A 144,179-nucleotide genomic window follows, 5' to 3' on the forward strand; every position below is an offset into this window, starting at 1 on the left:
AAAATTGAGCAGAAGGTCTGTTTGTTTTAAGTCAAAATAAAATATTGAATGTGTGTATTGTACTCTATAAATAAAGGTACTAAGAAAGAGAGGGAATGTCTGATTGAGCCAATAGGAGAATCGCATTGGTACATACATTTAATTTCATTGGTTGAAATTTTGTACACATCTTGATACGAATGCATGTTTTTTTTTCATTTCACACTTAGATAAAAGTCAGCTGTAAACAGTATATTTTCTTAGTAGAAAGCTTTGCGGAATCAGAATTAATTGCCCAAAAATTTCGTTTAAATTTGAAAGCTTAGTAACGAGGTGGATTCTTAAAAAAAAGTTTGGCTGGCTACTCGCTGGTGAGGCAAAATTATTTTTGTGAAAAATCCTCCAAAATCGAATAAAAAAATTTACAAAAATTAAATAAAATCTTAAAAGGGTTATTAACATATGATTTTGTTTAATTTTTGTAGTTTTTTAATGTGCTTTTGGATGATTTTTCACAAAAATCACTATCGAGTAGCGAGTCTATAATTTCTTAAGAATCCACATCAGCTTGAGTCGAAAGTAAACCATACTTTTGTCTGCTAGAAATGTTCCTTCTTAGATTTGACGAAAAAAGGGTTCAGAATATGCTTCTATTCTTCTATTTCTATTACTCTATATTATCAACTTTTAAAAGTGAAGCTTTTCTGGTCTGTCCGTACGTCCGTATTGGATTACTCTGACTGTTAATTTAGGAAAGAGAGAAAAAACAAAATTGACATGATGATTCTTGTAACAGTTAGGCATAATTAAGAAAGCGTAAAAACTCTATAGGCATTAAAAGAAAGCCTGTGAATTCAGTATGTAAGCATAGTGACTTTTTTGTGTATTTGACATAAATTTTGAAATAATTTAAATAACTGATTATCTTGATTTTTAAATAAAGATTCCTAAGAAAATTAGGCACAAAGTAATAAGCAAAGCAACTCTACAAACAGATGTAAACACGTGAGTACGTCGTGTTGATTTAAAACATCCGTTTGTAAGTTATTTTGATATTTCGATTTTAAAATGAAATGTTAGTTTGTCCATCTGAAATTTTAGGGTTATTTTTATAGATTTAATGTCGCTTTAATACCTTTGTTTCTTAAAATAAAAGATTAACAACTCTCGGTTTTACACCTCTAAGAAATTGTGAGAAAAAAATACTTTAATTCATTTACCAAAACGAACATACTATACAGACTGACAGACATACTATGTATAGATTAGCTGGGTATATAATAAAGAGGCGGAGTTCATAGCATAAACAGACTATGAGAAACAGAAGGCGGAGTCTAAAATTCAAAATAGCTTTAAAAGATTAAGATGACGCGCGGTAAATATAAAGGAATTGATCAATATTAATCATCATTCTTAATATTTATATATATTACATGATAATTCCAACATTAGTGTTCTTGCAATAAGAAGGTATAAAAAGAATGACATTTTGGTGTCGTACTCAGTTCTATAGTGACCGCTAGACTTTGAGTACTAGGTAAGATTTTGCAATTAAATTATTTCACTAAAAGTTCTATTTAGTTATGTATTAATTTGGTAGGGGGACAAAGTGTCTCAAAAATCTGCCATGTGACGTCATAAAAATGATGGATATCAGAGGAGAAGTAGGAAAGAAAACCCATAAAAAAATGGATAATCCCTCATTTTTATGACGTCGCATGGCTGATTTTTTAGACACTTTGTTTCCCTACATTAATTTGTATTTTATATAATACTTTTCTTTGTCTATTCATAGCAGTGAGGGTGCTCTCTAATTCCAAGGGTCTGTTTGTCCGCCTGTCAGCTACGTTAAAAAGTATCAGGAAACTTAGTTTTCTCGATTTTCTTTTGGGGCCATCTGAAATTCTCTACTGCTACTTAAGATCTTTTGGTCCATTGGCATCCATTTTTTACTTTTTTGTCTGCCAGTCTGTCGGTTATTTTATGTATGAAATGTAATAGGATCGAACGATATTCAAGATAATAAGATAAGATTTTAAATTGCCTATTTACAATTCAGTTCTTTTCCTATATTATAACAATCTATTAAATTTTAGGATGAAATTCTGTATTGCTTTGAGCATTTTTGTTGCAGTGATCCTAGCTGTAACATTAGTAGACGCCACTGCAAGATTACCCTTGCCATGTGCCTACAACCCTAACCATCCTCATTGCTTTAAAAGAGTTGTGCGATCATCAATTAAAGTACCAGCCCGCTGTTTTGTAAATCCAAACTTACCTGGATGTCCCAGCCACCCGATCAGAAAAAGATCAGCGGAACCATTAGCCAAACTGCCCTTGCCATGTGCTAGGAACCCCGACCATCCCCACTGTGGTTAGGTTGGTGAAAGGATTCTAACCCCGCCCTGGTTTTCCTCTACTCGTGCCAGGCTGTTCTCGATATTTTATGCATTAGAATGTTTGATTTTAAATATATGTTTCGCATATACACTTATATCATAATTATTAACTGGTAATAAATAATGATAGTTTTTAAAATGCAAATAAATTATTTAAAAAACTAACTTTTTTATTAGGTATTTTAAGAAAATTAATAAATTCTAATAAAAAATTTTTTTCAAAGAATATTTTTGTCTGTTTTATGATAATCTGATAGTCATTTAATTCACACTCCAAATGCAAAGTATAATTGATAATATTATATAATTGTTTGTTATTCGATACCTAGATATCAGATATGAGGGTCTAGTAATATTAGCTTTAATCTAATTCTAATAAATTTAAGAGTATTATATTGTAAATTATATAACATGCATAATATAAAAAGGGAAGTTTCTACATTTAAAGGTTTGCCGTATGTCTGTCTTTTAGGCAAAAGGAGAGCTGTTTTTATGAATTTTGATATGGTTAATATTTACCTTATATTGCATCTGGACCAGACCAGAATTTAAATAGACCTGATTATTGTACAGGGTCATTCAAGAGAAATTATTTTTTTAAAAACTTAATTATACATAGAAAATAAAACAATTATGTAAAATGCTTTTTATATTTGGAAAACCTATTATGGGACATTTATGTTTCAAATATTTAAAAATGATTATTTCAACAAATTATGCCGTAAAAACCGGTTTTTCCAAAGGCCTTTTTTTAGAAGATTTGTGTATTTAAAGGGTGTGCAAGAAATACACACATTTTTAAAATTCAAATTGCTTGGCTTGTGTTAATAGTAGAAAAATGTTGCGCATATCGTTGGAATCGTCATAAGCTCTAATTTTTGAAAATATAAGACCCGTTTTTGTGCTATTTATAGTTTAGGAGCTACGTTGAAAAATTTGAGAAAAAGGTTGAAAAGTTTTAAGAAATTGGAACATTTACCTCGTAGCTCCTATACTATGCGTAGCACAGGAATGTTTTTTAATATATTAAAAAAAACAGAGCTTATGACGATTCTAACGATATGCTTAAATTTTTCTACTTTTAACACAAGCTGCGCAATTTGAATTTCAAAAAGGTACACAATTTTTTACAACCTTTAAATCAATAAATCTTCGAAAAAAAAACCTTTGGAAAAACCGGTTTTTAGGACATAATTTGTTGAAATAATCTTTTTCAAATATTTGAAACATAAATGTCCCATAATAGGTTTTCCAAATATATAAAGGATTTTACATAATTGTTTTATTTTCTATGCATAATTAATTTTTTTTTAAAATCATTTCTCTTGAATGACCCTGTAGTTTAGGTTAGGTAAGAAAAGCCCCACGAGATTGGGGAATAGTTATTTATCTCATCGTATTATAAACAGCTTTCCGTGAATATAAAAATATCATATAATCATAAAAATCTGGATATAATACGATGCTATGCATAATTTTTCAGGATGGCTGAGAATCGGTTTTAATCCACAGGATATTAATCGGTTTCGAAGCGATACTGGAAAATTGTTTCCACCTCTAGATCAAATTGTACTACAAATTAACATGAAATACTTTCCAGATCTCTAAATAAAACTCTGGTTTATAAATATTAGATATTATGTCACTCTGTGATTCTTATTGTTCGTTTGTACGTCTATTTGATTTGTCTAGCTTCGCTTTTATGTATGTTGTCAGAAATTTTAGTCTTATCTTAATAAATGAAATTTTGCCAGCTAATCATTTTATAACTTTTTACTGACAGAGATACTCTACAATTTCAAATATCCTACCGTAGGTCCATCTGTATTTCAGAAACCGTTCCGACTAAAAATGTTATTTATTAGGCTACTAAAATTAAGCTCTCTTTTGAAAATAGTACAAATTTTATTAGTTTCCTTAAAAATGATTTTCAAAATTAAGCAGATAACAGACAATATAGACTTATATTACTACAAATATGCAGATTTAGACTTTACTTAGACAAAGGTAGATATTATATATAAATTAATAATGTAACATAAAATAACAATCAAAATATATCAAACAAATTTTGTTTTCTAGAAATTTGACAAAATGGTAATTAAAAGTTTAAATTTACCATCTCAGCAGATTGGCTAAAATACAATTTACTAATATCAACTCTACGTGTGATTACATTACTAACTCTATAACGTAGCTGCTGATGGTTGAAAAAATATAATGAGCTAAAAAAACATTTATAATATATCTCATGAAATGTTTAAACGTGTATGCATGGTCTTTACTAGTTGCTCCGAATCTTAGGAGGTAAGGGAAATAGTCTAAAACCAAAGACATTTATAAAGCTTCCATGAAAAGTTTATTCAATTCAGACCAGCAGTTTCCAATATCTTAGTTTCAGAAAAAAACACTACTTTGTATTATGGGACAAAGTGTTTGTTAATTATTTTTAACACTTTGATATAAACAAAGCATTTGACGTTATCAACAAAGTTCTTTTTAACTCTTGTTCATGAAACTCTCCTTTATATAATCATTGTACAAAACTGTAAATTTAACTTAGGTTCATATCTTAGCTGCCTAACTCGTCTTAAAACTCAACACACGAAAATTAAATTTGTATCTTGCTAGCCAGGGTTCTGGGAGGTGAAACAGTAGAAAATAATAACAAGATTTAATAATTATATCACGTAACTCTTTATCAGCTTGAGTTTCATAGTTGGATTTCATTGACATGGGAGTCCTATAAGAATAATTTTCACTATTCACTTCCCTAATCCTTGTTATCTATACAACACTAGTAGTTGTAGCTATTTCAGACTCCCTATCTTGCAAATTTCCCTACTTCAATTAAAACTTTAAAATTTGCATTTTTCCTTTTGCAAATTTTCTTCCCTGTTTGCACCCTATCTGGTATTCTGCCAGGGATTCAGGGATAGAAAAACTTAATCTTAATTGCAATATTAGTAATAAGTTGTGTGTTAAACAATGCTTTCAAGTAAAACACGAAGAATCAAATATGAGGTAAATTTTGTGTATTAATTCTACTTTCTATATCTTTATTTACTTTCTATGAATTTATATTTCATAGATATATCCAGTTTTCCCTGGCATCCTAATATGTTGCATAAAACAAGATACATTTATTTTGCAAGAAACTTACAAAATAAGCATTATCCTTCTTTTAATTACAATACAATTTACTCTTATTCGTTGTCTTTAAAACACTGGCAACTTTTCCACTAATAATTTTACTCTAAAGAAGGGGAAATTTTGTTTATCTAAAAAATGAGTTGACATAAATTTATCTTCCTTAGTCTTATCCTTGAAAATCCTTAACATCTATCAAATACCAATGAATATAACTTTAATAATTCTTTTCTCACATTCTTCATTCATATTTAGAAACTTGATAACTACCTCCAAAAGTAGTTAAGCTCCTTATTACAATTTCAATAGCGAAGCAACATTATAATTTTTTATGTCTGTGTGACATTTTGTCATATAAAAAACACAGTGAAAGGTTTTGTGATTTTATTCTGTAAATTTATTCTTTTCTTATGACCACAAAACATCTACTCCTTAAATAACTTTGTCCGTATTATATTCAATGATTTTTGTGCTTCGTTACTTATGAAAGTTGTCATCCTTGTTTCCTAAATATGAACAAACCCAAGGGCTGACTTACAAAATTTAGAGAAGATTCGCCACATTCTCCAGCTTGAAGCAATAAATAAGAATGATTTAAATGTTAGAATTCTTGTAATATACTTTGTATTTTTTTATGCATTGTTTTCATTCATCTTCTAAGTTTTTTATTATATGATAAGAATAGATATATTCATTTTTAGTAGGGAAGCTTTTCCATAAGTATTTCTTGACCCTCTCTTGTCTCTCCTTAATTTCTTCAATAAAAATGAAATATATTTTGACTAGATTATTCTCTTCCTTTTACTCCACCACTTCCTCCCCCCCCCCCCCCATTATTTTTTCTCTTTCTTCTGTCCTTGATATCTTAAAGATAAAACAAGAATATAAAAATCCATAACTAGCAACCTATCTATAATGATAGCTGAGAAAATAACACTTCTCTACTTGTCCACTATATTATTTACCGACTGAAGGATTACTGTACAAAGGAATTGCAATGAAAGGAGAAAGAATAAACTTAAAAATCATCCTATACTAAAGTAATAAGGTGTGTGTATTTGTCTGTGTCTGTGGAACATGAGCGTCGCCTGGGCAATCTTTATTTTTCCTTAAATCTTGTCCAAAGTTTGGACATGTAAAATCCTCACATCCAGGGGGTGCAGGGACATGTAAATGGAAACTTAAAAAATTTAAGTACTCTTATTACATTTTTATTATTACATTCCCTTAAGATCTCTGATTACCCTGAAAAAGGTTAGTTTCTGAAAAATGTTTTGCTTGTTAAGTAATAAATATCATGTGGTGAACCTGTCCTTCAGAGATTTTCAGCAGGAGGAAAGAATAAACCAATCCCTTAATCCCTGTTGTATATGTCAAGTGTCTTCGTACAATTTACTCAAAACTTTGCCTTCAAATTTAAAAGTTAGCAAATAACAGGGAGGAGGGGTACATTGGAATGTTAATTACACTATTACACAAAGTTTATCAATACGTTTCTTATTCGTTGGCTAAATAACTTGGTTACTTTTAATGATTTTTTACTAAATCATTATTTGGGATGTACATCTTTTTATCGGCCATTACTTATCCCTTTAGATCACTGACAAATACGTAGAATAGGTATAACAAGTGACGTATCTCGTTAAGTTGTTCATTTGTAATTCTTTAACTTTGAAACCCGTGACTCCGCCCATAGTCTAACAAGGCTAAAAAGATGGGGAGGGTTGGCAGGGCCCTACCTCCGTTAGTTATTTCTATACTTATAATAAAGTAAAAGGATGTTTGTTTGTCTGTACCGTCAAGTATGGCCTCCATATTTCTTGGTAAAGTTGAAAAACTATCCCCTCACACCTCACAAATAGCCTAAAACAATAGCCATGGACCGATAGAAAGCTTCCATGAAAATTTGCCCAGAATATATAAGCCAGATCCTGGGTATTTAATCAGATAATGGTTACCTGCCTGGTAATGTGCAGGGTGCTCATGTGAATTTCAACTTAATTTGACAATCTTGGTACCATACACTTTCAATATTTAATGTTCTTATACTGAAAAGATTTCATTATAGTAATTAAAGGTTCCAGTAGCTCATTTAAAAAAAATAAAACTGAATTTATTTTACAATATTGCTCTGAAGCATTTAACTTTTTCAGACAGCTTCAAAGTTTTTAGATGAAGTGCAAATATAGTAAAATATGTTGTAAAAAATTCCTTATAATGCCTTTACAACAATATATAAACCAAAATTAATCAAGATATATATTTTTCGTTAGAAAGTTTAATAGAAAAATAAAATTTCTATAAGTTGATCAAGGAGTTTTGATAAATGTTGCAGTTAAGTTGGATAAATTATATGTGATTTCACACTTCACATTGGTTTTAATACTCTTATTACAACATTTGTACATCAAGCAAAATGTTTTTATTGTATTGGATTCGTTGTTAAGCTGCAACCGCCAGAAAGTCAGTGGTTGGATAATTTCCCTGAAGAAGCCAAGACGAGCACCGGAACCAGCACCCCCCCCCTCATCTTGATCAATAATTGTAGGGACAGTTAAACAATATCTTAAAAAGGGGGTGAGTTTCAATATTTTATTTTATGAGAGTGGTCAGTAATTGTTTTAGCTCATTTATAAGTCCAAATAAAGTTACGCGGCATACTTAGTCATAAAACGTATACGTCCATTTGACGCACATCTACGAATAAACAATTGTCTCTCTGAACACTGTATGCTGTACGATTCTTGACCATATTTATTGGTGACCGTAGAATACTTATTTTCCTCTTTTTCTCAACATTTAACTTTTGCTGTGCTGCTTTTGTGTGTACAAGAATTTATGTTAATGAGGAAATAGTTATTTCTTTTATCGTATTATAAACGGTTTCCGCGGATATAGAATGTACAATTATAAGATTAAAACCAGTTTTTTTAGACCCGAGGTGCCAAAGGCACGGGCTAAAAAACTGGTTTTAATCTTATGATTGTACATTTTTATATTCGTAGAAAGCTGGATATAATACGATGCTAGACATAGTTTTTTAGTATGGATGAGAACCGGTTCCTATCCACCGGATTCGAATGAATACGAGAAAATAATTTAAATATGTATAATATTTTTTAAAATTTTTTAACTCATTCATAAAAATCAATTCAAATAAGTAGACTTTTATAGTTAGTAGACACTGAATAAAATAAATCAAATGTACCAAATATATTATTAAAGGTTTTAAGAGGAAATACTATGCCCTTGTTGCAGAAAACCTATGCTACCTTTTCTCGTTTCAAAGCATTAAAAATTTCGCCAGCAAAAATGAATTTGGTCAAATATTCTAAATATTTTTTATAAAGAAAACTTTGCAATATAGGTAAAAATAGATGATGTTATTTGATATTCTGGAAGGGCAGAGTATTTTTATTCTTCCTCTATTTGTTCAAAGTTTTACAAGTTTTTCTAGAAGAATTCTATATTTCGCCATTAGAACACCCAAGCCCCCAATTTATTACTAAATGTTTGCATTATAGCTCTTCCCTATTGCACATTCATTGTATCGCAAAGAGTAACTACAGACGCGCTTCGTATTTTTACCATCTTCATTCATTAGTAAATTTACAATGATCAAACCCACGTAAACGTGGCGCCTAAGCCTATGGGCATTTAAAGTTTTACAGTAATAGTAAGAGTAGGGGGAGTGCCTTGATTCAAAACAGGTGCAACTCATGGACAGTTAAGACTTTCAGATAAATGTCCTGCAATCAAAGGTGTTGGTTGTCTGCAAGAGTTGAGATGTGTTATTTCTCAAAAAAAAGGAATATTACCGTTCTTCTTGCTTTGTAATGTAAATATTAAACGTGCAGATACTTTCAGCAGAGTAATAATTATACCTGGATCTAAAGGTATAATTAAGCATTTTAAGCTCATTAATATGAATTAGTAGGTACTAACTAATTTTAATTATTCCTGTTGATAAATTAATGAATAATAACCTTATACGACTTGCGTCAGTGTGTGCAAGGATTTTGTCTGCCTTTTACAATATACGATGACACCATTTTGAATTTTCGAAATTATAATTTGCCTTTTTAATGAAACATTCACGCGTCTCTTGGCAAAAGATATTCAACAATTATTTAGTACTTTGACAAGCTTATGATATGAGTCTAATATTATACAAAGCTAAAAAGTTAGATTCAAGAATAGGGATGTCCAAATTACACTAAGTAGTCACGTGGCCTGGCATTTACGTGCAAAATCACCGTAACTAATCTATGAAACATGCAAGCCTAACTGTTTTAAAGAAAATCTTTCTTGTTGTTTTGAACATTCATTAAAGCGTCATCAAAGTTTTCATTATAATAATATAAATAATGAATACCTTTAAAATTGCAAACACTCTTTTAAACAAAATATGAAATATAATACTTTGATATCTAGATGTTTAGAGGCACAAATTTGCACATTTTATTCCACGCTTAAGGGATAGGTCAATGAAAGAAAAACAAAAGATTTTCCCCCTTAAGAGGAAAGAAAGGTTTTCCATATAGTATAAACTGCATAATAAAAGATTTCCTCCGATTTCAAATAGTACAATGATTTCTGTAACAATAAAGTATATTTGTGATATTTGTTGAAGCATAGGTAACTGTACATTATCTGAAAGATATTAAAAGCATCGCAAATATCTAATTACTAGAGTTGGCTCGATATAACTATCTCCCTATTGGCTAGTTTTCTATATGCATATATATTTCTCAAAAAATCTATTTTCCTCACCCGGCATTACTATTTAAACGGAAGTAAATATTTAATAATTTAAATGATCTTAAAAAGATCTTTTAAATTATATTTTTTTCTTTACATTACCATCACCAAAGGGTTTATTATATGATTACAATTTTAGTTCAATATTTGAACACACAAAGTGTCGCCACAATCGAATTCTTTTAAAACAGAGTTTTCTTAAATTTATTATATCATAAATTTAAATTTTCTTTTTTAGGATTAGAAATTAAATACTTCATTATAATGTAAATAGCAACATGAAATGAAAAAAATGAATTTGTTTTTAATAAAGTAAAATAATGGGTCTTATCGTTCTGGGCAATGAGAGTTTATTATGGATTATTGGAGCACTATGAGTTTTCAACGAATAGTCCTTGGAAAACTTGAGCTCGTTTATAGACATTTATTTCCTATATAGATCTGACATGGATCTTGAAGCAATTAAGCAGGCCGTTTTGTACAGGTTAAAAATTGGAAGATTTCATTAAATAAAAGTTATCGCAAATATACTTAGTAAATGATTTTTGTTTGTCTCATTTTCTTTTCGTTTTGCTTTACTTTTATGAATAAATATGTTATTGGTATCGAAGCTACTCTATAATTCACTGTGTATGTCTGTCCGTCCGTCAGTCCGCAACTCAATTGGGGAAATGTTATTTTATTGGTCTGTCAGTCTGTGCTTTTGTGCTTTGCTACTTATGAATGTTGTAATCCTTTAACCCATGGATTTATCCTTTTAATCCTGAGTTTCTTTACATATAAAATTTTGTTTATTTGAGTGAGTACGTTTATTTGAGAACATCAAATTACACAAACACGCACACACACTCAAACACACACACACACACACACACACATACACACACAAACAAACACACATATATTTATTTATATACAATGGATGGTTAGAAATATTTCTAAATGCTAACCTAAGAATGTTATTTCTGGTCTTGGGTAGGGAGGCAGGGGACATTGCACTGTAAATTATACTTGTTCACAAAGTCTTATGAACACGTTCTCTCATTCGTTACCCTGAAAACTTTTTTTTTGGGGGGGGGGGTAATCTATCTTTGTTGAATGAGTCTAATCCCCCCCCCTCTAAAATTTCTTTGTATAATAAAAGAGAAATAATAAAGTGAATAAAAAATTTTCAACGACCTGACTGTACATTTATATAAGACACTGGAAACTAAATATAAATAGATAACATTGTTTTTTTGCTGTTTAAAGATTTATTCATCTTAGGGAACAAATCATACATTATAAAATAATTATACATAAGAACAATTTTCATTAAAGGAATAAATCATACATTTAAAAAAAAAAACATGAATATTTTAAAGAATAATAAAAAACATTAAACTAACTACACATTAATGTTAAACATTTGTTAATAATTAGTAAATTGTCACATCGACATAGGACCCGGGGGGGGGGGGCTGGGGTCAGGAATGAGCTAGGCAGACTCACAGTGGGCTATAGTGTTCACATACATATAGCATTCATCAGTATTTCTTCATTAAATACTGGAAAATAATGTTAATGGTAAACATATACCAAAACAAATAATAATGTCCCCATGTTACTTTGCATGGTTGGACATATATAATAGAGATAATAATTATGATTATCAATGAGATAATAGATTTGTAGTTAAATACATTTATGTTATTCTTCAAGTAGATATGTTCTTTAAATTGATGTAGTCAAGATTCCACAGAAATAAAGATGGAGGAAAACCGTCTGCTTTGATGTAAATGAAGTTTACTATTGTCACTTTTTACACTATATACATGATCCACAAAGAAATATCAATGCTTCTCTCAGTGCTGAATTCTTCTGCAGTATTACCATGACTTTGAATTTGAAGAGGAAAGTGTCAGGAAACTGCAAGTCGTCGACAGCAAGACGCCAAAGCTTCAATTAAGAAACCCTTTATCCATAAAAAATGGCTAGTGCCTGGCATGGATGTAGCCAAGAGATTAATACTGAAAGATCAGGAGTTCTGTCAAGAACAAATTAGTAACCTCTAACCTAATTTGTTTTAAATTCCAAGATATACCCATAGTGTGATATGTATTATAGAGATGCTGGGATTCAAATTACACGCCAACTATTGCGCGTCATCGGTCAAGCTGGAGAAGAGGAATGTGATGGGGAAGGTGGGGTTACTTCTGCAGAAAGGGTAGGGGGATTTTTAATCCCTAATTTCTCAGGAGGGAATCTAGGATTTTTTTTTGAAAATGATGAATTAGAACAAAAGCTGACGTTCATTGAATGGTTTTGGTATGTGGAAATTTCTTCTTGATGGTTTTAATATTCTCACAACTCTATGCTTCACTGGGCTCTTATACATTTTTTCAACCCATATCAATTTTGAGCTGACTGCATAAGAAAGGCTGAAAAAAAAAAAATCAACCCATCACTGGAGAAAGTCTGTAAGGTCCACACTCCACCACAGCTGCGACATAACTGTAGATAACATTGTTACACTGATTCCCCGTGGTATTAATAATAAAATATTTCCCCCCACCCCCTTTCAAAATTCAACCCTTTTATGGCACTTCCTGTGCCCGCCCCTGTTTTGTGGCCCAAATATCCTGAGTCGTGTGTCCCCATCAATCAAAAGTAAACCCTTTATTTGGGGACTCTGTGATTAAATATGAAGAAGGGGAATTATTCAGAAAACAAGGATGACAACATCCATAAGTAGCGAAGCTCAAAAACTATAAATAGACAACTGGAAATGATCTATAGAGTATGTAATAAAAAACTTCAATAACAAAAATCACGAAACCTTTTAAAATGTATATTGTATAATGTTTTTTGAAGCATTAAGCTAATAAGAAAAAACGTTAAAATCTAAAATTCGATTTAGCACCCCAAAAAAAAGTAAGTCTTTAAAAAACTTGGTCAAAATATGAAGAATGTTGACTTAATTAATCACTAAAAAATCCAACTGTTTACCTTGAACAGGAGTTAAGAAAATCACAAAAACTTGAAAAACTAGGAATCGATCTAGCACCCTAACCAATAAAGGTATCTTAATAAAAATAGGTGGAATTATGTGTAAAGTAAACTTGTTCAATCCCTGAAAATTTCAACTGTCTATCTTGTATAGGGATTGAAAAAATCATGAAAACTTAAAAATCTAGGAATCGATCTAGCACCCCAACCAATAAAGGCATCTAAAGGCCCCGAACCATACCCCCCCCCCCCCCAATTTTTTAGAATGGGGGGAAATTTCATTTTTGGAGGGGTTGCGGGTGTCCCACCCCCCCAAGAAAATAGCTTAAAACCACCACAGGACCAATAGTTATAAACCCTGAAGAGTAGAATCCGATTGGTTCAGTGTTTACCGAGATCTTAAGCTTCAGACGGACGGACGGATAAACGGACAGACATCAAGCTACTTTGTTTTATAGATAGATTAAGTTTTCCAAATAATTGTTAATAACATATAATCACTGTCTTGAAAATTTGCAACAAATTTTCCTGGAATAGACAATTTTTTTTTTCATTATTTTTAAAAATGAACCTTCTCTATAAGTATTTTTCTCTTTGTCTCCATCTTTGTCCCCTTTGTTTCTCTATCTCAATGATTCTCTATCTATCTAAATCTCTTCATTTCTCACTTTTTATTAGGATGGGCTGGGATATTTAACATTGGTAACCAAAGTTTCATATCCACTTAATTTTATTTGTAGGCACAAAAACTTTGGGTACTTTTATTGAATTTTGATTGATTGGTTGTATTGCAGCGCCCAGACTTTTCAAGCAATAATTCAATAAATGCAGAAAAGGTTAATATTTAAAATCGATATCGTGGATGGTCAATTTATTGCCCATTATCTAATCTTTCTCTCCTTTACTCCCTATCTTACTCACTCCATTTATATTGATCTTATGTTTTTTAAAGGCTTCGCTACAACTATTGAGCGTTATCATACTTGTTTCTATTTGAGTTATAAAATTAATCTAATTAGCATATTTGCAAAAAAATAAAAGAATTTTTAATTTTCAACAACAATATGTAAATAATCACAGAATTTCAATTATGTAACTAATATTAATATAAGAATGAATGAATTATTACTTGGATCTTACACCAGATTTTCATATTCTGTAATAAAGTGAACGCTGTAACGGGCTAAAATAACAATCTCTACCATCCCCCCTTAACCCAAACCTCTTTCCTCCTAATGGATAAACGGAACGAAAAATAAATGCGGGGGGAAATTGCAACCTAAATTGACAAAAATTTTCTCCTGTTATATCATCCAGAGATATTCTACATCCATTAATATAAGTTTTTTATTCGTAATGCATAACAAATTCATTTTATACCCCTTTTCCTGTTTGTTCAAAAGTTTAAGATAATAAAATTACGAGACGAGTGCAGGCAAACACTATGATATGATATAGGGATCAGTAATATTTGACATAAAATCACTTCACATAAATTCATTTCACATAAAACATTTCACATAAAGTATCATTTGACATAAACTCATTTCACATAAAGGTACACTTCACATAAAAACGTTTCACATAAACTCATTTCACATAAAGGTACACTTCACATAAAGGTACTTTTGTCATAAAGGTACACTTCACATAAAGGTACATTTGACATAAAGGTACATTTGGCATAAAGGTACATTTGATATAAAGGTACATTTGGCATAAAGGTACACTTCACATAAAGGTACATTTCACATAAAGGTACGTTTGACATAAAGGTACATTTCACATAAAGGTACACTTGGCATAAAGGTACATTTGACATAAAGTTACATTTCACATAAAGGTGCACTTCACATAAAGATACATTTCACATAAGATACATTTCACATAAAAAAATTTCACATAAAAAAATTTCACATAAAGGTATATTTTGCATAAAGATACACTTCACATAAAAATTTTATTTTACCAAAAATGTATATTTTACATATGGGTAAACTACACAAAAAAAACGTTTCACACAAAAGTAAATTTCACATAAAGGTACATTTCCCATAAAAAACATTTCACATAAAGGTACATTTCACATAAAGGTACACTTGACATAAAGATACATTGAACATAAAAGTACTCTTCAAATAAAAGTAAACTTGACATAAGGAACATTTCATATAAAACTACACTTCGCATAAAATCATGTTTTTTATAATCTTATTCTGGTACCCAAAGTTTTATACTAGTACCTAAATTTTATACTTGTACCCAAAGTTTTATACTGGTACCCAGAAATTTATACTTGTTCCCAAAATTTTATACTGGTACCCAAAGTTTTATACTGGTACCCAAAGTTTTATACTGGTACCCAAAGTTTTATACTGATACCCATGACAAATGTTTTCATTACAAATATAATTTATGACAAATTTATGTGAAATGTATCTTTATGTAAAACTTTTTATGTGAAAAATTCTTTAATGAGAAAATTTTTTATGTGAAATGTATCTTTATGAAAAACGTTTTTATGTGAAATGTACCTTTATGTGAAATGTACCTTTATGTAAAATGTACCTTTATGTGAAATGTACCTTTATGTGAAATGTACCTTTATGTGAAATGTACCTTTATATCAAATGTATCTTTATGTCAAATGTACCTTTATGCCAAATGTACCTTTATGTAAAATGTACCTTTATGTGAAACGTTTTTATGTGAAGTTTACCTTTATGGCAAATGTATCTTTATGTCAAATGTTTTTATGTCAAATGTACCTTTATGTGAAGTGATTTTATGTCAAGTGTTTTATGTGAAATGAATTTATGGCAAATGATATTATGTCAAATATTACTGATCCATGATATAAAGATTTTTTTCTATTATGTAATATTTTTAAAAGGCTATTTTGTTGACCTTGTATATTCAATTTGAATTACAAATAATTTGTTTATTAAAGATTTAGAATAAAAGATAATTAAAGAGATATTCAGTTTTATTCCATAAATAAATAAGGAAAGTACAAGAAATTCTTTTAATCTATTTTATTTTTAAAAAGCTTGATCACCTTAATTAAGGTGTATTCAAATAATTATTTTGAAAACTTTGTTACGTAGGTAATCAGTTTCAGATTAGAAAACATATTGAAAAAATAAAACAAGGATGACAACATCTATAAGTAGCAAAACTTAAGAACTGAGTTTTAGAGCAGATTTTTAGTTATCATAGAAAAGGGTAGATAATGAAAAATTACAAAATTGCTATAAAAAAAATAAGAATCTATTTGTGACTTTTAAAGCATGGTCGACTGACTAAGAAAATTATATACTGGAATCTTACATAAAATTTCAGCAGTCTATCTTAAATGATAGTCGAGAAAAAAAAGACACATTTCCCTAATAGCACAGACAAATTTTGGTATAAGAAATTTTCGTTACTTTTTCATCCATTCCCAAACAAAATTCCACAGGTAATCTTCGCATAGTATAAAATTTTACAATTTCCCTCCAGCCAAAATATTGTGCACGCACTTTTGTTTTGATATTGATTGCATATTAGCTAGTTATTATCTTATTCGGGCGGGATTCTCTTTTGATTTCAAGTTATAAGTAAGAATGCAATATTATTCAAGCAACATATAACAGACAATCATCCCTTTAATCGCACGACATTTATGGAAGTCATAAATTTGCATAACTATGAGTTGCACATGCTTGTGTCAAGGCATTCAACATACTCTCACTGTTAGTGTCACTTACCAGTATGTACCATTTTTAACGTCTCTTGAATGCCGCGGGTAATTTGAATATTTAACTCTTTTAAAGTTTATTTTCTTTGGCTCCGGCGGCAAAAGGGGAAATTTAATAATCCCCAAAAGTATTAATTATATATGATCTATGTATCTTTAATATCATTGAAGTATAGGATGATCTATATTGTGTTTAATTCAGTTGGGAGCGCGATGCTCAACCTTTCTTGCTAGAAATATTATCTAAATTAATATTTCCTCTGTGATCACGTTTAAATATAACAAAATCCAGTTCGTTTAATCTTTGGCAAGTTTGCTTTTTTTCATTTAAACTGGAAGAAATTTAGTTTGAAAAGGTTTTCCTTAGAACAATTTCTTTAAATTGACAATTTTGCAGTTCAATACTGATAATCAACACTTCATATGTTTATTAGTAGTATACTTGGGTTACATAGTCCCAACTGTAATATTATAAAGTGTTTGTGTGCTATATTTTTATGGATGTATCTTATTTATATCCCCTTTGAGATAATCATAATATATACCTAGAGACTTAGAGAAAATCATATTTACATAAAAATTAATAACTAAAAAAACTACATTTATTTATAAATGCATTTCTAAAATATTTCAAATACGTTGCTAAAAAGAAAATAAAGTAAAAGATACATTTTAGGCTTTTTATACTGTTTTTAAATGTATTATATCCCCATATTCCCCCTTAAAGGATTCACATACTCCTGGCAAAACCCTGTGCATGCAACTGTTTTCTATTTATACTAACATGGACAGAATTATGACAATTTTGCATTATGAGGAAAATTTCATCCCCACATGGATTCATCCCTGTACACTAACTTTAAAGTGTTTAGCTGTTTAAAGTTAAAGTATTTATACATGTATATCCCTTTATCCCAGAAATATTAGAGTTGAAGAACCAGGGATCTAAAGGGATAGGAAAATGGTCGATATATTGATGTACATCCCCAATGATGATACACAAAATTCTCCCTTTATTTGAAACATTTGAACATTCAATTTAATAAACAAACCAATCAAAATTTACTAAAGTCCGCGAAGTTGTTAAGCCAACGAATAAGAAAACGTTAATTAAAACTTTGGTGACTAGTGTAATAAACATTGTCCCCTCCCTTCCTGTTGAAGATCACTCCCTTCTTCAATCTCTGGTCTATTGATTTTTGATTAGTTGGAAAACCACTTAAGTAGCTCATATTGGCAAGTTTTCTAGGTGTTTCCATAAAGTCGTTTAATTTTAAACTTTAAAAACTTCTCCTTTTTTTCGCTATACCTTAAGATTCCATAACTACTGAAGAGATTGAGCTTTCCATTTCAGTGAAGCTTAACATGGGACTTGGCGTGGTTTAATGATATAATATTTTTGAAAGTGTGGTTGGGCTATTTTACTGCTTTATATGATTAATCTGTAATCATTGTTTTTTTTTTTAATTGGTTCTTTTGTGAGATTATTTAAAAGCCAGTTATGAATCTATCATAAATTGTAATTTATTGAAGATTGGTTACAAGAAGCAAATATGTTACTTTCTAAATTCTTTGACAGAGAATGATATTCCCTACAAAAAAAACTAGTACAGGTTTGACGAAGATTTGATGAAAGATTTATTTATTTTAGTTTTGTGAAATTAGAGTATCATTTATTTACAACAAGGTTGACAACATACATGATATCGTACCTTAAATTAGAGCACATAGAGAACACAGTAATAGTGTCTGACTGATTATGACGTAACAAAAAAAATTAGCCAATGAGAGGCCACTATAAATTTTACCATTGGTCAATAACGGCCTCTCATTGGCTAATTTTTTTTTGTTACGTCATAATCAGTCAGACACTATTACTGTGTTCGCACATAGACCTTAGCATAATGAAATTGATAGAGTAAATGCTGTAAGGTCAGCTGAATCTTCAAAAAATAAGTCGCCTTTCTTTCATAGCAACAATCCTTTAGAAATTGGTTGTCCCTCATAGCAATCAAACCGGCCCAACAGACCAAGTAACCCATAGATTAGGAGCCTTATCATTAGCAAAATTCTCACAACAAAAATTAGCCTTCTATCTTTTCTACTAATTAAGAAAACTCAATCATAATATAGAAATTTAATGTTTCTAAAAGCACAATAGACAGACTGACGTTCATTGAATGAAAAAGATTTGGATAAAGTGAAACAGAGTGTGCCAATACTCTGCTCAACTTGTCGAAATATTGGCCTACTCTGCTTTACTTGTCAAAATTGGCATACTGAAATGGAAGTTGGATTTTCAACAACATCAACAAAAAACAGATAGACATCCTGCGGCTTTATATGGTAGGGTAATACAAATTTCTTGTGCTAATTTAGGGATATTTTAAAAACTATCTTTGTTTTTTCTTCAGATTAGATGTATCTTTCTGTGCTTATGTTATAATAATCAATTTGAATTACCAAGAGTGAGGTCATTAGCAGCAACATAGGAAAGTAGATATTCACATTATAATAATAATAATTATTGACATATGGTTAATTTAGGATTAACCCATCATATATATGTATATATGTGTAACAAGATATAATATAGTATTTATGTTACTAATGCCGAAAGTAAATGCCAAAAAAATTCACTTTTATCCTTACATAAAAGTAGCAATATATGTGTGTGTCTTTACCGCTAACCGCGGAACCGAAACGGTTATCCTTTACAATGTAGTTTCTCATAGGTCCTGGGAAGGTTTATGACTTCTTGGTGGAAGGTACCACTACCCCCACAAGAATAAAAATATAAAAATGAAATATATCTAACCTAAGAAAATGAACACAGTAAAAGTGTCGGACTGATTATGACGTAAAAAAAATTGCCAATGAGAGGCCATTATTGACCAATGGTAAAATTTATAGTGGCCTCTAATTGGCTATTTTTTTTTTACGTCATAATCAGTCCGACACTTTTACTGTGTTCAAGAAAATCAATAAAGTTATGACTAACTCATAATTTATACATTTTTATTTTAACAAATAAACAGTTGATAAAATGTTTGTTGCAGTTTAAACTTAGTTTATTCAGGAGGGATCTTAAGACAATAAACGTTAAATTAATGTACATTCCCTTATGCTGATAAACAAAATTATCCCTTTTGTTGATTAAAACTGCCACAGTGAACCAACCAATGAATATTTATTAAAAATATCCAAAGATTTAAGCCGGCAAATGGAAAAAAAGTGTTTGTTAAATTTGAATACCAGTATTATTTACATTCCAATGTCCCCTCCCTCCCATGATTTATTAAATATTTTTAAAGCCGCGGCGCGAGTATTCCTTATCTCGCGCGTACAATTTTACGCGGTCTTCGCGCATCTTGATATGTTTGTAAACAAACACGCAAAATTCAACACAAAGTGGCTTTGTTTGTTTCCAACACACATATCTTTATCAATATTTTAGTGATGAGAGTTGCGTAAAAACCAAAGAAAGAACTTTTTCGTGCAATGACTAAACAGAACTTTTCCTTTCTTGCCGTAAAAAGAAGGGAGTATACGAGAAACCGGCCTCGAAAGTGCATTTTTCTTCAGTGAAGTAAGCCAGACACTGATGTAATAATATACATAATTATGGAATCCCAAGTTAAATTGGTTATTTGTCATTGTAAATATATAAACATTCCTTATTTGTTATCAGTTTTGTGATATTCTTTGATACTTTACCTTTACCCGAACTTTACAGTGTTCTTTTTATAAAAAAAGATAATTATTAATAAAAAAATGGATTCAAATGAAAGTTTGGACTCCATAAGAGTCGTATCTACAGAAAGCACGACAAATGGTGTTAACACAACGTTACATTATCCTATTGTAACGGAACCCCGCCGGAAATCTAGAGTTGTTGGATACAACGATGGATTAGGTGGTACTTTGAGACGTGGCTATTCTACAATTCAGGTTAATTTTATTAAATAGTTTATAATCATAATCTTTCTAGCGTCCATCTGTCGGGTGAGTCTAGGAAAACGTGATTTCTCGGTTAGTTTACTTTGTCCATAGAATAGCTCTGACGGACATTCTATTTTCTCTTAATTAATAAGTATTAAAAGCGAAGCTTTTCTATAATTAGGGTCGGTCTGTCCGTAACGGATAGCTTTTTTCGTTAATTAGGCTTATTAGAATTGTCCTATCGATTTCAAATTTTGCATGGTGATTCTTTTAGTAGTTAGGTACGATTTAGAAAGCTTAGCAACTCTATAATCATTACCAAAATTACCGTACGTCCATTTTAAACATGTTGATTTTTTTACTTTTTTAACAACAAGTTTTTATGTGATCTAATCATCCGATTGATCTGATTTTTGGTATATTGATTCCTGGTACAACAAAGTATAATGTTATAAGCGAAGCAACTCTATAATCAAGTCCTAAATATGAAAGTATGTCCATAAACATTATCCTGTATCAAGCAGTTTTTTAACAAATTTACTTACAATTTTGCTTCGACTCTTATACATTTATATTCTGATTATTCAGTTCTGACACTATATAAGTGTTCATGTCCGTTTGTCCTACCGTTTCAGTGCTTCACTTTTATGGATGTTGTCATCCTTGTCTAATCAATAGCTCACTTGGTTCGTAAGTCTGCCTGCAAACAAAGTAAATGACTTTGTCAGTGGATCTGTCGCAATTTCTTTACACACTAAATATTAATAAAAAAAAGATATGTGTTTTCACAGCCGTCAACAAGATAGAGTACAAGAAAAACTAATTTTCTTCCTGTTTCCTCCAGCTAATCAAAAAGATTTTGATAATCCAATTAATCTTTAGGTTTTTGATCATTATGATATTTCATTTAGAAAGCAACAAAGGAGTTTTTCGGGCTGAACAATGAAACCAGTGAAAATAGCGGCAGTACTGAAGAATTGCTATGGACAGAGCGACGAATTCGCCATGCCAATCGCCAATATGGCGGCGTTATACCGGATAAGATCGGTGCCACACTACCAAGACGAGCCAAGGGTGTAGACTCGCCTGATTATCCAGGAAGCGATAGAATTCCTATCACTACCGCAACTCTTCCTCCTAGGTAAGTAAATAGAATAGGACATACAAAAATCTAAATTAAATTATATTAAGCTCTTCTTTTGTGATTGTAGGGATAATGAAAGGATATAAAAAAAAATTGTTAATGTTCGTAACATATTTTCACTAGGTAAAAAAATTGCTGAAATCTTTTGTAAAGGTTTGTAACAGTTTTGTTTTATAGTGTAAACTGTTACAGTTTCTGAAAGCCTAATTGCAAATAACTTTTTTTTTATTTATCCACAAGATAGAGTTTGCTTATAAAGTTTTCAATTATAATTCCATAAACAAAAAACTAAAGTTCTGAGTAATCTTTTATATTCAAAATAAAATCCAGAGCTAATATAAAGTTAATCTCTACTTCAGATTAAAGCCTTCAGTTGGGGATTATGTTCTTAGTGGTTTATCTACCGTGGGTAGGAAATTACGGGGAGAGGCGGGGAGCAGTGCCAGACAAAACCAAAAGTCTAGGTAGGTAATTTTATCATCATAAAATTAAAAAGTTAATGATCTCATTTACGGTAACCTAAATATTTAATGAATAGGTATGAAATACTTCTACGGTTCATTTGAAAAAAAATCATTATTATATTAGAAAAATAACCAAGTTATGTAGAATATTCATTAAAGTGTATATTTTTTTTAATAACCAATAATGGGAGTAAACAAGTAAAAGGCCAGATAGCTTTCGTAGAACACAACTTTTCATTGTATTTTTTCTTGTTTTGGGAGATTTTTAAATTCTTGTTTTAATGATTTTTTTAGAAGTTATGTACCTGAAGCCTTTGAAGGTGGTGATGTACAATCAATTCAACCAGGGATCAGAAACATGACATTGCAAAAAGTAAAATAGTGAAACAAATGACATTTGTGTTGAGATAAGCAGTAGCCAAGAATTCTCTATAGGCCCTAAGCTGATTTTACATTTATCAATGTTTGTATTTAGACCTTTTTAACAATTTTTGCATGAAAACTTTAGTAGAATAAGGTTTATTTCCCTATGTTATAGGGATGAAATCTACAATTAGGTAAGGTGTCGGTAAGGTGTTTTACATGCATTTTATGGATTACTGCTATTTATCCTATTACATGTTCATGTTTCTGTATAATTAGATGCCAATCGACCTGAGGGACCTGAACTTTTCTTTGATAGAGATAGCACAGATAGAGAACGCAGAGAGACTGATAGAGTAGTCCCATCGCACTTGGATCAGTCAAAACCAGGAGGTAGATACCTTTTTTTATTCAAATGCTTTTAGATATATTTTTCATTTAAGATTTTTTCATTGATAAATAGTTTGACCTGTAGGAACTAGAGATTAATTATTAATTTAAACTAACAAACATATTTATTTACCAACATGAATGTTTGAGATGGGAAAATGGACTGTTATTTATTTTGTTACAAGATTTCAATGCAATTTGTAAATTGATAGTTCAATATATTTGGGTTATGTTATCTCCTTTGATTCCGGAGTAACGCAATCCTCCCCAGACTCCCCACCAACACCCCCCCCCCCCCCTCCCCCACGCCTGCCAAAAGGAGCACATACTCCTTTAAATAAAAAACTAAATCAAGCTAGTATTTTTTATGAGAAAATTTTAAAATGATTTATTGATTAGGTATTTAATCTCTGATTGACCTACCCCGGAATCTTTAATATTTTATTTCATTGCACATTGGGGCAAATCAACCAAAAAGGGGATTTAATTATTTAGTACCCTTAAAATTCATCTCACAAAAATTTCATTTTATACTTTTTTGTAGGTAATTTAACAACAAACAAATTTGCTTTTGTGTTTTTTTCTGTCATTTGAAAGGAACATGGAGATAAAGGTCATTTTATGAAGGTAGATAGAAAATTACCAGATTAACCCCTCCCGAAAATAGCCCCCCCTTACCCTATCCATCTATCTATCCATCAATCTATCCATCTATCTATCCATCTATCTATCCATCTATCTATCCATCTATCTATCCATCTATCTATCCATCTATCTATCCATCTGTCTATCCATCTATCTATCCATCTATCTATCCATCTATCTATTCATCTATCTATCCATCTATCTATCCGTCTCTCTATCCATCTATATATCGATCCATCTATCTATCCATCAACTATTAATATCTTTATCCATCACCTATCAATTTATCCATCCATCAATCTATCCCTCTATCTATCCATCCATCTATCCATCTGTCTATCCATTTACTTATCCATCTATCTATCCATATATCTATTCATCTACCTATCCATCTATCTATCCATCAACTATCTTGAATTTTGTGTTTAAAATGTCTAATTAGGGGTTTTGGTTATCAGAGCAATATGAGAATTTTTTAGTAGCGCAGCTACCCTATCACTAGCTTTTTGGGCCCTTTAAAGTGTAACTAGGTTAATTGTAGTCCGATTTTAGTGTTCAAAGTGTCAAATTTGGGGTCATGGAATTCATTTCAGTAGGAGGGGAGGGGATGGTGTAAATGGGGGTGGATGGGGATCCTTATTTTAGCAAGCTACAAGTTTCACTTTATTTTTATGTTTAATAAATCCATTATAAATGTGGGCATGATTAACATAAATTTTTATTAACTAATATCTATATTTATAATGATATTATGATTCTTGTTTACTGTTTATATGTACACTAGCGGCTTCGCCCCTAGCCTCTAAGGGATTTGCCCCAAGAGGTAATTAACAAGGATGACAACATCCATGAAAGAAGCGAAGCTCTGAAATGGAAGGACAAACGAACATTAACACTTGTGAAGTGTCAGAACTGAATATTAATGCATGTCTATACAAAATTGTAATTAAAACTGATTAAATACATGTTACTGTTTAAGGACATACTGACGTTTTTAGGACTTGGTTATAGAGATGCTTCGCTTATAACAATAGACGTTATTGAAATAGGAATCAGTATTCAAAAAATCAGATGAATAGGATATTTTTAACATTCAAAACCATTATTTGTTGTCAAAAAAGTAAAAATCAGCTTATTATAAATGGATGTACGGACTTTCTGGTAACGATTATAGAGTTGCTGTGCTTTCTAAGTCGTACCTAACTGTTGTAGAAATCAGCATGAAAAGTTTGAGATCGATAGGACAATTCTAGCCTGTTTAAGTTAAGTAAAAGAGCTAACTGTACCAGACGTACGGACGGACCGACCCTAATTATAGAAATATGAAAAAATTGAGGGGGATTTTTATTTTTGAAAAAGATCTTTAAACAACCACAGGACCAGTAGATATATTCCCTGAAGAGTAGAATTCAATCAGTTTAGTGGTTAGCGAGATCTTAAGGGATGGGTGGACAGACAAACAGACATCAAGCTACTTTGTATTATATATTAACACCTAGGGATCTAAGGAACAAAACAATAACCGATTAATATGTACATCCCCAATATTGATACATATTTCATAAATACATATTTAATAAATTATATTACAAAATTATTTGTCTGTAGATGACAATTAGTGGTTGAAGAGTTTTGACACTCATCTTAATAAACCAACCAATAAAAAATCAATTAAATTTCCTGAAGTTCTTATGCTAACGAATATAAAAACGTTATTATAAAACTTTGAAGTTTGGGGACTAGTGTAATTAACAGTCCCCTCCCTTTCTAAATAAAACTGCTGACTTTAAACATGAATACCCTGTAACTTCATAATTTAAAATCAAAGCATTACCAATAGACAGACAGAAGACTACTTGCTAATTCCAATTTAGAATGATTATATGAACCTCACGTTATTTGCATATTAACTTTACCTTTCCGCAGTGAGGTAGGGGACATTGGGCTGTTTATAACACTAGTTCCCAAAGTTTTACAGTTGTGTGTTCAAACGTTTTAACTACTAACTTTAATCTACACAAGGGGTAATTTTGTGTATTATCATTGGGGATGTAAAACAATTTATTGACCTTTGTCTTATCCCTTTAGATCCCTGATATTTGTAATAATCTATAGAAACGATTATTTAGTTACATTAAACATCAAACATAAAGAGGTTTAGATTTAGACTTAGCCCCCCCCCCTCTCCTCTTCATCATTTAGTGCAATAGAACTTGAAAATATTTATTATTAACTTTAATTCTAAGTCAGAATAATTATTTCCCAATATATCTATGTTTTTGTGTCTTTTATTTATTTGAATTATATCTTAAGTTTTGACTTTAAAAGCGCATTTAAACGCCTTTTCTTACAAGCTTTTCGTGCACCCACGTTCAGAAAACGGGCTAAAAACCCCTACGGGGGCGCGGGGGGGTAAATGAAACCAGTACTGGCGATTAAAATATGTCTTTGGGTAATCAAATATCGTTTTTTTAGCCGGCGACACCCGGCGAAAACATGTTTTCTCATACTGTCTTCTTAAATGTTGATTAAAAAACAAACAAATAAAAACTAAAATCTTGACTTCAACTAGAATTATTTAGAACTAATTTCTTCAATTTGTGTTTTTTTCTTTTATACTGTCAAAATATATGTAATGCATGACTCATCAGAAGTTATTTTGTCTAATTACGTTAATTCTAAGAGATTTTATAATACTTTTAAAATTGTTGGTGAAACACAAAAAGTATGCCTTTTTCTGTAAGAAAATTTTTGCATTTCTTGACTTCCATGCATTAGAATGCTTACTTAAAAAGCGTATTTTTACGATTCCTTTGAAATCTGATGTACATTGGGTATGATAATACTCATAGAATGTTTAAAACTTGTTTTGGGGGTGGTGAATTGTTGCCCCTTGTTGCCCTTATGTGCATTGTAAAATGAATATTTCTCGATACCTTGCAGAAACAGATTACAACCCTAGAAGTCAATGAAACATTCATATTATATTTATTACTAAAGTTTATTCTTAAAATTTTATCTATGTGACTTAATTTATGCTTCCTAAGAAATAATTTAATCTTTGGAAAACTTTAAAAATATTAATTGCTTTTATTTTTCTACACTTAGGTATGTAAAGTAAATAAGAAAAACTTTAAATATCTAATATAATTATAATGTTTAGAGGAACGACTTGGCCTCTCCCGCCTTCAACTCATTCCCCAAGATGTGGTGGATCGTCGCGAGTTCGGCATTGGAGTTGTCGGCGAAGCCTTTGGCCGGGACTACAAGACACTTGTCCGCAACCAGCCGCATGTCCGCGTGCAGATTGACGAAATGGATGATTACCGACCATATTTTACCTATTGGGTTACCACAGTTCAAATAGTTATTATGATTGTAACACTTGCCCTGTATGGCTTTGGACCAATCGGCGTGGAGTTGGCCTCAACAACTGGCCAGGTGCTGGCACAAGGGTTGTATCTAGAGGATGTGGATTATGAAGAGCCAGCAAATTTCTGGTTCGGCCCGCGGGCGGCGGATTTGATTCATCTTGGTGCTAAGTTTTCGCCGTGTATGCGGCCGGATGATTTGATCCTAAAAGAACAGGTAATGTGTTCTAAACAGCTTAGCTTAACCTACCCTTTAAGTAACTTTAGTTTTCTTTGAATTATTGATATTTTTAGTTTTTATACATATTTTTGAACTTACATGTTATAGTCAAGCGCTGTTTAAGATATATTCAAAGAAATAGAGCATTAGATATATACCTATATATATATATATATATATATATATATATAGGTAATAAAAATATATTTTTTTTGCATAGTCTAAACAGATAGCACGGGAAGATGACACAGGTTGTTGTATCCGTAATGATTACTCTGGTTGTTCCCAGACCTCACGCCAGGATTGCTCCACTCTGCTGTCAGTGTTTCATAAGTGGACACCAGAGAATCCTGGTCCTGATGGAAGAATTTCAGGTGAGGACTTCTATGGGACTAATAGTAAAATAAAGTAACAGGATCTTTGTATGTCTGTCTGTTCCGAAGAATTTCGCTAACCGCTGAACCGATATGGTTCTCCTTTACAGGGTTGCTTCTCATAGGTCCTGGGAAGTTTTAAAATTATTTTGGGGGAGGGTATCACCACCCTCCCAAGAGAAAAAATACACCTCCCCCAATCCGCCCCCCCCCCAAAAAAAAAAATCCCTTCCCAAATTTTTTCTGTTCTTTTTCTTTTAAAATCTAAAATAAAAAAAATTGTTAATCGAATCAACTCCCTACTCCCAAAGTGCCTCTAGAGGCCTCTAGAAATTAGAATGAAAAATTAAAAATAGCATCATCCAATATTTTTTCGAATTTTGTATATTTAGAAAAAAATGCGCTAATCTTTGTTTAATTGGAAGATTCCAAAAATATATCATAATGTAGGTAGTTAGTTAATTTATAATAATGGTCTAATATATAAAAAAATTTCAATTTCTTGAAAGAAAAATTCATGAATTTGCTCTTGAGTTTAATGTTTTTCTTTTCCTTTTTTTACAGTACCACCTTTTTCTACCATATTCTTTTGTCAAGCTTTCTTTTTTTGCCCTTTGGTGGGTTTTATTCATTCTATCTTTCTCCTTGGTTATAGATCAACTAGCTATAAAGGCTAATTATTATACAACAAGGGGAAAACAACAGATATCTTGTCAGAAAGACGTGTAAATAGAAAACCTTTGCCACTAAGAATATTCTCTATGTATCTTTTTTCAGGGCCTGTATGTGGGCAGGACCCACTGTACTGCACAGCTCCACTGTCCAGCTACGCCGCCACCTGGCCGGACAACATCACCCAGTGGCCCATCTGTCACGTGTCTTCCATTCCCCAATCAATCGGCTTCCTGGATCTGAGCCGCTCGTTGTCCCCGGCCCCGCGGCATATGACGTGTGAGCGCATATCGCGGCCGTGTTGCATTGGTATTCATGGCCGCTGTCAGATTGAAACTCAGGTTGGGATAAGATATTAATTTATAGGGAAATTAATGAGTACAAAGAAATCAATTTAGCCTTCCCCCATTAAAATAGCGATATAGAATTGAACAGTTATCATGTAAAACCGCCGCCAATCAAGCTAGAATTATTAACATATTAAGGTAATTCCCATCCCCCCCCCCCCCCCCATTAATCCATCACTACCAAGCTTACTTAAGCAGATTGTTACTGTTTTCAATAAAGAAGGTTGATTTTACTCCCATTGACCTACCCCTAAAACTATAAAAAATAGTTTGACATTTATTCTCTAATTTTTATCAAACTCTATAAAATGCTATTCTACATATCTATTATCTCTGAAATGTAGGAGTATTGTGATTTTGTGAATGGCCATTTCCATCCTCAGGCCACACTCTGTTCTCAGGTGTCTTGTATGGAGGATGTCTGTGGCATGCTTCCATTCTTTCATTCCAGGTATAAAATGTATAATATCTGGAGGAAGGGTCCTCCACATGACCTTATTTTTATAATTACCCCTATTTTAGGTCTTGCTTAATTACATATGAACCTCAATTCATCGTCTTTATTCTTATTCTATCCTATGTTTGACGGATGTCACTCTTCTATCCACATTGTGTACTCTTAAGATATTTATTGGCAGTTTCTCGTACATTGAATATGGGCCACAAATGAACTTTTTTTCAATTGCTTTTATTTCAGTCGATTCGAATAGCTCTGTAGGGATAGGCTCCGCCGGGTTATATTTTAAAAGATGAGAAATAATGTTGCGTTAGCCATGAAGTAAATTTGAGTGAAAGCACCTATTCATTTAAATTCATATTTCAGTGTACCAGATCAGTTTTACCGAGTATGGCTGAGCTTATTTCTCCATGCTGGCCTTCTACATCTAGCCATTACAATTATATTCCAGGTAGGATTGTGAATCAAGGGAAATGTTTTAGGCCAGAAACGGGCGCAAAAAATGAGTAATTAGAAAATACAAAAATATCTACGTTTACCGATCTTCCAAATACTGAAATGAATTGCACCCATTTATAATAGTAGTCATTAGATTTAGATAGGTTCATGAATATGATAGATGTGTTTGGTTAGCCCCACGCATTGGATATGTCACCAAAAGAATAAGACCCCCTGATGATTATTCAAATGGAATTATTTTGTTTGGTTGAAATTACTGCATTAGTTAACCTATCTTTGGTTATAGTATACCTAACTCCTAATATTATTCCAGCTGTATCTAATGAGAGACATGTAGAAATTGTGTCGACCAATCAAATTCATTTTTTATTCTAGCTGTATCTAATAAGAGACATGGAGAAATTTTGTCGACCAATCAGATTCATTTTTTATTCTAGCTGTATCTAATGAGAGACATGGAGAAATTGTGTGGACCAATCAGGATCGGACTTATCTACCTGGGCTCTGGATTTGTGGGCAATCTTGCTTCCGCCATTTTTATACCTTACAGGTAAGTTTTGCAGTATAAAATATTTTTAGTAATGGAGTTACTATAATGAAATTAATTTTTCTGGCTTTAGCTTTGTCTTCATATGAGTTTGTTTTAAATTTTATTCTATTATTTTTATCCCTCCTATTCGCACACTTTAGAGATTGCTCTCATTTTCTAATTATTTTTAAATTGACTTAATCGTATTTTTTATTTTGCCATATTTTTTAATATGCACGTAAGGATTTTTCGAATTTCAGGGCTGAATCAGGACCGGCTGGAGCACAATTTGGAATTCTGGCCTCCCTTATAGTCGAGGTTGTCAATGTTTGGCCTGCCCTGAAATCTCCTTCGATTGCGCTAGGTAATAATTTGCTTGTTCTTGCAAGTCTCTTAAGATTTCAATATCTTAAAACTTTATGCCTTCGATTCTTTTTTTCTTGTTCTAAAATGTTTTTGTTGTTGTTCCAAATGGTACCTTCCTTTGCTACATCAGACGCGTTACATTTATAGTATTGTATAATACAAGTTTTTGGCATTTTCTGTATAATCTGCATCTTTTTGCTATAACCTAATCACCAAATTCGTGCAATCAATAAGTAAATGATATTAAAAGAGTAATTTAAACCGCGGCCATTATGTAATTTAATGACTTCATCAAAATTTAATTTGTTTTCAATTATATTTTTTCAAATAGTTTGCAAAGCCATTCACATAGCTAGTATTTGTTGATATTTTTAGTAAAATCTCTCTCCAAATGTAATTTGTTGCGGCTAGCCTCAAATTTTTTACACAAAAAATTGTGAAATTGTATTTAGACATTATTGAAGAATTTATTCATTTATTTTAAAAATCAATTTTAGGATTACTCTTGGTTTAGTATTTAAAATGAAAAAATAAAATTAAATTTTTATAAATACCTAGTAAATATTTTTGTTACAAGCTAAAGAAGTATAAATTTTACTAAGAACTTAGGAACGATTTAAGGCTCTTATTAAAGAAGGAAGGGGGGTTAAGCTAAAATCAAGTTGCAGACTCAGTAAAAAGTAACTAAAAGCTCCATATTGCGCTACACATGTAATGTAGTGCACCAAACAAAACTTTATACTAGTTTTTTTTTAAAACAAAAGGTTAATTATTCCAAGTTTTGGATGAAATATGGGGACTTTACTAGAGTTTTGTTGAATATAAATAAATAAATAAACGAAAACTTTAGTTCAGCAACAGTTTTAAAATATCAAATGCTTACCTATTCAGTTATATATTAAACAATCCAGGGTGAAAATTACTCCAATAATCTAATAATGTAATTCTATCCTTTTTGACTATTATCAAATTTTATTTTTTATTTAGTTTTAGTACACCTGTCTCTATCTTATATTTTATTAAGATAATTTTTCAGTGCATATTGCTGAAACTTGAAACAGCAATTTAGTAAAAAATTGATAAAAAAATAGTTTTAATTAATTTCTTAGTGTTATAAAGTTTTAAAGAAAAGTTTGACTTGAAAAGCTCAACTTCTATAGAATTGCACATTTTATTTACTTTAACAAAAAACTTTGTTTTTCCACATAATCAGTTTCCATAAATTAGATGTAGCTCGTCTGTTAGTCGTTTGGGAAGTATTGGTTAGAAAATTAGCATATCTGCATCATATTAAAGACATAAAATGGTTAGCTCTTTTCTTTATCAAATCGATACATTTTTCATCACGGCTCCAAAACCGACTTTTAAAATGGATTATGATAATTTAAAATATTCCTCACGACGTACCTAAAAAGGTATTAATTCAATAATTTTCCATTTTCATCTCCGCAAATGAAATTTTATAAACCTGGTCAAGAAAAAGAAGAAAAAACTGAATTTCTTACCACTCATAGATTTGACAGACAGGGATGGAGTATTCAAGGGGCTTGTTGTTGGTTTTTTTAAAATTTTATTTAGTAAGTATTCTAAATGCATCCTTATTTAGAATAACGATATAAAAAATGTTAGTAACGCTTTATGAGGTCTATAATTTCTGACTAAGTATATTATACCTATCGATTTTCAATCTATTTTAATCAGAAATATCATTAAATAGAAAAGATCAGGATGTAACTAAGATGAAAACAAGAGCAAATACTTTTAAGTTATAAAGTTAGTAGTAAAGCTACTCTATATTCTAAAACTTTAGCTGATATTCCAAATAGACGGCAGTATAAAAACCAATGGATTACCAAGGGAACACTCAAACTTGACGTTAATTTTTCACTCGTTGAAAATTAAAATAAAAAATTTAAATCTTTTTTTTTGTCTGTACAATGGCATGTTGTAAATATTAACCAACAAACAAGATAAAACAAAGTAACGTCGTTGGTATGAGTGCTAAAAGTGACGTCAAATGCACTTTCTCTCTTTTTCACTCTCTCATTTCCTTTCTTTTTTAATCTCTCTTTATTTTTGTCTCTCTTTCAGTTTCTTTCTCTTTTTCTCTACTTCTGTTTCTTGTCCTTACTTCTTTTTCTCTTTTCATTGTTTTTCTATGTATGCTTTAATGTTTATCTTATAAGTTTATACAGGTTTACCCCTGTTGAATGTAATCAACCCAATTTCTTTCCAAATAATAAATCAATAATAATGAATATAAATTATTTTACTTTTAGAAAAATATAAAAAAATGAAAGAAAAAATACATATTTTTAAAAAATAAATCAAGGTACCAAGTAATCAGTTGTGCCCCGAAATCCGCCTACGTTTTAAATTCAAAATGTCACAATACTCAAATCACAACCTTATTTGAACATTATATTTTTCAGTATTTAAGTATATGTTGATTACCCCGTCTCGTTTTAGAAAAATTTTGTTAAAATTTTTGCCCCCAGCCATAATATGGTTGATTTATGCAAAATAATGACCCATGCAAAATAGTTTTTCTGTAATGCAAAATTTGCAATGGTACAAGCACTGCAAAGTTTTTAAAATTTTCAAAAAGACCTGTTTTTAAAGCTCTTGTACCATCTTAATTTTAAAGATTTTTACAAAATTTCAATTCTAGTGTGTTGATATAAACCTGAAAGGGATAGTTCTATGAAGTGTATTTAACCCTTACAGATCGGGCCCCTATTCCCACCTTAATAGATCGTAATCTCGGCTCCTGTTACAGTTAGAGACATAAAATTTTTTTCTGGTGGTTCATGTGTATTTTTAGAAAAATTACTTTTTCTAGTCATAGCGGTCAGACCACTCCTTAGCCGCTTTTTGGCGGCCAGCTGCTAAATATTAAAACAGCTGTAGAGCGGCCAATTTTGCAGCTAGGATGACCAAATTTTAGGACGAATTTTTATTTTTCATAACAAAAAAATTACTTTTTCAGATCATCGCCGAAAAACAGCAAATAACGGAAACCGCCATTTTCGGCGGTTACAGCGGTAAAACGGCGGTTGGCGGTGCCAATTAATATTTTTATCTGTTTACTGTTGCTCAAGGATTTACCAAAAAAAATTTTATAATAGAAGCCATGATATTCATTATATATGTCTGTAGTAAAAGCCGGACAAAAATCGGTCATAAAGTTGGTCAGGGAGTGGTCAAACGGTCATAACACCACTTTTCTCATAAGGTCATTGATATCTAAGTATTCACCAAAAAAATTTTAGGTTTCTACCTTATAAACAAAAGTCATAATGTAGAAATTAAGATTTATTTAGAATTTTTTCTAAATTTGGTTCCACCTAACCGACTTTGACCGGACGCCACGACCGACACAGACCAGATATCCTTATAAGATCAACTCTTGCCGACGTATAATTACTAAATTTAAAAAGTCATTAAGTCACAACTCTCTATCTTACCTACAAAAAAAATGAAATTGAAAAAACAGAGGGAGGGTGGTCAATATGACCCCCCCCCCCCCCCCCCCGATCTGTAAGGGTTAAAGAGTTAAGGTACTTAGAGTAGTGAACTTTTATATGTCTTAGTAGAATATATTAGGCATTGGATAGATATGATTATATGTTAAAGAATTTTTAACATTGACCAGACCAAACTTTTTTTATTTGACAATATCTAAAAAAGCTAAAGTGATTTGCCACATAAATTACATGAGAATGGTCTATTTTTTACCAAATATGTATAGCCAAAACACCAATTCTAGAGAATCTTTTTCCACATATTTCACAAGAGTTAAAAAAAATTGAACAGGGGTTCCCCTTGAGACAAGTTACTTAAAAAACATAAAAATAACGTCCGGTTCATTAAAGTACAGGTTTTCTAATAGATTCTTTTAAAAAAATAAAGAAAACCGTCCGGTTTACTTACAATATACATATTATCTCACGCGGAAATACCAATGCCTAATATATTCTACTAAGACATATAAAAAGATCACTACTCTAAGTACTATATTAAATATTTTATTGGTCATTCTTTGTTGTTATGTGTATTTTGTTTTATGAAATTTTGAAGTTCTTTTAACTAGTAAATGCTTTCTAAAGTTGTATTTATGACAAAAAAGTTTTTGCCACATATAACATGCAACGAAGTTGAAAATAAAAATGAAAAACTCATTTTTTAAGGAAAATCCCTGGTCAAATCTTTTAATTTTAATCAATAACTTTATATTAAGCACTACTACGTTATTTAAAACTAGCGGCTACGCCCCTAGAGGCCTCTAGTGGCACTTTAAATGTTTTTGTTTGTTAAAGTTAATTTTTTTATGTACGATACCACCTTATTTGACGCTGAAGTCTCCCAGATTTTAAGAAAATTTTCAATTTTTTTGTCATTTCTTTTGGGAGGGTGGTAGTACCCTCCCCCAAAATAATTAAAAACCTTCCCAGGACATATGAGAATCTACCCTGTTAAGGAGAACCCGATCGGTTTAGCGGTTAGCGAGATCCTTTGGTACACACACACAGACAGACAAACATCCTGTTACTTTAGGTGCATTATTTGCCAAATGTACCACTTTTCTGCACTACCTCTCCGAGTTTGTTAATACTCTATATTTTGGTCCGTTGGGTAATTCAAGGATGCTGGATGGCCAAAAAAAAGTTTCAGAGTCCCTGGATGTCTAGATATCTAGCTATCTATGAAGGTAGGTAACAAAAATTTAAAAAACACCCATTTTTTCACAATTTTAAAAATTAATTTTTTCATCAATCTTACATCCAACCTATACATTTTATACACCAAAAGGATCGTTTATTCATGTAAAAAGCGCACGTAATGCTATTTTGGCCAAAACTCTAATTTTACAGGGTGTCCAACAAAAAGTGTATTTTGGATATCTAGTGTAATACCCAAAATACCTGTCCGAAAAAAATCATTTTTTTTGGCTTAAATCCTGTGTTTTATCTGTGGGCATATGTGGTATATAACGGTTTGGAGGACCCGGGACTATAAGGTTGTCAAATTTCATTTTGGAACACCCTGTAAATGTGATTTTTGTGTCTGTAGAGCTAAAACTTGGTCCAAATTGGCTATTTTTTTCAAATTACTCTAATATGTGTCTTAGTATGTTCGGTCATAGTGTTTTCTGACCAGATCAATATTTTCCTATTTTTTGGACACCCTGTATTTTCAAAAAAAGAAATTTTTTTTTTTTTTTTTAAATTTTTTTTTTTTTTTTAAGTTACTTAAAACTGTCATATAGATACAGATTTTGACTAATAACAACAATATTTGCCTATTTTACAAATTTTTACACTTTTGGGACACCCTGTGCATGTTTTTGAAAAATGATGGTTTTTGCCCATTTTTGGGAGGAAGGAGTTGTTTTTAGGGCCATAGACTATTTCTTCATTTTTGTAGAACTTTTCAAGATACATCATTTGTTATTTATGCAAAAAGCGCAAAAACCGAACTGTTTTGCCGTTATTCACTGCCAAAGGCAGAATTTTTTACGTTTTTTGCCGTTCCTGAGGATTTAATGCGCATTTTAGACGTTGATTTTTCAAGATTACTCTAAAATACTTTTATTTAGGAAATTTAATTTTCTAAAATTCATATTAATTCAAATTTTTTGTGCAGCTAACCATATTTCGTCGAGATGGATTTCAATTGTTAAAACAAGAAAATGAAGTGTATATAATAATTACAATAAATAATTGCTATAACATAAGTAATAAAAGAAACATAAACCATGTGCATTTACAGTTCACTATTTTTTTTTAAATGCACTTTGTGAAACTATCCCTTTACCAAAAAAAATGGGGGCAATTTCAACTATAACATATGAAGAACAAAGGTGCGGCAAGTAATTTTTCATAGTAAAAATTGCAAAACATTTTTTACGTTTTTTGCCGTTCCTGAGGATTTAATGCGCATTTTAGACGTTGATTTTTCAAGATTACTCTAAAATACTTTTATTTAGGAAATTTAATTTTCTAAAATTCATATTAATTCAAATTTTTTGTGCAGCTAACCATATTTCGTCGAGATGGATTTCAATTGTTAAAACAAGAAAATGAAGTGTATATAATAATTACAATAAATAATTGCTATAACATAAGTAATAAAAGAAACATAAACCATGTGCATTTGAAATTCCTTTTGACAAAAATCGGTTTGATATACAAAAATTTTTACTTCACATGAAATTTAGTAAAATAAAATGCCTAAATAAAAGTATTTCACAGTTATCTTGAAAAATCAACGTCTCCCTACCTAAAATGCGCATTAAATCCTCAGGAACGGCAAAAAACGTAAAAAATTCCGCCTTTGGCAGTGAATAACGGCAAAACTGTTCGGTTTTTGCGCTTTTTGCATAAATAACAAATGATGTATCTTGAAAAGTTCTACAAAAATGAAGAAATAGTCTATGGCCTTAAAACGACTCCTTCCTCCCAAAAAAGGGCAAAAACCATCATTTTTCAAAAACATGTACAGGGTGTCCCAAAAGTGTAAAAATTTGTAAAATAGGCAAATATTGTTGTTATTAGTCAAAATCTGTATCTATATGACAGTTTTAAGTAACTTAAAAATAGAAAGAAAAAAAATTAAAAAAAACAAAATTTTTTTTTCTCTTTTTTTGAAAATACAGGGTGTCCAAAAAATAGGAAAATATTGATCTGGTCAGAAAACACTATGGCCAAACATACTAAGACACATATCAGAGTAATTTGAAAAAAATAGCCAATTTGGACCAAGTTTTAGCTCTACAGACACAAAAATCACATTTACAGGGTGTTCCAAAATGAAATTTGACAACCTTATAGTCCCGGGTCCTCCAAACCGTTATATACCACATATGCCCACAGATAAAACACAGGATTTAAGCCAAAAAAAATGATTTTTTTCCGACAGGTATTTTGGGTATTACGCTAGATATCTAAAATACACTTTTTGTTGGACACCCTGTAAAATTAGAGTTTTGGCCAAAATAGCATTATGTGCGCTTTTTACATGAATAAACGATCATTTTGGTGCATAAAATGTATAGGTTGGATGTAAGATTGATGAAAAAATTAATTTTTAAAATTGTGAAAAAATGGGTGTTTTTTAAATTTTTGTTACCTACCTTCATAGATAGCTAGATATCTAGACATCCAGGGACTCTGAAACTTTTTTTTGGCCATCCAGCATCCTTGAATTACCCAACGGACCAAAATATAGAGTATTAACAAAATCGGAGAGGTAGTGCAGAAAAGTGGTACATTTGGCAAATAATGCACCTTTAGTATAAGGATAGAAAAAACTTACAGTTCACTATTTTTTTTTAAATGCACTTTGTGAAACTATCCCTTTACCAAAAAAAATGGGGGCAATTTCAACTATAACATATGAAGAACAAAGGTGCGGCAAGTAATTTTTCATAGTAAAAATTGCAAAATTTTATACATTAATAATAGGGTTGGGCCAGATTGGACGGATACGGATATCCGGCTGACTTATAATGCTGGATATCCGGTATTCAGGTTTATATTGACACACTAGAATTTAAATTTTGTGAAAATCTTTAAAATTGAGATGGTCCAAACTTTTTAAAATCTGCAAAAAAAATCGTTTTTACACCTTTTGTTCCATCTCAATTTTAAAGATTTTTACAAAATTTCAATTCTAGTGTGCCAATATAAACCTGAATACTTGATATCAGGCATTATAAATCAGCCGGATATCTGTATCTGTCCAATCCGGCCCAACCCTATTATTAATGTATAAAATTTGGCAATTTTTACTTTGAAAAATTACTTGCTGCACCTATGTCCTTCATATGTTATAATTGAGACTGCCCCCATTTTTTTTGGTAAATTTCAGGTTTATATCGACACACTAGAATTGAAATTTTGTAAAAATCTTTAAAATTAAGATGGTACAAGAGCTTTAAAAACAGGTGTTTTTGAAACTTTCAAAAACTTTTCAGTGCTTGTACCATCGCAAATTTTGCATTACAGAAAAACTATTTTGCATGGGTCAATATTTTGCATAAATCAACCATATTTTGGCTGGGGGCAAAAATTTTAACAAAATTATTCTAAAACGGGACGGAGTAATGTTGATGTATCAATTTTAATTTTTTTTGATAAAGCTTAACTTTTCTAATTTTTGCGACTGCATTACAAAACGCCTTAGTACAAGATACACAATTTATTGAGTTATTAGTTTCATGAATTAAGTAGTTTATGAATAATATATTATTTTTTTGCTCTCTCAACTTACATCAAAAGAAAATGATTTTTATAGACAAAAGTGTTTTTTTTTTATAAATCAATTAGACCATACTGATTCCACACACACACAAAATATGTTAAAGTTGTTAATTTTAAGGGTTCCTTTAAAATCATGCCTTTTATTTGCTTTAAGATTATGCCACTCTGTTTAATACTGTTTTTTTCAGGTAAACTGTTGTCAATATTATCCATCCTGTTCTGTCTGGGCCTCTTGCCCTGGGTGGACAACTACGCCCATGTATTCGGATTTCTAGCTGGATTCTTTCTTTCCTACGCCTTCATGCCTTATGTGTCATTCGATAAATCCGTCAACAGCCGACGAATCCGCAAGCTATTGGTGCTCGCATGTCTCTGTGTATATGGAGCCGTCTGCTGTGCCTTGATTGTCGTCTTCTATTCTGTGGAAAGTGGGGAGTGCGAATGGTGTAAATATTTGACGTGTATTCCATTTACAAGAGAGTTTTGTGCAGACCAAAATATTAATTTTAAGAAAGATCCACCAATTCTTAATTTTTAATTAAAAATTTGACTTATTTTAGTTAATTAAATTAATAAAAAAAAGACATCGATAAGGGTTCTTTAAAACACACACACAAAATTATAATCTGATATTTATGCAAACTCTTACATTCAACTTCAATCTTAATTGTTTGCTTTTAGTACTGTATGAAAGTATCTGCCATTGACATAGCTCTAATTACAATAACTAGAGTACATTAGCAATGCTTTTTTTCTCTGCTACTGTCCCTTAATAATTAGATTTTGTTACCAAATATTTGCCAATACAATATATTTAATTAAAAATGTTTCAATTAGATAATTGAAGATTGTTTTCAATAAAATGAATCATTTTCAAAAATATTTAAAAGTGATATTTTGTACGGCTAAGCCTTACATTATTTTATACCAGGATAAAGAAAAGTAATTAGACAAAGAAAATTAATACCTAGGGTAATAATTAGGGTAGGGTACCACAAAAAATATAACTAACCCCATCTAGCGGCCGTAAAACTATTTTTTAGTAAACAGCTGTTCTTAACATAGATTGAAAAGAAAACATTTTACGATGTTGAGCTGAAGTCTCAATAGTCATCTTATATCCGCCGGAGTGTGACCGGCCCTAAATAATGGCCTGCGGATCCACATCGCTGCCTTAAAGTAATTTGCTAGAAGCAATATTATTTGATTAACCAAAGTAACGATCTCTTTAATGACGGAAAATGGAGGTAAATTAGTTTTTCTGTAGATACAAACCTCTTATTTAATTGCAACTTCAAAAACTATATAATATAAATCCTAAATGAATTATCTATCTATTTAAATGTCTTGCTACCATAATAATATAATAAATGTCTGGTCTGCCTTTAAATACATATTATTTAGCTTAATTATATTTTTATAATGATTAGTATATTTCAATTAACTATTTACATCAATTTGTGATCTGATTTCTTTTATATGCCAAACACACAAGAATTATATGTAACTAAGGATGTTGATCATTAAACTATAAGTTAGAGTTTTATTCATATATATATATATATTTATACCATTTTTGGTAGCCCATGAAAGAACTAAAAGTAGATTTGCATTCGGCTGAAATAAATAAAAATTACATATTTTTAATAAGTACAGTTAATTCTATAACTAGCTTTATATATTTTTACTCATTAAACTTGTCTAGCCTTTTTTAGTTAATTATTATTAAACATTTTAAAATCTCACTAGCATTTAATCATTGTAAAGTATTTTTATAAAAATATATAAACAAATACCCTTAAAAATAACGCAATTTTGAGCTTTCCTCTATTTGCTTGTTCATAATTTTGTATTCTTTGTGCTAACAAATTATATTCTACTAATATGTATTATATGTATAGAAAAATTGTAATATGACATTTATAATAAAAAATATAACTTTAGTTTTTTGCCGATTTGAAAAAAAGTTTTTTTTCGTTTATTCCACTAATTAAATTTTTTAGAATGCTTTTATGTCCCTTTGGACCTCCAAAACAGTGGTCTCTCAATTGTTTGTGTGTAGCTTTACCGGCGATGATTTGAATAGTCTAGCTACATATGAATGAGTTAAAGGTTCTAAATCCAGACAAAAGAAACTAAAAGGTCCAACATTGCATCGCCTTCCCTAGCGTTAATAAACAATATATGGCAACCAACCCTTCACTTTATTGCATAGCCTTTACCTGTAGGTTCTAATAAGATTTAATAATTTCCAATTTTAATAAGTTGTCTATCATCCTCCATTCCTACTATTCAGTTCACTTGTCTGATAAAACATATGCATTAGCCTTTATTAGTCATTTCATAGTAATGATGAGGTCCTCTTTGTCTTTATACTAAGCAGACAACCAACCCTTTGATTGAACAACCCTTTTTTATAGAAGTCCTAAATATGAAAGGTAATGACTTGCACTTTTTTATGGGTTAAGATATTGAACAATATTACTATTAATTGCTTTCATACCATTACTAACTTTCAAAACAATGTATAGACTAAATGCGCATATGTCAGAGGATTCTTTACTTAAAATTTTATTTTTTCATATTAAATAGAAGCCAAAAAAAACCACGTTTCCCCTTGGTCGTACAGACAGACTTACAAAGTGATTTTTACAGTAGCTTCAATATAAAACATTACACTGTACTTCTTTTTCACAGTTTTATCTACATCTAGCAATAAATTTGTTTTTTTTGCGAACTTTCTTTAACTTCAGTTTTATTTTTAAATTCTTTTAACTTTTTTCATGAAAGTTTAATGTACACTGAGTGTGAGTACCAAGCACAAAACAAAGAAGGAGATATTTATAAAAGCGAAGCCCCCAAATCAAACCAACGAAAGAAAAGATCATTTGAAACTTTTAAATCAACATGTGAAGAGGTTACTAACTTCTAAGTCCATAACAAATTATAGTACAATTTGTATTTGAAATTATCACCGCCACGTATATTTAAAAGGAATAGAGCCTTTGAAGAAAGAAAAATAACTAGTCGATTATTATTTTAACACATCTAGATTGCCAGTTCGTTTGATACCACATACGCTCTAACCAAGTTATAAAAAAGAATCATTTTAAATAAGTTAAATAGTTTAAGTACAAAATTATCAAAATAGTTACTATACAAGTATTCTTGCAATAATGTACAGAAATTAGAGAATATGCAAGAAGGGAGGGAGGGGACATTGGGCTGTGAATTACACTGGTACCCAGTTTTTTTTAAACACGTTATTTTAAGGAAATAGTAGTTAAAAGTGAAAAAAAAACTTGATGCTTATATATGTATTTTAATTACTTATCTGATTTCAACTTTCCACCCTGTTAAAAGCATTTGTTTTCTGACGATAGGCAATTACAATAGTTTGTGACTTGACTTGAATGGTCATGGCTGACATAACATTGACAAATAGATGGAGTCATGACATTGTGAATCACACCCATGTTTACATAACATTGACAAATAGATGGAGCCATGACATTGTGAATCACACCCATGTTCACATAACATTGACAAATAGATGGAGTCATGACATTGTGAATCACACCCATGTTCACATAACATTGACAAATAGATGGAGTCATGACATTGTGAATCACACCCATGTTCACATAACATTGACAAATAGATGGAGTCATGACATTGTGAATCACACCCATGTTCACATAACATTGACAAATAGATGGAGTCATGACATTGTGAATCACACCCATGTTCAAATAACATTGACAAATAGATGGAGTCATGACATTGTGAATCACACCCATGATCACATAATAGATATTTTTTGACAAAATGGATATATTTTTTTTAGGATCTTGCACTAGATTTTTATTTTCTCTAATAAAGTGAAGCACAGGGCGGACCAAAATAACGATTCCCCACTTTTCCCCATCCCCTCCTACTGGAAGAAGGAACTGACCAAAAACTCTTTCCATGTTAGCAACCTAATTTGACAACTATTTTTTATAATATCCACGTACATTCTACATCCATTTTTAGTAGCGAAGCTACTCTATAATTCGAAATGTCCGCTTTTCCGTCCGTCTGAGACAGAATAGGGGAAACGTCATTTTCTCGGCTTCTATTAAAGATAGACAGCTGAATTTTTTTGACAACATTCCCATTATTAAGGAGCACAATTAACTTTTTAGCAGGTTTTAGGGGGTACATGGCAGATTTACCACTAGCAAAAATACAGTGATATGACTGTCATAAACACAGTGATTTGCTGTCATAAACACAGTTTTACTGTCAAATTCACACCTGCGTTTTTAGGGGGTATGACAAAAATACAGTTATTGCACTGGCATATTCACAGTTTTGCTGTCAATTATACACCTACATATTGACAAAAATACATCTATTAAATTTATAATTTGTCAATTACACACCTACATATTGACAAATATATATCTATTAAATTTATACCTACTTATTTATCCATAATGTTAAACATCTATTACATATAGATACATTATTATCCTAAAAGTGAAAATTCGTTTACTTACACCATAAGTGATATCGACAGCTAACTGCCTAAACATGTTGGTGTTAAATCTGATACAAAGCCAAAATATGTAAAAAAAGAATTAAATAGAATCTAAATTTAAAGATTAAAACAAGTTTACTATTTTGGGGTTAAGTAGTATAACTTATAAAATTAATTTAAACTTATCTGTTATTATAGGGCTTTGATGATGATATAGAATTAATTTCAAGAAATCCAGAGAGTGCGTTTGAAAACTTTTCTAATGTTATCAATGAAAACTTTGAAAAATTTTCCGTTTTAAAACTTTAAAACCCAACAAAAGAGTTATCCCCCAAAATCCCTGGATGTCACCAGCTTTACTAAACCTAAGAAAGAAAAAAGAAATGTTATTAAGACTAAAATTTAAAGATAAAACCGTTGATAGCAATAGAAAATTTGTCATTGCAAATAATATTTATAAATCTGCAGTTAGGAAAGCCAAAAAAGAGTACTATTTTTCTAAATTCAATGAATTTTCGTCTAACATGAAAAAAACTTGGTCTACAATTCCAAATCCCAAATCTTTTTACTTATGATAACAGATCTTTTGAAAACTTTCAAGATATTTGTGAAGGTTTTAACAATTTTTTTATTAATGTTGGTCCCAGTCTAGCAGATGAAATTCCATTTTGCAAAAATGATTTTAATGACTATCTTGGGGTTCCAGTCAATGAAAATTTTGTCTTTCAAAAAATCACCCCCCAAATAACTTTTTCTACTCTCAATAAACTAAAACCTGAACTAAGTTGTGGACCTGACAATATTTTTAATAAACTTTTAAAAGAAATTATGCCAAGTATTATAGATTCTGTTGTTCACCTATTTAATCTTTCATTTAAACATGGCTTTGTTCTAAACAATTAGTAGATTGATTTAATTATTATTGATAGTTATAAGTTTTAACAACTTGGTCAAAATATTTATAATTAATATTAATTTAAAAGTAGGTGTATTTTTGTCATCAAAACTGTGAATTTGACAGCATACTTGAATTTCATGGGTGTGAACTTGACAGTAAAACTGTGTTTATGACAGCGGAAAGGTGTAATTTTGACAGTGGATAAAAAAATATTGCCAAAAATACAGCTAAAAACGAAATTGACAAAAACACACCCAATATTTGTCAAAAACACAGTGGCTGTACTTTTGCTAGTGGTAAAAGTGGCAGCACCCCGGTTTTAGGCTATTTTTGAATTTTTCACATTTTTCTCCATATCTTCAGTGTTTATGGTCCGATTTTCAAAATTTTTTCAGTTATTGATATCAAAATTAAATTTCCTGTCATTTACAGAAAACAACCATGACGGCACGCCTGCCATTTTGCAGTTTTTAGGCTGTTTTTGTATTTTCCACATTTTCACCATATCTTCAGTGCATGTTTATGGTCCAATTTTCAAATTTTTTCAGTTATACAGTGTGTTTTTTTTATGAGCACTTTTTTGAAAGCAATTTTACCCCACTTATAGTTATCAGAATTTAATGATTAATGGCTTATTTTCTTCGTTTTTTAAGGGAAATTATGAACAACCAAAAAAAATTACAGTTTTTGTTGAAAAAGTACAGTAAAGTTGAAAATTAAAAACTTAGGTGTCAACATCTAAAAATGGTTTTAGAAGAATGGCTGCAAAACGCTTCAAAGTTGAGATATAGAGCTATAAATTTATACAGATACTATTGGGGACATGTACTAGAATAGGTCAAAGTTTGAAGGCCATATCTCAATCAGGGAGAAAGAACTGTCCCCCCAAAGTCGACTACTGAAAATCCAATTTTGAGCATAAGAAAAATGCGCTAAAACCATTTTTAGATGTTGTCACCTAAGTTTTTAATTTTCAACTTTACTGTACTTTTTCAACAAAAACTGTAATTTTTTTTGGTTGTTTCATAATTTCCCTTAAAAAACGAAGAAAATAAGTCATTAATCATTAAATTCTGATAACTATAAGTGGGGTAAAATTGCTTTCAAAAAAGTGCTCATAAAAAAACACACTGTAGATATAAGAATTAAATTTCCCGTCATTTAAAGAAAACAACCATGACGGCCAGACTGCCTTTTTGCAGGTTTCAGGCTATTTTTGTATTTTTCACATTATTCTCCATATCTTCAGTGTTTATGGTCCGATTTCCAAATTTTTTTCAGTTATAGATATCAAAATTAAATTTCCCGTCGTTTAAAGAAAACAACCATGGCGGTCAGACTGCCTTTATCAGGTTTTTGGCTATTTTTATATGTTTTACATATTTCCCCATATATTTGGTGTTTTTGGTCCCATTTTCAAACTTTTTTGGGATATCAGTATCAAAATAATTTTTCCCATTGTTATGAGAATCTTTTATGTAATCTACTTTGACTGTCGTCATCATTAAAAATAAAACAAGGTTTCGTGTTTATTTATATACACTAATAAATACACTTTAAATATACTCTTACGTATTTCCATCCACGATTTTTTGTGCTTCGCTACTTATGGATGTTGTCATCCTTGTTATATTTTAAATTCATGCAAGAAAAGCTATTATAAACTAATTAGAACTATGCCTTTCAACTAATGAGATTTTTGTACTTTAAAATACTTCTAAAACATTTATAAACATATTCAAATATTCATTTTATTACTTTTGATAATTTTAACTAACTTTATTTTTATATTAAAAGCAGGTCTTAAGTTTTTTACTCTGTGTATTCACATCATAATTAGGTAAAAGCGGTTTCGCCAATAAAACTGTGTTAAAATTATGAGCTTATGATTAACTCTTTCCGCAGAGAAACCTAAAGTTTTCGCGGTTCCTTTCCGATTGATAAATCCGGTGCTGAAAACACATGTATTGTAGAGTTTATGGACCTAATAAAGAAATGAATTTATCCTTCAATTTTTCATTTTCTTATCCCCGGATTTATGTTAACACTTCTAGACAAATACAATGTCTTAAACAAAAAAAATTATGCTCTTGAAGATTCCTCTCGAATGTTGTTTTAGCTGCTCTATGTGTCATTGTGTATGGAGCAAGTAGCTTTTGAGTAGCTTTGTATAGCCATTAGGGCCAAATCAAGCTTCACGAGCAAGTACATTATGACTTACTGGTATTAATATAATACCAAGTAACATGCGTTATAATTGACGCATGTATTGTACTGCAGTTCTTTGGTTCTTTCAGTAAAACTGACTTTTCTATAAACCTAGAAATCGCCTAGAAAGTTTTAGCAAGAGTAATTAGTTTTAATAGAGAAGATTTATTTCTCAGGGAGGGACAGTACAATAGTCGTAACATTATTAAATATCGCTTTCTTCACCTTTTCTGCCCATTATTTACAAGCCACTTAAAGCAAAAGTTTAAAGGTAATAATCTGGGAATTATCGTTGAATTGAATTGTAATATATCCATTCTGATCTTCTAATATTTCACTTTTAGCAGCCAACAAAACTTTTCTTTCCTAAATGAGAAGTTTTTTGTTACAAAACATTTTGTTTAATGAGGTCCACATTGATTTATAAACAAAAAATGATCCAAGTCCCATGAAATTGACTAGGCTAGCCTAGAAGTTAGGCTTGCCTTATTCTTACATAAAATAAATGACAATTAGAGAAATTTCTAATAATTATTACTAGTGATGGCAATCCGTCAAATTTTTGGGCCGGATTCAAAAAAATGGCGGAGTCCGGATTCTTATTTTTGGCGGATTCCGGATTCTAACAGTATTTTACAAGGATTTAAAAAAAAATAAAAAATAAGTGCTACATATGTCCTAAAAATTAATGTTCTTTGTGTTCTCTATAATTTACTTTCGATGATCGAACCAGATTTTATATGTAATGATAATAACCTTTGCCTTCAAAAAGAGGCAGTTGAAAAAAAAAATCAAGGCGCTAATTTTATCCTACCAATTAAGAATCCGGAATCCGCTATTAAAAAACGGATTCCGGATTCGGATTCCAAAATTAGCCCAAAAATTGGGCGGATTCTGGATTGCCATCCCTAATCATAACGAAGATTAATATTTTGCACAATTGAATGAATTGATTTTCAAATGGGCAACAATCCAACTGCCAGTTATGCTCAATTTTTTCTTCATTTCTTTTGCTGGTCTCATTTTCACATTTTAGAGCTTCCTTACTGATGTTGACAAAAAATTCATCCCCGCCACATAATATGAATTCTTTTACAAAATTTGTTTAATAGCGAGTATGTTATCAATGTTTAAAATACTAGATAAAAAGGGTAATTTTATTTATCATCATTGGAGATGTACATCAATTTATCTACCTTTGTCTTATCCCTTTAGATCCCGGACAAGTATTAAATCATACCAAATATTAATACTACAGCAGATACTTTCCCTTTGCTTGATCTCATTATAATAATAATAAGCGAAATAATTCATTGTTAAAGATTTGATTTCTCTTAATCCCTAGGATTTTCCCAGAAGGAATAATAGAAAAAGCATCCAATATCTATAAAATAAAAGTTTGTTCCAAAGATTTTTATATAATAGTATCACAGTAACCTATTTGCCTGTAAATGTAATGTTAAAGAACTATTACATTACATCTTGAGAACTTGCATTAAAAGTTGAAGATAGAGAAAAACTATAAATTATGTTAATATTACCATTATAGGAACAGAGGATACAAATATGTTTACATTCAGAAAAAAAAGGATAGAGAAAAAGATAATAAAACAAGGATGACAACATCCATAAAAGCGAAGCACTGAAACGGTAGGACAAACGGACACTAACACTTGTATAGTGTCAGAACTGAATAATCATAATATAAATGTCGAAGCAAAATTGTAAGTAAAATTGTTGAAAAACTGCTTGATACAGAATAATGTTTATGGACCTACTTACATTTTTAGGAATTGATTATAGAGTTGCTTCGCTTATAATATTGTACTTTGTTGTCCCAGGAATCAATACACCAAAAATCAGATCTATCGGATAATTAGATCACATAAAATTTGTTGTTAAAAAAGTAAAAAAATCATGTTTAAAATGGACGTACGGACATTCTGGTAATGATTATAGAGTTGCTACGCTTTCTAAATCGTACCTAACTACTACAGGATTCACCATGCAAAGTTTGAAATCAATAGGACAATTCTAACATGCCTAAATTAGCGTAAAAAGCTATCCGTGACGGACGGACGGACCGACCATAATTAAAGAAAAGCTTCGCTTTTAAAAACTATTTAATAACGCCTAACTTGACTATAGCTTAAATTTCTTTGCCATACTCAGATCATAGTTATGTAATAAGGTAGAAACCTGACATGAGACTCATTACATTTACTTTCCTTGGGACTTAACCAGGGACAATGTACATCCGAGGGGTGGGAGGTAAAGTGGTGATTACCACCCCCCCCCCCCTCCTAATAAAAAAGCTTGGACGTCCCTGCCTCTATTATATAAAAATCCCCCCCCCCCCATCCCCAAATTTCAATTTCAAATTTTTACTTTCCCCCTCAAAATAAAAAAGCTTGGACGTCCTTGGACTTAACTTACAATCTTTAAACAAACATTAACCTTAAATTGCTCTAGGGACGCGACGTAGTAGCTTGTTATTGCACATTAACTTTTAATCTTTAAATATATTTTTAGTTTTTTTTTATTTATGTTGATTATTATTTCTTTTATCCCTAGATTTTATTCATAAACTGATGTATAATGCATAGAAACAACATTCATCTAAAAGAAAATAACATAAAACAATGTTTATTTATTTTTAATAAGATTTATTTTGGAAACAATACACAATGAATATTAGTCCAAGAATTTTTAATTTTTAAAGATCTTTGCTAGTTTATTCTGTAGGGGGGAGTAATCATGAAAAGGAGGTGGTAAGGCATACTTCGTCTCCTGAATTAAATTCAGCTTTATTTAGCTGTTAAGCTATGTTTTAGTCCAAAGTACGTTAATAACTTTTAAAATATCTTATTGGCATAATAACGCGTTCCACGTTTAACATTCAATAAATATGATGATATTTCCAGTATGGCTGCGAAACAGATTAATATCCGATGGATTAGAACCAGTTCTCAGCTCTACTGAAACATCATTATATCATTATATTGCAGACAATTTTACACGAATTATAAAATAAAAGTAAGAATACCAGTTTTGTAAACAGTGTTGCGGATCCGCATTGATTGTATGCGGATCCGGATCCTTGACAACAAAAATAAAATCACCAAATTTTTCCCGACCAGGGGTAAGGGAAGGGGAGATTATATACAATGTGAGAGAGAAGAGTGTGGGAGTGAATCAGCTGATCTTAACAAGGTTACCAGATATTTCAAAATTTGTAAGTGACTATTTTATATAAATTTAGGTAGACTTTTCCATAAATTTATACCCCAGGATCCGGATCCGCATTTTTTTGCGGATCCGGATCCTTGGACTCAAAAAATGCGGATCCCTGCGGATCCGGATCCGCAACACTGTTTGTAAGTCCGGGCCTTCGAACCATAGGGGCTAATAAAAATGGTTTAATCTTATAATTTTTCATTTTAATATCCGCGGAAAGCTATTTATAATACAATGCGATGAATAACCATACCAAAAATTTCTACAATAACGTTCATGTTAAGTTACTTATTATGATATCTCATACATGAGTAAAACATTTTGAAACATAATAGATAAAATTTCATGATGTAAACATTTTGATAAAATTAAAGTATGTTTGCGTGACTACTGACATTTTAACTTAATTTCTTCAAAATATTACATCAAAATTTATAAAGAATAAAGCAGAATAGTACAACTTACAAAGATCTTAATTGTATAACTAAAGTAAAAGAGTATAAATAATGCATAAGATTATTAAGATAAATACTAATTATTTTGGTCATTACACAAACATTTCACTTAAATATAACAAAATGATAAACCATCTAGCTAAAATTAAATAGAACAATAAACTTCTTTTTATATGAAAAGGCCGAAAAAGAATGTTAAATATTGATCTATTAATTTGTTTCGCCTGTGAATCTGTGCATATCTGCCTCCGATATTATCTATCTCCCGCCAAATTAACTTAGCGGTTTTAGGAAGCATTTATGTTCTGTCATCGTTTCTACACAGTCCCACAAATTCTATACTTTTAAATCTTTAATCTCTCTCCTTAAAAAAAAAAAACAATGCAATCTAAAAATAATTGTGAGTTTAAGTGAAATATTTATGTGATATCCATATTTCTAATATAACAGCCGTTCTTTCACAAATACATTCAAATTACACAAGGCCAAGAAACTAAATAAAATAAAGGGAGACAATGACATAATAAATTTTTTTTGTGGATTTTTTAAAATTTTTGTTGGAACAAACATTTTGTGATACAGTAAATTTGAGAATAAGGGTTAGAATCTAATAACTGTGGAATAAATATAGAAGTACAAATATTAAGAAATGCGGCCATTACTGTGGTTATCTCATTTTCTTTACTATTGTACATAGAATGTTATAGCCAACTGTGATGTTTTTTAAGTCACCGCCGTTCATTTCATGGATTGGCAAAATTTAAGTTTTAAGTACATGATAATTTATATATTAATTTATTAACTTTTTGCCACTTTTTCTTAATTTCAACTTCCACTTTAATTCCACTGTTTAAGGATAAATTAAATATTAGGTGACTGATTTGTTTCTTACTGTAAACAGTTTTATAATTTCTTTTTATAACTGGTTCTGGTAATCTTCTTTATATTTGCCTGAAAGTATATATTAGGTTATCTAGAAATTATTTTTTGTATTTTCCTTATTATAATATAATATAAAAAATATATTTTAAGGTTACAAATAAAATTGTCATGATACCAAAAAAAAGCAATAGTATCAATAGGTTTAACTTATAAAAAACAAGAACTGAAATGAAAAAAGAAAAGAAAGCCGAATATAGACATGAGACAAACATAAGTGCTAAAAAAATAATTTAGACCCTTCTAAACACCTATTTATTAATCAGTAATTGGGAAGGGGGTTAACTGTAACTGATTCACTAGAATTTTGAATAGTAATGACTAATCCTTGGAAAGATGGTTACTTGAAATAATCTCTCATATTGTTCTCAAGAATATTTAAATTTAAACTCAGCTGGCTTAAACTAAAGTGAGGTTTTTTTAGTAGTGATTAAACTTTCCTTTTTTTATCTGGGGAAAATTAATAAAAATTTGTAGATTTTATTTACTTTTTAAATAAGTTGTTTAAAAAACTAGATACCTTTTTTAAATAAGAAGGGGGATGGGGGTTATTTAATATTTATGCTCAATAATCACTTTTAAGGGATTACGCCCGCACTTTAAAGGGAGGCTGTAACCATCCGGCCTATTTTAGACATTTTTAAAAGTCAGCAATCGGCGGTGCAGCAAAGACCGTATCTTTTTTTTTGGCAAATCTGCATCCATCAAATATATAAAAATCCACAAATCCGTCAATAGTAAAAAAAGATATGTAAAATCATATAACACTACGACAATTTAACAATAAAAAGAATCTAATGATTTGTTAAAATACCTTTAAAGATATTAGTTCTACTATTCATTTTTCTTACTAGTTAAAAAACTACACTTACGTTAATTTTAAATGTGTCAAGTGAATAATGAATGAAATACTTGTGTGTGTATGTATGTGTGTGTGTGTGTGGGTTGGTTTACTGTTAAGAAATTTACGTCATGAAACTAATATATTATATATATCAAGTTAGAAACACATTTTCTACAACAACTCTCTTCAGGATAAACAAAAAGATACATTCACTTTTTAAAAAATTAGCAGAGAATTAAACAGTACATTCTATAGACCTGAAAGACTTCTAAAGATTAATACTTTTGTACTTATTATACTATCGCCAATTTAAACTGAGAAATCTTAAACCATAAATTATATAATAATATATGTTTTTCTTAAACAGTAAAAATGCTTTATGGTCTAGAAAACCTTACTGTTAAAATGCAATAGAAATTTACGTTGGAAGGTTATCTATTTTTCTATGCTAGTTTAAACATAAATCCTTCCCAGGAAAAAGATAATGTTGAATATAAAATGATTTTGCTACTCTGTCAAAGACGTGACTTTATTGTACTAGGACAAAACGTCCTAATCATCTAACATGTAACTATAGAAAAAATCAAGCAATATAGAATTTGAGTATTGTCATCACGAGTTGATTTAAGACTAAGGTGTTATTGCTAAAAATAAATAAATTGCCATGTAGGTGCCCGAGCAGATGCAACGGTTAACATAACTCTGTCACATTATTAAAATTTTTACAGTTTCCAACAGAGTGAACTAGAGACAAATCATAATCAGCCAATAGGAGAACAGTGGAGGTACATTCCAGACATGCCATTGTTGTGTGTGTGTAGCCATAGTTTCTTAGTGTTTGGATCTAAGTAGTCATGGAGTAGGACGAGACATTGTTTGAACTTGTATACCTACCTATTTTGATAAAAAGGGGCATAATTTTTTCATTTCGTTGGCATAATGAATCAGCTATAAATAGTCTTTTTTTTTCCAAGATATAGATTTCATAGGTAAAATATATCATTAAAAAATTTACTTTCGTGAAGCGTGAAGCACTTGACAAAACCTATAATAAGTTAACAATGAATATACGACATTTCTATTATATCATAGCTTCGCTACAAAAAAAAAACAAGGGTGTTTCTCTGCTATGGAATCCTTTTTAAAGTTTGGCGACTTTTGGGGTCAAATGGGCCTTTTAGAAATAGTATGTCTATTCAATTTCTATTTATATTCATGAATAAAAATTGTCTATAAATACTTTGTTAACCATTTAATATCATGTTACATCAGAAATAAAATTAGAAAAGGAGACAAATAAATGAATGAGATAAGCAAAATGTCATAATAAGAGAAGAGGATTAGAAAATGACACTTAAAACTGACAGTTTCCCTAAGAGTGTCTTGTGGAGTACAGAAACCCCCCCATCTATTAAAATAAATTGAAAAAGTTTCGTTTGTTTATTTTTTACTTTAGGTAAGTTAATAGTGGGTGCTGGGTTAGGGCCACGCAGGTATATCATATGCCCCGCAGGGATTAGGCATACGAGTACCCTCCCCCATGTTTTCAATCTATTAAAAAAATACAAGTGCATGATAGTAACCTTCGTTAGTCAAAATGACAAAAAGTGTTATTTTGCATATTATAGGAAACTTGATTTTAATAAATAATAATTCTAATATGAATTTTTATAAACAGTTAACTGTGGATTTTCTCACGGTTTACAATTAAAAGGTTTTAATCCCCTATAAAATGAAGCGGATTTAAAGCTAAATGAGAAATAACCCCTTAACCATGCTTCTTTCATCATAAGCAAAACAAGTATAGTTCCTTTCGTGGCAACGCCTCTAAAGGGGCGTTTTATCGTATTTTTATTATATAAATATTGTGAATGAAATGTGATCATGTATAGATAGTGAATTCCTAGGACAACTTAAGATATCTACGTCAAAGTTCAGATTTCAAACTAACTTTAGAAACCTAGAATAAGGGGAATAGGTAAATTGGACTAAAAATTGTTTTAAATAATATTTATTTTTGTGTTAGGTATGAAGTTTAGGCCCAAGCAAACATGTAATTGTACAAAAAAAATTTTAAAAAGGCTGAATTTTTGTGAGTCTATCTGTATAAAAAAATATCGCAAACTAATTGACCAGTACAGATCAACTTTAAATTAAAGCATATTTTTTTTAGACCTTAAGAGATTTTTTCTATATTTTGTGGGAGGGTAGCTCAACTCTACAAAGAGAAATCTTTGAAGGAAAAAAATTACAATGACTCAAAATAATTTACGTTCCTTGGGTATTAAGGTGTCTCCCCTTGCTCTTTTCCTTGCCACGCTTTGAAATTATAACATAATAAACATTCAAATTCTATAATTCAAGCACATATCCCTTTCCTCCTGCTTTCAATGGGGTATTAGGTAAGGATGCTAGACTTTGAAGTTTTAGACGATAGCAATTTTTATAATAACCTTAACGCTATTAATTATATTGATAACGTTTACCTAAAGAGGACTATCCACGAACAAGAGCAAGTAATTCTATGCATCTTCCAGCATTGACCCATAGTATTTTTTTAGTAAATATACTAGGTTTATGTTTAATATTTGCTTTATCGACTAAAAAGTTAAGTTTCACCATGGTTTTATATGAAAAAAAAACTTTGAAATGTTAAGCATTGTTTGGTGCAATATCATCGAATGTTTTGATGAGTTTAAACTATTGTTTAAAAGCTTTGACACAAAATAAATTATTTTGATTAAAAATGTATATTTAGAAAAAGGGTTGGTAACTTGTAAACAGTTTAATTAATGTACCTTTGCAATTTACAACATTTGATGCTTTTCTGCAGTGTTATTTTATTTTGTCCTTTGAACTCAACAAAGCATTTGATAATATTGCTTTAAAAATTGCTTTACATTTCAAAGGTTTTTTTCATATAAAACCATGGTGAATCCTAACTTTTTAGTCGATAAAGTAAATATTAAACATAAACCTAGTATATTCACTAAAAAAATACTATGGGTCAATGCTGGAAGATGCTTAGAATCACTTGCTCTGGTTCGTGGATAGTCCTCTTTTCATCTATATGGCGTTTAGCAGGGAGTAAGGAGACAAAGGACTGTAAATAATAAAATATCTACTGTAAAAATACTAAGAGTTTTTTTCATGTTGTAATTGAAATAAGATACCTGCATCTAATTTTTTCCTGGAGGTTTAAACATGTTTGAGGAGACTGGAACAATCTTGTCTCCGACTAGAACCTGAAGGAATTTATATATTTAAATAATATTCCTTTTATTTCTTAAATAAATGAAAAATTAAAGGGAGGGGGGGGGAATGTAGGGTCACTTTGAGAAGAAAACGCCTCTTTTTCATGTTATAAAATCAAAATATTCACCTGTGGGCCACTGTAATATCTGACAAACATACCAGAGCCTCTCTTCAGCTGATTCTGACTCCTTCACACACGACAAGTCAACATTTTTAGTAGCTTTTCCAGGAAGGGAGGGTACATTGGGCTGTTTTTTTAACACTAGTCCCCAAAGTTCTATAATAATATTTTCTTATTCGTTTGCTTAAAAACCTTAGGGACATTTTTAAATTCCGATTGGTGTCCAAACGTTTTAGCCCCTAATTGTAGTCTAAACAAGGGGAAATTTTATGTTTCATCATTGGGGGAGTACATTAATTTATATGCCATTGTCTTATTATCCCTTCAAAGTCCTGAGTTTTTCTTTCTACCAATTCAACTTAAGAGTCATCGGGCTACTAAGAAAATAGTACACTCAACTTTTTAAATAAAACAAGAGAGTTGGGGGGAGGGGGGGGGGGGGGGGGGGTAAAACGCAATTCAGATAAATAAAACATAATCTCCTGATTGTAAAATCCTTATAGAAACTTTTCACTCATATGAATAATGTAAGTAACATGCACCTCTTCCCCCTGTATTACGACACCCTTGTTTATTTGGTTTCAAAACTGAAATAGTCAAAATATTTAGCTGTGCTTAAAGCAAATATTGGTTTTAAATAAAACGAATATCAAAATATAATAAAAATGTTGACTTTCTTGAGATGTTTGTAGCAGTCAGTCCAGTTGATATACATGGGCATGAATGGAGGATACCCAGCAGCCAGACCTGACCTAGACACTATCATACATGTGCTCACAACCTAGGTAAAGATATTATACTGAATATATCCAGCAGCCAGACCTGACCTAGACACTATCATACATGTGCTCACAACCTAGGTAAAGAAATAATAATGAATATATCCATTGTTTCGAAGATTTTAATTGTTTAAAAATGACATTTTTGCTGTCAATTGAATAATACTTGGTATCATCTTAGATTGAAAGATTAAATATTAAGTAAGGTTCTAATTCACCGGACATTAATCGGTTTCGATTCTCGAAGCAATACTGGAAATATACTTTTCTACAAATAAAACAAAAAAAATATTTTTCTTATGTCCTTGACACAAAATCTGTACAAAAAAACAAAGAACTTTAAAATATTTATAGTCTAAATATTATATTGAGAGAGGGAAATTCATATTTCCTTAAAAGAAATGAAATATTATATATACAAAACTAACAGGGAAACTTCTTTAACAAGGGAGGGGGCGGAAGTGACACTTTTTGAAACCAAAAATAAAAGTCAAAGGGACTCAACTAAATGCAGAGTCAAAGCTCTGAGATTTGGCATGGCATTTGCTTTAAAGAGGTACAATATGGATTTTTAGAGAAACGGCGGCGGAACCGCTACGCCCGCCGAAAACCGCCGTTTCCCGCCAAAAATTTGTTTACCTTTTCTTGCCAAATTAGACAATTTTCAATAATCTGAGATAAACTTTTTTATCATAAAAAGTTCCCTTATATTTGCACTTGACACTGTCCTGAAAATCTCAGATCTGTAACTCTTTATTTAGTTGAGTTCTTTTGACTTTTAGTTTTGGTTTCTAAAAGTGTCACTTCCGCCCCCTCCCTTTCTATTTTTATTATGCTAATGAAGGAAATTTTCCTTGTTTTACAATCAAGACAAGTACATTTATATAAAATAAATAACATTGAACAATTAGTTACATTTTTATAATTTTTGTTTCTAAAGATCCCCGAAACAGAAGGCCAAATCTTTGAGGAATGATGAGTAAATTTTGATAACAAAGTTTTCTAATAAAGCTATGAGAGACTTGAACGAAATTAAATAGTTATCTTTTTAGTAAAGCTAATTATACGTCCATGTATTGTAAATAACCCCCTTCACCACTCAAAAAAATATAATTTACTCCTTCTTAAAATTTAAATAGAAAGTCGACTTACTGTTCCTCTTATCTCAAGAGGACTCTAGGGGCGTAGCTACTAGAAGTAAAAAATTTATACCTGCATTGGGTAAGCCAGTGACTGGCAAATGAATCCAGCGACCTGTTCAACATAACCCTTTACTGATTTCTCCTCCTTCTTAAGCACGTAATTGTTCACTAGAAAGGGTCAAGATTAAAGTTTTTTTTACTTAGAAGATTTAATGAAGAAATATGTTGTTTTTAACTATTTTCCCCTTTAATTAAAAATTATGTAATCAATTTCATTAATGTACAGCTTTTTAAATTTTTTCAAAAACAATTAAATACTTGAAATCAATCTTGTACAAAACTTTATGCCTGCAAATGAGAGAACACTGCTGAGCCAAACAACAAACAATTCTCCTGCCAGTCTTGGCTGTATACCAGACCACAAACTAAGGATACCATTATCCTGAAATACAATTAAAATTATCTAATTATGAAATAAGGGAGGGGGGGGGGGGGGGAGTTTTGACACATTTGCGTAAACCTAGTGTATAGGCTTTATCTTTGGACTGAGAGGATAGGTTATTAAAGCTAAAATCATTCTTATATGATGAAATACCCGCAACTTTAAGATTTTTTGGATAGGTTTCCAGGTTCCGGAGCTCCAGGCCTCTAGGTGGTCTTTGTACAGGTAAAAACAAAAAAAGAATTTTTTTTTTAAAGAGTTAGAGGTCAGCTTATGAAACAAAATTTTTCATGTTTTTTCATCAAATATGTGAATAACATTCATTTATAAGTTGACCTCTAACTCTTTATCTATAATAACCTATCCTCTCAGTCCAAAGATAAAGCCTATACACTAGGTTTACGCAAATGTGTCAAAACTCCCCCCCCCCCTCTTAAATGTCCCCCTTAAAATTACTCTTCTTGCAAAAAAATTTTATTTGTGTATAATTAGGTAATAGAGGTAGTTTTTAGCACAAAATTTGAACAAACAAAAACTAAATACCTAGTCTTTTACAAAATATTGAAGTAGAGTATTACTTAACCCTTTCAACATTGCTAATAAAAAGTTACACAAAAAAAATTTGAGAGAAATCTATTAGAGAGTAAATTTTCAGGGAAGTAATGAAACCTATATCAATTGATCTGAGAAAAGTTGCTTCAAGTAGGTCGAAAAGCACTTTGATCCCAATTGTTTCAGACAACTAACCCTTTAATTGCTTGAACTATGTTTTCAAGTCTTTACTTTGAATAGAAATTAGTTGAACCAATTTTGGAACAAAGCATTCCACCCTACACTCACTATAAATGACAGCTTCTGATATTGCAACAGCTGGTTATTTTAGCGTCTTTGGTCATGACGTAGTTTGTGCCGGGACTCGAACCCATTAACGTCAAATAACATTAAACTAACTACAAACGATTAGACAAACTTCCTTCGTTGTATCAAAATAAGTTAAGTTTTCAGGTGCATGTGTTAAGTGTTTTAATCTTTAGTTGAAGATTACTTTAACCGTGAACTCTTACCTTAATTGAGTTAATTAATCCTGCAATAAGACCACCAACATAGTCCCCTGTGTATTTGTGCTCGTCAGCTATAAATTCAGCAATAGCTCTTACAGTCATCACCTAATAAATAAATTGGTTTTATTTTTGTTAGTACTGTATAACTCTATAATGTAATTATAAAAGTGTAATAAAACCTACAGAATCCTTACACACACATTTTTAAAATGTACCAACTTTAATTACGAAATTATTGTATTTTATTAACGATACATAAAATAATACTTAAAGACCCTAGCCCACTATGCATTTTGTTGTATTAAACATTCAAGTTAAATGAGGCTCTTTTATGTTTTTATAAGGATTTTTAAAAAGCGAAAATATGCAATTTGCATGGTTAGTTCATTTTCTGTGGTTTAATAACTAAGTAGTTACTTTGTTCCTTGTCTCTAGACTCTAAGGAAGGGCATGGGAGGTAAGGACAGTAGCCTACAATTATCCAAAGACATTTAAATTCATACTTGAGAAGTAGAGCCAATTCGGGTCAATATTTTCAGAGATCTTTAGATTGAAATGGGAATGTTGTTCTTTATTCATTAAATAATGCTTGTCCTATTAAGGCTGTGCTACTTAGGGACAAAATCGTTCTTGTTTTTATTGTATTTTGTAAAACAAATAAATAATAGTACTGATAGAGAACACTTTGATAATATTTCTTAATAGAATAAAGTAGATATAATCATTGATGATGTACAAAACACAAAATTGTTTTTTTCTTCCTACTTATCTTTGAACTTTTCACACCAAGTACCCTGGTGAAAATGAGGGGGAATAAAGGGTTATTTTTTCGTTTATTTAATTACCATATGTCAGGTTATATAGGTTACTGGGTAGCCCCGCAAGTCCGTACAGTTTCTCTGCCAAGTCTTAAGGTAACAACATTTTACCCCCTGTGCTATAGTTCTACCTGTAAAGGATGAGAAATGACAACACAATGATCTTATTCGCCATGTACCGGACAGTTTCTCTGTAAAGCCTTCAGGTAAAAACACAGAAACCCTGTACTAAAGTCCTGCCAGTAATGGATGAGAAATAACAACACAATGATCTTATTCGCCATGTACCGGACAGTTTCTCTGTAAAGCCTTCAGGTAACAACACTGAAACCCTGTACTAAAGTCCTGCCAGTAATGGATGAGATGATCTTATTCGCGATGTACCGGACAGTTTATCTGTAAAGCCTTCAGGTAACAACACTAAAACCCTGTACTAAAGTCCTACCAGTAATCGATGAGAAATAACAACACAATGATCTTATTCGCCATGTACCGGACAGTTTCTCTGTAAAGCCTTCAGGTAACAACACTGAAACCCTGTACTAAAGTCCTACCTGTAAAGGATGAGAAATGACAACACAATGATCTTATTCGCCATGTACCGGACAGTTTCTCTGTAAAGCCTTCAGGTACCAACACTGAAACCCTGTACTGAAGTCCTACCTGTAATGGATGAGAAATGACAACACAGACCATCTTATTCGCCATGCACCGGACAGTTTCTCTGCCAAATCTCATTATTCTCTCCTGATCATCAAGTTTTCCCTCTTCTTCCTCAGTTAACTCCGCCTCTAAATTGGACAATCAATGAAACATACCTATCTTTTTTATTCTAAATTTATTTTAGGAACTTTTTGCAAAAATACTAAAATATCTCAAGTTAAAATTAAAGAGAACGATGTTTGTTTTCACTAAAACCTTTTAGGACAACCAAAACTGCCCCCCCCCCCCCCCTCCTTATTTTAATTATTTGAAATAGCTTATTTATGCGGAAGGTATAACCCTGGAGAGCCCTATACCTGGGTACAATTCCCTTAGGGCTATTCAAAATTTTAATAATCAAAGTAAAATCTTAAAGAGGTAGTTGCACGAAATGCATTTGAACTTGAACTTAGTGAAACTCATATTTTTTCCTTTTTAATGGATTAGGTAAACTATATTTATAGAGCACAAATTTGAAAGAATTTCAATTTTCTACCACCTAGTTTTTAAAATATCAAGACTGAAATAGTGACTTTTACCTACACAAATTAGACATTTTTGAACATAACTCAAAAACTGCCTAGTTAGTTTTTTATTTATTTCAATTATATTCATGACTAACCTTTTTAAAAGCGAAGCTTTTCTATATTTAGGATAGGTCCGTCCGTCCGAGATAGATAGCTTTCATTCGTTAATTTAGGCATGTTAGAAATGTCCTATCGATTTCAAACTTTGCATGATGATTCCTGTAGTAGTTAGGTACGAATTAGAAAGCGTAGCAACTTTATAATCATTACCAGAATGTCCGTGTGTCCATTTTAAACATATTGATTTTTCTACTTTTTTAACAACAAATTTTTATGTGATCTAATTATCCGTTTGATCTGATTTTTGGTATATTGATTCCTGGGACAACAAAGAACAATATTATAAGCGAAGCAACTCTATAATCAAGTCCTAAAAATGTGAGTATGTCCATAAACATTATCCTGTATCAAGCAGTTTTTCAACAAAGAAAGGGGTAGGTTTCTGGTAAAATCCGTAAAGGTTATTTGTTTTAAGTTAAAAACAGTAGTAGAACGATAAAAATTTATGTTAACATTAAAAAAATTTTTGTCTATAGTTCTTTTCAATAAGAAATATACATATTTAGTGAATATTATCGTTCTACTACTATTTTTAAGCCTTAAAACACACACCTTTACGGATTCTACCAGAAACCTACCCCTCTCTTTACTTACAATTTTGCTCCAACTCTTATACTTTTATATTCTGATTATTCAGTTTAGACACTATATAAGTTAGTGATGGGAATCCGGATCCGGAATCCGAATCCGGAATCCGCCCAATTTTCGGTCAATTTTGGAATCCGAATCCGGATCCGGAATCCGTTTTTTATAGCGGATTCCGGATTCTAAATTGGTAGGCTAAAATTACCGTCTTTTTTCTTACAACTCCCTCTGTTTGAAGGCAAAGATCAAAAAAAATTTCTACATAACAAATTTTAATAATTACTAATGTGATGTAAATGTTTTAGTTATGCTGGAAGTCAACACTTTAAACAAATCAAGGCTTCAACCAAGTAACATAGTGATAAATTAACGAAAAAAGCTATCCCTCTGTGACGGACGACCTTTTAAAATGCTGCTAGAATCCGGAATCCGAATCCGGAATCCGCCAAAAATAAGAATCCGGAATCCGCAAGAATCCGTCACTTTTTTTTACGGATTCCTTCAGAATCCGGAATCCAGACTGGCCAGCCAATTTTGAAAATAAAAAACGTACAAAACGTACACAAAAAAAATACGTTACGTACATAAAAAAAGTAAAAAAAACGTACAAAACGTACATTCCTAATAAAAATGATGTTTATATTTTCCTAGTTACCTATTATCAAAACATTTAAGTCTACTAGCGGAGAAACACCATAACGGACCATAGCGGACTGACAGACACAAGATATCCTATTACTTTATTAAAGAGAACTAGCGCCTACACTCCTAAAGACCTCTAGGGGCACTTGAGAAGGGGAGGGTTGAATTCAATAACCCATCTTTTTTATTTTAGATTTAAAAAGAAAAAGTAAAAAACATGGATAACAACATACATAAGTAGCTAAGCTCTAAAGTTTTATATAGACATCTGGAAAAATTTAACTATAAAAATTAAAGTTCTTTTTTGGGGGGCGGAGGTAATTTTTTTCTAAAGTCGATTTCTCTTGGAAGGGTGGATGGTGATACTCTTCCCCAAAATAGTTATAAAACTTCCAAGAACCTATGAAAAGCTATCCTGTTAAGGAGAACCATATCGGTTCAGCGGTTAGCGAGATCCTTTGGTACAAATAAACAGACATCCTGTTATCTATAATACAAAGTAGAACGATGTCTGTCCGTCTGTCCCTTAAGATCTCGGTAACCACTGAACCGATTGGATTCTACTCTTCAGGGTATATACCTATTGGTCCTGTGGTGGTGGACACCCCCACCCCCCCCCCCCCAAAAAAAACAAAAAAAATCAACCCCCAATTTTTTTTTTTTTTTTTTTTTTTTAGGAGATATCCTTGGTCCTTTTTTTGTAGGAGATATTTTTAGTCCTTTGTAGAAGATTTCCTTGGTCCTTATTTTTTTTTACGAATTTCACCTTACACTTTTTTTGATCACCTCTTGGGGCAAAGCCCCTAGAGGCTAGGGGCGAAGCCGCTAGTTATGTACAAAGTATATCCTATTATAAGGACCAGCGACTACGCCCTTAGAGGCCTCTAGAGAAACTTGATTAAGGGGGAGTTGAATTCAAACACCCAATTTTATATTTTTTATTTAAAAATAAAAAGTAAAACACAAGGATGACAACATCCTTAAGTAGCTAAGCTCAAAAGTTATGGATGGAAATCTGGGAAATAAATAAACTAGGCATAGAGTAGTGTCATAAAAAAAAACATTTAACTTATTCAAATAAATCACAAAACCTTTTAAAAAATATATAATAACGTGAAAATCTAGGAATAAATTCAGCCCCCCAACCAATAATCAAATCTCAATGAAACAAAGTGGAAGTATTGAGAATAAAAACTTATACAATCCCTGAAAATTACAACCATCCATCAAGAAAATGAGTAGAGAAAATCATAAAAACCTATACATCTAGGAATCGATCTAGCACTGCAACAAATAGACAAACCTTAAAGAAACTTTTTGAAAATATGTAGAATGTGAATTTATCTATTTCCTGAAAATTTTAGCCGTCTATCTTGAATAGGAGTCGAGAAAATCACAAAAACTTGAAAATCTAGGAATAGATCTGGCACCCCAACCAAAAGGTAAATCTCAATGAAAATATGTAGGATGTGAACTTATTTAATCAAAAAACAAGAGCCAAGAAAATCACGTTTCTCCGATGGCATAACGGACTGAGAAAGTATTTATAGAGTAGCTTCGCTAATAATTTTTCTAGTGAGAAGGGGGGGGGGGTGGATTAGACCACCCCCATTTCTGTTTTCAATTTTAAAAAGAAAGAAAAAATAGGAGGGTGGTTATTTTTTTCTAAGAGTGATTTCTCTTGGGAGGGTGGTTGTACCCTCTCCCAGAACCTATATAAGAAGCTACCCTGTAAAGGAGAACCATATCGGTTGCCTACAAATAGCCTACAACCTCTCCCAGATCATGTCGGTTCAGCAGTTAACGAGATTCTTCGCTACAGAAAAAAAAAGGATTTAGAGGATTATACATATCCTAATGTATAAAGTGTTTTATGCTTTTTTGTCTGTAACGAAAGATCTAGCTAACCGCTGAACCGATATGGTTCTCCTTTACAGTAAAGCTTCTTACATACCCTGAGATGGTTTTAGGCTATTCGTTTTTAGAAATAAGTCTGGGTATGGTTTTAGGCTATTTTTCTGACATTTCATATTCCTTCGAATAAATATAGCCCCTAGATGCTAGGGGCGCAGCCGCTAGTAATAGGATATAGGGTTATTTTGTCTAATGCTAAAGATCTCAGAAAATACTAGTCTTTAATACAAAGTAAAACAATGTCTGTCTGTCTGAAGCTTAAGATCTTGGTAATAGCTAAATAGATTCGGTTCTACTCTTCAGGGAATATATCTACTGGTCCTGTGGTGGCTTTAGGCTATTTTCTTGGAGTGTGGAAAACCCAACCCCCCAAGAAAACAACCACCCCTTAATTTATTTTTGTAAACTAATGCAAATAAGCTGGGTGGGGCCTAAATGAAAAAAAATCATCACAATATCCTTTTTTCGTTTTTTTACTAATTACGAACAAACGATCCTATAAAGGAGGGAACGAATCCTCTAGAGGCTAGGGGCGAAGCCGCTAATCCTAGTAGTAAGTAAAAAGCTTTAAGTGTCCCACCCCCCAAGAAAATAGCTTAAAAATATTCCCTGAAGAGTAGAACCTAATAGGTTCAGTGGTTACTGAGATCTTAAGCTTCTAAAAGACAGACGGACAAACAGACAGACAGACAGACATCATTCTACTTTGTATTATAGATAATATACTATTTTCGTAATACTTTTTATACAAATACAAATACATATACAAATACTTTTATACTTATATTTGATTCTTATTCTTTAAAAACTGAAGATACCAAAAAATAAGACTTCTTAATTCTAAACTGAACACCATATGATATCTCGGAAAATTTACCTAAGTAGATATATAAAGAATTTGAAAAAAATTATTGTAAAATCTATTACAGGTTAGTTGCACAAAGTGCATTTAGACTTGAAATTAGTCAACTGCATATCATTTTCTGTTCAATTCTTTAAAGTTTATCTATAAAACATATATTTCAAATCCATAAATTTAAACTATAAGTTCTAAAAACATACATATATCACATATTTTACCTACATATTTTTGTTCTATGAAAATTTAAGATATTATTGAATTTATTTTTTATAATACACCTATAGTTTTTGTTAAAATTTTCGTACAAAACATACAAATTACTTTTCTGCTAATATTTGATTCTTATTATTTTTAAAAAAACGTAAAACGTACAAAAATACAAATTTCAAAATACGTTACGTACACATATCAAAATAACGTCCAGAACGTACACAGATCCGATGCGTAACGTACAAAACGTACAAAACGTACACTCTGGCCAGTCTGGGAATCCGAATCCGGCCCAAAAATTCGACGGATTCCCATCCCTAATATAAGTGTTAATGTCCGTTTGTCCTACCGTTTCAGTGCTTCGCTTTTATGGATGTTGTCATCCTTGTTATACAGCATATTCTTCAAAAACATTTAAAGGATCACTTCAACAAGAACCCCCAACTCGTTAAATGCACTTCGGGCAACTATCCCTTTAATTCCAATAGTTCAGAAAAATAATAAAATCAATGTGATAGTCCATACCTATTCATTTTGTATTAAACTATTACTTAAAAGTAAATCTTATCCAAAAATAAGCAAAAACTCTCCACTAATAAAACAGTGCTTGTATTGAAAATAAAGACAAAATAATAGTTTTTTTATATGCACTTTTGCAGCTCAGATTATGAAAACAATACTTTTATTTAATCTCTTCCAGTCTGTTCTGTTTGTATTAATTTTAGTGTTTTAAAATGTGACAAAAAAATATTTACCTGGGGGATAAAGCTCATCAAATTTAGCAGCAGTATAATGTTGAACTAGAAGCATTGACAGGCGGGGGGAACATCCACGCCATAAACCAGTTAGTCCCTCTTTCTTTCTAAAATATTAAAACCAAATAACAACATATAATTTAATTTAATTATACATATATTATTACCTATATATTTAGATTTAAGAAATAATATGTTGTAGCATTTATTTTTTTCTGTTGAATATTTGTAGTTGTTAACGTAAAATAGGATAAAAATATTTTATTTTTCATAAACCGTCCCGTTAACTTACTTAGTTAAGAAAAAAGTTTACAAAACTAGAGCTGGATCTTTAAATCATTTTAGTGGTGAACCAGATCGGGGTGCGCCAAATTTCAGCCAATCACAGCGCGGCATTTTTAAAATAACGCGCTGTAATAGGCTGAAATTCGGCGCACCCCGATCTAAATCACCATTAAAATGATTTAAAGATCCAGCTTAGGAAATTCAGCGTACAATGGCTAAAATCCCACCTGATATGGCCCATATATGTAAATACTGATGGAAGTTTAAGAACTGGTTTGCCTGTCAACAATGTTTTGCCCTGGACTGGTGCCACAGGCTCGTGTCCCAACTAAAAAAGAAATAATTGTTGATTCTTCAAAGTTATTAAACAGTTATCCTAAAATTCTCCTAATATTTGCACTTGACACTTGAATTTTTAAAGTTCCTAAAATTAAAAACATGTCACTACTCAACAACAAAAAAGTGCAAAGGGACATTTGCACAAAATGCATTTAAACTTGAATTTAGTAAACTGCTTATTTTTTTCCTGATTAATGGTTTAAACTACGTCTATGGGGCATATATTTGAACGAATTTAAATTTTCTACGACGTAGTTTTCAAAATATCAAGACGACTCCTTAAGCGGTGCATTATTTTGTTATTTATTTTAATACCATATGGCTATTCTACATATATACATCAAATTCTGCAAAAGCATTTAAAGGTTCACTAACCCAAACTCGCTAAATGCACTTTATGCAACTATCCCTTTAAGGGAATTTTTAATCTAACCTAAAATGAAAGTTTAGGCAAGAGTCATCAAATTCTGTGTGGTTGTCTAAATGTTTACCTGAATAAGAACCTTGCAGACTTCCATAGGATGGGTAACCACAGTGGTGGCCAGTTTTAATGCAAGGTGTGGAGGTATATCCTCAATAAAGTTTTCAATTGCCTCCATCTTACAGATTTATTTTATAGTCTGCAAAATAACAAAAAACTTTTATGGTTATGATTAATTTAACTATTATAATTTCTTTCTCTCTGAGAAAAACATGCATATAAAAGCTGTAAAAATGAATTGGATAGCAATTTTCTCTTAATAAAAATACATTACTTTGTTATCGAATAATAATATGTAAAAAACCAGATTCCATATCACAATAATTATGATGATCAATAAAAGTAAAAAACAATGCATCTGTAATTAATAAAATATCAAAAAATGGATATAATGCATCTAATACTAATGTAAAGTAATCGCTAGTAATTGAAATAAGATTTGTTAGGGAAAGTGTATGGGAAAAAACATTACAAAGCTTCTGTGTTTAAAATATTGAAAATAAGGAGCAAAAAATCTGGGAAATGATAAAAATCACCAGAGATGGGTTTTGAAACGATTTAACCTATCGAAGTTAACACAAATATTTTGACATTAATCAATTTTACATTCGTGACATTAAAATAAAAATGACGACATTAACAAAATTGTAATTTTTTCCATTTAGTATAGATTGAATTTTTAGTGTATGCCAAAATTCCACGTATCAAAACAGGTAAATGCCGCAAACAATTTTCATTTTGAGAGGTGATTAAATCGTTTCAAAAACTAATCTCAGAAATTTGTTTTATTTATCAAAAGCAGGTTCCTTTGGTTATTATTATGTAAAATCTAGGAGTAATTGAGGTAATATTTTCTCTATGTGTTGAGGAGTAATGGTGTCGCAGCCCTCAGAATCTGCCTGGCTCATAGCTCGATGATAAATCTAAAAAATATAGAATAAGATTAAGTATATCTTAGGTATTTAAACATTAAAAGGATTTTGAAAGTTTTGAAAACGCTTTAAAATGTCCTGTTAAAAAAATCATAAAAATCTTAAAGTTAGTAAAATACGTACAAAATGCATTATTTATGGTTCTACTTTCAGTAGAACTTTCCCATAATATGTTAAATATTTTTTATTAATAGTAAATTACTCTAATCACTTAATAAATTCTTGACCCACTTTCCCCTTTTCTAAAATGTAATTTCAAAAAATTAAATGATTAAAACCGTCCAATAAATGTTCCTTTTACTGTACTAACCTCAATAGAGTAGATTCTTAGCATTTCAGTTGTCAACAGCAGGGCATCAGAACTTAATTTAGTTTTCTCATTTCTGGAACATTATTTCATTTACAAATATTTAGTATTAATTATAATGTCAATCCTGAACAGAGACAGGTATTCTGTATGGAAGATGGTGTTCTATTTAACAGACGCTAGCAGTAATGCCCCTAGTCTCTAGAGGATCTGTATTCGAAGAGATGGGCTAGAAAAAAAGCTTAACACCAGGCGTTAAAATAAACTAATATTGGGATATTAATTTTCCATTTATTTTTAAGCAGAAAGATAAAATTAAAAGGGGGGAGGCAGATGTGCAACTTTTTAAAACCAAAAGTAAAACGCGCATGATCTCAGCCCATAAAAGAGTTACAGCTCTAAAATTCGGCACAGCAGTTGCTTTTGAGAAGAACAGTGAAGAAACGGCGGCGGAACCCCCGCTCCCGCCGAATTTTTTTGCCTTTTTTTCGCCAAATTAGACAGTTCTCAATCATCTGAGATAAACTTTTTATCTCATAAAAATTTCCCTTTTATTTTCACGTGACGCTTGTGACATTTCAAACATGTCAATATTAAAAAAAAAATGGCAAGTATAAAATCTTACAAGTGTCAAGTGAGAATATAAGGGAATTTTTTTTTTATAAAAAAAAGTTTTTCTCAGATAATTGAAATTGTATATTGTGGTGGGAAAGGGCAGTTTTCGGTGGGAGCGGCGGTTCCGCCGCCTTTTCTTCACAGTTCCATATTGTTCTCCACAAAAGCAATTGCTGTGCCGAATCTTATAGATGTAACTCTTTTATGGGCTGAGATCATGCGCGTTTTACTTTTCGTTTCAAAAAGTGGCACATCCGCCTCCCCCCTTATAATTCTCATCAATTAAGTTATCGAAAAAAACTACTTAGAGCCAGGGTTTCGGATCCGGATCCGGATCCGCAAGGATCCGCATATTTTCGAATCCAAGGATCCGGATCCGGATCCTTGGACTCAAAAAAATGCGGAAAAAATGGAAAATCTACCTAAATTTATATAAAATCTCAGACATTCTCTTGATGAGAGCCAATCTTTAAGGTTTAGGGTAAGACTTGAAAATTAAAAGTATTTTTGACTTCGAATTAAGAATAAATATTTTTTGAAAGGTTTGGTGATTTTATTTTTATTGTCAAGGATCCGGAACCGGATCCGGTAGGATCCGGATCCGCACTGACCAAATTTTGAGGATCCGGATCCGCAAAAAATCAATGCGGATCCGAAACCCTGCTTAGAGCTTATATTACATTGAGAAAAAAAACATGTTTGTGAATGCCTAAAGAAAAGTTTGCAGAACTGTTCAATTGTTTGGGACTGGAATGTGACAGGTGGCTGGTTCGAACCCTCGCCTTGTAGGCGAGAACCGCCTCCCCGTTCTGAACTGTCCATTTAGGCCTGAAAACAAAAGATAGGTAAATCGTTATTAACTTCAGATTTTTCAAATTATTTTTTTCGTCAAAGGTACCTACCTATCTATCAAATAGAAAATATTTTGGAGCAAGTATTATTCAAAATTAAGGGGGGGGGGAAGTTTTGACACATTTGCGTAAACAGGGAGTATAGGCTTTATCTTTGGACTGAGAGGATAGGTTATTAGGGATAAAATCATTCTTATATGATGAATTTTCCCAAGTTTTAAGATTTTTTGGATAGGCCTCCAGGTTCCGGAGCTCCAGGCCTCCAGGTCCTCTCTGTACAGGTAAAAATTAAAAAAATATTTTTTTTTTTGAAGAGTTAGAAGTCAACCTATGAAACAAAATATGCATATTTTTAAATGTTATTCACATATTTGAAGAAAAAACGCATATTTTGTTTCATAAGTTGACTTCTAACTCTTCAAAAAAAAATTTTTTTTTTTAATTTTTACCTGTACAGAGAGGACCTGGAGGCCTGGAGCTCCGGAACCTGGAGGCCTATCCAAAAAATCTTAAAACTTGGGAAAATTCATCATATAAGAATGATTTTATCCCTAATAACCTATACTCTCAGTCCAAAGATAAAGCCTATACTCCCTGTTTACGCAAATGTGTCAAAACTTCCCCCCCCCCCCCTTAATGCCACTTTATATAATTTATTCATGAATTACGGTAAGATACTACCATCAAAATCTTAAATAAATTAGGGTTATTTAGTGGACTTTAGACTTAAGAAATGCGCTTGACTGCTACATACCTGTTGTTTTTGTTTCCACTGTTCTGGGGTTAATGTTTTCTGTGTGAATGCGTGGATTGTTTTCAACTCTTCTTCTAGCACTGAGTTCACCAGCCTGTGCCTTGCTAGCAACGCCTAAAGGAAACAAAGTTTGAAAAAAGATTTTTTAAAAATATACCGATAGATATTCTAATTTCTACTTATAATTCTTTCTCATGTGTTTTACCTAGGTATCCTGTATTACAAAGTAATAGTTTTTTTTCTTAGAAATTTCTGGTACGAATAGGTTGTAATATTCAATAAAGCTTTTTAATGCCTTGGGGTGGTTTTCCATTTTAGGAAAGCTTCACATACATCACGAGATGGTTCTCGGCTATTTTATTTTAGGATTGGTGTCTTTGAATAATTTGATATTTTTTCTGTCATTTGAGTAGATTTACTGGATGATAATTGATAGGGATTCAGCCGCTAGTGAATAAAAAAAAATGGGTAAAATGACTTGATATTTAATTTATTTACTTTTTAGTTAAGTCGAGAAACTTTTAATTCTAGAAAACATAGGTTTTATGATTAATATTACTGGGTATTTTTTATTAATCTAGTAGAATATTTTAAGAATTAAAACAAGAATAGTTTTGTCCTTTTATCAGGGTTGGCAATCCGAATCCGCCTAATTTTTGGCCAATTTTGAAATCCGAATCCGGAATCCGTTTTTTAATAGCGGATTCGGATTCTTAATTGGTAGGCTAAAATTAGCGTCTTGAGTTTTTTCTTTCAACTCCCCCTTTTTGAAGGCAAAGATTATTATTATAATATATAATATCTTTTAAAATCTGGTTCGATTATCTGAAGTGAATAATAGAGAACACCAAGAACATTAATTTTTAGGACATATGTAGCACTTAAGTTTTTAAATTTGTTTAAAAGCCTTTTAAAATATTGCCAGAATCCGGAATCCGAATTCGGAATCCGCCAAAAATAAGAATCCGAATCCGCGGAGAATCCGCCATTTTTTTGGACGGATTCTTGTAAGAATCCGAATCCGGTCCAAAAATTTAACAGATTGCCATCCCTACCTTTTATACCGTAATTCAAATTCCTTACTGTGACTAACATAATCCCCTCTGACTTACCTTTCCTTCAAACTTTGCACTGACAACAACTGCATCGAACTTGCCACCACACCCATCTGACATGTCCTTCACCTCTACATGCTCGGCTTCTAGCCCCTTAAAAATGCGCAATTTATTATTGTTGTTTTGACTATGGCAGGATTAAAACAACAATTTCGGACGCGCATGGTACGTTGGGCTTGGACAAATTTAGAATTTATACGTGACTCTAAATACTATAGAATAATATCTTACAAGGACATAATAGATATAGGTAAAATAATAGAATTAACCGTTTTTATGTTAGGAATGATTTAAAACCATCTAGGCTGAAGGCAAGTAAGGTTTATGGAATGTGCTAGGAATGCTAATGATTTTGACTTCAATTTCTTTCATTTTCTCTCTTTTCACGTGTAGGCATTCTATTATTATTAAGTATTGCTCTGCCCTTGATGATTGGTTATTGTGCTTATTTTGGTATTGCTATTATAATATTATAGATTTCTTGAGATAGAAATATAATAAACTCAATACTGATTACGGACGTACACTTGGCAACTAAAAACTTGAGATTATACATTTATTACAATAAGCGATGATTAAGTAACATGACGTCAGTTTCATTTATTTAAAAGTCAGTTTAGAAAGCAAAAATTTATTTTTCCTGATTAAAGAACTAGGTAAAATTTTGTAGTATAGTAGGTATAGTATGTTATTAATGATATCGTAGGTAGAAAGTAAAGAAATTAAGACTATTACTTTCTATTAATGTCACACAACTACAATAAAGGCATAAGGTTAATTCATTTCTGTTTTAAGTTATGACCCTCTGGAATGGATGTAGAATATGAAAGGGGAAAAAATTGTAGTCAATTCAGCTTGCTAACATGGTACACGTTTATTGGTCAGCTAGTTCATCCAGTAGGAGGGGAGGGGATGAGGTAAATGGGGTGGAAAGGGGGGATCGTTATCTTAGCCCGCTGCAAGTTTCACAATATTTGAGAACATGAAAATCTAAGGTAATATATCCATTCCATCAGCAGGGGGCTTACAATCGTACATATAATCCATCCCCCGACTTAATACCTTGATTAACTTTTCTTTGATGTATTCTTCTGAGTAGCCACTCATCACTAAAAGAATATTTCTGAAATATAAAAAATGCATGTTATTGTTAATATCACATATAGAAAATACTAACTTAAACCAGATATAATTTTCAACTTAACAGGATAAGATATGAAATCTTTTTCTTTAGAACATTTTTAAAGAAACAAATTTCTAAGAAGCCATAGAATCTTTTCACTGGTTCCATCAATGATAATATGTTTTAATACTTAAGACTTCTTCATAGAATTAAAGGAATTTTTTAAAGTCAATTTCTCATTTATGTTCGAACATATAATTTTTAAATATATAAAAAAATATTTAGATCTGCTTCATTAAAAAATAACAAAAAATATCTTTTGTTTAGTTTATGTGTTCTCATAATAGTACTCTTGCGGGCTTAAATACATATAACAAATCTTTATATTTTCCTGTAAAAATATAACTCTTACATACAAGATCACTTGAAAAAAATGAATCAACCAGATTTATTAGAAAAACATCACATTCTGTGGTTAAGTTAAGGGTTGGTTAAAAGGATAACAAAAATAGCTCTAAGTAGATTAGTTCCTTGAAAAGGTGTGTACACGATTGGTAAGTTTTGTATTAGTTTTATAGAGGAGGAGGGGGGGAGGGAGATGCCATTGTTAGTAACCAGATCTAAAACTGTGATGAAATGGCGGCAGAACCGCCGCGCTCACCGAAATTCCATTGCTGTAACTCTTTTGAGGGCGAATTCCTCTTTTTAATATCTGATTAGAAGTGGCACATCTGACCCCCTCCCTCCCTCCCTTTACATACATATCAAATCATAACTTACTATCGTTAGAAGCAAAACATAATGAAACGTCCCTTTTGTGTGAATTTAAATGAAGATAATAATCCTTAATAATTTGTTGAAATCCTCATTACCATTCCTTATTAACAATAAAAAAAAACAATCACATCACTGTTTTCAATCTTTTCTTCTTCTTGCCTGTCATGTGTCAGGATAATCCGTTGCCCGCTGATGACCCATTCACATGACCGTTTTGTTGGTGAACAGGTGGCCTGGAACAACAGGCAGGACAGCTGTGTAGGGTCTCGTGGATAAACAGGTCACACTCACTACAGTATACCTAAAATAATTGAAGATTATTAAAGGCAAAGCTTTTCTACACTTGGGATTATTTCTTACGTTTAGGAACACATTCTCTCATTCGTCGCCTTGAAAACTTAGGTTTAGGTTGATTTCTAATTAGTACAAACAAAGTTACTGTGTCTTAAATTTTCAGCATATTTGGTTATTTTGTTAATCATAATTGAGGGGTACATTGATATTTATCTGTATGGTGCTTTTCTAAAAGTATCTATCAAGCACTAACCCTTTCTATGATCCCTTCCTTTTTGAAATAAATTGAAAATTGAGGGAGGGGGGGGGGGGAGAGGGGCATCCTATTTCTAACCCTTCGGGTCCATACAATAATAACATCAAAGAAAAATTATACCAAGTAAACGTTAATGGCCATAGGTACTACCTTGTGACAAGTAGGACATCGATAAACTTTCTTATCCATTTCTTGTTTGAACCGTTTCCCACATCCATTACACCAGGATTGGTCGGCAGGGGCATCTTCAGGACTTAACTCCTATCAAAGAAACAGTAAGTAAGAAATGCCGTGGCACTAAATATCTCTGAAATTAAATAGCATGAAATTTATTTAATTTTCTTGTTTTAGTTCAGTAAAAAATAAAAATCAATAATATAAAATCTATTTTTAAATAGGTACAAATGGCTCTTCTGGTTTTGTCCCCCCCCCCCCTCTCCCTAATTTAAACTAATAAAGTGAATGTTTCCCGTCATTAACAAAAATATAAGAGGGTGTGTCAAATCTTACCTGAAACATAGGTAGAGGAAAGAGGTGGTGATATGATCTTGCCAGGTGAGGGGCGGAGACTAGAGTCATGCCACATCCACGACATTCCACTGGAAGCTCACAATATCTTAATTAAAAATGCAATTTAAAATAAGATTTAAGGTTCTTGTAAATATTTACCCATTCATTTCTCTTCAAAACAAATTTTGGAAACTTAAATCTATCAAACGTAACTGGTAAAAATCTATGAAAAATAATACCATGAACCATTAAGACTGTTATTAACAAAAATCATGAATAGGTACTTTTCCAATAAAACCTTCATTAACAAATCAAAAGCTCTTAACGTAACTTTTATTGATTTACAAAAAAAATTAAATTTTGGGTAGGCCTGAGTAGAGGTTTCATGAAGCTTTAGGAATTTCACACCTAATGTTCTAATCATAAAAAGATAAGAATTGTTCGTACAAATCATAAAGTAATTGAAGAGTTCTTTAGTAAACCAACAACTCTTTGGTTTACAGAAGAATTAGTACTTGTGAGTAATTAGGAACTTTTTAATGAATGTAGATTCTAGGTGTTATATCTTCGAAACAATAAGTAGTACGAAATCATCATGTACATTTTTTTATTTCAGTAGATATTCAAATATGACAAAAATACATATATTTTGTTAATGCTTTTGGAATGACGGCAAATAAATATAATTTTTAAAACTAATGATCTCAACAAATTGGGAAAAAATTTTTTTTTTAGACAAAACTTTTTTTTGTAAAGATTCAAGCTGTGCCCATAAAGATAGCCCACATCCTAAAGGACTAATTCTAATCATGATTCTAAATGTGTAGTCAACCAACATAAAATGCAAACTTAATGATAAAATATTATGTTTACCTGGCACGACATTGAGGACAAATATACCCGGATGCAGATATTTTCTCTCCACCCGTATCCAAGTGGCACAGGCACATACCGAGACCTAATTTACAAACAAGAATGTTTAAGTACAATAGTAACTATGTAGAAAAAGGGAAAACTTTATTCCCATCCATTAATAGCAAGACTTGTAATTTTGGAAATGTCATCCCACAAGAGCGGACGGAAAACCTTATTACATCCTATGTTTATAAAAAGATGTTTTAGTAGTTTTACTCCTTCATAAACCAGAGGTGCGCGAGAAGAAAAAATAAACTTCATCCCTATACCATTGACAGAATCTAACTTACCGGGAATAGTTATTTCTCGCATCGTATTATAATCAGCTTTCCGCGGATATAGAATTTACAATTATAAGAATAAAACCAGTTTTTTTAGCCCCAAGGTACCGAAGGCACGGGCTAAAAAACTGGTTTTAATCTTATGATTGTACATTTTTTTGTTCGTAGAAAGCTGGATATAATACGATGATAGACATAGTTTTTTCGTATGGATGAGAACCGGTTCCTATCCACCGGATTTGAATGAATAAGAGAAATTATATTCCCATCTTTTAACTTCAGTCGTGGAAACAAAAATCCCATGACCCACAGTTGAAGGATATAATTTCCCATAACATAAATTCTGAAAATGTCATAGGGACGGAATATAGTCTCCTATTCGCTTTATAATATACTTATACACGAGAGAGAACAGAACAGAGGGCAAAGTAAAGAATGTAGGACTTAAAAAGGATATTGACACTTACAAACAGACATCCTTAAACTTTGTTTTTCTAGATATCTACCTGCATCCCCAGGACCCGCATGAGATGGAAAGCCCATTCTTATAAGGTTTGCCTGCTGAGCTGCCAGGCTTGCTGGAGGGTTTAAGTGCTCACTTAACAAATCCTGAAATTTTACATGATATCAGGAAAATTATAAATATATTTCTGGGAAATTTTATCTACAAATAATAAAGCCTCACAGGATTATATTTATTTCTTTTGCATTTATTCTTATACTTTAGAGAACCAAAAGCTACCTTCCATCAAGAGAAACCTAATCTACTAAAGGGTATGGGAGCAGTAAAAAGTAGTTTTATAATTTAAGGTACAAAATGTAGATAGTACATGGTTTAAGTCTTTCTTTAAACACGAATCCTGCGTTACTTTATTGAATTAATTGGGCTTCTCTTTAAAAAGTGTTATTCTAAAGAATAATATTAGAAAACAAAAAAGTGCCTCCTATTGAAATTAACTTCTAATTTAAGGTTTTAAAAGATAAGTACTTAGAATTAAACATTACAAGTTTAGTTTTCATTAAAATTGTTGTCTTTTTGAAATGAATGATTGCTATCATTTCATGAACAGACATAAAAACCCAATGATAAGAAAATACCAATTCTTTAGATTATTCTACCAGTTGATAACTTTGGACACTGCTAGATTGTAACACCCTATCAAGATTTTTTTTTGAATATTTAGCTCTAAAGCCGAAAGAAAAAGTGCTTATAAAACTTTGGGTACCAGTATAATTTACCGCCTTAGGGCCTTCTGAGCGTCTTGTTCAAGCCCTAATTTTGAGTTTGCTTAGTTTTATTCCCGGTCATATCTTCTATATACCTGTAAATGGTGGTCATCTAGAATGACTGCGTGATGACCCCCTGTCTTGGACGCTAGCTCTTTGTAGATTCTAACCTGTTAATAAAAAAAACATTAAGAAACAATGACAAAAACATCAGTGATCTAAAGGGATAAAACAATGGCAAATAAATTGATAATTATAATGCAAAAATTATCCCTTCTTAAGTGGTTGAAATGTATGAACACTCAACCGATCAAAAGTCCCCAAAATTGTTAAGCAAACGAATAAGAAAACGTTATTATAACACTTTAGGGATAAGTATAATAAAACAGCTCATTGTCCCATCTCTCTCTCTCTGCAAAAATATCCAATAGCAGCAAAGCTTTTTCTCGATGAAATAATAAAAAGAAGGGGGGTGTTGAAGTGTCTGTAAAAAAACGAGGAAAACTGAGCGGAAAAAATAAGTATAATCGACCTCTGATATAGCAGCAGTATGAACTATTTTCAATTCTTTAGTTATGACACAGTTTTGTGAAGAGATTCGAACTAGTGTACTAAATATTATGCCGCAATCTTAGCATAACCCCCCCCCCCTCCTCTCTTTAATCTTCTCAAATGTTTTTTTTATTTCTTTCTTAAACCATCGTACCTCAGCTGAAAGGTTGATGACACTGCACTTAATTTTCATATTTACAGCTTCCTCCAGAGTCTTGTTAATGTCTCCAGGATCACAGGTTGTTAAACTCCCCATTATGATTATCACTTCCCTAGAAGAGATAATAGTAATGGATAACATACAGAATGACCCATAAAAAGCATTTTTAGGGTTTAACTTTACAGCCCTTATTTCTTAATGTAACATCAAAAGTAGCATATGCTATTGTTCTCTATATTTTTCCGCACAAGAATATATAAATCTAAATTTTACCTACAGTAACAACTGAGATTTTTAAGGCTAAAGTTTTGATATATTCATAGGATGAGTGTGTCCAGTAGGAATTAGGGGGGGGGGGGGCTGGGAACCACTCTCCCCTCAACAACAAAAAAAATTGTTATTCAAAACGTAAAATCTTTTGGTGAAAATGAGAAAGATAAGCAACGAATTAAAATATTATTGTCAATTCTCTGCATATAATGGTATATACAAGTAATATTAAAGAAATATGGTCAAGAAAACAACAGTTATACCAGACTAAAAACTATGATTATCTCCCAATTCCTATAAAACAATAATACCTGCTTGTATGCGCAGGCATATTCTTTAGTGTTTGTATGACTAATTCTAATGAATTCTGTAGAGAGGGTTCTCCCCCGCAGGGTTTATCCCGCAAGGACTTAAATACTTCAATGTGTCGTCTTGGGTTTCCTGAATAGGTAGGTAAGTAATACATTATTATTTTATTAGATATCAGTTTACCTTCTCTTTTAAAAAAAATATGATTAATAGGCATACTGAGGTGTATATTTTTTAACCTAGTTGAATTTCTCCCCCCACCCCCCTCTCAATTTACATAATTAAAATCTTGCCTGATCATTTACGAACAAAAAGTTTTTTTACCTGTCATATCTGATACTTTTTCTGCCCTCTTGTTAGAAGTTGTGATAATACCCATCTGGGAAATTGGGTTCAGGTAAAAATATTCTTCTGTAAATTTCTCTAACAGCTTCTCACAACAAAATAATCTAAAATAAATATACTTTGCAGTTTTTTTTATATTCCTCTGGATTTTGTTTCAAGTTAAAATACTAAGCAAAGCATGTATGTTTTGGCTTTAATTTGGGTTGGAAAGGTGTAAAAGGTCATCTATAGACTTATTACATTCATTTATATTTAGTTAAGACTTGTTAAGCTCCTGATTTAAAAATAGTAATGACATAAAAATTTAAACAGTGAGCAAAATGGTCTAAATATTGAGCTAGTTTCTTAGAGATGGTACATAAGCCTAGTCCTATAGGTAATAAATATAAATGGCAAAAAATCCAAAAATTTTCATTTTAGGTTAGGTAAGAAAATTCTGCGGAAATGAGATTTTTAGGTCTTTTTTGGTCTATTTTGGAGTATTTTGATGTAGTAACTTACTTTTATTATTTTTACTTAAGTTTTTTCCTTGAATACACTTTGTCTATTCATAAGGACATTATTTAGGATGATTCAGCAAGTTGGGAACCAAATTTCAAAAAACCTAAATTTGATATGTATAACAACACAAACGTCAAAAAAATACACTTAACCCCTGCGAGCCACCCCCCTAGCCCGCTGGGGTCAGAACCCGACTTGCTGAATCTTCTTAAATAATGTCTTTGTGAATAGACACAGCGTATTCAAGGAAAAAACTTGAGAAAAAATAATAAAAGTAAGTTACTACATCAAAATACTACAAAATAGACCAAAAAAGGCCTAAAAACCCCAATTCCACATAGTTTTTCTTACCTAACTTAAAAATATAATTTTTGGATTTTTTTGCCATTTAGATGTATTACCTATGGGACTAGGCTTATGTACCATCTTTAAGAATCTAGCTCAATATTTAGACCATTTTGATCATTGTTTAAGTTTTAATGTCATTACCTACTATTTTTAAATCAGGAGCTTCACAAGTCTAAACTAAATAGAAATGAATGTAATTTTTAAGCCTAGAGATGAACTTACACCTTTCCAACCCAAAGCCAAAACTTACATGCTTTGCTTACCATTTTAACTTGATTAAATTTATGTACCAAGTTTCAAGAATCCCCCCCCCCCTCCCCTCTTATGAAACATAGGGTAAATGTCTCATGTACATTACCTACTAAATACTGACATGCACACTGTGTGCCCAGAATTCAAAAATAAAACAAAAACTCATAGATCTGTTAATTTTGCTTCAAATTGGGTAAAATCTTTTGTGTTGGGACACTAATTACCCCAAGTTTTGATATCTTTAAAAAAAATGGCGGCGGAATCGCCGCTCCCGCCGTTAACAGCCATTTTTTGCCGCCAAAATAAAAACATTAGCTCAAATGATTCCAAATTGCCTAATTCGGCAAGAAATGCAAAAAAAATTTTGCGGCGGCGGCTAAAAACGGCGGGAGCGGCAGGCCCGCCGCTGTTTTCAAAATACAAAAAATTGGGGTGATTAGTGACACCCTAAAACGATTTGGGTCCAATATCTTAAAAGCACATGAGAAGCACTGAATTTAAGGTATACCTTGATAAATGAGAATTTGAAAATGAAGTCCCCCCACACTCACAGGGTTGGTTATAGGGGGAAATTAAAAAAAAATAATGATTCCAAATTGCTTAATTCAGCGAGAAATGCAATAAAAAAAATTTTGTTGGTAGCGGAAAACGGCCGTGAACGGCGGTTCCACCGCATTTTTTTTTAAGATTCCAAAACTTGGGAAGATTGGTGACACAACCCAAAAATTTTACCCAATTTCTAAAACTAAGGGAGTAGCGCCCAAAATAAAATTGCTGGTATGTTTTGTTTCAAGTCACCCCCCTCCCGTAAATAAATTATCAATGAAATACTTATATATCAATTGATTTGTTTCAGGGAGGGAGGGGACATTGGGCTGTTTATTACACTAGTCTCCAAAGCTTTATATTAATGTTTTATTATTCATTGCTTTAGCCACTTTAGGGGCTTTTACTGAATTTTAATTGTTTTTTTTTCAAATGTTGAGTGTCCAAACGTTTAAACCATTAATTGTAATCTACAGAAGGGGTAATTTTGTGTATCATCATTGGATAAGTTCATCAATTAATCAGCCATTAAATTATCCCTTTAAATCCCTTGATTTGTTGACATGAATAACTATAAACAAGGAAACATGTTAATAACATTTTGTTAAATAACTTTCTATTTTCCTATAACCCATTTTACTGTACTTTTTCATTAAAAAAATTACCTATTATTGCTGCGCTACTTAGAGACAAAACAATTCTTGTTTTAAAAATAAAAGCAAATATATCACAAATCACCCCAAAAGCACTAAAAACTTTAATCCAAAGGCCTTGCAATCAAAGGATTGATTGTCTGCAATAGGGCCTTTATCAGGAAGGAAGGGGACATTGGGCTGTTAATCACTCTAGTCCCCAAAGTTTTATAATAACATTTTCTTGTTTGTTTATTAAGTTGAGTGTCATAACTTTTCAATCAATAATTGTAATCTACAGAAGAGTAAGTTTGTGTATCATTATTGGTAATGTACATAAATTTATATGCCATTCTCTTATCCCTTTAGATCCCTAGGCCTTCATACACTTATTAACAAATTTGCTTAAATCTTTAAGTTTCTTTACAAGTTTGCTTAACTCTTTTAATTCTTTAGGGCGTGCATATGGGTTGTAATAGGTGGAATAGTTTTCTCGTATTCATTCGAATCCGGTGGACAGGAACCGGTTCTCATCAATATGAAAAAACTATGTCTAGCATCGTATTATAAACCGCTTTCTACGAATATAGAAATGTACAATCATAAGATTAAAACCATTTTTTTAGCCCGTGCCTTCGGCACCTCGGGGCTAAAAAAACTGGTTTTAATCTAATACTTGTACATTCTATATCCGCGGAAAGTGGTTTATAATACGATGAAAGAAATAACTATTATCAAATTTAAACATTTAAAATATTATTCAATTGATTTAAAAAGAATGGTAATTGATTAGAAGCAACAGGTTCGATTACATAGCTTAAATTAAAATGAATATTTCTAGGCATGTGCATGGGGGGGCCTCCCCCCACACTCCGGTGGTAAGGGGGCAAGGATATCCTTTAAAGACTTTAAGCAATAAGAATAAGGGATTGTATCAAAAAATTGCATTGAGAACTATAAATATTACAATAAATGTTTTGTTAAAAGTTATTTTGATTTGTCTTTTTTGTGTAAAATTGCTATAAAATGGGTCCGACCGCTCCTACAAAAATGCGAAAAAAAATTTTCAGCTAACGATGCCGCCATTGAAACCAACGGGATTCATTCACTGAGTGCCTTGGTTAAACATGTGTAAAGGTCTGATATGCGGCATCGTTAGCTGAAAAAAGATCAAACTGTTTGAAGTTGAGAGTAACATTACAAAATAATATAATTCCTGATTAATTAAGGGGGGCTGCTTTGACATCAATTTTTTCATAAGTTTTATAAGTAAACGTATAAAAACTAATTTAAAATCGTATAGTATATTCAATAAGCTTTCAAAAAAGGTATAACATATTACTGTAGCTCAATTTTTGGTTGTTTGACGATAATTTAAAGTTTGCATATAAAATGTAATTTCAATAGGCAGGCTTTTATTACAAAATCCTAAATATCTAGGTAGGCTACTTCTCGAAGCTGTAAAATTATAAGTAATTGATATTTTCACCTCTAGCTTTGGGAATCCTTCTCAAATATGACAAAGATTAACCTAAAACTTTAAAATTGGTCAATATTCAAAAAAGCATTTTTTGGAATCTTGGAGTTTTTGCATTGGCTGGGCACACAGTGATGCATATTTTTTACAGATTGGCTAAATAAATGTTACCTAGTTGGTTTAAGATCTTGTGTCTTCATATTTTCTGACATATCAAGCACAATGTAGAGGTGACGCATCATACCAAGCTTTGTTTTACCAGATCTTTCCTGTTGTTGTCAAATAAAATGTCTATGGTAGTTCATTGCGTAAAGGTCGTTGGTGTTTTACGTCGTGGATAGGGTATACTCAGAGCATTCCTATACGCCTTGCTGAAAAGTTATATCGAATTTTAAACGATAATATTGTATATATAACAGTAAGGTTTTTAATACCAACTGATATTCATACATTATATACGACAAAATTATAAAAAAAAACTATACTCAATTTTTTCCCTTTGAATCCAAAGTCAAAAGTACAAAAAATTTAAGTCACTTAATTTAGACATTTCATTCCTCAAGTCTTTTTCTTCTAGCTTTCTGAATTATGTCCTAAAAAAAGAATAAGTGTGAATTAGAGTTCTATTTATAAAGGTAACAGGTAATAAGATGTTACTTGAATTTTTTTTAGTACCTAAACTCATCAATAATTTCAAATATCATCCGTCTATATCCAGTCTACAATATTTTGTCCATAAATCCGTCAGTGATACTTTGAGTAACTCTGGATTTCTTTGGATAATATGATTAACTTGGCTGCTATTAGGGATAGAGAACTTGACAAAAATGAGCTGAGCATCAACTCCAAAGCTAACTTTGAATGTCTTTTTAAAAAATATATCTTACCTGTACCGATATATCCAACATACCCTCTTTATCCTCCTGTATAGCCTCCCATGTCTTCTCATATCCTCCCTCCCACCTGTAGCCCCCCTCCTCCTCGGGGCCAGCCCCGCCCCCATTCTGGGCCCCTCCTCCACCTACCCCTCCATTATTCATTTTTATTTATATTTTTCTGAAATCTGAGTGAATCTATGCAAGTAACGCAGAAAAGTGATTGAATAACATACGTAAATAGTTTTGTCTATAATTCTTTTAATGTATCCTAGTATATAAGATAAATTTTAGTAAGTACCTAGTCAATATATTATCAGTGGAAAATCATAACAGAGGAATAGGATAGATAGTATTATAAAAAATAAATAGCAGATCTGAACTTAAATTATGATTTAAATTACAAGTGCTTGACCTATTACCTAATCATATTACTCCTCTTTAACATTTTGTATAAAATACATTTCTTTTTGTTCTTTAGTGATGCTAGCAGGGGCTCCGGCCATTAGATCACGTCCCTCGCCAGATTTGGGGAATGCAATGACATCTCTGATGGACTTGGCTCCGGTCAGAATGGCAATAAGCCGGTCAAGACCCAGGGCTATACCCGCGTGTGGCGGACATCCAAATTCAAGGGCCTAAAAGATAAAGTGTCATTAATAATTCCGTTTTGCAGATTCGTGTACCTACTTGTTATAGATGTTCCATAAAACATATATTTACAATTTACCTTTAATAGATGGCTGAGTTCCGAGGAGTCTTCTTCCAATATTTGTTCTAACACATATGTTTGAGTGTCTGCATTATGAATCCTCACACTACCTCCGCCTATCTCTTGACCGTTTAACACCAAATCATAGTGGAGGGATCTACACTTCAGGGGGTCGGTTCTAAGAAAAAAATACATTTCTTTTAACTCTATAGGATCTTCAAAATATTTTATATGGTTTATTGTTCCAAGTTTGAAACCAAGACATTTTTTTCACTGCATACAAAAAAAAAACATGTACGTACGTTCAGTCGTTTGGGACCTAGCAAGTTAAGATTTTTATTAAAATATCGATTGCAGGAACATTTTTTACCTTGAACCAAACCTGATCAAAGTTATTTTGCAAATCAATGTTAATATTGGCCTTTAGGAAGGGTGGTCTTCATCAACATAGCTTTTACCTTAAAAGATGGGCGTCATCTGGATGTGCAGCCGTAAAAGGATGGTGGGCGGACTCCAAAACTCCATTTTCATACAGAAACAGCGGGAAATCAATTACCCAGAACAATTTTTGTTCCCTGTACAATAAAGATTTAGTATTACTCAATGATTGAACTAGTGCGTAAAACACGTTCCAAATACCTACACGTTGGATTGAAAACTTTTTTTTCATGTTAGGTAAAAAAAAATAACACATTAAAACATTTCTACCAAAATTTTTAATGTAAAGAAGAGGGTATACAACAATTTATCGTCTATTCTATTACCCCTTAAAATCCATTGTAAAACATATTGAAGAATAAAAATTATTACCTTGATTCTAAATCTGTATAGATATGTTTTGCCAACAGACTTCTATATTTTCCTAACACCGGTAACACAAAATCCTAAAGAGAAAAACTATGAGATTTACAAATGTTTTTAATCCCCTTCCAGCCAGGGAGTAAGGGAGAGGACAATGGATCGAATATTCAATCTTTAGGAGTCTCAGACTTTGGGGACTGGCTTAAAGGGAATGTGCAAGAATTTAGCAGTTTCTGACTGAGTTTGGGGACTTGCGCAAGAAATGCAGTTACTCGCTATGTTAGTTTTGAATATATATAGTTTTGCAGACAGAGAGTAGTTCAAATATAAATACACGGCCCCCCTCCCATACTATATTTCACTCCCTTCATCCCCACCTCCTTTTTAAGAGTAGACGAGAAAGGGAAATGGAGAAGGGAGGTGGGGGAAATAAACAGGATAAAAAGGGGCAGGAAGGCGTGCGGGTCATATACTTGCCCATCCAGCTACACGCCTGCCTGCCCTTTTTTTCCGTGTTCCCATCACTTGCCCCCAAATCTCTTTTCTCTTTCCCTGTCATCTGAAGAGATCCAGGGAGATATTTCTAGTAATTAATTACAGAATGGTTATGTCAGTCTGTAATACTGGTAATCATATTTTCAAATGATTGCTTTTTTCTTGGAACTTTTTTCTTAGTTTATGGTTTTCTAGATTTAATCAACAATCACTTTACAATTTCCACCATATTTTCGGGATTATTCTGGTTTTCATGGCCTTTCTTCAAAAACTCTTTAAATTGAATTAATTGCCCATTGTCCCCTCCCTTACTCCCTGCCTTCCAGCAGTGAAACTGTGTATTTTCTTAGGTTTATATTTAATATACTTTTATCGGCTAAAAAATTAGGTAAATCAAGGATATTTACCGAAAAAAATCGCAGGTTCACTGATAGAAGGTGCTTAAAATCACTTGCTCTCGTTCGTGCATAGTCCCCTTTATACCTGATTACAATTGTTCAATAAAATGTTAAGCCCTACAAGAAGCCAAATAAATCTAAATGGCCTTTAAGTTTTAATATTGGGCTTCTTTAGTTTTTATTCAAATATTTCAGATAAAAAGCTATTATTGCAAGGCTTCATAGAATCTTATATGATAAATTCAGTAAAATAAAAACCTTTAAAACGAAATTACGTCAGTAAGAACTTTATTTGATATTAAGCTATCAAGATATTGAGCTAAACATCTAGCGAAGAATTTAGATAATCAGATGAACACGCAACTATAGCACTTACAAACACAAGTAAAAATACTAACATAAAGATCACCCACACAAAAACAGGCATAAACAAATATACTCACACTCACACAATTCACACATACACATTTGCAAGTTATATGCCCAACAGGGATAAGGCCTCTTGCAGGCGTTTAAGTAAGGTAAAGGAATCACCCCCCCCCCCTCTAAACCGTTTTGTCTATTTTATTGTTTAAAAAATATGTGGCAGAGTGTGTGTGTGGGGGGGGGGTTACTACAGTATTAATATACCTATAATATATTACATATATAATTACACCTAATGTACTATGAATATTTTTGGTAATATCCTCTTAGAAATTTTTTTCAATTTTGAAAATTTGAGTACCCCCCAAAAAAAATTGAAAAACAAATTTCTAAGAGGAGAACGCCTTTTTTATTATTATTTTTATTAAAACTTACCTTAGGACCAAAAGCTAGGTAGCCAACACCATTTTTACACTCAAGTGATTTCTCTAAACTTTCTTTCACATGCGGATCACATTTCTTTAACACACCATTATTTATTATCTTCCCATCCTCAATAACCATTGGAGAAATTATTTTGAGTTCTGCGCTTGAATAAAACTTTATATGATCTTTTAGTGCTTGTTTGGCTTCTTCTGATATTGTTTTCAACATTTTCTTTGATTCTTTAGTATCGCACTCAAATAGAATTGAGGCAACGATATTATCAGCTTTACCTAAAAGTAAAATCAGTTTTAGATATATCTAGCTCTGAATCCGTATAATTTCCTCTAGATCAAAAAAAAATAAAGAATACAAACAAATGTAGAAAAGTTTAGGTGATTCTAGATTTTCTGCCATTAAAAATTTGTTTGCTAGTTTATTCAGAGATTTTAGATATTGTTTAAGAAATGTACGTTGCTGACTGACTGGCCAACTATAAATCTTAATGAATAGATACTGACAAAATTAGTTGCTAAAAATTCCATAACTACCTAAGTATTATTACCTACCTAAATTGTTTTCCAATATTTGAAAATTAGAATTGTTGAAAGAGTCGGTGATTATGTTAATTTTGTTTTCATACCTAAAATAGTTAAGATGCAAATTTAGACATTAATATGCATAATGTATAATTGAGAACCATTTTTACATTAGGGTATGTCCGTTTCTACGATATCAGAATAATAATAGTTATAATAACTTGAGGTAACGTTACAATATTTTTATAGACACGTTCACTCATTCGTTGGCTTAGAATTTAGGGTAATTTTATCATTTCTTGATTTGTTGGTTCAAACTTTTCAACCAATACTTTTAATGGCACATAATTTTTCTTCAATATACTGGTTACAGAATATATTTTACAGAACCTATGTAAGAATTCTAAGTTAAGTAATACCTAAGGTCAGGTTTATCAGAACCATAATTGCTCATGACATGATCATAAGTAAGTCTTTGCAGCGGCAGCTGAATTTTGTGAGGCCAGGCAGCTGCTACAAGCTGCTCTGTAAGGTCCAGTATGGTCTCACGGTCAGCAAATGACATTTCAATATCAACCTGAACAAGCAAAATATATACCATACAAAGCTACTCTACAATTACTATATGAGTTAATCTGTCATAATTGTATTTCTATACCTGAGTAAATTCAGGTTGACGGTCAGGCCTTCCTCCCTCGTCCCTGTAGCACCGGGCTATTTGGAAATACCTAAATATTAAAAAAAATATGTGACTGAGTCTGACCACTTGAAGTAACATTTTTCTATTCTACAATAAGCATTTAAAATTTCACAATTGACCATATTTATGCAAACATAACAACTTTATTTAAATCTGAAACATCACAATTAATACCTGTCCAAGCCTGCAACCATCAGAAGCTGTTTAAATTGTTGTGGGGATTGTACTAATGAATAATATTTATCCTGAAACAAACACTTCATTTAGGTAGATATCATAGTTTACAAATTTGGCTCTGCTTTGAAAAACTTCATATTAATCATTTACCTATGACTATCCATTCGTTATAACCTAATACAAAGTAGCTTGATGTCTGTCTGTCCGTCTGTCTGTCCCTTAAGATCTCAGTAACCACTTAACCGATTGGATTCTACTCTTCAGGGTATATACCTATTGGTCCTGTGGTGGTTTTAAGCTATTTTCTTGGGGGGTGGGACACCCCCAACCCCCCCAAAAACAAAACAAATCCCCCCCCATTTTTTTTTTTTTTTTTTTTTTTTCTAAGAAATATCCTTGGTCCTTTGTAGAAGATTTCCTTTGTGGAAGATTTCCTTTGTGGAATATTTTTTTTTTACAAATTTCACCTTACACTTTTTTACTAGGGGCGAAGCCGCTAGTAACCTAAAAAGAAACAGCATTCAGCATACCTGAATTCTTGTAGGTACAACAAATTCTTTAGCCCCACCAGGAGTACGTCGGAACAAAGTGGGCGTCTCAATATCAAGAAATCCATGACCCGTCAAGAACTGGCGCATTTTCATCACAAAGTCCGAACGAAATTTTAGGATGTCCTAAAAATAATGAATTTCAAAATTTTGGCAATAATCTACGTGTTACAAATCTAATTTATACTAAGATTATTCTGACAAAAAGAAAGAATCATAATGTAATTCAGAAATTAATCTAGTCAACCATGCACAAAAATATTTAAGAATTATCAAAATTCACATTATTTTCCCTATTATCTTATTGAAACTTTTAATATCTAAAATAATTAAACCTGTAAAGGTTTTCTTCTGAGATCCAGATATCTGTATTGCATTCTTAATTCTTCCTAAATAAATATTATGTTATTAGGAAAATTTTTCATTTATATTTTATAACCATTAATTCAATTTATTTGCACAACAACAAAAAAAAACATAATACGTAATTTATTTACTGTATAGGTAGTCTTATATATGAATTTGTAAAAAAAAATTTGCAGTTTCCTTTAAAGTGCCTAGTCGAGGTTATTTTTTAGTGTTTGTGTTTTACTTTAGTTCAGGTTAGGTTATAATTGTTACAAGGAAGCCCTGCAGGTTTACAGCACCGCAGGAATAGTATTTGAATTTTTCTGGTTATGATAAGAACAAGTTTGACAACATCCATAAAAGCGAAGCTCTGACAAACCAACATTTACACTTGAACAGTTTCAGAACTGAATAATCAGAATATGAATGTATACCTAGAAGTCGAACGAAACAAAGTTGTAAGTAAATCCCTTAAAAACTGCCTAAATAAAGGATATTGTTTAAGGACATACACACATTTTAGGACTTGGTTATAGAGATGCTTCACTTATAACAATGTACTTTGTTGTCCTAGGAATCAGTACTCCAAAAATCAGACCAATCGGATAATTCTATTACATAAAAATATATTACTTTGATGTTAAAAAGTTAAAAAGCAAGATGTTTAAAATGGAGGTACGGACTTTCTGGTAACGATTATACATAGAGTTGCTTCGCTTTCTAACTCGTACCTAACTCCTATAGGAATCATAATGCAAAGATTGAAATCGATCGGATAATTTTAACATGCCTAAATTAACGAAAAGAGCTATCCGTTAATGTGATATATTAATATAACTTATTCAAATTACGCAACGACTGTGTACGTCAACTCTCAAATGTTTGATACAAACCTTAGGTAAGAGATGAACATTTTGTTGGAAAGGTAGATTATCAGATGCTTTAGAAATATCAAGAATCTCGTCAAGTTGGACCTCCACTTTGCCTGGACAAGGAAAAGATTTAAACGGTTCCATAAAATGATAAAAATATCACATCTTATAAAAAAGTAACAAGCTGTATGTCTGTGTGTCTGCTATAACGAAAGATCTCGCCAACCTCTAGACCGACTTTAAAGTAAAGCTTCTTAAAGGTCAAGGAAGTTGGCCCAATCCCTTGTATAATAAAACTAGGGATTGTAAACTAATGGATTGTTAAACTCTCCATTCAACTATTGTCAAAAAAAAATATTTATCAGCCTCCCCAGCAATTAGACAAAGGGTTGTCGTATATCCTCGTGAAAAAGTTTGGGACTACTTTTCGGATGAAAGGGTTTAAAAACATTTTCAAAAGTTTCAAAGTGTGGCCCAGAAAGATCCAAAATATGTTTACTAACCTGATTCTCCCATGGATGGATTTTCTTGTCCCTCCGGTCTTTGTACAACAGTTCCAACCAGAGTTACCACAGATTCATTGCTTAGCTTCAGTAACTCTTTATGGTTCTCCTCAGATATATGGATCTAAAAACAAGGACAAATAAGAGAATAAGTCAAAGTGGTGCTATCTTTAAAGAAGAATATTTTTGTTTAAATTTCAATAATTTCTATTCAAGCAAGAATTGTACATAGGTGGAACCTTCAAATATATTTTTCACAATTTCGTTCAGCTTTATATCTTTCTACTAAAGTTCTTAAAATAGTCCGTAAGAACTTTTTTCTGTAATAAAAGAAACTACGGTAGGTAGTGATAGTTCATAGATTGCTGATGATATTCTTTGATGTCCAGTTTTATGCAAAATGTGAGTTTTATGGGAATTTAAAGAATATAGGTAGGCATTTTTCGACATTACAAGCTGTTTATGCTCTTGGGATATCTAGATTATTTCTTTAAATCAAAGGAGAACCCCTTCAAAAAGAGGTAATTAACTAGTTTACAAACATTACTTGGCAAAGCCCAGTTTTATCTCTTAGTATGATGAATTTATCCATCCTGACGGTCTGAACCCAACCAGAAAGATGCACTTGGGAGCCTATGACTGCTGGGGATAACTCACCACACATGTGGGTTCTAGATAAAAATACATTTAATTTTTAACAGCATATAAGTAACTTAGCTACTCTAATTACATAATGTTAACAGTAAATAAATTTTGAAAGTCAATACTTTTATCAGACACCAATTCTAATATATTTTTAATGTTTAACTTAACCTAATATATTCTTTAAGGTCACTAAATCCAACATCTTCAATTTTTAAAAATAAGAGTTAAAATAAAATATGTAGATAACCATAGGTACCTTTTTGAAAAGCTGACATTCCGTATCTGTCCCAAAGGTAAAATTGTTCCTGTATATTTATGTCCAGTTTTGTTGATATTTGACCAAGAAATTTTGGAACCCATTAGCGAAGTTTGAGTTAGTTTGGACATCTCTCGTTGACAAAGTTTGCCAATTGTTAAAATTGGCAACATTCTGGCGGTCATCTTTATGTGATTTTATAGTAAATTGATTATAACAATGTCACTAGTAATAGTTAATGTTTTCTTATTGACTAGGTGGGTAGGTAAGGTTTGTTTAAGAAATAGCTTTTCCTTCGGCCAGCAAATCTTCAACGGCCTGTCTTTCCAGCTCCTGTCTTGCTGGACGGATAGTATTGAAATACCTGATAATGAATAGTTATTAAACGCAATGTATTATAGACAGCTTTCCGTGGATATTAAAATGAAAAATTATAATGTTTAAAAACAGTTTTGTCAACCTCGAGGGGCCGAAGTCAACAAAATGGTATAAAAATTATGATTTTATTTTAGTATTCGTGGAAAATTGTCTATTATACGATACTTTACATATTTTTTAGTATAGCTGATAACCGGTTTCAATCATGCTGATATTAATCGGTTTCGAAGTCATACAGGAAATGATATTAATCCGCAGTTTTACATTACATAACTTGTGGAATGTTTTGTTTTTTACACTTTTCTAGAAATATTTGATTATTGTCCTACGTCTCTTTGTTTTTTATTACTTCAGCTAGCTTAACAAAAAGGGGGGGGGGAAGGTTTAATGCAACCATCTCGTAATCAATGTATAAATGGCACTTAGAATTCGAATTACCAAAAAAAATTTTTTTGGATTTCTAGTACCAGCAACTACCGGCTAGAATCATTTGAAAACGTTTTGGAGCAGCAAAGAGTATTATGTGGAGATAGGTTTCGTGATGGATTTGTATTGAAAATACCCAAAAAATGGTTAAACGGCTGCGCCGCCAGCCGTTAGCCGTTTTTTTCAACCTTTTGTTTGATTTAGGGAAAATAGACCTTCCAAGGATTACTTATGCAAAATTTCAGATCGAAATTCGAATTCTAAGTGCCATTTATACATTGATTACGAGATGGTTGCATTAACCGCCCCCCCCCCCCTTAATAACAAAGCAGCTACCTTAGCTAAAATACTGACCTGTACGTATAAAAAGCACAGATAGGAAAGAATGAAAGTGTGATTGCAAAGCAAATGTTGGCGTTAGATCTCATCAACCCGTCCAACAACTGGGCTTTGGTTTTCCCAAAATATCTGAAATGTTAGTAAGTTTTAATATTAGTCCGTCTGTTTTGGCCTCATGCTGGCTTTGCAAAAATGTTTTAACTGTGTTTAATTACAAAGTAAGTCGTTCTCCATGCATTTCTTTACATTATCAAAATATAATTAGTTGTTACAAACAAATTAAGCCTTAAAAACTTTCCATATTCCAACCTTCCTAAAAATTTTGAACGTAGTGAAACATGGAATTTATATTCTAAGAATTGCCTATTGGTAACCCAATGCATAGTATTTTTCTGTTATAACAAGTTCAGTAATTGAAATATTTCTGCATTTTGCATAACCTTTAAGTATCTTTAATACAAAAATGATAACACCACGATACAATAAGCGCAACTATTCTTTTTTATTATCATTACCGCGTTGGGCCTCTTTTAGCTCCTGCCACCTGGTGGAACTGAATGGAAGCTTGTCTGGACAGAATCCTAGCTCCTCCACCAAGCATCATATCATTTCAACAATATCTGCAAGTTTTAAATACATTTATTGCATAAAAACAATATTAAAGTCACAACATTTTACATAACAAATAAAATTTATATTATATTACAGTATCCTTTTTAGTCATTAACAATGGACATATTTAATGATGTTAAACAAATTTAACCCTTCTAAAGACTAAAATTATTGGTTGAAAAGTAAGAACACTACTAATTTGGACCTAACCAATCAAAATTCAATAGTTTCCAAAGCTATTGAGCCCATGAATAATAAGTGTTAAAAAAACTTTTGTTATTAGAGTATTTAAAGTCCAATATCTCGTCCTCCCTAAATAACTAATAAACTTTTCTTGGCTTTTTCCGTATTTGTAAAATTGCTGCTGAATCCAGAATGTAAAATTATTTATTATTTAGAAAAAGATAAAATAACTTTCATCTACCTTTCTCCAAATGATACTTTATATTTGGTCTATTTTATTTTGAAAATTATTTAGTTGCATAAAACAAGCAACCTAAATTTTGTTTTATTCATTGCATCAATTTTTACGGTTCATTTAATATCTTATTCCTAAACATTATTGAATTTTTAACTAACTGTTATTAACGGAGATTCTGTACAAATAAATAAATGCAGGTACTTCAATTCAGTTGTTAGAAATTAGACATTTATCTTATTCTTCGTTTACTTTAGAAGATTAATTTATATCTAATATTTTTTTAATAGAAATGGAATCATTTATTCTTATCTGATACAAGTAATTATATAATATTAGTATATTGATACAACACCCCACCCTGATTTCAATATGATAAAGTGTAATTTTTTTTTAGATATTGTTTAAAACTTAATACTTTCTAAATTTCTCTACGAAAAATGACCAATTTAAATAAATTCAATTTAAAAGATAAATGTCTAATTTCAACCTATACTGTCACATTTTACTGTAAATATCTTAAACTGATAACATTTTTAATGAAGTATGATTTAATTTTGTTAAAAATAAATTTCGAAATAAATTAATTTCTTTGCTGTTTAATTAAATTCTAAAATTTAAGGTCAGGTAAAAATAATAATAAACACTATTCACAATTTTATTTGTCAACAAACATAATCTAATACATGATAGGTACATATTAATAATAATCTATTTGTCTCAATCATTCAATATTAATTTATGTGGCTCGCCGTTTTAACACAACTTTTCCCTTGATAAGCTGTGTGATGCATATCTTTTGTTTACTGGTTGAATCATCCTGACGGCGGATCCAGATGGCTTCTGTACTAACTGCTGATATGATTGCCTCAAAGGTTCCTTCCTTAGACTGAAATCAAAGAAAAAATAAATAAATGAATTCAATCTCTCTAAATTGTAAATTGAATATTTATTTTTATATACAATAAGATTAAAGTTAAAGAATAGAGGGGAAACGAGCTATATGTAACCCTGTGTAAATCTATTAACCCTGTGCCGATTTTCAATTGAGTCTGTGAGTATCAGCCAATAGTCAGAAATATTGACACATCCAAAAGAGAAGAAAGCAATTTGCATGCAGAGGAAAAAGGTCCCCCCACTTGAGCCAGGTAGTTAGTTGTCTGGGTTATACTTTTATACTTCTACATTCATTTTTGAAAATAAGATAAATAAAGATTTTGATTTTTATTTGAAGTTGATATGAAAATTTAACATTTTTGCCAGTCGAGTAACACTGAAAAATATTTTTTTAAAGGGTTGGGGGAGGGGGGTTCATGCAACCATCTCGTAATCAGTGAGCAAATGGCACTTAGAATTCGAATTTTGATCTGAAATTTTGCATGAGTAATCCTTGGTAGGTCTATTTTCCCTAAATTGAACAAAAAAGTTGGAAAAGTAACGGCTAACGGCTGGCGGCTCAGCCGTTTAGTCAATTTTTAACCATTTTCAAGGCAAATCCTATCTCCACATAATACTCTTTGCTGCTCCAAAACGTTTTCAAACGGTTCTAGCCGCTAGTTGTAGAAACCTAAAAATGTTTTTTGTTGTATCATTTCACATGATTTAAAGCAAAAATATGTTTCAAAAAGATGATTCCTACATAATTTATGGCAGATTTGCCCTAAAAATAGCCAAAAAACGGATAAACGGCTGAGCCGTTAGCCGTTACTTTTTCAACTTTTTGTTCGATTTAGGGAAAATAGACCTACCAAGGATTATTCATGCAAAATTTCAGATCGAAATTCGAATTTTAAGTGCCATTTAATCATTGATTACGAGATGGTTGCATTAACCCCCCCCCCCCCCATTCCTCCCTAATTTAAAATTCCTTTTAGATAATAAACATCTATCAAAAGACATTCATATCATAAGAATAAATTAGTTTTTAAAATAGACCTACAGTAAATTATTAAGTATAAAAATACAGTGTGAGCACATTCTTTTCATTTCCTGCACTTAGTTTATAAAAAGGTTAGAAACTGATGTGTTACTAGAACGGGGTAAGTATTTTAAATAAATTTTCTCAAAGGTTATTTCAAAAATGGTAGCATTTATAAAACAGATGGCATACGTTTATATTTATGAAAATCAGAAAGAACCCCCGTAAAAAAATATCAAGTTACCTGTTCAACAAAAACAGTCTGGCCTCTGCGGTACCACCTCTTCTCATAGAACAGCTTACCAGACTCCACCCTCGCCTCTCTGGCGGTCACGCTGGGAGAGGCAGAGGAGGTGGACCCGGAGTAGGCGGGGCTATTTGGAGGCTTGTTGTCCTAAACAAAATAGTGTATGAAGCGAAATAAATTTTTCCCCTCCTTTGGGTAAAATATGGGGAGAGGGGTCAAAAAATTAACAAAACAAAGAGTACGGAAAACATTTTTGCATTTTTAGGGGAAAAAACTAGAGAAGAGGGGGGAGGGAGGGAATTTTTCAGCAGGGGAAAAATGAATCTTGTGAAGAATATACATCCCTGAAGGGTTAAGCTTTCTAACTTAAAACAGTGAGCGTCAAAAACTATACATTATTAATGCTTATTGATAACAAAAATTTGGGCAGGTACCTTTAATGTCTTGTTGATAATCTTCAAATCTTCCGAGATATCATTTTCATCGAGGAGGTAGGTTAAAGTTGCCTGGCCTTGTTTCCTTCTTTTCTCTCCGGGGTAGCTGCGCGACTCGTTGGGCTCATTGCCGCGTCGTCTTAGTTTCCTAGTGTTGATAGGTTTGAGCTCTAGGGAATCGCCTGTGAGTTCCATACTACTTCGCTCCTGTTCGATTAGTTTCTGTTTTTCCTCCAATTCAGCTATTAGTTGTTCTCGTAGGTATACTTTCTTCTCATCAAATTCTCTAAAATATAAGACCATTAAAATAATCAGAGGATTGTGTTCTATGAAGTTTTATCTATTAATTATCAGGGAGGTAAAAGCAGCTAAATTAATCTCCCATCCATCAGTTCCAAGCTAACAATATGTACTGAAATTTGGTTTTGTTGTTGATTTAATTAAGTAGACTGTAAGATAGCGGTTTTCCTTTATTCAGTTACTCTGCTTACAAAAACCCACCTGAGCGCAGCTTTTCTTTCATTGATGTAGTCCTGTTCTGCCATTTCCAACTCTAGCTCTCTCACAACCTGGTTGATCCGCATTCTTTCGCGGTAACTCTGAAAAGATATTTTATGATAATTTAAGTAAATATTTTTTTAAAAACTATGCTGAGGAGAGGAACAATTTAAAAACTTTTAAGATTTGTATCTCATCCCCACTTAACTTCAACAATAAAACCACCAAAAAAATTAAAATACCTGTTCAACTTTTTTCAATCTTCTGAGATACTCCGGGTGTGAGGCTTCCTCTAGCTGATACAGCTGCTTTTTTAAATGTGCTAACTTGTCCTGGTACATCTGTTCCTTTATCTCTGTATATTCTCTAAATAAAAATATGATAGGACTTCCATAACCAAAAGACGTGTACCTAGTAATGTTTGGAGTACGAATTATACAGATCTCCAATGTTTATAAAAACATTCTGCAATTAATTTTCTTTAAACTTTAGGGGTCTAGATTAATAAGTGATTGTCTTTACAAATGGGGGGGGGGGGGATGTAATGCAACCATCTCGTAATCAATGATTAAATGGCACTTAGAATTTGAATTTTGATCTGAAATTTAATTTAGATAGATAGATAGATAGATATGTATTTCAACATAAGCATACAAAATAATAATAATAAAATTATTACACATATTCACATATTTTTATGCATAGTTTGGTACTTTCATAACCTGGATTGGCCGTTGCATAAGCTGAAAATACCAGTTCATGACAAACATATTCAAAAAGATTTTATAAGGTTTCTAGCTACATCGAATTTTAATAAGATAGTCATATTGGATATATACATATAACATATAAATCGGTTTAAACAGAACAAATAAATAAATAAATAGTATGGTATTAGCAATGGTATTTACACTATGATACAATGGGGTTAGAGAGTTGTTAAAAATTTTACAACAAATTTAGGCAGATTTTAATTATTTTTACAGACAAAACATTTTTGCTTATTACAGTTAAAACTGCATGAATAATCCTTGGTAGGTCTATTTTCCCTAAATCAAACAAAAAGTTGGAAAAGTAACGGCTAACGGCTCAGCCGTTTTGCCATTTTTTGGCTATCTTAAGACCAAATTAGTCACGAAATATATCTCCACATAATACTTTTTGTCGCTCAAAAACCTTATCAAACGGTTCTAGCCGGTAGCTGTTGGTACTAGAAATTTTAAAAAAGGTTATTCCTATCATTTAACATGAATTAAACCAAAAATATGTTTTAAAAAGTTGATTCCTACGTAATTAATGATGAATTTGCCCTGAAAATAGGCAAAAAAAAAGGCTAAACGGCTGAGCCGCCAGCCATTACTTTTCGAACTTTTTGTTCGATTTAGGGAAAATTGACCTACCAAGGATTACTCATTAAAATTTCAGATCGAAATTCGAATTCTACGTGATATTTAATCATTGATTACGAGATGGTTGCATTAAAATAAAAACCTTATTAGTGTTTAAACTTTGTCACCAATATTTCAAGTTAAATCCAATGGCAAAACCACAACTATAACTCATCAAGCAATCCAATATAAGAAAACAAAGTACAAACCTTGGTTGATAAGTTTCAGTTTCACTGGCTTCGTCGGTATCCTCTCCACTACCAATCTCATCACTTTCATCAGTATTGAATTTGAAGAAATCATCCTGAAAAAAAAATATTTTAGACACCTGCCTGCTAGTTTAAATAAACTTGTAAGGACATATTAAGCAAGTTTAACTTGCAACCGTAGCCTAGCACGTAGCGCATCCGTTCATTATCGGGTCATAATTAAAGACGTTAAAATAGTTCAAACTGCTGCGATGCGAGACAATAATAGTAATAGCTGACTTGGGAAGGGGGAATGCCTTGGTCCAACATAGGCACAACTAGTTACCACAAAAAGTCACGACTTCCAGACAACGGTCGTGCAATTAGGAGTTGGTTGTCTGTTGGGTGTAAACTAATACCCCGGGTATTTTTACAGAAAATGAGAGATTAGCTCCGCTTAATTTTGGTTGATAGATTTGACGTTCTAGTGTCATGGACAGCAGACTCGTACGTACAAGATAAAATATGAGGTACGTAATTAAAAAAGGTTTGATTAAGGTGCAACAAAAAACGACCTTGTGGAATATACGTCCTCTATAGAGCTTTTCCATTTATAAAACATAACAAAATAACGAACATGAAAACAATCTTATACATATAAAAATTGAAATTACCTCTTGTGTGATACCAGGACTGTCTCTGTAGGACGGGCTGGACTGCTGCCGGCCGGGGCTTACCCCACTTTTACCTGACATTTTACCTAACCTTCTGAAACAAATATCACTATTTTAGTTTTTCTATACATATGGTTTTGGCATCAATGTAGAAAATATACACATATATTTAATTCTTGATTATCTTACACAGTAAAGATTATAGAAAAATATGTTATCCTTCAATCTAATTAGACCCTAATTACAAAAATTTGCTTAGTAGGTATTATTTTTTTAAGTTGCTTTTAATCAATGCCCAATGTTCAAGTTGTCTTCTTTATTTTCACAGAAAATAAGAAGTTTAAAAAAAAATTAATTTGATTTTTACAATCTAATTACATATTTCATTCGATACCTAATAATCAGAGAGATGGACAAGTATATCAAAGAATACAAAATTGAAAATCAAGAGACTACCTATGCTTTAAGAAATTGAATAAATTAAGTATGAAATTTTTCGTTAATATAATTCAATGCTGATATGAATAATATCCTTTTATTGGAATCTTGCCATTACTTATCCCTGTCCCTGATCTATATATATATATATTTCTTTATTAATGAACTTTAATACAACCACCCTTCTCCCAGGGAATCTCAAAATGTGATTCATAAGTTGACTCTGAAGTAAAGGTTTTATTGCAAGTGTCACATTTGACCATCTTACTGTTTTTCTTGGCGACCTGAAGCAACCTATCATACTGCTCCTTGCTGATCACACGGATCACTTGGCCGTCGGATGAGGTGAGGGTGATGCTTTCAGTCTGGACAACTTCCTCGTTCACAGGCTCCGAGACAAGGACCTCGTTTTGTAAGCTATGATCGGGCAGAATTGAGTAAACTTCGCCTAGAACTTCTTCGTCTTTCTGGGTTTCTTCGTCGATCTCTAACTCTTCTAATAAATATTCATAAAGTATTATTATACCTAAATATATATTTTGTTTTAATGTTATGTATGCTATGCCGCTATAGGCCTCTGGGGGCACTTGAGGGAAGGGGCCGGGGTAAGTCTTTCCATTTTTGTTTATTCAAGAAAAAAAAAAATTTTTAAGGTGATGGGCGTGGGTGGGGTGGTTTTATAAAGCAATTTAGATTAGATGGGTGAAGGTACCTTGCCATAAAACAGTTCTAAACCTTACCAGGATCTATAAAAGGCTTAACTTTAAAGGAGAACCATATCGGTTCAGAGATTTTCTATATACTTCCGATATATCTACACTCAGAGACGGACATTCTGTTACTTTTAATTGAGGATAATTTTTTGTTATATCTACCAAACAAAGTAATATAGTATAAATTAAATTACCATATTTTCAGGATACATCAACACATTAAAACAACAACATTAGATTATCAAAGAAATTAGATTAAAAACCAAATAGGCAAGAAAATAATATGAATAGAATAGTTGGTCAATGGTCATTATCATTCGCTTATATTGGAACGTGATTGTCCTTGTTTATTATTTTATCATTTAAATAGATGATTTGCTTACCATGTTCAAGTTCTATCGTAGGTTCTTCAATAACCACCCCAGAGGTAAAATCTTTTGGCAGGAAAATTTCTGTTGGTGCATTCTCATCCCCATCAACCTCTTCGCCATACTCATACTCAACATCATCCACAAGAATTTGCTCGGTCTGGCTATCATACTCGTCGTGCTTGGATTTTTTCAGCGCATGATTCTTTTCGTGTTTGGTGAGAACGAAAGAACGTGAAAATGACTTGGTGCAAAAACGACATTTGTAAGGCTTTTCACCGGTATGATTTCTTACATGGTCGTTAAATGTATCTTTGCGGTCAAAAGACTTGTGGCATACTTTGCATTTAAATTCTCCGTCAGTGTGTATTTTCATGTGTCGCAGCAGGACAAAGCCGCGCGTAAATTTTTTGTTGCAAACAGTGCATTGAAATGGTCGTTCTCCTGAAAAAAAATAATTTCAACACTACTAAAGGCACTAGAGGCCTCTATACTCTTATATACAGAAGGATTGACCTACCCACTCCTGAAACCAAACATTTCCATGTCCTGTCTCGAGCTGTTCTGTTATGCTAAGGGGGGGGGGGGGGGGAGTTTTGACACATTTGCGTAAACAGGGAGTATAGGCTTTATCTTTGGACTGAGAGGATAGGTTATTAGGGATAAAATCATTCTTATATGATGAATTTTCCCAAGTTTTAAGATTTTTTGGATAGGCCTCCAGGTTCCGGAGCTCCAGGCCTCCAGGTCCTCTCTGTACAGGTAAAAATGAAAAAAAAAAATTTTTTTAAGATTTATAAGTCAACTTATGAAACAAAATTTGCATTTTTTCCTTGAAATATGTGAATAACAATCAAAAATATGCATATTTTGTTTCATAGGTTGACTTCTAACTCTTAAAAAAAAAATTTATTTTTTTAATTTTTACCTGTACAGAGAGGACCTGGAGGCCTGGAGCTCCGGAACCTGGAGGCCTATCCAAAAAATCTTAAAACTTGGGAAAATTCATCATATAAGAATGATTTTATCCCTAATAACCTATCCTCTCAGTCCAAAGATAAAGCCTATACTCCCTGTTTACGCAAATGTGTCAAAACTTCCCCCCCCCCCCCCCTTGTTGGTGAAATCTTAGGTGACAAACAGATCAGCAGTCAATTTTATGTAAAGTGTTCAAATTCAAACGAAAAAACGACAAAAATCTAAGTGATAAAGAAACAAAATACCTAGTAAGGATTTAGGATATTTGTCGATATCAGTACCAAAAAATCTTCCCAGTCGCCAAAACGTTATAGCTTTTCTTAATTAAGATAACAGGATAGTTTTTAACTTGTTAGATTTTCTTATTAAGATTTGGTCGACCTTTATCAAACCACCCATTCTTTAAGTTAAACTTTTAGGCCACTTAGGGGGTCTTCATCACCAGTTGTACAAATGTACAAAAATAATTTAAATATAACCTGTATGGTTTCTTAAATGATCAGTCAAGCAATCTCTCCGATGAAAAGTCATGTCACAGAATGTACAAGAAAAATCCTTTGTCATGCTGTGCGACCGTTTATGCCGTTTCATAACTTCAGGTTTCGTAAATAGTTTGCCGCACAACTCGCACTTAAACGGTCGAGGTTTCCCGTCTCCCATAACACCGTCACTGTCAGGAACTTGGAGGGTTTTAGACATCTGCGGTCGTCTGATGACAAGCGAGGTGCCGGAGGTATGTGTTTCTGTTGTCAGGTCCTGGTCTACAATTACATAATTCTTGCATTCTTGGCCATCGGCGGTTGTGGAAGAAAGTTGAATGGCGGATGAGGCGATTAGCTGGTTGACTCTTGCGTCGGTGGTATCACTGTCAGATTCTACCTCGGCATTAATCATCTCTTCGGCTGCTGCTGTTAGAACTAGCTTGTTGCCGTCAAGCATTCCAATTTCTATCTCTTGCTCCACAACTTCAGTGTCATACTTCTAGATAGAAAATAAATGTGAAAAAGACGCATTAAATGAAAAACAAAATTGTGTTCATTTATTTTTTAATTGCAACACTAAATAAATTGGATGGCAAGTTGATATTTGATAATGTAAAATAGAAGTCCTAGTAATAAATTATTTTTTGTGTCTCTAGATAAACCATTATTAACAATAAAATCTTTTAAATGCCATTATCATATCCCTTACTTGTAAGTAAAGGGAATTGAAATTCTGAACAATAATAGGTAATAACTAGAAACTTAATATTTATATAAAGTTTTTAGAAAGAGGTAGAATCAATATTTAGGTAAATCTAAACTTGACTTCCATAAAACACTGGTAATAAATTGAACGCTTTCTGGATGAAAAAAAAAAAAAATAAAAAAAACATGGATTTAAGCGATCTATCGTTTTAACACCTCTTAAAACAATTTTTACCTCGACAATATGATCCTGAGCCCTGGGAAGGGTTATAGTGACCCCCTCCACCACAACTTCGGTGTATTCAGTCGTCATTTTCTTAAATCTTAATTATTTACGCTAGGACTTGCTTCTGAATTTAAGGTTCACCATCTGAAAATTAAAATGAGCAATAAATAAGAATTTACTTGGTATTATAATTTTGATCATAAATAGCCTCAGCTATCTTGAAATTTAAATTTGCATATACAACCTAATTAAATATATGGAAGAAAATAGTTCTAGCTATAAAACGGATATTTTTCAGCTAGCTGTTTCCGAAGAGATCCTTTAAAACAGTCATAGAGATTACGAGCTTGTGAAAAAATTACAAGGGAATTTAAGCAAACACGATAAAAATCATTAAATTGTTGAATTATTTCAAATAACGATTAATTTGCCAAAGGAGAGAAAACATAAAAGAATTACTTCTTGAGTAAATAATTTTTTAAGAAAACATATATTAGAATGATATTGTTTTAAACTTAACCTTAATTCAATATAAAAAAAACTTACTGTAAATTAAATTTAAATCTTCAAGAAGCGAGATTTTGGCTTACAAAATGTTAAGCACAGGGGAAATGAAAACTGTAATTGATATTATGCTGAAATACAATCGAAAATGGGAAGGGCGGATGAAGGGGATATGCGCAGGATGCCGCGTATCTAATTCTAGCTCATATTAGATTATTTGGAGAATAATAACAACAACTTATGACAATATTATATTTAAATAAAGAGATGTAATTATATATATTTTTTTATTGTAAATTATAATTTAAAATAGTATTATTTTTTTAATAATTAAAAAGACAAATCTTAACTTTTTATTAAAAAAGTAACATTTTATTTTTGACACACAATGAAATGATAAATCACTTTACTAATAAATGATTTACTTATAACAAAAACAATATGCATATGTATTTTTCGTTTTTTGTTAGGTTAAATTTATCAGGTTAATTCTGAAAGCTGACAAATATGAAAATGATTATTATTTACCATGATTAAGAATTATACATTGTTTTTTTTTATGGGAAAAAAGTTTAATAGTTTAACTCATTTACCATTTCAGAACAGAATTTGAAAAACAATATTACATTTCCTTATTAGATTTATCCAAAAAAAAATATTTTAATCTCAGCTTATACCAATAACGAAATAAATCACTAAAACTTATACCGTGGTTTTGAGCTGTCGTTGTGTGGCAACAATATAGTAAAATTGATGACCTCTCCATTTGCCCCCCAAACATTATTTAAGATTTATTTCACTTGTTTGTTATACCTTATACCTGTATTAATCTAAATCTTGTTGAACTTCCGATTTAACTGTACACAAATTTCATATTATTTTTATCTATAATTGTCTAGACTTAAATATTTTAAAGGAAGCCTGCAAGAAATACCACGCTTTAACTGTTGAAAGACTGCCACAAGTAGACCAAATACCCCAAATTTGAAGCCTTCAGCTTTTATAACAAAAAAGTTCTAGGAATTTTAAAATGACATTTTATGTACATAAAAATTTTGAAAGAATTGCAATGCTCATGTTGAAAACTTTGAAATTAAACTACGTGGCCTAGAAACCAAATTATAAGCTTATTTTTGTCATAAATTTAGGTTTCCAGTAACTAATTATATTTTTACAATAAAAATACCCATTTTTATAGTCAAAATCATTAAAAAAAATTAAGTTTTACTTGCGTTGTACCGAATGTACTGTAGCCAATCAGAAGGCTGAATCAGCTTAACAACCAATCACAGCTAAGCTTGTATTAGTTTACCCCTTTGTTTCCGCTATAATTTTCGTTTTAAAATGCAATCGAAATCGAATTTTTTTCATAGATTTTGACTATGAAATGTGGTGTTTTTATTGTAAAAATGTAATCAGTTACAGGCAATCTAAGTTTCTGACAAAGATAAGGTTATAATTTTGTGTCTAGGCGACGTAATTTAATATTGTTTTTTCTTTTATGAGCATTGGAAATCTTTCAAAAATTCCATTGTACATAAAATGCTTTTTTGAAGTGCCTAGAACTTTTTTGTTATTGAAGCTAAAGGCTTTAAATTTGGGGTATTGGCTCTTCTTGTGGCAGTCTTTCAGCAGTTAAAGCGTGTTATTTCTTGCAGGCGTCCTTTAATAAACATACAGAAATTTAAGGAATTAAAAAAACAAATACAACATTTGAAATAAAAAAACAAACATTAAAAAATATTATAAGCAGCTGTATAATCATAATTGTATTTACTTATAAAGATAAAATAAAATAAAATGTAAAGTTAGGACACAGTTGTACATTTACAATGTATCTGCTAAGAGTTTTACCGCTTATATGGCAAGTATAAGATAAACATTATGATAAATTTCTTGAAACATTTTGCACATTTTTATCGCCAATAACAAGGTTATAATTATTATATTATTATAAGCAAGTAGCGCAGCAAAAAAGAATCTATATTTTTTTGAAAAAAAAAACTTATTCCTTTTATATATACTGTAATTTAGTTAGTTTGTGCAGACAGTATTACATACAATATGTCATGTTTTGGGAGGGGAAGATGTTTTTTTATGAACGATACGGTGGCTACGATACCAAAAATGAGTCAATTTTATGATAATGCAACTTTTAGTTTTGCATCGGCGCAAACCTGGCCGAATCTGAGGGTTACATTTGGACTCAATCCATTTGGTAGTGCCTTCTATCCTTACCCATTGACTGCCCAAGAGGTCAGTGATGCTGGCTGGCAGCTGATCAGCTCCTGTGGAGACAAAAATCCTACCTGGCTGGGAAACAGGTTTAATTCAACAGTATTGGATATGTAACATGTGGATATTGCGATTGGATATTTTTGTCGTCAATTAAGGTTGATAATTTAGTCCTCAAGAATTGATCAATACGTTCCTTATGGTCATGGAAAGGGTAGGGGGAATAGTGATAAGGTGGAGGGGGGCGTTATATTAGCTGATGGGAAAATTTGATCAGGGGATGCGAGAAACTCTCACAATATCCACGTATTCTATATCCATTACAACAGTTCATGTATTTTTGTAAATATAAGTTTATAACTGCATGTTACCTTATATTTAAACTAAAAACACATAATTTTGTTAAGATTAACAAGCTGAATCAACTCGTATTATAGATATGCAGACCCAAGTGATCCATCTCTGGTGCTTATCTATGATGAAGCTGGTTTTATTGCAGGAAGCCAAAGTGGTATGACAAGGGTAGGTTTATTTGTTTGACGCACTTTATTTTGCATCCCCCTTGATTTTTTTTTAAATAAAAGAACTTGTTTTGTTAGCCCCCAAGGAACCGAATGCCCGGGATAACAAAACTGGTATCAATTTTATGATTTCTATTATATTATTCGTAGAAAATTGACTGTAATACGATGCTTTACATGATTTTTCAGTATGGCTAAGAACGGGTTCTAATCCAGCGGATGTAAATCGGTTTCAGGGCCATATCTTTTTTTTAAATATAAAAGTCAACAACATAAATGACAGAGTCAGACAAACTCTAATTCTAATTGTAATCTTGCTATTTTATTTTTTTTGTTCGTTTAAAAAATAAATCCTACAGCTAGAAACAGGATTTCATAAAATATTTATAAATTAAATTATGTATCTCAGGATAACATTGATGAAGAACTTGTTCCTTATGATAAAAACGAGGCATACCAGGTCAGTTTTATTGTTCGTTTAAACAAAAAATGATAGAGCGAATTTCAAAATCACTATAGTTTCAATAAAAAATACAAAAAGTATCTGCTGTGTTTAACTACAATTCAATTCTTACAATTCTCATAGATAATCTATATATGATTCATAAAGAATCTCTTTACATTTTGCGACGTTTCAAACATTTAACATCAAGGTACGAAATTTGAATAATAAACTAATTTGCTGCTGGCTTCTAATAGGTTAATATTTCATTATTACGGAGATTTTTAAAAGCGAAGCTTTTCTATAATTAGGGTCGGTCCGTACGTCCGTCCGTCCGTACGTCCGTCCGAAGTAGATAGCTTTTATTCGTTAATTTAGGCATGTTAGAATTGTCCTATCGATTTCAAACTTTGCATGATGATTCCTGTAGTAGTTGGGTACGATTTAGAAAGCGTAGCAACTCTATAATCATTACCAGAATGTCCATACGTCCATTTTAAACATGTTGATTTTTTTACTTTTTTAACAACAAAAAGTAAAATTCGTTTGATCTGATTTTTGGTATATTGATTCCTGGGACAAAAAAGAACAATATTATAAGCAAATCAAGTCCAAAAATGTAAGTATGTCCATAAAAATTATCCTGCTTCAAGCAGTTTTTCAACAAATTTACTTACAATTTTGCTTCGACTCTTATACTTTTAAATTCTGATTATTCAGTTCAGATACTATACAAATGTTAATGTCCGTTTGTCCTACCGTTTCAGTGCTTGGATGTTGTCATCCTTGTTAAGTAGAAACCATGCATTACCGACAGAGGAATGTAAAACATAAAGAAAGCTAAGCTTTATAAACACACCTATTACTTAAAAAGATTAGAGTTTTTTTCAAAGAGTATTTCGTACTAACATAATTTTAGGCAGGTGACTTTTTCGGAGCTGCGGCCTACTTCACAACAGCATACTTTGTTGACCCAGCTGTCATTTGTAATGGCGGCAGATCCCAGGAACAGTTTGACTCGCAAGGAGTTGGCGACAGGCTTGTCCTGCAGAAGGGTAGCACTCCTGATGATTTTCTTGTTGTACCAATGACTAAGGTAACACAATAATGGATATATGTAGAATATACGTGGACATTATGGCAGATGAGAAAATGTCGTCAATTTAATTTCCTAACATAAACATCACTTTTTTGGTGGATTGATATTTTAGCCAGCTAAAAGTTTCACTTAATTAAAGTACATGATAATCTGGTGTAAGATCCAAGTAATAATAAATACTTTAACACAATAATGTAATCATTTACAAGAATTAATCTGCAGATATGAATTGATAACTTATTACCAATTATGGATTGGTTATTGTTAAGAAAAACTAAAGTAAATGGAGAAAAAAAATTTGTAAAAATTTATTAATACCTCACTTTTAAAAAATTTAACATAGAAGGGATTGATTATATTTTGAAAATATAGTTTTTATTATTTATTCTCATTCCATGCTTATGGGATAATATTAACTTTAAATCATAGGTATAATAAAAAGTCAGGATTAATAAAAAGTAAATAAAGATGGATAATATTTTTTATTGTACCTTATTGCACAAACCTTTATAAAGGCTAACCAGTGTAGAATTAGCTACCTTATCATTTGTAATTATATTAGGATGAAGCAGACGCCTCTGATGTTTGGTTTGATCATTTCTGCTTTATTGGAATGGGAGATCATTACTTTCAATTCAACTATACCCCAGAGCAGGTATGTATTGTAGAGTCACTCAAAGAAAGTATGGAGGGGGTGGATTTTTTAGGGGCGAACTGCCTTACGGGGGTGAAGGTATCCTCCCTCAAAATAAATATAAACCTACTCTGCACCTATTAGAGGCTTCAATGTAAAAAAATACCATATCGGTCCAGTGGTTTGCAAGATCCTAATCTCCATTAGACAGACAGATAGGAGACATTCTGTTACTTTATAAAAGGATGTATCACTTTTGTATTTACTTCAAAGTACTTTGTCTCATGAAAACGAACTACTGTTCTCTAAACCCTTCTTATAATAAATTTTAAATTATAGTACCTCATAACGCTGTTCCAATTTATTGATATAAAATTAGCATATCGAAGCATACTTTGTGTACCTAACAACATATTCATTCTCTTGAATTTGACAATAAAAGCACAAATGAAGTTATGACTCTGTTATTGAAATAGTCATTTTGCAAATAGGATTGTAACAGTTTGTGGCCCGTGCAACTGCTGTATGACGGAGGCGTCCTGAACGGATTTGTCTGGCAGCATGTGGCCAACCTGCCTGGTGACAAGTGGGAGCATCCGGATGCAACAGCTGTGGCCTCCATCATTGACCGGCCACCTACCTGTATAAGCGACTACCTGGAATATCCTGGACTGTCAACCATGCATCATTATTTCTATGCATATCCTTGGTTCATTGTTTGTCCCTTCAGATCTTCCAAACAAAATTTGGAAGATTATAAAAAGATGCTTTTGTCTATGTAAGCATAAAAATTCTTTAAAGATTATTTTGTGTTTTATGTATTAATTAACATAAATCATTAAATAAAATATGTTGTTTCTTGTTGATTAATCTAACCTTAAAATAAATTATTTAATAGAATATCATTTGATGAGATATGCAATATTTATTTGAAATAATCTAGATGTTAATTTTAAATTATTACAATTTTGTGACTATAACATTTGGCGAAATTTCTACAGTTTGGTTCATCAATGGTTCCTAAAAATTGAATAAATTGTTAAAAAAAATTTAATGAAGCATAACAGACAAAATCAAGAAATTAAATATTTGTTGTACCAAAAGCCAAAAGAATTTATTAATATCCCTTTTGATAGAATTAGCTAAAAGAAAATTCTAATATTTAAGAAGAAGACATTTGTTTTTCCAACAATACTTATCTTTATTTTCATAAAAAAAATACCGTTTGCACTTCACTAGCTGCCAATTCTTGATCATTTTCAAAATCTATTTTGGTTTGTATCAATTCCTCTTCTTGTTGTAGCTCAATGTTATCTTGATGTATATCTTGTTCATGATTATTTTCATGTCTGGGTTGGTATTGCTCCCCATTATTGTGTCGCACACTAGAAAATCTTTGAAGACAATGTTCAAACAGAGCTTGTTCATAGGCAGCTTTGTAGTGCTAAAAAAATTTTTTATGTTGTTGCATATTTCACAATATTAGAAAATATTTATCTGTGTCAAATAGAGGGGGGAAAATAATAAGAAGGGTTATTAATTCCCTAGTTACAGTTTTAAATCAAGATGAAATAAGTTAACCATAGACCAATTTAAAATGGCAAAATCTTATTTCAAAATCAAAGCTTAACAGCATCTTCAAAATTTATATAGAATACATTAACCTAATCCCACAATTAAAATTACATTCGAGATTGCCAAGACAGAATATTAAAAGTTGCAAGATGATTAATTCCATGGGCTTGGCAGCCACAGCTGCATTAAACATAACCATAAGCAAGCTGCTTAATTATCTAACAATCAGCAGATAAATGATACTATGTAGATTAACTAAGAAAACTAACCTTATTTGTATAACAGTATATGATAGGATTTAGAAATGCAGAGGTCCAGGTTAATGTGTAGGCAAACAGGTGTAGTCCTGTGTTTCTTGATGGTGGCATCTTATCCACAACTTAATTAAATGTTTATAAAGTGATGTCTTTATTTGTAGACGGCTACACACATAGAGGCCACTAGGGTCACTCTAGGGAAGAGTGTAGGGGGAAGCGACCCTACATTTTCCATCTAGTAAAAGAAAAAAAATTTTGAGGGGCCGATATTTTTTTGGTACACTCCGACAAATTAGTTGTAAACCTTCCTTGAATGTGTATGAATATTCACTGTAAATAAAAACCATATCAGTTTAGCGGTAAGTGATATCCTTAACTACAGACGGAATTCCTGATACTTTAATAAGAGATTTTAAGATCTTGCAAATAAAGAAGTTTTATATGTACAGTGAACAATTTTATGCTATTTAGGCGAGGAAAGATTACTTTTTAAAATGTAAACATCAAAGTATTAGCACCATAATACATGATAATAAAAGAGAATAAAACTCTTTATCTTATTTTAAAAAATTAAAACAGTAAACTTTTTGTATTGACAAATAATAAATGTTTTATTGGACAATAAAAATCAATTGTTAATTTCAAAAGGATTTTAATGTTTTATAGGCAAAATCCTATAAATATTCTAGGCTACACTAGGAGTAACGTTTTTTTAGCCTATATAGCATAAATAGAAAGGATAATCTAAAACATAAAGGTCCCTCTTTATATTCTGACTAGGGGCTGCGCCACAAGCCTCTAGGGGTACTGTATTTCAAAGGATAGAAAAAAGCAGAAAAATAGCCTAAAAATGTAAAATGGAGAACCCATTCGGTTTAGTGGTTGATGAGATCTTAAGCTACAGAAAAAAATTAAACTAATGTTTATTATAAGATTACCTGAAAGTAAAGCAAAGGGAAGGAAACATGCAATGTAACTGATGAAAATACAAAACACTGTTCGAGTCAGATCTCTTTCTCTTTTCTGATAAATTAAAGAATATTAAATTAGCAATCATATAAAATATTAAGTCTGAAGAAAAAGGTCCAGTCCAATTGCCATATCCTCTCCAATTCCAAGCCTTGAGAGATTGTATTTATTGCTATTGTAGTAGATTGTTGTTATTTTAACTTAATTATAATTATGCATATGAATAAATCCTACATTAATAACTTTCACCCCTGCTACTTTAAAGTATGATACGTTATTGTCATGAAATAAAAAGTATTGTATAACCTGTATAATTGATCTGAAATCTGAAGTTTTGAACTTATTCTCATAACTAGCAGAATTATTCTCTCTTCTTTTCTTACTAAAAAAGTTCAGGGATCAAGAGAAAAGTAAAGAAGTAAATAAAATAAGCTTAAATCGACAGCCGTCAAAGAGCAAAAAGAAATTCATGAAAATTATATGGATGTCTTCTTCAAATGGTATTTCAATCATACATGATCAATTTTAGGTAGCATTTTCACTTTTTTTTTATCGCAAATAACGACAACCGTCATTGCAGGCTCAAGTTTTCTTTAAAAAATTCCTAGCAAATTAATAATAAAATGCATGGCTTTTGACAGACTGCATATACAAATATACCCAGGATGTTAAACATGAGAAGGGCCTGGCAGCCGCGCCTACTCTTTTTCAGCGCTGCAATTGCGACTCACTTAACCTCGGTCTGCAAAAATTAGACACAGCCAAGTCGGACTATAATCAAAAATCTTCTTAAAATTACGATAATTAAAAGCCCATCTGCCGAGCCACACTTTAAAAATGTATTCCTAAAAAGATTTTCTTTTTGAAATAGGAATCCTTTATTAAATTTAAAGTACTACTCAGGGAAGGAAGAGACATTTGGCTGTCAATAACACTAGTACCCGAAGTATCTTATTCTTTGCCTCGAATACTTTGGGTACTTTTACAAAATTGGAATCGGTTAGTTCACAACTGGTAGTGTTTTAATATACAGAAGGGGTAATCTTAGTTATCATCATTGGGAATATATACCAATTTATCGTCCATTGTCTAAGAATTTACTTATCCTTGTATTATACCTGCTAAAGTTAAACTTTTTTGTCCACGAACTTTTTTGTAATTTATCCTGACCTCGCAGAGTTTCTTTACCTATACACAAAATATTATCTGGGGCGGATAAAAATTTATTTACCAACAAGTACTTCACATTAATATGGTACAACTCATTGGTGAGATTTACGCGGCCGACTAGCCCTGATTAAACTGATTTTCTTTTTATAATACAATTCGATACGCCCCTAGGATCCCGGGTATCTGTATTCGTAGGTTGAAAAAAATAGCCTTAAACTATCTAATCTTATAAGAAAAAATTATAAGATAGTCTAAAACCTATGTGGAGCTTAGCAGTCATCGTAATCTTAAGTTATATAAAATAAAACTTGCTATTTTCTATCATACAGGGTGTTTCAAGAGAAACGCTTTATAAAAATCTTAATTATGCATAGAAAATAAAACAATTATATAAAATGCTGTGTATATTTGGAAAACCTGTTCTGGGACATTTATGTTTCAAATATTTCAAATTATTAGGAATTAAACTAAACAAAAATCCTCTATCAAAAAGTTTACCTAATTAAATATACATCTACAATTTTCGTATGTGTTAATTTCTCTTTTACATATTATTAGGTGTTTTCTAATGACCTACGGTAAGTTTCCAATAAGATCATGTCCGCATTTATTGCTTCTGCATCATAGTATTAAAAAAGTAATTTATGAAAGTTTTCATTTAGGATTTCAAAATAAGATTCCTATATGAGTAAACTATTTTGTGTGTTTATCCATATTTTACAAAGAAAAAAAATCAATTATTAACTTAGATAATATTTGCAAAAAATAAAATGATAGATCTATTTTTGTAATTTTCTATTCGGTCAGAATTTGTGATAATAGATATCTTCTTTAAATAAGCTAAATGAACAGAGATAATGTCTTAGCTTTAAACAAGGATTACAACTTCCATAAGAAGCGAATGACAAAAAACCCAGGTGATAGAAATACAGACAAAGTGACCCTTAGAGAAGATATTTAAGAATTAATTTATTGGGAAAAATCATGAAACCTATTATAAGTATTTTCATTTCATTTCATATCTTTTATTTAATATTTAATATTTTGTATCATGACTGATATACCGGTGCACGTGGAAAGGGGTATTTTCATCAGCAGTCTATCTTAAATAGGAGCCTATAAAATAAAATTTTCTCCAGAGCGTTTCAGACGGGTGGAATAGCGGATGGAAGAAACAAAAAACCTAAACAGTAATATAAAGGTTTTGTGCATAAAGGGTCGTAAGTCTATTACACAAAAAATAAGTGCATAGTACTTTATCAAGAAGCTTCTCTTTAGATGCTGATATCTTACCTGTCCTCCAAACTTTGATATAGATGCTTGTATATGAAATAATGATAAGAATACAAGGAACAACTCCACCCAAGCTTGCCAGAGACATAAAGCTATGCCCATCACTTTCTACTAAAAAAAGATCAAATGTTTTAAAATATTATTTTAAATCAACATTGTTCTTTTGATTTTACATCAAAATTGGAGTTCTTCTTAAAATAACTGTCTTTGTTACCTTAACATAAAAATTATTAAAGTCAGAGAACAATGACCCAAACAAACAAAAATATTGCCTGTAGATTATAAAAAATACTTACAAAATGTACAAGAGAAGGTCAGAGGTTCGAATCCAAATTGTCCCCATGTCTGTGTTAACGGTAGTGTCAGCGTTCCAAAGATTAGAATCCAAACAAAGCCAATCATTATAGGCACTGTAAACTAAAATTATACTTAAATTTACTAGGGAATAAGGCATAACAAAAAAGCAAAGTAAATCCAGAAAAAGTAAAAATCAGGGGTAGGGGGTAACATTTTACTGTGTCTGAAAAAGTTTAAATTAGCCGTTTTTGGGGTATTTTTTTTATATGGACATAGAATTTTGACTTTTAAATATATACACATTCAAAAATTAAAATTGATTTTTAAATAAAACAAACTCATTTTTAGCATATGTATAAGAAAAATATGCAAAAATATTTAAATATTTTGTATAAAAATGCATAATACCCATCAATATAAAAGCCCTCTGTCATAATTTCCCTTTCCTAAGACATCTTTTTATGGACATTTTCAAGGCAACAAGAATTAAAGTTTAGCCTATGAGTGTCGTGCTAATATAATAGAGAGACTCGTCAACCATTTTCTTGTCATTTAAACCTTTTAAAAAGAAATTTAGGAAAAAAATCTTTCTTATCCTATAATCTTTTTTATACTAACGTTTACACACCCAGGAGGCATCTAAGGGCACTTAAGGTGGGGTCTTGACCACCGAACTCCTACATCTCCTAACCCCTTTAAGAGGTACTAAGACGAAAATACTAAACCTTAATACATAACATCCAAGATTAAATTATTGATGATATAAAACACTACAGTTGTCTTTTTACTAAATATATTAGTGCAAAGTTTATAGGCTAAACTGAAGAACTCTATATTGATAAAAATGTGTAAAGTTTGGTGTAACAGGTGCCTGGATTTTGAAGAGAAAATTTCATATGCAAACTTAAAATATTTTCCTAATGGCACCATAAAAAAGACAAATGTCGAAAAATAGTAAAGTATTGAATCATCAGAAAAAAGCATTTTCTTAAAAATCAGTCGATTTTTTTCTATTTTTATCATAATTGATTTACTGATTCTGGTGGCTTTACAAAGTGTTTCAAAAAATCAGCCGTGTGACGTCATAAAAATACGTCTAAATTCATATCTTTTTAGGGGTTTACTTTCCCACTTCTCCTCTCATCCATCATTTTTATGACGTCATACGGCTGATCTTTTGAGACACTTTGTAAAGCTTCCTGATTCTGTTAAAAATGCCTATTAAACCTTACCTGTAACAGTCAAGAGAAGTAAAAAAAAAATTAAGAAATATATGGCTAAAATTTTCATGCAAAAAGTTTTTTTGTTAAAATAAATAAAGTAATAAATTTACATAGGGAGAACGTAACATGAATTAATATAAAAGTTATGAGAATGTTTGTTAGTTTATGTAGGAAAATATGCATGCTGTAGGCGTTACAAATAGTTTTCATGTCATTAAATTACCGGCCAAAAATGTACATTCAACAGTACTCAGGTACTGTATGAATTTTCTGCACCTATAGTCAAGATAGAAAATGGCTCAAATCAGCACAGAAGCAGATTATAGTGCCTAATCAAAAATGACAATACAAGTGACCATTGATAGGCCAGTATCCATTTTAATCAACCAATGGTAAAATGTATACTGACCTATGATTGGTCATTTGTTATGTAGGCCTTTATTTTTTATTAGGCACTATAAGCTGCTTCGCCAATTTCACTCCTTTGTATGTCATTTATGTAGTCGACATATTAAGACTGCATTTTAAAAGAATGCCAAGAGTTGTAATAGGATTATTACACCAAAAATAATATTCATTATAAGGTTTTCTGTATACAACAAAGAATATCAAAAATATCATTGGTTTAGGGAGACAAAGCTTTGTACATCACGTTGTCATTGTATAAATGAAATGGAGTAATAATTGGTCTAAATCTAGGTCAGGGGGAATCTGTAGCCAACAAGCGATTTAATTTGATAAATGTTTTTGGTGGTCAAATGGAACCAGGGCAATGATTGAACTCCGCCGTTTTTGTGGATTTGCATTAGAAAAGGAATAACGCGATAGATAGCATCATAAATCTCAAACAGAAAATATCTTGACAAAAAATGATAAGACCAAAATTTTGCAACATTTTACTTATGATTTGAAAAAGAACCGTAATATTTTTTTTTTCCTATTTAGTTTAAAGTTGTAAAAAGATTTGATGGTTGACCACCTTTCTATTTAATTCTGTTGTATAAAAGTTTAGTACATGTATTTGTTGCGTATAGCTGCTGGCTAATATGTCCTCCGTGGAATCTAACACCGGTGGTCACCAACCACAATTTACAATTTTGTATTAAATTATGCTACTTGATGGATATAGTGACAATTTAATAATGGGGAATGGCGGGGGAGGGGATTATTTTTCGTTTTTTGAGAGGGGATGGGGGAAGGTTGATTTGAGTGGAAATTATTCGAGGTGATTTTTGGGATGGTGCACGGAGATACCATCATTTTTTTTTTTACTTCAATAAATTCATCATAATTATTTAAAATTTTATAGTATCAAAACATATGTAGGACATAAAATGTTTAAATGTCTAAACAGTAATATATTTTATTGCTATGTTATTTTTTGTTCTTGTTTTCAGTATATTTACAAATCTCAAATACACACACACCTCTACACACATACACACGCACACACACACATAAAGGGTGTTTTAAAAAAAACAATCGCTTCACTCTTTTCAATATAAACCCTACAGTTTTAGACAAAAACTAACAAAAAATGACACAAATCATGTCCAATCAATGACGAGAAAGCACTATTGAATTTTGATTTCTACTCACCCCTCCCGAGCACCCCAGCTCGAGTTCCAGCCCCTATGTAGAATTTTTCCTTACATGGAGGTTAAAAATCAACAAATCGTTTTAAGTACCCAAAATCCCGCAGACAGACCCCATAATGTTTAGAACCCCTGATGGAGCACGTAAAGACCCCTCCATAGACATCCCAACCAGGTTTCTAACTCAATCCCTGCCAATTTGGCATCAAAAAGACAATTTTTGATGGGGCATGTCAATATCTTTCTATGGACACCTTGATCGGATTTCTAACACAATCTTGGCCATTTTGGCATCAAAAAGAGGGATCTGTCACACATCAACCATCATGTCTAGATGTTTGAGATACCACCATTGAAAACCTTTACTTAACAAATAAAAAGATTCACTGTAGTAGGAAGTCATATGCGTTCAACGGTTACCCAGATTTTTCGGTACAGACAGATAGCCAACATAAAAAGATAAATTTACATTCAGTTATCAAATCAATAGTAAGGTTCTAATCTATCAGTGTTTACCCAGGAAACTTTGATTTGTAAGCATTCAAAATTAGGGGAAGTGGAAGATTAAGGGGTTCAAATGATTAATCAATCGGTTTTAGTGGAGATACATTATTTAGGACATAATTGTCTTTGCTAAAATTTTTTACTATTTTTGTAAATGTTGAGTACAACCATCTTAAAAGCAAAGTTTTAGTTAAGGACGTGGAATTAGATATACTTTTAATAGGAGTAAGGGTACTCTAAAAAGAAACAATGTGTTGCATATCGAAATTTATTGATTTAAAAAATTAAACTAATGCTTTGACTCTGGCATCTAGGGAATCGGTATTCGAGGGTATAGGGAAGGCCCAGGGATTAGATAATGTCTAAACCCCCCAGGAGTAATTAAATCGGTTAAGTGGTTAGCGAGATCATAACGGACATACAAAATAACTTGAATTCTTGACATAATAAGAAACTAAGTTCCTACCTTATTAAACATTGTAACAGAACTGGGATAGAACATTCCAAAGACGCGTTGTATAGCTATAAAAGCCATAATATACATGGACACTCCAACATTGCCGTACAGAAAGTAAGGGTAGAATTTACACATCTCAGGGGGCAGGCACATAAACTCACATCCACGATGGAAAAATCTAAAATAGAATATTGTTATCATCCAATAACATGTCTATAAATTTGAAACACGTCAAATATATAATCAAGCCTAATATACCAAAAATCTAGAAAATTAAATTATCATATAATACGAAAAAGAAGTAAAAAAGCTTTAAAAACCATCATGATGCTATACATAATTGACATACGGACTTTCTGGTAATGATTACAGAGTTGCTAAGCTTTCTAAATTTTACTTCACTGTTACAGGAAAAAAGGTTTGATAGTAGGATTAAAACATAAGTACTTTAACGGATGGACCTACCCTAAATGTTAGAAAGCTTCGCTTTTTATGAGCATAGTAACTCTACACTACATTAATATACATCTGCATGTACCTGTGTGCCGTTATAGGTAGATTATACATACTGAATACCAGATCTGACACTGCTAGAGATATCAAGAACAGGGTGGTCGGGTGGGAGCGTAGCTTTTTACTAAAATATATTGTATAATATTATATTAAGATATCATGAATAAAACAAGGATTTCAACATCCTTAAGTAGTGTAGCACAAAAGAAATCATGGATATGAGGAAATATAGGAGGATAAAAATAGCCAAAAACCTGCTATAAAGCAGTTCCAACGCCATGGATGTTTCCTAAGACCAAAGGGAAATTAAATTTTGATATCCTTATTAAGAAAATTTTTGGAAATCTGACTAAAACACCAAAGATATGGGGGGAAAATAGCCAAAAACCTGCTAAAAAAACAGCCATATATGTTTTATAGTTAATTATGCTCAATAATAATTTCAGCCTTCTATCTTAAATAGGAGCCAAGAAAATCACGTTTCCCCCACTTCGTGTCTTCTGGTCATTTTGAATTGTAGAGTAGCTTCATTACTAAAAAATAATTAAAGATTTTGAAGATTTTTCTACCTTTTAGCCAAAGAATAAATTGTGGCCAGATTGCTGATTGTTCCTAAACAGTATATTTTATGTTAAAGAAGGGTCACAACAGACTGACAGACCAAGTAAATTGTATATTTGATCAGGGAGTAAGGGAGGGGACAATGGGCAATTAATTCAATTTAAGAGTTTTTGCTGAAAGACTATGAAATCCGTATTTTTCCAGAAAATATTTAAAAAATTTTAAAGGGTATGTTAATAAAATTTTGAAAACTATAAAATAAGAAAAAAGTTCCAAAAAGAAAAGCATTCATTTGAAAATTAGATTACCAGCACATCAGACTGACATAACCAATCTGTAATTAATTACAAGGAAAATCTCCCTGGAACCCGTTCAACACATAGCCCCATAACGCTAAATTTTAATGGTTCTGAGAGTGTTTAATACACAAATATTACAATAAAATTTTAATCTATGAAATGATATCTTATGGAGAGAAAAAATTGGTTAAACCAACCACATCATAAAAAATTAGTTTTTTTTTATACTCGTCTGCTATATTCAAAACTTAAAAGCGAGTCAGCGGCATTTGATGCGCTAGTACCCAAAGTCAGTCAGAACCTGCTAAATTCTTGCACATTCCCTTTAAACCAATACCCAAAGTCTAAGACTCCTAAAAATTGTATATTCGATCCATTGTCCCCTCCCTTACTCCCTGATACTTGATACGTTTTGGCGAGTATCTTAAAACAACAACAAAAAGAGTCTTGAGTACGGGCGAAAAGTCAGACAAAGTAATTTATAGAGTAGCTTCGCTAAAAATAATATGTTTTGAAAATTGATGCTGTATTCTTGAAGTTAACATCACCATTTTCCTTCTATTGCATAATATTTTTTAAAATTTTTAGAGGTGGATGGTTGGGGTCTATCTATCCAAGAAAAAAAGCGTAAAGCGTCATGATAGAAGAAGATACAAGTTCTTACTCAATCTAGTTGTTATCATCTTTGGCTTTATATAGTACAGTCAGAACGGACTTACAGATAGATAAAACCATAGTTAGACAAAGAGACAGTAAGAATGACAGAGAGACACTAAGATGGACGTACATCTTGAAAGACAAACAGACAGATATGGTTTCAATATATAATAAATATTGTAAAATTTAAATTTAAACACCTAACAAAGCACAGAGCGCAGCAATAATTCCAGCAATAAGAGATTCAGTCGGAGAGAATATTAGTTCTGTTCCGTCTTGGTGGCTTGGACGAGACATCTTTTAACTTTTTTTTAAAAAAAAGGTCTTTTCATAAGTTTTAATTAATGTTTAGTAGCACGGCTACTCTAAAACTCTTTAGAAAAATTACTCAATCAATACTTTACATACTTTTCACTCTTTCTTTTTACATTATTATATTACACTATTTATAATTAATTGGTTATTTCTTTCATAAGTTACAAATCACATTTTAACCTTTTTTTTATATAAGATTATAGCATTATAACATATTTTATTAATTTATTTATACTGAAGTTTAAAGACTGGCAACTAATAGTAAACACAGAGGAAGAACGGTCTTATCTTTCAGGACATACAGTGCTGTTAAAAAAAAATAATTTACAAATTCACAATAGTTATTTATCGTATCGTATTATAGACAGCTTTCCGCGGATATTGAAAAAATAATTATAATATTAAAACCAGATTTGTTAGCCCGAGGGGTCGATAGCACTGGCCAACAAAACTGGTTTTGATTTTGTTATTCGCAGAAATTGTCTGTGATATGATGAATTACATGATTTTTCAGTGTGACAGAGAACCAGTTCTAATCTAGCGGATATGAATCGGTTTCGAAGCCATACTAGGAAAAGTGTTATCAAATTATATGCTGCTATGATTATTTACAAAATTTTTACATTTCATTTACATTGATATTATTAACACTTAAACTAAGCAAGAATGATGAGCATTCAAAAGTAGCGAAGCAAGCAGGAATATGAAATAGTTTTTTTTTCAGATATTGTGAGACCTAATTTTAAGGCAGGTGACAAGGATGAAAAAAAATAGGTTTACATTCTTTTTATTTTTTCTTTTTTTTTTAACCCTTACAGATCGGGCCCCAATTCCCACCTTAATAGATCGGGGGGGGGGGGGGGTTCATATTGTTCCCCCTCTATCTCGGCTCCTGTTACAGTCAAAGACATAAAAAAAATTTCTGGTGGTTCATGTGTATTTTTAGAGAAAATTACTTTTTCTAGTCATAGCGGTCAGACCGCTCCTTAGCCGCTTTTTAGCGGCCAGCCGCTAAATATTAAAACAGCTGTAGAGCAGCCAATTTTGCAGCTAGGATGACCAAATTTTAGGACAAACTTTTATTTTTTATAGAAAAAAACTTTTTCTGATCATCGCCGAAAAACGGCAAATAACTGAAATTTTCGGCGGTTACGGCGGTAAAACGGCGGTTGGCGGCGCCAATTAATATTTTATCTGTTTATTGTTGCTCAAGGATTTACCAAAAAAATTTATAGGTCTCTAGCTGTAATAGAAGCAACGATATTCATGATATATGTCTGTAGTAAAAGCCGGACAAAAATCGGTCATAAAGTCGGTCAGGGAGCGGTCAAACGGCCATAACCCCACTTTTCTCAGAAGGTCATTGTCACCAAAAAAATTTTAGGTTTCTACCTTATACACAAAAGTCATAATGTAGAAATTAAGATTTATTTAGAATTTTTTCTAAATTTGGTGCCACCTAACCGACTTTGACCGGACGCCACGACCGACACAGACCAGATATCCTTATAAAATCAACTCTTGCCGACGTATAATTACTAAACTTAAAAAGTCATGAAGTCACAACTCTCTATCTTACCTAAAAAAAAAATTACATTGAAAAAACTAGAGGGGGGGGGGTTAATATGACCCTCCCCCCCCCCCGATATGTAAGGGTTAAAGTCTTGTTCAGTATTGAGAATTTTTTCAAAAAAATTAGCCGATTATCTTGAATAGCAGCGGAGAAAAACACATTTTCCCAATATCTTTAAGGACTGGCGGGACATACAAAGTAAATATAGATCAGTTTCGCTACTTATGTATAACATCTTTTTTATAAATATTTAAAGTTTTTTTTTAAATTGCCTTTTTCTAATAGCTTTGGGTGGTGTCTCTCATTAGTATAAACAAACTAAAAATACATGCAATAAATAAACCTCTAATACTGACTCATCTATAAGGATATTGACATAAATTCCTTAAAAGAAAATACCAAAAGATACAAAAAAGTTTAGAATTTATTCTATCTATATAATAACAACAGTTAAAATATTTCATTAGATTTTCTTCAATTAATGGGTACACTTAAATTATTAACTTTACATTATATTTTTCCGAAAGTTTTTCCTTTCTTTGAAATTGTATTTACTCATGAAAATATATGATTCATATATTTTTTTTACCTTGAAAGAAAATTTGAGTTCCCAATTAGTAACTGATAAAACTTTGACAATAATTTCATTCTTTTTTGGGTATTTGTCTGTTCACTTATAAATTGATCATAAAGCAGAAGTATTTTGCTAAATTAAAGGTAGAGAGAAACATATGTAAAAGGGAAGCAAAATAAATGCGACAGCCGAACAAACGAATATAAAACAAGTATGACAAATATCCATAAAAGCGAAGCTCTGAAACGTTAGGACAAACGAACATTAACACTTGTATAGTGTCAGAACTGAATAATCAGAATATAAATGTATAAAAGTCGAACGAAACAAAATTGTAAGTAAATCTGATAAAAAAAAACTGCTTAAATACAGGATATTGTTTAAGGACATACTTACATTTTTAAGACTTGATTATAGAGATGATTCGCTTATAACAATGTACTTTGTTGTCCTAGGAATCAGTATTCCAAAAATCAGACCAATCGTATAATTATATCACATATAAATTTGATGTTAAAAAAGTTGAAAATCAACATGTTTAAAATGGACGTAAGGACTTTCTGGTAACGATTATAGAGTTGCTTTGCTTTCTAACTCGCACCTAACTCCTATAGGAATCATCATGCAAAGTTTGAAATCGATAGGACAATTATAACATGCCTAAATCAACGAAAAGAGCTATCCGTTACGTACGGACGGACGGACCGACCCTAATTATAGAAAAGCTTCGCTTAAAAAAACATGTAGGAAATGCGCATATTGATATTGAAGATGTTGAAGATATGTAATTTAAAACTCTATGCAAATGTTTTATAGCGATAAGACGATTCGAACATGCTTAAATTTACGAAAAGGACGGACGGAAAGACTCTAATCATAGAAAAGCATTGTTTTAAATTCAATGATTGATTAAGATGTTGCATAGACAAAAATTTGACTAGCTAGATAATCCAAGAAGGAAAAGGGGAAAGGGTACTTAAGACTTCAAATAAATCTGGTACCCAAAGTTTTATTATCATTGGCTTAAAAAGTTTGGGTACTTTTATTAAATGTTGAATGATCGGTACAAAATCTTCTACAAATCTTCTACAGCAATAATCTTAATCAATAGAAAGTATAATTTTGTTAATCATAATTGGGGATGCCAATACCAATTTGTGGTTTATTGTCTTATCGCTCAAGATCTCTGACTTAATATGAAACTCAAATTATGCAGAGACAGGTGTTCTAAACAAAAATTATTGATACCAATCAGCTAACTTACATATAGGAATGAATTATCCAACTACTTTAAATTTAACGGTTATTTTACATTTATTGCTGTGATATGTGGTCAAATCATATAATATTACATGTGCTAGCATAGGATTTAGGGTTTCCTAAGTCTTACATATTTCTTTATATCAATGTAGTAAGGCTAGTCTAGGAAAGATTGTAGGATTTGGTTCATCATTTGTTTTCAATCACTGTCTCTGCCCCTGCATGCATGCATGTATTATTCAAATAGAGATGCGCGCATAGAAACTAGATTTTCCAGTTGTCCCTTAGAACTAGAAGTAGAGGTGTGCGTTTGTGATTTGAAACAAAATAAAATTATTTTTGACATTCCTAATGTGGAGTTATGATAATCTAAACTGTTTTGACTATGTACTATGATATTATAATATACGTATTTGCATGAATCTTTAACTTTAATTATTCTAAATGTAGTTATATCTTAAACATTCTTTACATAAAACAATTCTTTCTAGCTTACTAAAATATTTTACCATAGGGTGATATTTTCATATAAATTTGCATTTCTTTGTGCTAATCTATTTATTTATACTGTTATTTTCGAGAGAGCGTAAAGTGGCACCAAAAAATGACGTCATACAATAAATTTGACCAATGAGAGGCCAGTATATACTGTAAATGACCAATGGTAAAATTTATACTGGCCTCTTATTGGTTGTTTTATCGTATGACGTCATTTTTTTGGTGCAACTTTACGCTGTCTCTTATTTTCTAAAATTTTTATAATTCTATGGTTTTTGTCCATTTTCTAGACATAAAGATGGTACGGGTAGGAGTTGTAGGTTATGGTCACCTGGGTCAATACATGGTTAAACAGATTATGGATCATCCAGGTAATTATTGCCACAGCATATCTTTTCTACTCTTAAGATCATCAAATTTATAGTATTTCTCATCCTGTTTTTAATTCGGGAAAGTTTTGACAGTGTTGTTAATTAATCTACATTCCTTTTTTCCCTTAGCTATCTGAGACAAATTTTTACACAGACTTCTTAGGGAAGATAAGTTTATGGATTTTTAAATCCCTCTCCCCGGCCGCAATAACAAATTAATAAACAGTTAGGTTTACAAATTTAAAGGTCTGTGTTTAATTTTTGATAATTGGTTTTAAGTATACCTGTGGAATTTTCAAGATAAAAAAATAAGCATTGATGTAAAGGAAGTTTTTAGATCATGGTAAAACCAATAAGCATAAGTAATCAAACTTTGTGTACAGTTTGATAATGCATTAATATAATTTAATATCTTTCTTATCAGAACTATATTTAATTTTGCCATTCCATTTAAGGAAAGTTTATGTACAGCCCACCATATAAAGTATATTTTTTCAAGTAATGATGACGATTTTTATAAAGTTTAATTAGTCAAAAAATGAAATAAGAAATGTTTATATATTTTAAAAAAAGACAAAAATGGTCATATACTACACACGTAGATGTATACTAAATAAAATAAGAGAAAGAGATAGTTATGATTTAAAGTTAGTTTAAAATAAAAAAAATAGGTCAAAATCTTTAAAATATTTTTAGTGATCAATCTATTAAAAGTACAAAATAGTAAATTTATTCTAAATATCAAAAATTGACAAACAAGAAATTCAAAATGGTTGTTATCTAACATGTATGTACAATAATATATTTTAACCACACTTTAGTATCATTTACTCTAATAGCGGTGAATTTTTTTGTCAGTCTGTGAGGGAAGTGGGTAGTTATGGAGATGCTACGGCATATAATAAACAAAAGTCTAATCAAAAGTTTAATATCAATAATAAATATATTTTTTAAGAGGGGTAAGGATATTATGCCAACTGATGTTTAATTGGACGTTGCAGAAATATTATTTCTTCTTCTTTTATAAATCCTACTTTGCTATACCTAGTGTATATAGACCATTGAGCGGGACACAGATTCTATTAAGAAAATATTAGAAAGATATTTTATCCTTTTTTTACAACAATGTCTTAATAAGAAATCAAGAATATATTTCAAAGATAAAGTTATATGATTGTAAAATGTGGAGGAATATACGATTTTATTCCTTTCTGACAACTTAGGCAGCTGTTTGCATAAAAACGGCCGTATGCCCATATTAACTGGCTTAACAAGGCCTAAAAATAGAAATAAACTCATTAAGCATAAAATAAGAATAAAAAAGTATAAAAAATAACGATGAACTACCCGTGAATATAAGGCTCCAAGCTATTTTAGAATTTTGTAGGCCTTTCAAGAAAAAAAGGAACACAGTAATAGTGTCTGACTGATTATGACGTAAAAAAAAATTAGCCAATGAGAGGCCACTATAAATTTTACCATAGGTCAATAACGGCCTCTCATTGGCTAATTTTTTTCTTACGTCATAATCAGTCAGACACTATTACTGTGTTCGAAAAAAAGTATTTTTGTTGCTTATTTTCGGTTAAGTAAAGGTTACAAAGACCCTGCAGGGCTAGTACCCCTCCCCCCGCAGGTTCTAGAGAAATAACTTTTTTATTAAAATAATGGAAAAGGTTTTCGGTGGCAACTGGTCCATTATCTTTTAGCACCATTCTCATAACTCAGTATTTATATTCTGAATACCTGTCCTTTATATACACCCTCTTACCTCCGCCTCCCTCCCAGGGTTGAAAAGTGGAAGATTTTGCAAAACTGAACAAACTAGAAAAGATTATGTTTAAAGTTCTCAAGATAGTGCACTTCCTTACAGTTTGGTAGAAATTATTCAAGTAAAAAATCCGCAAATTATTCAAAACAATAATGGTAATACTAAATTGTACTAATTATTACTTATCTATTTATGTACTAATTTTCAAAATTTTTAGTCAAGGTTTTGGCTCATTTGATTAAAATCAGTGGCTGTATTACACAGGGGTGGAGTGGAAGAGAGACACTTGCCTAAAACTATCAAAAGACCTGGCCAACCACTGAACTGTACTGATTAAGTTCTATATTTAAATAGGTTTGCGATGGTTTTATACTTTTTTTCCCTTCCCCTGCCTCTCCCTTGATGCTAAGGCCGCAGTCTTTATTTTTATCTTAAAGTAAGGCTGCAAAAAAAACTTTTTAAGAAGAACAATAAAGTGTTTAACAGAAAGAAACATTAATTACTGAATTTTACATTCTCTGATGCATGAAAAAACGTATATTCCTAATTTGTAGAATAGTTTCACTTCTACAGATATTTAGGATGGATTTGTAAAGTTTAAAAGAGCTTAGTGCATTTTCATTATATAGGCAATAATGAAAGATAACAATACTTCCATAATTCTCATAACAGAGAAAGAAAAAAAGGAGAGAAAAAGATGGAAAGAGAGATGGAAAAAAATACTCCATTCATACTTTTTAGTCCTCAAGGACATTTCTTTACCTTTCATTAAAAAAATACTACTTTCGTGACAATGCCTCGAGTCATAAGGGACGTTTTTTCGTATTTTCACAGTAGATTTTCTCCTATATTTACCCTTACGATTTCGTTTAGATTAGTGAGCCATTGTCGAAATGGCATTGTTGCCAAAAACAAATTGCCAAGTACATGTTAACTAAAGGTCAGAATATGCAAAAAATAGGAAGTGATTATTTAACCCTTAACGGTCGGGGGGAGGGGCGTTGATCGCCCCTCCCTCTGTTTTTTTTCTATCTCATTTTCTGTGTGTGAAAGATAAAGAGCCCAAACTGCGTGAATTTTTAAGTATGGGTATGACACATAACTGAGAGTTGGAATTTTTTAAATATCTCCATCCTGGCGGGCACAGGATGCCAGCAAACCTGGCAGGGTCATCCAGATAAAGAGCAAACATATTTTTTTTGACTTAAACAAAGCATTTTATCTTACCAAAATACTAAAATATCCTCTAATAGTACATCCCTATATGAAATACATGTGTTCAAGTCAATTTCAGGTTCCAGGTATGATCCTGCAGGTCCTGATCCTCCAGGTCTCCAGAAACCTTTAAAAGGCTCCTGTGGCCGCAATTTTTTACTTTGAGACTTCCAATTTTAAACTTAAGCTTTTCTTACATGTCTACATAACGTATAAAAATTTCATAAGGATCCGCTGCCGTTTTCCCGCCGACCGCCGACTGCGGCGGCTGGCAGCTGCCAAGTACAGCTGTGGCCGCTGAAATTTATATTCTTATATTCATAATATAAAATTTACATAAAGATAAACATTTTCTGTAAAAAAATTGTTCTTCTAGCTTCAAAAATAAGAAAATTATAGTCGTTTGAAATTTTTAAGTAAAAAAGGACCTAGAAACAAAGGTTGTTAAATAAAAGGGTGAAAAGCGAAAATTGACTGTGACTCACTTAAGGTCGGAAATTCATTACTAAACAGGGGACTTGCACAAAAGTATTCATAAGTATTGCCAGTTAATGCTCAAGTAATAACAACAGTAACAACAAAAACAAAAGCAAGATTGCAAAAATTCAAATGAGTTGAACACAGGGTGCCTGACGAAGACATGCTTATATTTTAAAGACTTGATTGTAGAGATGCATATATGCCTTGTATACATGCGTAAATAATTATTCTAAGAATCTCTATGTTGTGTTTGATTAATGTATAAAACTGTTGTCAAAAACGCTAAAAATCAACATGTTTAAAAAGGACTTTAAAAATTTCTAATAATGAGGTACTACGTTTTCTGAATCTGAATTCTACCTTATTGTTATAAAAATTATCTTGAAAAGTTTAAAATCAATAGGATAAGACAGACATGACTTAATATACAATAGAGCTATGCCTGACGGAAAGACTTTAAATATATGGAAAAGTTTTGCTTTTTATAATTTCCGACATGAGAAATAAAGTGAAGTTTACTGTTAAATTAACTGTTTAATCATTGGTTTGAAGGTTTAATTACTTTATATATTGTAGATTTAGAGCTTGCTTGGGTTTGGAATAGGTCTGATATTAAGGTAGGTACACTTAAATAACTAAAAAAAATTATAGAAAGCTATAATTTTGAATAAAATTCTTAGCTTAATTGTTATTTTTTATAAATCCTTATACTAAAGTAACAGGATGTCTGTCTGTTTGTGTGTCTGTGTGCTTGTACCGAAGGATCTCGCTAACCGCTGAGCCTATCGGGTTCTCCTTAACAGGGTAGCTTCTCATAGGTCCTGGGAAGGTTTATAACTATTTTGGGGGAGGGAACCACCACCCTCCCAAGAGAAATCACAGCAAATCGAATTTTTTTTCCTCGAATAAAGACTCCTTTGCAACATTGCAAGGTATCGTATTATTTTTTTAAAACACCAAACATTTAAAGTGCCACTAGAGGCCGCTAGGGGCGTAGCCGCTAGTCATAAATAAAATCATACTGTGTGTAATACTATTACAATTTAATTTTATGAAGAAATAATTCAAGTTGTGTTAAAATATCATGATAATTGAAATTCTACAATCCTTGGGGTAATTTCAAAATCTTGATAGGATTGAAAGGCCCTAATGGATTATTAATACTTGGATCATACACCAGATTATCATACATTCTAATGAAGTGAAACTTGTAGCTGGCTATAAAAACGATCTCCCCCATCCACCCCCTTTAACCCATCCCCTCCCCTCTTTCTGGCCAATAAACGATGTCCATGTTAGCAACCTAAATTGACAAAAATTTTCCCCCTGTCATAACATCCATGCATACTTTACATCCATTATTTACCTTAATATTTTTCAGGGCAAGGTTGCCGACCATTTAATCCTGAAAGATTTGAATAGTTGTGGAGATGGAAACCCTGATGTAATTGTAGAAGTTGCTCACCCTGATATTTCTAAACAGTATGGTCAATTATTTTTAAAGGTAAATAATTTATTTATGCTACTAAACTCAGCAGTATGATTCTTCTACAGATGTCCGAGTAAATTTTTGAGAACCCTCAAAAAATCTATAAAAAGACTAAATAGATTAATCTTTCTTATTCATATATTTAAATCTATATAAATCTAACAGTTGTTTCGCCCCATGCCTCTAGGGGAGTACAAGGGAAGTCAGACAAATAGCCTTAAGACTTAAACCACCCCAAGACATTACCAACTTTCTCTGAAAAGTGTAACCAATTTTACAAAAACCTTTAGATTCAGACAAAAAAAACTATTCTACTTTCTATTTTATGATATTATTAGTTTTTCGATAAGATACTTGCAATGATGTAAATGAACCAAATTGTCCTTGTTATCACACTTTAGCTCGTATTGAATTGACTCGATCGATCACACATTTTCTTCACACTTTGTATAGTTGTATTCATCAGGGAATAAGGGATAAGTTTTTGAAGATTAATAGTTCAATTTACAATATAATTTTACGCATTTGAAAACACTTTAAAATCTCTCACCCGCGCCAATGAGTATAAATTATCTTAACTGGAAATATAATTTGAACTGTAATTTTTTTTAAAAGATTGATTTTAATTTGATTTATCTATCCCTGTCTTCCTGACTATAAATATATGGTGCAAAAGTGCACCAAAGTACTCCAATACCAAGTTTCTTTCTGCAATACAATTATTAATATAAGGTATACCAAAAAGAAAAGTATTATTTTTTAATGTCATGTTAGATAAATTAATCATCGAAGTAACTCTGCTGATCTTATGTGTATGTCTGTCTGATTTTTGTGTTTGATATTAAATTTTTCTATTTTGCATTAAGCCTTCACATATTGTGGGTTTATATTTTAATCAAAGACTTTAAAGTAAATGCAATTTTAGATTCTATAAGTCTATTCTTTTACTCATACAAACACACACACGACGAGTAGCAGTACCCGTGGAAAGACCTTCAGAAAATGAGTTTCTAAAATGCAATTTAGTTTTAAGCTTAAATTTTCCAATTTAGAAATTCCTCATTTTCTTTGAAGACTAAAATCGAGGAAAGTGAGAAGAAACAAGGACGATGCCATCCCAAAAGTAGCGAAACTATTGCAAAAAAAGAAAGCAGCATATAGTGCATAATGATAATTGACGTCATACAACACAATTGACCAATGATAGGCAAGTATGCATTGTAATAGACCAATGGTAAAATGTATGCTGACCTATCATTGGTCATTTGTATTGTATGACGTAACTTTGTATTAGTCATTATTTGCTGCTCTAAAAAAGTGAAAAGTGTTGGATGGAATCCTTTATAAATAAGTAGCTGTCTGTTTGTTTGTACCGAAGGATCTAGCTAACCTCTGAAACGTTGTGGTTCTCCTTTACACCGTAGCTTCTCTAATGTCCTGGAATTGTTTACAACTATTTTTGGAGAGGGTACCATCACCCTCCCAAGGAAAATCACTCCTAACAATAAACACCGCACCAAAAAAATTTCTTCACATTTTCTTTTTAAACCTAAAATTGGAAGCTGCGTTATGAAAACCAAACATTGCACAAATGGAAATTGTCCGGATTTTTTTTTATCTTGAATAAATATGTAGGAAACGTTAGCATTTAGGACAAACAGAATGTGATGGTTAACCTACAGAAATGCTTCGCTGAAAAACAAAAGAGAGAGAGAGAGATAGAAAGAGAGAGAGAGAGAGAGAGAGAGTGAGAGCGATAGAGAAAGTGCAAAATCTTTATCTGTTTTGCAAATTGGAAAAAGTTTGTCGTGTGCGAATAATACTTTGATATTTAAAAGACGTTTTTTATGCAGCTTGCAGTTTTATTAATTTTAAAACTTCTGTTTGGATTGTTTTCTTGACAAGAGCATACATAAAGTACAAAATAATTTAGTTCTTTCACACAAAGTGCCTAGTAAGCACCGATAACCCCCACCAACCCTTAATATCAAATTGATAATGAGAAGATGTATTTTTATTCTATTCTAAGCCCTGCTGGTCCTTTCCCTAACCTAATGTTACTCAATTATAACCAAACAAACGAACAAATCCCCCAACCATTATTTTACATTTTTTAAGGATTAAGGGTGGAGGGGGGGGAGTTATTAGTGCTAAAACCAGTAAAGTTAAAAGATAAAAAAATCTTTGTTTTATTTCACATATTATTTAGCATGCCGACTATTTGATGGGGTCTCCAACTGGCCTAGCAGACAGAGAAACTGAAGAGAAACTAAAATCAGCTGCCACTCAACATGGAGTTTATGTTCCTGCTGGCGCCTTCTGGGGTGGAGAGGATATTAGGTAAATATACCTTACTTTGTTTGACCACCAGGCAACCAACCAACGGAAAATGAATTTTTTTGTGTCAAGAAATAAATTATCTCTATATTAGTAATGAGTCGAAATTGGCTGAAAGGATTCTCTTTTTTTGTGTATATTTAATTTAACTTAATTTTAACGTGAATAGCTAACGATTATTTGTATTTTGTATGATTATAGAAAGATGTCAGAGCGAGGAAGCCTGAAAGGATTAACTGTTACAATGAAGAAACATCCATCCAGTTTTAAACTCAGCGGTCAACTTGAGGAACTAAATAAAACAGTGGCAGGTATATGTAATTAAGTAATATATTCAGTGATCTAAAGAGATAAGACAATGGCTGATGAATTGACGTGCATCCCTGATAATAACGCAAAATTACCTCTTCTGTAGAATACAATTAGTGGTTAAAACGTTTGGACACTCAACTTAATGAACTAAACAATTAAAATTCAATATGAGTCCCCAAAGTTGTTGGTCAATTTCCCCTCCTTCCAAGAATTTATTATATTTTGCCAAAAAGAGCAGGGGGCGGCTAACTCCTATGTGTCTATATGTATGACTTTAGGAGGAGGGGCCGGGGGAGTGCGCTGTACCTGTTTTATTGATCTACTTCTCATCCGCTTATCCAGATAATTTAATTAAGGTTGTCGTCTCTTGTAGTGAACTAATAGGTAAAGTTATAATATTTATTTAATATATCATATTTTCAGATAAGGCCGTAGAATTATACCGAGGACCAGTACGAGGCTTGTGTCCGCTGGCACCAAACAATGTCAACACAATGGCAGCTGGAGCTGTTGCCGCTAGTAACCTAGGATTTGATAACACTGTTGGAGTTCTTGGTAATTTTTTTCATTCTGTTTAAAAGCGCAACTTCTCTGCAACTTGAGTCTGACCGTATGACAATCCTATCATAAAAATTAAAAAGTCTTTTTGTCCTTTTCGAAGGATATTGCAAATCGAAGAACCAATATGGTTCTCCTTTACAATTAAGCTTCTTATAGTCCCTGAGATGGTTTAAGGCTATTTTTTTAAATTCAATAAAATAAAATTTTAGTAATCAAGCCGCAGAAATAAAGATTTTAAATTATGAAAGGGTTAGATCAATTTAGTTTTTGTATTTTGGAAATTATGAATATTTTCTATTGTATAGTTTCTGACCCTGGCCTGATAGACTGGCATATCGTAGAGGTAGAGGTTCTAGGACCACCAGGCCCTGCCGGTAATCAGTTTACTGTCAGGTAAATATTTTATACATGGGATTTTTTTGTGCGCTTCGCACATACAAGAATATTTTTTTAAGTTTTTAACCCCGTAAACTTTTTGGAAGTTTTGAACTTTTCACAAAGTACATACCCTCCGGCCACCCCCTCCATAACATATTTGTGATCATGGAAAGAATACGAAGAAACGGGTTTCGTCGATATTTTACAGTAGCTTTTAAGAGGTTATTTTTGGTTTATTAAAAGTTCATGGTTGCCCTGCAGGGGTAGAAAATTGGCCTCGCAGGTTTAGATCCCCCAAGAAATAGGAGAAAGGCTACTGTGAAAATACGACGAAATCCGCTACTTCATTTTCTTTCCATGATTCAAAGTTTGACAAAGGTTTATCAACTACAATATTTCAGAACCCAGAGGATGAATCCTGCAGCCCCTGGCGCTGTGACCGGATCGGCTACATACGCCTCATTTTTCTCGTCCTTATTGAGAGTCGGCGGTAAAGGAGCTGGTTTTCATCTTTGTTAGAAAATAGTAAATTTTCTTCAGAATAAAAAAAATTAATTACGTTGTCAACTGTTTGTTATATAATGTATCTTGTAATAGTCAGTAAAATTAAATCTTTTTATTTTTTAAAATAAATTATTGTTTGATAACAATTTTAAATATTTAAAATATACGAATACGATTTACAATCATAAGAGTGTTATTAATATTAATGTTATTTTTAATGTATTTTGTCCTAATTGTATTATGATATACTTCATTATAATCCTTTTACAGACGGATGTTTGTTTAGCTTGTATAAAAACTACATGACAAGATAATAATTCATATTGAAATTTACCTTTATGTACGCTAGACAACATCAATTCACATAAAAAGTCTATGGAAGGACAGAACGATAGTTTACATAAGGTTCAAATATTAACTCACAAACAAGATATCTAAATTTTTTATTCAGACATTACAAAATGTTTTGGGATGTGTGTTGTCTTTTTTGTATGATATATTTTTCCTATCTATCTGATTTTTGAATATTGATTCCTATAACAACAAGGTACAATATTATAGATGAAGTATCTTTACAATCAAGTCCTGATTATGTCCTTAAACAGTATCCGTTAATTAAGTAAACACTCTACAAGTTCGTTCGTCAGGCCGTCTTATTTTAGAGCTTTGCTTTAATTAATGTTGTCCTCCTTGTTTTGAGTATGTATGCCTTATGAGCAAGCTTTGTCGGATCAAAACGCAGTGACCCTTTTTCTAGCAGACGAAAACAAATACTATTAAATGAGGCTTAAAGCTGCATGTTGAAAAAGACAAAGGCCTTTTTTAAAACATAATCAGTTTTAATATGACTGAAATTCAACCTTAGCTGCTAATAGTTGGTATAAGGTCATTAAGTCGCATTGGATTACAATATACTATACATAGTCACTGAGTAGTATGAAAACTTATATATTGACTGTTTAGTTTTACCCTTTAAGGTTTAAAGGATTAATACGTCGAGAATCAATTTATTACCTCATACGGGCGGGGAAACTGTCCATGACACTCAAATGCCAACAACCCAAGATAACCAAGGGGATAAAACCCACCAGACAACCAACTCTTTGATTGCACGACCTTTGTCTAAGAAGTCCTTACTGTCATGGAAATTAGTTGTGCCTGTATCGGGCCAGGCATTCCCCCTACTCTAACTATTAATGCACCTAAAATTATAGAAGTAGGAATCATTTTTAACGTCTTTAGTTATGACGTGGTGTAAGCCGAGATTCGAACCTATCACCTCCACGACGACGAGCGGATGCTACTATTGGAAATAATCGTAATTGTTGTAGTAAAGTACCATTGTGTTCACAATGTACATAAATATAGGTAATGTATGAAGACCTTGATTTCTAGGTAAACTAAAATGGTTGTGACGGAAATAATCATCAAAAAAAATATTTTCATACTTTTAGAAAAAAATGATATAAGAGCATTAACATATTTATAAATGCTTAACTACTGTTATTTTACATGGGTTATAAGAATTTTTAATCCTAAGGATTTTAACCTTTTTATCTCGAAAGAAAGATCTCTAAAATTGCTGGTCCGAATGGGTTGTACTTTTATGGGAAGCATAACAAATGTTTTGGGATTGTTTTAGGTTATTTCCCATCACCTTTAGGGGCTTTACTTCTAAGAGCGAAATCACTATAAAAATTTAGAAGTGAAAAAAAAATAGGTGATATGTGTCAACAACTAAGTGATTTGTATAATTAAAAAAAAAACTACAAAAATCAATACTTAAAAATACTTTCATACAGAACTCTTTTTAATCTAAAAGGGCGTTGTCTAAATATTCTGTTGAACCCAACAACTTTGTCTACAATGTAACATACTATACTCTACTACTGGTTTAATCCAATTAACTAAAATGTATCCATCTACAAACTTCCCCTCTCTTTTCCTTCTCCCCTCCCTACACCAGCGTTTAGATTTAGTTTGTTTTTGTTTTATGTTACTTATTACAATATTAGTTTAGGTTAAGCTTTACATAGTGAAACAGAAATAAAGCTAAAATGAATATGAATATAAGTAAAATGAATAAAAGTCTCAGCATATTTTTGTGCTTTAATAAAATTTCATTCATTGTTCGTTCTTTTTTCATATTTATTTTTATCAAAAAAGACTATGTGGTTGAAAATGGAATTCAACATTCAACAAATTAAAAATAAAATTGTAAATTACAAGGACAACTATCTCACTTAGCAGTCCAGCACAAGGAACTAAAGGTATAATGGCCGATACATTTATGTACACCCCCAATGATGATACACAAAATTACACCTTCTGTAGATTACAATTAGTGATTGAAACTTTTAGACACACAACTAAATGAACCTACCAATAAAATGCTCTGTATTCATGATGCCTACAAAGTAAATTATGGCAAATAAAGTTTGCTAATAATAACATATTGTGAAATATTCTGATAAAAACCAATGTTATTAATTGTTAAATGCATGTCTAAAGTCAAGGTGACCTAAGTATTTAATTTAATTATACTCTTACTGAAGTAACATGGTTAAATAACTACGAATAATGTATTGACTTATTTGAATCCACATGAAAAGACTGTTTATAAATTTACTATTTTTACTATTATATTTGAAATTTAGAAATAAGATTTTTAGATATCACAATGGCAAAAAATAGTATATTCAATTAGAAATGTAAAATGATATTTCTGTGTTAAATAATTACTAAGAATGGGAAATAAGCACACTGTGTTCAATGATGAAGAAATTGAAGTTTATCTGGTGGGTAATATTGTTAGTAGAAAAGCTTCTCTGTAAGTCGTTTGTCCGTTTCGAAGTTAATGATATCACATGCGCAATTATAGAACTGCCACGTTTTTGCAAACCACTGCTACCAACCTAAAAAATTCGCAACTGAACTGAATAAAAGTGCTAATAATTGCGGCTGAAATTAATAAACCAAACTGCTTCTGTCAAATTTGTGACAATCTTCACTTCAGTCTTCAAACCAAAGTTTTTTTAGTAATCTGCAGCCAAAAAAGGTTTACATTTCTGTCAAATCTCAAAATATAAATTTACCCTTTAGTTATTCTAATGGACATAAACAATTTCTTTAACCAAAAAATGAAATCTTGCTTACAGTTACATAAAATTTTTGTTTTCTAGACAGCTACTTTCCTGAACAGAAAGGAATTCTTGAAGATAGTTCAAATGTTTATGGAACTGGCAAAATATAAGAAAGGTAAAAATTAATCCTTAAGTATTAAGTTTTTTTTGTCTGAGGCTTAAGATTTCAATAACTACTGAACCTAATGAGTTTCCTTCCATTTTTAAGTCATCTTCACATAGGTCCTAGGGTGATTTTAAGCTGTTTTCTATCCCCTTCGATATCAGCGCCCCTAAATTCTAAGGGTGCACCGCTAGTACAATTTAAAGTACTTCCTTTTTTTTTAAATTAGATAATTCAAATATATTTTCTTTTTAAGCTCTTCTCATTAAAAAATTTACAATTCCTCAAATACAAAAGTTAAAGTTAAAAATTTTATTCTAATTTAATAGTGTAAATCAATGAACTTGTTTTTATTTTTAGGTGAAGAAGTAAGTTCATCACAACTAAAGGAAAATATCACATTTGTACCTTATACTAGCTCCTCACTCCATTGTGGAGCATAAGGATTTAATAAGCAAGGAGGGCGGGAACATTGGGCTGTTTTTACACTAGCCCCTAAAGTCTTTTTCTTATTCGTTGTCTTAACAACCTTGAGGACTTGAATTTTGTTATGTCTTTCATTTAGTTGAGTGTTAAAATGTTGTAATTTAAAGAAGGGGTAATATTGTTTTTCTTCATTGGGGATGTACATCATTTTATCGGCCATTGTCTTAGCCCTTTAGATTTCTGCTTGACTAGAGATCTCAATTCATCCCTGTAAAAAAATATAGTCTCTTGTCAAATTTTTGTAAACTGTTCTGTGTTTAACAGAAAAGGGAAGTTAGCCCTTTGTTAAATCCCCCATTTTGAAGACAAATGATTAATTAGATTTAAAATATTGACTTTTAAAATCAAAATAAAAATTTGATTGGACCTTATTATAAATTAAAACCTTAATTAATTGTCATATCACCATCACAACAATATATACGTCCAATTAAATAACACACCCACCATATTAAGTTAAGTGTATGATTTTCAGGATAGCTCTATGCATGATAACTACACTTGATAACAATATAATAACAATGATACAATTATAAGAATTAACACAAAATTTTACATCCCCCAAAGAAAAAATTTACTAGCATAAAAAAATATTCTTATGTGATATTATATAGAGGGAGTGTGTTAGCGTAATGGATGTAGTATTATGTCCAGAACTTAGAGAAAATCCACTTAGAAAAAGAATATGTAAGGTATGTCTACTAGCCTGTAATAGATGTAGTATTATGTCCAGAACTTAGAGAAAATCCACTTAGAAAAAGAATATGTAAGGTATGTATCCTAACCTGTAATGGATGTTGTATCATGTTCAGAAAATCCACATAGAAAAAGAAAAAGGTATATGGCATTTTAACAATAACTTTAAAATAAGAGGTGTTTTTTAAAAAGCTTTTATATATCAAATATTAAAACAGAAAATTAGACTGATACTTGCAATATTGCAATATAAACTCTCTTCTGTAAAAGTTCCTTTTATGTAGAACATATATGCTGTATACATATACTTTAAAGCACAAAATTCAGAATTGATTTGCAATGTTGAGTAATACTTTTAGAAGGGAGAGAAGTTTCTTAAGTTATTTAAAACTAGACTGTCACAATAGAGTAGCTGGCTAAGCTGGATATATTCTGTTCTGTGATAACCATGTAAGTAGAAAAGTTTAACCTGCCATGTGCAGTGCAAATCAAAAGTGGCTTGAAAATCCTGCTTTAAATCTCTTTGAACTCAAAAGTCTTTCTCTCTTTTACACCCACTTTCTCTTTCACTTTTATCTCTCTATCTCTCTTTTCTGTTTCTACCTCACACAGAATACTTGAAGATGACCACATAAACACTTACACGCAAAAATGCGGGGTGTCTTTTAAAAATAAAACAATTTACTTTTCAATGGGGAGGTTTATTTTACACAAGGTTGTTAAACATTATCAGGGGCGAAAGTGAAAAAGCACAACAAAGTCTATTTATTTCAAAGGAATATAACTAAGCAACTGTCTAAGGGAAAATTACGAGGAGAGAAAATTTCCTGAAATTTTAAATTGTCTTCATTTGGTCTTACTGTTACTTGTTAAAATTGAAAGAATAATATTTGTTGAATACCTTACACAAACACACAGTACACAACTCATGTTGTACTCACACAACCAAACTTTACTGATAAGTACAACACAGATTTTTAATTAGAAAACACAGAATAAAACTGATATTATATTAACACTATCAGACTTTACTGATAAGTACAACATGGATTGTTTGATAGAAAATACAGTACACAACTGAAATTGTACTAACACAACGAAACTTTACGGTTATGTACAACACAAATTGTTTGCTTCATTAAAAACACAGTAACAAACTATTATAATATTAACACTATTAAGCTTTACTCATAAAAACAACACAGAATGTTCACTTCATAGAATACACAATACACAACTTATATTATATTAACACTATAAAACTTTACTGATAAGTACAACATGTATTGTTCACTTCATATAATAAAAAGTAAACAACTTTGGAACTTTACTGATAAGTAAAAAACATATTGACTGTTAGAAATACAATTACAAGTACAACATGGATTCTTTGCTTAACAGAAAACACAGTACACCACTTTTATTACATTATCACTATTATATTTTAAAGATAAGTACAACAAAGATTGTTTGCTAATTAGAAAACACTGTACACAACTAATTATTATTTCACTATTTTTTTTTCATTTTAACCATTAAATTAGTAAATCTTAGTGAATGTATTAGTGTAGTCACCTAGGTTTCTCTACTCTGAGAGGCCTGGCAAATGCTAACATTGAAAATGAAAGCATTGAAATTTGCATATGATCATTTTAGATCTGTTGTCATCAAAGATATTTTACATTTAAGTAAAAAGGTATGTAGAATCAAACTAAATATTTTTACAGGTTTTAATTTAAGGGTATTACTGAAAGGTATTTAAGAATTGCTTGTTTATTATTTTAGCTTTATTCTTAATTCCAGCCTAACTTAGGTAAATTTTTCGTTTTACAATCAAACTTCATGTTATCTAAAGTTTGGATATTTAATTTCTTTTCAGTTTCATTACTACATCTATTTCTATAAATTTAGAATATAAAAGGAGAACCCAGAACTTTATGATATAAGTTCAAGGATAAATAATTGGCCTAGAATAAGCACTGATTATTTAATTCAAATTAGAACGGCTACTTTGTCTGAGGCGTGATAGAAAAAACAAAAGCATTGACAAAAGAAAACTTAAGTTTTAAATTGTCGGCTCTTATTTCTTATTGATATCAAAATGTCTTATATATCATCTCACATATGTGACTCAATAGTTATGAAATTGTTTTTTTTCTACTCTATGATATTGTGTAGGTGTTTTCAACTGATGGAAGTGGAAATTTAAAATTTGATGAATTTGTTCAAATGTTTTCTTCACTGTGTCCCCATTCTCCAAGGTAAAACAATTACGTTCTTGCTAGAATCCTACAATCAATTTAAAACAATTTAAGGTTTTTGTTGTAACCTTCAGATAGAACTTAAAATCAAAGCAAATCTATAATCATAACCAGAAAGTGCGTATACATATTTTGAAAATCTTTAGAATATCTTTTTACACAAACTTTTCACATGGTTTAATTATAATGTTACTTTATTATTTTTGTAATTATGATTCCTTTAACAATAAGGCATAAATTCAAAAGAGTAGTCACTCTATACTAATTATGTCTGTAACATCCTGTATTTTGCAATCTATAAAACAAAGTAGCTTGATGTCTGTCTGTCCGTCCGTCCGTCTGAAGCTTAAGATCTTGGTAACCACTGAACCGATCGGATTCTACTCTTCAGGGTATATACATATTGGTCCTGCGGTGGTTTTAAGCTATTTTCTTGGGGGGGGGGGTGGGACACCCCCAACCCCCCCAAAAACAAAAAAAATCCTCCACCCATTTTTTTTTATTTATTTAATTGCTTTTTTTTACGAATTTTGCGAATTCGTTATTTAATCGAGAAAATGTTTTCCTGCTGGGTAGGTGCGAAAATTTGCGATCCGTTCTGCTGGGTAAGTAATAGAAGATGTAATTATACCTCTTGGGGCAAAGCCCCTAGAGGCTAGGGGCGAAGCCGCTAGTATATTAATATCGTAATTTTGTTCTGACTTCTGACTATGTTTCTTCAAGTTTTGTCACTCTAGAAATGTTAATGTTCGTTTGTCTGACAGACTGATTTGTTCAGATTCACTTTTATGGAAATTGTCATTTACGGCTGTACTGATATGGTTCTCATTACAGCGAAGCTTCTTTTAGGTCCAGGGGAAGGGTACCTCCAGCCTTCCAAGAAAATCTTAATAAAAAACATTCTTCCGAAAAATTGAGTTAACCTTTCCTTAAAGTGGAGGGTGGACTTAGCCCCCTCCCCTTCCCTCAAGTGTCCATATTATCCCCTAGGGGCGAAGTCACTAGTAAATAACCAAGTAAATAAGGTAATATTATATTTGATTTAGAACAATGAAGCTTCATTATGCATTCTGTATTTATGATATTGACGGAGATGGGTATCTGGGTACCTCAGACATACAACAGGTGGGTAAATTTGCTATCTAGAAAGTAATATGTTGCCTGACAGGCTCTGCCTCCAGGAAAATCAGCACCTCTCTCCCCTAGTTGTATTTCTCTTTTGCTTGTGCTTAATTATTTAATATATTTATTTCCCGCCCGTAGGTGGAAGCCCCTTTGAGTTTCTCTGTCAATACTTGAAGTGTACGTTCGACTTGAAATTTAAATATTTATATTGTCTACAAGGCTTAAAATAAAAGGGGGCATAACTAAAATATTATTGGATAGCAAACAAATGAACCGATTGAGTTCTTCATATTAAGGAAGCTTCTTAAAGGTAGCGGAGTGGCTTTGGGTTGTTTTATTTATAAATTAAACTATTCGGATGGTTTGAGGTTATTTTTCTGCCACTCCCTGCCCCCTTCAAATATAATTCAATTAGATGCTAGAGTCGAAGAATTACATAACAAAGTTTTTTTTTTATAGAATCTTGCTCCTAAAATAATTTCATTAATATAAATTCTTCCTATTTTTTTCTTTTTATTTAGATATTACAGCTAATAACTCAGGGTGAGCTTTCAAAAGAAGAAATAGAATGCATAGCAAATCAGGTCAAATAAAATAATTCTCTAAAGCGAAAATTTCATGAACTTTTGGTTGGTTCTACAGCTTTGACATGTTTTTCTTGTATGCATACAAGGATGACAACATACAAAATAAGTCTAGCAAAAAAAAATATGGATTGACAAATGGACAATTACAGTTATGGAGCTGATGTTCAGTGTGATAAATGAATTTAATGATTCAAAAACGTACAGAAGAAAGATATTCTAATTTATAGAGTAGCATTGCTAATACAAATCTTTATTTGTTCCAAACAACCCTCATATAAGTTAACATTTTTTTTAGATTTTAGTAGAGGGTGACTTTGATGATGATGGAAAGTTGAGCAAGAATGAATTTTGTCATATTATGGATAAAAGTCCAGATTTTATGACAACTTTTAATATTAGAATATAGTTTTGTCATGTTAGAAAATTCTGGGATATAATTTAGTTATAATTTATGTAAATGTTTTAATGTTCCATGGGCATTCTAATCTTAATATTTGTTTTTCTGTTTGTATAGTTAGATATAGCTAACCACTAATCGAAGAAGTTCTTCAATTAAGGAAAGCTTAACATATGTCCTTGGATGGTTATTACGGTTTTATTTCTTCTAAATTGAAGTCTTGGGATGACCTCAGAGCCCCTCCATCTTCGAAGAGACGCGCTATCGGGAAAAAATTATACTGATTGTTCAGTTTTTTTTTGGTTGAGGGCTATAGGGACTCGATATGTCTTAGAAAATTTTATGTTGGATATTAATCAAATCATCCAAGTCCTCCCCCCTCACATTCCCCCTATTATGGGCTCCATGCTTTAGATTACAGGTATATTACTTTCATTACCAACAAATAATTTGAGCCTAACAGACTACAGTAGAAATACAAAGCATGATGATGATATCGTTATTGACTCGCACCAGCTACACATTATAGCTAAAAGAAAAGCAAAATTAATCAAATTCCTATATTGAAACTATAAGATCAAAAATTCAAATAATTCTATTTATTTCACAAACAACAGAAAATCACAATAACAATATTTCTCATACAAAATTTCAAACAATTTCAATTTTTAAAAAAATAATTTCATACAAATATCTAATAAATGATAAGTAGTTATTCCAGTATGGCCTCGAACCCGATTATTATCCGCTGGATTGGAACCGGTTCTCTGCTATACTGAATAATCATATATAGCATCATGTTACGGATAATTTTACAATAAAATCAAAATAAAAAACATAAAATTAAAACCAGTTTTGTTAGACACGGCCTTCAATCCCTCGGGACTAACAAAACTGATCTTAATCCTATAATTTCTCATTTTAATATCCGCGGAATGCTGTTTATAATACGATGCGATAAAATACCATAACAACATATGTTTTACTTTTAATACTTCAATTACAAATTCTGCTGATGTATTTTTGTGTAAATTATTTAATTTTAAAAATATATTATAATATTAAATTGTTATGTTTTAGATTTTTTATCAATATAAATGTGACTTATTTTAGTGTGTATTACATATTATTTTAAATATTACTGTAATTGAATTACGATATGTTTGTGTTCGATTATGTTTAAGATTTAGATGCAGAAAAAACAGTGCCTTTTTAAAAAATCTAAATAACTATTATAGAATCCAAATTTCTGTATTACACTAAAGAAGTTCATTTCCAGTGGCTTCGAAACCGGATAATATCCGCTGGATTAGAACCGAATCTCAGCCTTACTGAAAAATCATGTATAGCATCGTATTACAAAACATTTTCAACGAATATTAAAATAAAAATCATTCTTATATTTTTAAAAATTTAATATCCGTGAAAAGCTTTCTATAATACGATGCGATAAATAACTATTCCATATTTGAAACTCTTATTACATTTCCGATATTAAAAGGACTTTTAAGTGTTCTAAAGCAAGAAAAAAAAATTTAGTTTGGCCTGAAAGAAAAATATTAGAAGCACTGTAATAAAAGTTTTAAAAAACGTAATCATTTTTATGTGTGTATGTGTTAGTAAAATTTATGTGAATCATTGGTGTATTGTTTTATTTTATGCATTGTTTGTTTAACAATAAAGCTTACAATAACAATTTATTCATTTCATTTAGAAATTTGTCTTTTTATTTCGAATTATATGTAACAACTACCTAAGTAAATAAATTTCTAAAATAAGTTAATACTTTAAAACAAAAAAAATCTAGAGGGATATTTCATGTAAAGAAAAAAACATTATGCATAAAAATTGGAAGTATAATAGGTAGCTTTTCTTGGGGGAAAAAATTATCTTTTTGGCAGAACTTAGGGAAAGTTAGAATTTCTTATGAATTTTTGAATGATATTATAAAAACATAACAACGAGTCAAAGGTTCTTAAAGATAAGATCTTAATAGGCAAGAATAGGATTTTAAAATACTAAAAAAATAATAAACTTAACAATTATGCTAAAAATATAATTTTTATGTACATAAGATTAGAATTTTTAATATTACACAAATTCTATTGATAATTTTAAAATTCAATGATTTCTTGACAAATAAATTACATTTTTGATATGTTTGTTAGCAAGACTCCGCTGCATAGTTTAAGTAGAATAAAATTTACATTGGCATAGAATTTTAAAAAATTCCAAAACGGCAGTTTACATTTTTTACTAGATTGTCATATTTTATTTACAATTTAATGAATGAGTAGGAAGATTCAGCGATTTTAAACAATTTAAGTTTCTA

At 31.5% G+C, this 144,179-nt stretch overlaps 12 protein-coding genes and 2 long non-coding RNA genes across 24 annotated transcripts in view; 6 read left to right on the forward strand and 8 right to left on the reverse strand.

Moving 5' to 3' along the window:
* The first annotated feature begins 1,454 nt into the window (after window positions 1–1,454).
* Window positions 1,455–2,543, forward strand: LOC145332708 (uncharacterized). The gene is made up of 2 exons (XR_013884278.1): window positions 1,455–1,516; window positions 2,076–2,543. It is a non-coding gene; the product is annotated as an uncharacterized LOC145332708 (long non-coding RNA).
* A 17,857-nt stretch (window positions 2,544–20,400) lies between these two features.
* Window positions 20,401–40,966, forward strand: LOC145315738 (inactive rhomboid protein 1-like). Its single transcript, XM_080155779.1, has 13 exons — window positions 20,401–20,967; window positions 21,870–22,099; window positions 22,462–22,566; window positions 22,861–22,911; window positions 23,207–23,322; window positions 27,128–27,552; window positions 27,776–27,929; window positions 28,707–28,942; window positions 29,293–29,399; window positions 29,772–29,856; window positions 30,302–30,414; window positions 30,654–30,757; window positions 39,212–40,966. Exons 1-13 carry the CDS (start codon window positions 20,791–20,793, stop codon window positions 39,559–39,561), a joined length of 2,253 nt encoding a protein of 750 aa, XP_080011905.1. The 5' UTR covers window positions 20,401–20,790; the 3' UTR covers window positions 39,562–40,966.
* Window positions 40,967–49,276: 8,310 nt separating this feature from the next.
* LOC145315823 (mitochondrial carrier homolog 2-like) lies at window positions 49,277–67,326 on the reverse strand. 8 transcript variants are annotated; one of them, XR_013878160.1, is made up of 13 exons: window positions 67,180–67,326; window positions 66,577–66,677; window positions 66,065–66,171; window positions 60,411–60,538; window positions 58,933–59,034; window positions 57,775–57,868; window positions 57,497–57,594; window positions 56,181–56,286; window positions 55,512–55,570; window positions 55,303–55,374; window positions 51,194–51,297; window positions 50,357–50,953; window positions 49,277–49,393 (listed from the first exon to the last, which is right to left on the reverse strand). XR_013878160.1 is itself a non-coding variant. In XM_080155932.1 (11 exons), the coding sequence occupies exons 1-10, from the start codon at window positions 67,285–67,287 to the stop codon at window positions 55,309–55,311; spliced, it is 969 nt and encodes a 322-aa protein (XP_080012058.1). In that variant the 5' UTR covers window positions 67,288–67,326; the 3' UTR covers window positions 49,294–51,297; window positions 55,303–55,308. The 8 variants fall into 8 exon arrangements, 1 of the variants encoding a protein (XP_080012058.1); XR_013878156.1 differs by having other exon boundaries at window positions 50,357–50,960; XR_013878158.1 differs by having other exon boundaries at window positions 49,289–49,378; window positions 50,357–50,960.
* LOC145315843 (bolA-like protein 2) lies at window positions 67,308–72,886 on the reverse strand. 3 transcript variants are annotated; one of them, XM_080155982.1, is made up of 6 exons: window positions 71,741–71,766; window positions 70,629–70,742; window positions 69,733–69,851; window positions 68,412–68,484; window positions 67,941–68,092; window positions 67,310–67,714 (listed from the first exon to the last, which is right to left on the reverse strand). In XM_080155982.1, exons 3-5 carry the CDS (start codon window positions 69,843–69,845, stop codon window positions 67,988–67,990), a joined length of 291 nt encoding a protein of 96 aa, XP_080012108.1. In that variant the 5' UTR covers window positions 69,846–69,851; window positions 70,629–70,742; window positions 71,741–71,766; the 3' UTR covers window positions 67,310–67,714; window positions 67,941–67,987. The 3 variants fall into 3 exon arrangements, with proteins under 3 accessions (XP_080012100.1, XP_080012108.1, XP_080012089.1); XM_080155974.1 differs by having other exon boundaries at window positions 67,308–68,092; XM_080155963.1 differs by lacking the exons at window positions 67,310–67,714; window positions 67,941–68,092 and adding an exon at window positions 72,806–72,886 and having other exon boundaries at window positions 68,450–68,484; window positions 71,741–71,836.
* On the reverse strand, window positions 72,864–83,583 carry Ssl1 (general transcription factor IIH subunit 2 Ssl1). 2 transcript variants are annotated; one of them, XR_013878145.1, is made up of 13 exons: window positions 83,406–83,583; window positions 83,073–83,111; window positions 82,690–82,784; window positions 78,742–78,866; window positions 78,420–78,549; window positions 77,833–77,950; window positions 77,222–77,296; window positions 76,406–76,508; window positions 75,577–75,661; window positions 74,704–74,809; window positions 74,344–74,454; window positions 73,739–73,944; window positions 72,864–73,335 (listed from the first exon to the last, which is right to left on the reverse strand). XR_013878145.1 is itself a non-coding variant. In XM_080155902.1 (12 exons), the coding sequence occupies exons 1-12, from the start codon at window positions 83,556–83,558 to the stop codon at window positions 73,813–73,815; spliced, it is 1,272 nt and encodes a 423-aa protein (XP_080012028.1). In that variant the 5' UTR covers window positions 83,559–83,583; the 3' UTR covers window positions 72,864–73,812. The 2 variants fall into 2 exon arrangements, 1 of the variants encoding a protein (XP_080012028.1); XM_080155902.1 differs by having other exon boundaries at window positions 72,864–73,944.
* AspRS-m (aspartyl-tRNA synthetase, mitochondrial) lies at window positions 83,581–92,947 on the reverse strand. The gene is made up of 17 exons (XM_080155881.1): window positions 92,835–92,947; window positions 92,335–92,448; window positions 91,177–91,540; window positions 90,823–90,946; window positions 90,276–90,399; window positions 89,794–89,885; window positions 88,888–88,941; window positions 88,535–88,678; window positions 88,002–88,072; window positions 87,786–87,855; window positions 87,547–87,704; window positions 87,158–87,231; window positions 86,601–86,881; window positions 84,916–84,989; window positions 84,564–84,680; window positions 84,124–84,283; window positions 83,581–84,031 (listed from the first exon to the last, which is right to left on the reverse strand). Exons 3-17 carry the CDS (start codon window positions 91,359–91,361, stop codon window positions 83,825–83,827), a joined length of 1,935 nt encoding a protein of 644 aa, XP_080012007.1. The 5' UTR covers window positions 91,362–91,540; window positions 92,335–92,448; window positions 92,835–92,947; the 3' UTR covers window positions 83,581–83,824.
* Window positions 92,939–98,826, reverse strand: LOC145315819 (sin3 histone deacetylase corepressor complex component SDS3). The gene is made up of 8 exons (XM_080155916.1): window positions 98,697–98,826; window positions 98,044–98,138; window positions 96,689–96,812; window positions 96,450–96,547; window positions 95,949–96,234; window positions 95,512–95,661; window positions 93,840–94,238; window positions 92,939–93,552 (listed from the first exon to the last, which is right to left on the reverse strand). Exons 1-7 carry the CDS (start codon window positions 98,775–98,777, stop codon window positions 94,089–94,091), a joined length of 984 nt encoding a protein of 327 aa, XP_080012042.1. The 5' UTR covers window positions 98,778–98,826; the 3' UTR covers window positions 92,939–93,552; window positions 93,840–94,088.
* LOC145315797 (uncharacterized) lies at window positions 98,789–103,277 on the reverse strand. The gene is made up of 5 exons (XM_080155891.1): window positions 103,153–103,277; window positions 102,616–102,750; window positions 101,673–102,174; window positions 100,231–100,659; window positions 98,789–99,630 (listed from the first exon to the last, which is right to left on the reverse strand). Exons 2-5 carry the CDS (start codon window positions 102,691–102,693, stop codon window positions 99,293–99,295), a joined length of 1,347 nt encoding a protein of 448 aa, XP_080012017.1. The 5' UTR covers window positions 102,694–102,750; window positions 103,153–103,277; the 3' UTR covers window positions 98,789–99,292.
* A 1,620-nt stretch (window positions 103,278–104,897) lies between these two features.
* Window positions 104,898–108,892, forward strand: LOC145315753 (uncharacterized). Its single transcript, XM_080155805.1, has 7 exons — window positions 104,898–104,974; window positions 105,270–105,434; window positions 105,783–105,867; window positions 106,276–106,326; window positions 107,228–107,404; window positions 107,970–108,062; window positions 108,533–108,892. The coding sequence occupies exons 1-7, from the start codon at window positions 104,943–104,945 to the stop codon at window positions 108,821–108,823; spliced, it is 894 nt and encodes a 297-aa protein (XP_080011931.1). The 5' UTR covers window positions 104,898–104,942; the 3' UTR covers window positions 108,824–108,892.
* A 23-nt stretch (window positions 108,893–108,915) lies between these two features.
* On the reverse strand, window positions 108,916–120,032 carry LOC145315747 (protein trapped in endoderm-1-like). The gene is made up of 12 exons (XM_080155791.1): window positions 119,612–120,032; window positions 118,464–118,506; window positions 117,920–118,018; window positions 117,391–117,559; window positions 113,602–113,722; window positions 113,306–113,416; window positions 111,961–112,030; window positions 111,149–111,224; window positions 110,812–110,896; window positions 109,886–109,995; window positions 109,264–109,485; window positions 108,916–109,061 (listed from the first exon to the last, which is right to left on the reverse strand). Exons 1-12 carry the CDS (start codon window positions 119,706–119,708, stop codon window positions 109,002–109,004), a joined length of 1,263 nt encoding a protein of 420 aa, XP_080011917.1. The 5' UTR covers window positions 119,709–120,032; the 3' UTR covers window positions 108,916–109,001.
* Window positions 120,033–123,906: 3,874 nt separating this feature from the next.
* LOC145315760 (aspartate dehydrogenase domain-containing protein-like) lies at window positions 123,907–133,192 on the forward strand. Its single transcript, XM_080155818.1, has 8 exons — window positions 123,907–124,002; window positions 128,045–128,085; window positions 128,850–128,972; window positions 131,167–131,297; window positions 131,496–131,605; window positions 132,030–132,161; window positions 132,473–132,560; window positions 132,947–133,192. The coding sequence occupies exons 1-8, from the start codon at window positions 123,930–123,932 to the stop codon at window positions 133,062–133,064; spliced, it is 816 nt and encodes a 271-aa protein (XP_080011944.1). The 5' UTR covers window positions 123,907–123,929; the 3' UTR covers window positions 133,065–133,192.
* Window positions 133,193–135,717: 2,525 nt separating this feature from the next.
* On the forward strand, window positions 135,718–136,684 carry LOC145332712 (uncharacterized). Its single transcript, XR_013884279.1, has 3 exons — window positions 135,718–135,847; window positions 136,232–136,307; window positions 136,656–136,684. It is a non-coding gene; the product is annotated as an uncharacterized LOC145332712 (long non-coding RNA).
* A 712-nt stretch (window positions 136,685–137,396) lies between these two features.
* On the forward strand, window positions 137,397–141,877 carry Cib2 (Calcium and integrin binding family member 2). Its single transcript, XM_080177753.1, has 5 exons — window positions 137,397–137,473; window positions 139,656–139,738; window positions 140,785–140,863; window positions 141,385–141,447; window positions 141,746–141,877. Exons 1-5 carry the CDS (start codon window positions 137,414–137,416, stop codon window positions 141,854–141,856), a joined length of 396 nt encoding a protein of 131 aa, XP_080033879.1. The 5' UTR covers window positions 137,397–137,413; the 3' UTR covers window positions 141,857–141,877.
* A 554-nt stretch (window positions 141,878–142,431) lies between these two features.
* Window positions 142,432–144,179, reverse strand: part of LOC145315762 (protein wntless-like) — a 7,475-nt gene continuing 5,727 nt past the window's right edge. Inside the window, exon 4 of the mRNA XM_080155834.1 lies at window positions 142,432–144,179. This exon is cut by the window's right edge and continues 1,062 nt beyond it. The gene's annotated coding sequence lies outside the window, so the exon portion shown is untranslated.

Source organism: Acartia tonsa, chromosome 1, assembly GCF_053477335.1.
Source record: "Acartia tonsa isolate MP-2025a chromosome 1, ASM5347733v1, whole genome shotgun sequence".
Taxonomy (NCBI): domain Eukaryota; kingdom Metazoa; phylum Arthropoda; class Copepoda; order Calanoida; family Acartiidae; genus Acartia; species Acartia tonsa.

Coding starts and splice junctions, on each gene's coding strand:
- Ssl1 (XM_080155902.1), bottom strand. CDS start 83,558: ATGAATAATGGAGGGGTAGGTGGAGGAGGGGCCCAGAATGGGGGCGGG. Junction 78,867..82,689: donor CAAGATCTTAAACCAACTAG/GTAACATTTATT, acceptor TATTTATTTTAG/ATTATTTTGTTGTGAGAAGC. Junction 77,951..78,419: donor ATGCCTGCGCATACAAGCAG/GTATTATTGTTT, acceptor TATCTCTTCTAG/GGAAGTGATAATCATAATGG.
- LOC145315738 (XM_080155779.1), top strand. CDS start 20,791: ATGGATTCAAATGAAAGTTTGGACTCCATAAGAGTCGTATCTACAGAA. Junction 23,323..27,127: donor GGATCAGTCAAAACCAGGAG/GTAGATACCTTT, acceptor TATAATGTTTAG/AGGAACGACTTGGCCTCTCC. Junction 30,415..30,653: donor GCCATTTTTATACCTTACAG/GTAAGTTTTGCA, acceptor TTCGAATTTCAG/GGCTGAATCAGGACCGGCTG.
- LOC145315760 (XM_080155818.1), top strand. CDS start 123,930: ATGGTACGGGTAGGAGTTGTAGGTTATGGTCACCTGGGTCAATACATG. Junction 124,003..128,044: donor ACAGATTATGGATCATCCAG/GTAATTATTGCC, acceptor TATATATTGTAG/ATTTAGAGCTTGCTTGGGTT. Junction 132,561..132,946: donor GGTAATCAGTTTACTGTCAG/GTAAATATTTTA, acceptor ACAATATTTCAG/AACCCAGAGGATGAATCCTG.
- LOC145315819 (XM_080155916.1), bottom strand. CDS start 98,777: ATGTCAGGTAAAAGTGGGGTAAGCCCCGGCCGGCAGCAGTCCAGCCCG. Junction 98,139..98,696: donor GTCCTGGTATCACACAAGAG/GTAATTTCAATT, acceptor TTTTTTTTTCAG/GATGATTTCTTCAAATTCAA. Junction 94,239..95,511: donor AGACTGTTTTTGTTGAACAG/GTAACTTGATAT, acceptor CTTTGATTTCAG/TCTAAGGAAGGAACCTTTGA.
- Cib2 (XM_080177753.1), top strand. CDS start 137,414: ATGGATGTAGTATTATGTCCAGAACTTAGAGAAAATCCACTTAGAAAA. Junction 139,739..140,784: donor CTGTGTCCCCATTCTCCAAG/GTAAAACAATTA, acceptor TATTTGATTTAG/AACAATGAAGCTTCATTATG. Junction 140,864..141,384: donor GTACCTCAGACATACAACAG/GTGGGTAAATTT, acceptor CTTTTTATTTAG/ATATTACAGCTAATAACTCA.
- LOC145315753 (XM_080155805.1), top strand. CDS start 104,943: ATGTATCTGCTAAGAGTTTTACCGCTTATATG. Junction 105,435..105,782: donor CCTACCTGGCTGGGAAACAG/GTTTAATTCAAC, acceptor CTCGTATTATAG/ATATGCAGACCCAAGTGATC. Junction 108,063..108,532: donor TCAACTATACCCCAGAGCAG/GTATGTATTGTA, acceptor TTTTGCAAATAG/GATTGTAACAGTTTGTGGCC.
- LOC145315747 (XM_080155791.1), bottom strand. CDS start 119,708: ATGTCTCGTCCAAGCCACCAAGACGGAACAGAACTAATATTCTCTCCG. Junction 117,560..117,919: donor CTACCTATAACGGCACACAG/GTACATGCAGAT, acceptor ATTCTATTTTAG/ATTTTTCCATCGTGGATGTG. Junction 113,417..113,601: donor GACCTTCTCTTGTACATTTT/GTAAGTATTTTT, acceptor ATCTTTTTTTAG/TAGAAAGTGATGGGCATAGC.
- LOC145315843 (XM_080155963.1), bottom strand. CDS start 72,886: ATGCATTTTTTATATTTCAGAAATATTCTTTTAGTGATGAGTGGCTAC. Junction 71,837..72,805: donor TCAAAGAAAAGTTAATCAAG/GTATTAAGTCGG, acceptor CGCATTTTTAAG/GGGCTAGAAGCCGAGCATGT. Junction 70,743..71,740: donor GTGCAAAGTTTGAAGGAAAG/GTAAGTCAGAGG, acceptor TGTTTCCTTTAG/GCGTTGCTAGCAAGGCACAG.
- LOC145315823 (XM_080155932.1), bottom strand. CDS start 67,287: ATGGAGGCAATTGAAAACTTTATTGAGGATATACCTCCACACCTTGCA. Junction 60,539..66,064: donor TGATGAGCTTTATCCCCCAG/GTAAATATTTTT, acceptor TGTCCAATTTAG/AGGCGGAGTTAACTGAGGAA. Junction 56,287..57,496: donor CACTGGCTTACCCAATGCAG/GTATAAATTTTT, acceptor ATCTTTACCTAG/GTTGTGAGCACATGTATGAT.
- AspRS-m (XM_080155881.1), bottom strand. CDS start 91,361: ATGACCGCCAGAATGTTGCCAATTTTAACAATTGGCAAACTTTGTCAA. Junction 86,882..87,157: donor AATATTGGAAAACAATTTAG/GTAGGTAATAAT, acceptor TTTTACTTTTAG/GTAAAGCTGATAATATCGTT. Junction 84,990..86,600: donor ACCTAGCTTTTGGTCCTAAG/GTAAGTTTTAAT, acceptor TTTTCTCTTTAG/GATTTTGTGTTACCGGTGTT.
- LOC145315797 (XM_080155891.1), bottom strand. CDS start 102,693: ATGACGACTGAATACACCGAAGTTGTGGTGGAGGGGGTCACTATAACC. Junction 102,175..102,615: donor CTCAGGATCATATTGTCGAG/GTAAAAATTGTT, acceptor TTTTCTATCTAG/AAGTATGACACTGAAGTTGT. Junction 99,631..100,230: donor TACGATAGAACTTGAACATG/GTAAGCAAATCA, acceptor AATATTTATTAG/AAGAGTTAGAGATCGACGAA.